General features: G+C 42.2%; 1 protein-coding gene across 1 annotated transcript; it reads left to right on the top strand.

Annotated features, from left to right (window-relative positions):
• Positions 1 to 825: 825 nt before the first annotated feature.
• On the top strand, positions 826 to 96,937 carry KBTBD11 (kelch repeat and BTB domain containing 11). The gene is made up of 2 exons (XM_085610817.1): positions 826 to 962; positions 92,976 to 96,937. Exon 2 carries the CDS (start codon positions 93,796 to 93,798, stop codon positions 95,836 to 95,838), a length of 2,043 nt encoding a protein of 680 aa, XP_085466943.1. The 5' UTR covers positions 826 to 962; positions 92,976 to 93,795; the 3' UTR covers positions 95,839 to 96,937.
• Positions 96,938 to 144,179: the final 47,242 nt, after the last annotated feature.

Consider the following 144,179-nt stretch of genomic DNA (forward strand, 5'->3'; position numbering starts at 1 on the left):
TCAATCCATTAAGTGAGCGAGACCCCTTTGGTCAGTTGTTGTTACTGCACCTGCTGCAGCTGCAACAGGTAATGTTGCAGGAAACGGGAAACTACCAAGGGAAAAGACGTTATGGAAGAGACAACGGGGGCATGCGTTGGCATAACTTGATATATTCTGATCAGACTTAGGGCATATACCGAAATGCAGCAAAGGAGTGCACATTGTTGCTGCGCGTGATGTGAAATGCGAGGCAGCAAAGGATGAAGTGAGATTAAGTGGGGTATGATCAGTACCGTCACAGATTAATTTCCAGCATAAATGTTCCATTACCTTTACCATATACTACAGGCAGGGAAACAGCTCGGTTACGTGCAGAGCGTCCAGCGGTGATCAACGGTGTAGGGGGCTTGGCGATCCATTTTTTGCAATGATGAAAAGGTGCAGCTCTGCAGTCGATCCCAAACAAAAGAACAGGCAGTGATGTAAACAAATGCACACTACGGGGCTTAAACACAAAGCTGGAATGGACTGTACCATGATCAGGTGAAGCAAAAATGCGCCTTTTGTATGCATGAGCGTAATAGTGTGTACATTATGAAAGGGGGGATTTATTTTTCATAAATTAAGCTGTCGTTTAGCGAGGTCGTTGCTGGGGTTGCTACTGTATACAGCTCGCTGTCTTTGACTGTTCAGTCACATACGACAGGGCGGCTGAATCTACTCCGAGTCCGCCGCAGCACATATCAGTATGTGTTGGCTCGGGGCACCCTTCCTTCTCCTGTCTGGGCAGCCCGAGCAGGAGGAGGGGAGGGAGGAGCCCTGCGCTGCCCGCCCCTTCTCACCACAGCTAGTAGGAGCCCGGGAGCCGAGCAGCAGCAGCCCCGGTGGCCTGTCAAGTTCAAGGCGCGCACAGCCAGTGGAATCTCCATCCCCTGGAGGAAACCTGGCCCGGCTGTGGACGTGGAGCTTGGCTACGCAAGGTACTGTACGTGTCCATAGACAAGGCGGCCTGGTACAGGGCAGAAGAGGCCGCCTGGCCACACAGCAGGCTGCCGTATGGGAAGGGTGAGGCGTGCCAGGGGTGGGGACGCGCTGCGCACACACGTGTGCTACTGTAATGAAAGCCTTATTATTTGCCAGACAATGCAACACTGTTGACCACCCTAGCTGGTCAACAGTTTGCGCCTTCTGATTTGAATACCGAGGAGCACGTAGCGGATGGGCAGAGAAACACAATTCTTGAAACCAGATTACGTTTCTCTGCTTGCTTCCAAGAGATGCATCACACGGTGATTCCCGTGGGTTGCGCCGATTGCGCATTCCTGTAATATAACGGAGTGTTCGTTCTGTTCATATGTGTTTGCGTGTATAGGGAGCATACTTGAACTCATTACTTGCATGGAGCGTGTTAAGGGGGGGCTGGCACTGCACCACCTCACCCCTTACATTACTGCTCGTTAGACGATCTGGCCGGCTGCCCTCTACACTATCACTCAAAGTGCGTCTCTGCCATGTTGTGGCTGTCAGCTCACATCCATGGGCAGATCTCCTCCCCTCCCCTCCCCCTACCTCCCTGACAGCTTAAATCCCCAGGCCTGCTGCACGCGCATGTCACATCCTGCTCACCGCATCTCCTTTTATTTTACAGTTTGAGGCACTGCTGGAACGCAAACACGCCCTAGCATTAATTGTAATGTTCTTTAATTGGTAAAGATATTTGAAAAAACCCAGACCAAACGTCTCGCACTCTTCTGCGCGCTTATCCAGCAGCCATGCCTCCGATAAAGCGAGTAACCAAGGAAACAATGGAGCCGCTCACGAGCCCTCATACATTAAGTTACGTAATGTGCTTTACTGTGCGCGGCGCTGGGTTTAACATTAACGTCACAGGAAAAGAACATTATTTCCCACCATTGTTTTAAGAAATAGCTCAAGCAGGAGTTTAGAAAAGGAATATATCACACTTGTGGAAAAAGCTTAAGACAAAGTTTAACGGACCGATAAAACAGTGTTTATTTGCTGGACAGCATTCAATCTCTCGAGCTACCCAGTGACTACTTGACAGGTATGCCTTTTTTCTCCAGTCTTGTTTTCTATTAGGTCAAAAGAGAGTTGCATTCCAATTTATAGCGCTTCGTAGCAGTTGTAACCATACGTTTCAATATATGGTGTAATTCACATTGAAAAGATAATGGCATACCCTTTTTTCCATGTAACGATCCATAAATTAAGCAATGGGGCGATAGACGGCACCATGTGGCAATTCTGCACGAAACATAACACTCATGGAAATGGTAGTGAACCACAACAAAGTGTGTCTATTTTGCTAAGAGGCATGCTTACGGGGAACAACCTTTACAACGCAACTGTTACAACGCACTACACTTACAACGCATTTTTTACAACGCATAATCCATTACAACGCACTACACTTACAACGCATGACACTACAACGCATTTTTAAAAAATACCTTTACAACGCATACCATTACAACGCCTACCATTACAACGCATAATATTACACTACACTATCCAACACTTACCCTACTGTTGCACCCCCTGGAGTTAGAATAGTAATTTTTACCCCTATACTATCCAACACTTACCCTACTGTTGCACCCCCTGGAGTTAGAATAGTAATTTTTACCCCTATACTATCCAACACTTACCCTACTGTTGCACCCCCTGGAGTTAGAATAGAAATTTTTACCCCTATACTATCCAACACTTACCCTACTGTTGCACCCCCTGGAGTTAGAATAGTAATGTTTACCCCTATACTATCTAACACTTACACTACTGTTGCACCCCCTGGAGTTAGAATAGTAATTGTTACCCCTATACTATCCAACACTTACCCTACTGTTGCACCCCCTGGAGTTAGAATAGCTATTTTTACCCCTATACTATCCAACACTTACCCTACTGTTGCACCCCCTGGAGTTAGAATAGCAATTTTTACCCCTATACTATCCAACACTTACCCTACTGTTGCACCCCCTGGAGTTAGAATAGCAATTTTTACCCCTATACTATCCAACACTTACCCTACTGTTGCACCCCCTGGAGTTAGAATAGCAATTTTTAGCCCTATACTATCCAACACTTACCCTACTGTTGCACCCCCTGGAGTTAGAATAGCAATTTTTACCCCTATACTATCCAACACTTACCCTACTGTTGCTCCCCCTGGAGTTAGAATAGCAATATTTACCCCTATACTATCCAACACTTACCCTACTGTTGCACCCCCTGGAGTTAGAATAGCAATTTTTACCCCTATACTATCCAACACTTACCCTACTGTTGCACCCCCTGGAGTTAGAATAGCAATTTTTACCCCTATACTATCCAACACTTACCCTAGTGTTGCACCCCCTGGAGTTAGAATAGTAATTTTTACCCCTATACTATCCAACACTTACCCCCTGGAGTTAGAAAAGTAATTTTTACCCCTATACTATCTAATACTTACCTTAAATGCAATTAAATATTATGCGTTGTAATGGTATGCGTTGTAATGGTAGTTTTTAAAAATGCGTTGTAGTGTCATGCGTTGTAAGTGTAGTGCGTTGTAATGGATTATGCGTTGTAAAAAATGCGTTGTAAGTGCATGCGTTGTAAAAGTGTGCGTTGTAACGTCATACATCCCATGCTTACAAGTCCCGACGGAGCAACCTGCTTCTTATTCCTTTACTTATAAAAGTGCTCAACAATAAATTAAGTTTTCCTCCGCAAGAAATACTGGCGAAAAAGTATTTCATCCAGATTCTCCAGCTAATTTCCCGTTTTACACCGGGTGTAAATTTTCATGATAATAAAACAGAAAGTGAGTTTACGGATTTTACCCATCAAAGGGTGTAAGCCTAATTTTCCTTGCCTGACATTGGCCCCTACTGTGCCGTCTGTAGTATTGGGTTTATAGTGTTTTGTAAAATAGTTACGTGTAAATGCATATACCTTACTATATATTCCCATTTAGAGTGTGACAATATGGTGATTTAAGAGTGCTAACTATCTGTCCTTTGGATGCTCACTTACACTTTTCACTTATGCTTGTGGAATGATCTGCACACGTAAAGCACAATGTTCACAACCAGTTATATACCACACGTTTATGTGGGTTTCATATCCATTTTGTCCATTCCTATGTTATGCAATTCTATTAGAGTCATCAGTTAATTTCCATCTACAGAAAGTTGTGATTCAAAATCCCGGTAGAGTTGCAGCTGCAGTTTAACTAAGCTGTGGTTCTGAGAGAATCTCTCCCCATTGTGGCCTCTGATAGGTATTGCAGTTGTTGTAAGTCATTACTTGTCAGTATTTTACCTCGGGCATCATTACATTGAACATTTTACATCGCATGGGCCTTTATGGTGCAGTAACTATAATTCGTGCCCTAGGGTAATCATAACTTGCATCCCCATCCATGCACAGCATTCCCATTAATAATTTAATTTCAAATGTTGCAGTGATATTATCAATGATGTCATAGACGATGTCAGGAGTGATGCAATATGTGTGGTAATTGGCAGTGCATGACGAGGGTGCAAGGTATAGTTACTTTAGGGCATGAGCAATAGTATTTTGAGATAACTGGGAATTTCAGTGTTTTTTTAGTTTAAAAGATTGCATTGTCACTGAAATGTTCACCTAACTATAATATTATTTGCCCTTTTGTATTTTCAGGGAATTTCTAGTTTACTTTTAAACGTAAATTAATATTTTATTACTGTTGGACTTGGCCCTTCTTGCAGGGTCATCCCTAAACTTTTAGCCTTTCTCCTAGCCTTTTCTCTGCCATGGTGCTGGTGGTTTTAGGCCTCTGGGCACTTTAGCATTGCTGTCCAGTGTAAAGTGCGTGCGTTCTCTGGTACATTTGGTAAGATTGGTCTACCCTGCGTTTTGGCTGGAAGGCGTTGTGTTGGACTTGGCCCTTTTGGCAGGTTCATCCCTAAACTTCTTCCTTCTCCTAGCCTTTTTTGTGACCTGGTGTTGGTGGTTTTAGGCCTCTGGGCACTTTAGCACTGCTGTCCAATGTAAAGTGCGTGCGCTCTCTATGTTATATTTGGTGAGATTGGCCTGCACTCCTATAGGAATGTATTGGGGATTCCCTGATCAGTGTGTCAGTGGTAATTCCTGATATAGGAGGAGCAGCGCGGTCGAGTTTAGTATATTTGGAATGGTAATAAATGCTGCGCAATGGTGTGCGCAGATTTATTATGACTATGTTGCAAGTGTCCTGAGATCTATCCACAACAGACTATTTGGGAAATACTACTTTTAGAAGTTGGCATTTCTGTGTGCTATGTGTCTGCCTGCCTGATGTGAATTGCATATCTGGCTTGTGAGTGACAGGGGCTGGGAGGTGTGTGTGGCTCCAGGAAGGACAGCGTGCGTCAGCACTAGGCTGAATGGGACATCTGCGTTGGGAGTAGTGGGAGGAGTAATCCCCTAACTCTGAATAGGACTGTGCCCAGCCTGTACAATGTTGGCTCCGCCCCCTGTGGTGTGTCTGAGCACCTAGCCCCCACCTGACAAAGGGGAAGAGGAGCTTGGAAAACAAAGTGCTCCAAATCCCCCCTGAACCAGTTGCATCTGGTTCCCCCAAGCCCTGCACTGCAGACAAAGAGATTCTGTGGTATAAATATAGGGGCTGTGACCTCATGAATTGTCTCTGTTCTGTTCTGTGCTTGTTCCTGAACCTGCGGGGGCGTGTTGCTGCTGGGGCCCAGGAGGAACCGCCATGAGGGCTTGCCTCCCTGGGCCCTGCATTGCCTCCTTGATCTCTAGGGAATTGTTGGGACTTCTAGCGCTGTGCTTTATTTTAATTTAGCCCAGCTATGCCCCATGGACTTAAGGGCTCCTAGCGCCTGGGGAGCACTTTCTTTTAAATTCGCCATGAAGAGAACGGCGTGGGTCTCGCAGCTCTGAAGCTGCCCGTGGAGGAGGGAATCCCCGGCATAGGGATTCCCCCGTGATGTCGTACCGAGAGGGAGCTCACCCCGCATTTGGATGTTGGTTGCCTTTATTGTTTTGGAGAGCGGGTGCCCACCCCACTCTCATGTTATTTTTATAGCTGGGGCCAACCCCGCATTATTTGCCTTAGCAGGTGCCCACCCTGCATTGCACCGAGAGGAGGGAACAGGTGCATCCGCCTGACTGTGGGTGGGGCCTGCATACGTCTTGGAGCCTTGAGGGCTCCACTTCTGACCACCGCACCGAGGAGAGAGTTCCCGCCAGTGGGGAGAGGTGCTGCAACTGGTCGGCGCGGCTCCCGTGAGCTGAGGGAAGCCCCGCGCCGCCAGAGGAGGAGAGAGTCCCTGAGGAGTGGGGGCTCCCCTGAGGCATGCCGTCCCGAGTGAGAGAGGAGACCAGGAGAAGTGGTGCCGGTCCCGCAGTGAAGAGAGGAGTCCTGCCCCGAGAGCCGGTGAGGGAAGGCTCTATGTGGTTGGTGCCTTGGCGTGAGCGGTCTCGCCGTTGCGTGCCGCTCCAACGATAGTGGACATGTTTGTTTTTAGAGCCCCAAGAGGGGGTCATAGTGCACAGTGATGCCAGGCCCCTTAAGGGACATTGTCACAGCTGCGCCGCTGTAGCGGGCAGCTGCAACGTGGGCACATTTGTTCTTACGGCCCCAGGAGGGGTCCATAGGGCACAGTGATGCCCGTGCCTGTCCTGCCTATTTCCCAGTTGTACCGCCATAGCGGGCAACTGCAACGTTTGGCAGCATTTCTTTTTGAGGGCCTATTTGCTCCTGCACAGCTGCACCGCGACAGCACAAGCATCTGAAACGTTTTGGGCACAGTTGTTCAGAGGGCACAGTGAGTGCCCAGCCCCACGTTCTGCTTCACAGCTGCACGGCAATTAGCGGCAGCTGCAACGTTTAGGATGACCTTTCTTTGGGGGCATTTTTTGTGAGATAGGAGTGAGGTACACTCCTCTGCCCCAGCGCAATTGCGCTCTTGGGAATTCTGCTGCATTGGCAGCCGCCCTGACATTATGGATATGGGGCATTTGAGCCCTCTGAGAAGGCCAGTTGGCCAGGGGGACTGTTAGATTGATAGGGTACCAGGCCCTAATGTGATTTATGCGGTGCGCAGGCAATGTGATTCATGTACTGTGATTTATGCACCCTGATTTAAGCCTCTAATGTGGTTTATGTATGAGGTTATTTGCATACTGTGGTTTATGCTTGTGAAGTTATCTTCTACTGTGAGTTATACCCCTAATGTGAGTTATGCTTATGAGGTTATGGTCTAATATGTTTAGGCTTATGAGGTTGGTGCATAATGTATTTTACGCTTGATGTGATACTGTGCATAATATGGTTTATGTTGCAGGATGATGCTGAGTACAGTGTTCGCCAGTAATTACTGGTTGTGGTCTACGTTTATTATATGTTCTACATTTACTATGTTCACTTTGTGATGGTTCTGACAGTGGTTCAATTGGCCCTGTCATGTGTATATAATCCCCTTTAAATATTGCCTAGTGCCAGGTGGCACACTGTATATTGTGTGATTACTATTCTAATGTTTTTTATGATAATACAAAGGCTATTTTTGATATAACCTTGGGTGGAGTTCCTTTTGTGGTGTGCCTAGTGTGTTGTTGCTGTGGGTGTGTTGCGCAAACGCTTTATACATTGCCTCCAGGATAAGCCTGACTGCTCGTACCAAGCTACCAAGGGGGTGAGCAAGGGTTATCTTTGGCATGTAACTCCCTTGCCCTGACTAGAGTGGTGGTTTCTGCTTGGCTTAGGCACAAGCCCTAGCCAACCAGAAATCCCATTTCTAACAATTACCATACGTGAAGCCTACCAGGCCCTTGACCCACCCCCACGCCTCACAGGCAGCCAGCCCCATGCTGAAGGAAGTCTTCATGTGTTTTTGTCTGTGTGCGTGTAGGGTTTTGCAAATGTGTCTCTGTGTTTCTAGGAGGCTGTGTTATTATGTATGGGTACTAGTGCTGGGGGCTGTCAGAGTGTGTAATATGCATTTTGGTGTGTGTGTGTGTTGGGTTGTATGTGTGTTAGTGTGTTTGTAGGGGTTCTATGGGTGGGTGGGTGTGAGTTTGATTTTGTTGGATTGTGTGTATGTGTGTGGATGTGTCTGTATGGGGTTATGTGAATATGTATATGTGTGTTTTTTGACTGTGTGTGTATGGGGTAGTGTGAGTGTGTGCATTATTGTGGGGTTGTGTGTGAGTGAGGTGTTTGAGTGTGTGACAGAGTATGCATGTATAAGAATGTGCACGTCTATATGTGTAAAAGTGGTTGGGTTTTGTACATATGTGTGTGTGATGTGTACACGTGTATGGGTGTGTGGGTGAGTATGTAGGGTACGGTACATGTTTCTGGGTTATGTATAGATAGACCTGGATTGATTTTCATATAAATACATATTCAAACATGTTGGATATTATAATCCCATACACATATATTATGACTTTAAATAATTATAAGAATACTTACAGATAAAGTAAAATACGGTATTGTAAAGTATTTAAAAATCTACCTGCGATTTAAGAGCCAGATATACTTATCTGCGATATAAAGTCCCATAAAGTCAAATCTGAAATGTAATGTCAGTTGTATACCTTTGCAGTGGTATTTGAGTGGTCAGATATTTAGGGTCAAAAGTCTGTTGGAATTGTGTTAAAGGGCCTTATAGCAAGATATGTTTACAGTATGCTTTTAGAGGCTTGAAAAAAGTAGCCTTACTAAAAGATTCATACTTGGTACAAAGGAAAGGCTGCATGCCAAAATATTTCACCTTGGGTTCATGAAGTATGCAAGTCATGCTTTGCGGTTAGACTGCCATCTTGAAATGGTTTGCATGTTTAAAGACGGTGCCAAAGATTTTCATGTCTGATTATGTTGAGAATCTAATAAAAACATTGTTCTCCCTCAATTCCGAAGTGGGTATTATGTGTATTATGAGTTCAAGAGGAACAGTGGTGGGACACAGAGCATTGCTGGAGGACCTTTCAGGGTCCACTATGCAAAATTAAAATTGAGGCTCAGTGTTTTTAGGTAATAGGTGATGTAATGTAAAATAGGCTAATTACCCTTCACTCTTTTCCTTCAGCAAGTGGTAGGAGAAGGAGTAAATAGGTGGCCAACAGCTGTTAATCTCCCATCATTACTAGGTACTGTAGAACAAATATTAGGCCTTTTGCTGAACAACAACAGGCATAGTGCCGTTTCTACTGCACCTAATACCACCGTCATCCTTCTCCTACCAATTGCTGCAGGTGGAGGGCCGAGGCACCTAGCAGCTGCCACATATCCTATTAAGTCGAGGCATAGTAGAGAAACTATTACACCTATTGTTGTTTGAAATTTCCTCAATAGTTGCGTCTATTATGAATATCTCTAAGTACAGTCTTTTTCCTTCACTATTAGTAATAATCCTATATCTCATTTTACTGTAGGAGAATGACGATTGGGGGTGCTGATTGCTGTCATGGTGGACTGCTAATACAGGAGCAAAATAAATACAGTGGGGGCTTGCTTTACCTCCAGGACAATGTTTAAACTGCTCAACTAACAAAATAATGGAAAACTAAAATCTTCAGAGCCTTTGTCAGCCGTAGATGAGGAAAATATTTTAAAACGTAAACTCAGTGGTTGACTAGGCCTTCCACCCAGAGCAGTTAAAAACATAACTGCAACACTGAAAAAGCAGAACGCCAAATAGTTTTTATGTTATAAAAACCTTGTCAGCAGTTTGACAATTGTGGCTTCTGAGCAATAAAATGTGACCCTCAAGCTGATAACTTTAGGTGGCTGTGATCGTCTGAAGATGGTGGCAACTCATGAGGCACATCCCATAGCACCTATTCAGAGAGAGAGATAAGACCTGGGCACTGGGCATGGCCGAAGACCGCATCTTAAACCTAGTGCATAATCCACAAGTTAGAAGGCCCTACACAGTGGATTTCGGGGGCCTAAGACTGTCTGTAGAACATCATTGTAGGCCTGTCCCTGTGCCTAATGTCCTCTGTACACATCAGAAGATTATGTGCGGTTTGTTTGTGGGTATAATGGCAGTGACCATGGAATTGCAAAAGGGTATGTTTTGTTTACTGTGTTTAATTCTCATGACCATAGACTGCTCAATGGATTTGGGTCACAAGAACTGACCACAGCATATAGCATAATGAAAGTCCCTACAGCCACACCTACTGTGTATGACAGCAGTCTGTGAGCAGTGTGTTTTGAAACAAACATGGTGACTTGGCTTCAAGACTAGGACACAGAACAGAGCCACCAATCATCTATACATAATGAGCTATGTTTTTGGGCAAGCTGACAGGGTGCACATTCATATCCTGTGTCCAGCCTTTTTAAGATGATGTTATCATTTTAAAATGAGAGTGACACAAAAGAGCCAGAGACTCACTCATGGGACACAGAGGTGCCTTACCCCTACGACGCTACATATCCTCGCTGATATCATTGGTTGTGCCTGTTAATGCCTCCCCCCCCCATAGTTTAGGCCTTTGTTTTGCCCTAGTTTCTGTGCCATATCTGGAACCTGAGACACCGGGGTATACACCTCATATCAAGTTTGCACGTGGGTCATGCTCTTCGATGACGTATCACGGATATATGCAGATGATGTGTACCACTATTGAATGTACAATCTGTTATAACTATCTGAATGATCTATACGATGTACAATGTGTCTAATGTAAAAATGGCAATAAAAAAAAGTTTAAAAAAAAAAAAAAAAAAAAGAGCCAGAGACTCAAGTTTCTGTTGCACAGAATCTGCTACCTTAAACATCATAGACAATGTCCTCTTGACCACAGATGAAGAGTGCCCCTGCCTCTTGACATTGCGGGAACTCTCAGCTGCCTTCAACAGGCAACCATCCCACCTCTGAACACCTCCTGGAGTCTCAAATGGAATTCACTAGTAATGTATTTCACTGCTTCTCCTACTACATTTCTAACTGGCACTAATTTTTTGCCTGTGCACCTCCAGGTCACAAAAGATCCCTGTTAAATGTGGAGTCCCCCAGGATTCCATACTGTCACCTGTAATCTTCAGCCTATATATTGAGTCACTTAGTGCTCTAATCACAGATAACTGATTAAGATTCCCCAATATAGTGATAATACGCAACTCAACGTGTAAGTCTTTGTTGCTGCAGCTATTCAGTGCCTCAAACACTGCTTGCACGTCATCAGTCCCTGGGTGTCCAGTTCCTATCTGCAGTTCAATTCAACCAAGACAGAATTCCAGGAATAATAAGATACAGTAAAAACCTAGTTCACATATATGAACCTTGATGGCTTCGAATCACAACTTTCACCAAATGCCAAATCACTTTTGTTGTACTTGGACATCACCCATACCTTCATGGAACACATTCCCAAAGTAATAAATAAAGCCTGGTACTAGCTCGCTCTTCTAAAGAAAGTCAAACTGTTTAATCCAGAAAGCAACATCAGTACTGTTGTTCAATCCCTTACACTCTTGCATCTGGATGCCACACTAGCATCCCTTAGGGGCATCCTACGTGCTGCAGCACATCTCATCCAGGGACTGAACAAATATGATCACATCACCCCCCATCCTGATGGAACTCAATAGGCTCCCGTTGCCGGCCCACACGATCTTTAAAACTAGCTGCTTTAGTTACAAATCTAGCCCAGCCAGCATTCCTGCTTATCCTGCAGACAAGCTGACCATCTCTGGTGAATCTCAGCACAACCTCTTCTAAAAAGTCACCAAACTGCAGACTGTGAAGTGTAAAAAAGAAGAAAAAAAATTAAGAGAGCAGATCTTTTCTTTCTATGCACACAATAGCTAGAACACAATGAAAGGTAAATTCCTGGGCAATATTTCTATATAATATTTCTTATTCTGTGAGTCTTAAAGAAGAAACTTAGTGTAATGACAAAGTAATACAAAAATATAAACATTTATTTTAGAGGTCAATATTCAATGTCATAGTACAAAAATTAAAAAAATAAAACAATATTGTTTATCAATATACAATTTGTTTCATCATCAGTTATGAATTAAAAAATCTCATTACTATACAGAAGCAATCTAAAAAGGCAATCAGGTGGCAGAACAATAAATCTTCGACGCACATTTCGGTGTTAGGCACGCCCTCGTCAGGAAAAGCCACAAATCTTTATGTATATGATCAAATGGTTACTGTATCACTGGTAGATGTGTTCCTGTAAGTAATATTTTTTGCTTTGAACCTTTTTTTGTTCAAAACTATTCATACAGTGTGCCGTGGTGATCCACACTTATTGAAGTCTGATACCATTTCTTAATGAATATTCTGGACAGCAACCTTTAGCATGATTAAAAATCTGATATTTGGTTCATGAATCTTCAAGTTAAAAACAGAATATGACGATCCGCATTGATGGCGGTTTACTGATAGGCAAATTACTTTCCTTCGCAGTTTTCTCGATAAACTTAAAAACGCTGTACCAACTTCACAGTTAAATGCACAGCAGTGCAGTTGGTAATTCATTTCTGGCGAATAGCGTTGTATAGATTGACCAGGGGGACTTTCATAGCTCAGCCTGATTTGGCATAATTTTACAAACTTATCACTTTCAGCTTTTAAACCTTAAATTCTGACCTTGACTAGTGATTACTTGGAAAACTATGTAAAAGGAGCATATTGTTGAGAGCCTCACTTATATATGATATGTGTATAATTTCTCCTCGGGCACTATTATGCCCCTCACTTACTTGATGATGGCAAAGCAAAAGCCTCATTGGCTACAGGTAGAGAAATGGGCACCGTTAAAATCAGCATGCTCATACACAAAATCTATTGTGGTTCAGAAAACTAATTATTCCAAGAAAGGGTTTCAAACACGTTTTTGGAAAGCCTCAGGAACCCTACACATTGTTATTGCTACTTGAGTTCTTTTATTAGGTTAAGTTGTGGAACAGGATGGATCCCTCACATTTATATATATCAAAACCTTGTTTTCTTCTCGGAAAGCTTTGAAAACCTTTTTGCTTGGCTAATTTTCTGTCTTTTTGCTATCTGCACAGGAGAGGCAGGAGCACTTTTCAGTGCCAAGAAGCTCTTGAGTGCACAATTGCACTTTGAAAATATTAAATAATAATAAAAAAAAACAGAAGGAAATTTTGATTGCTTGTTTCTAATTTTAGAGAGGGAGTTTTAGTATGTGTAGTAGAGAAAATGAATGCACTTGATCCTTGCTATTGTGGAGAGAGAAGGCAAGGTGATTGATGGGTAGAAAAGTGTCTTTGTCACCTAAAACGTAAAGAAAACATTCTAGCATCCATGATGGTGGGGTGCCGGCTATTCATTCTCTCAAGAAATTCATGGTAAATCTTCAAAATGTAAGGTAAATGTAAAAGGGAATTCTCTGGACATTTTAATTTGATGTGTGATCAAGGAATTTCTGTTTCTAGCCCAAGAGATCAAATATTTTAAAGAGGCTCAGAACTGTTGAAACGTTCAAAGAGAGTGCACAGAACTCCATTAATGTAGACGTTTTGTAAGTAGGAAATAGGGCCTGAATATCAGTGTCAGAATTAGCGTCTGACCTACGTATCCTAACCAAATATTGTTTACAAAAATATTACCCCATTGGTGATCCTAAAACAGCATCAACTACCAATGGGATGATATTTTGAATAGTATATTTATGTCATAAAATATTTATATGCAGTATTCAGACATAGAAGTGACAGGAAACAATTAAAGGACTTTTTTAGAGTGTTTTATATTTGCAGTGTTTACAAATACCATCCACAAATAATACCTAGATATCTCATTCGAACCACCCACTTTTCTGAACGTCTCCAGCAATTTCTCATGTGCAGTAAAATGATAGCTTCTCTCCCTAAGACCCAACGTGATATTAGCTACAGTACAACAGATATATGAATACCTACACAAATAATCAAGCATAGAGTGTGCAGGAATGATAAGAGCGGCGGCGGCGGCAATCTTGAGTAGAGTAATATAAACAGTGATTTGCCTAACCACTTGACATTAATGAACATGGAGTATGTACACTACTACTGATAGTGGTGAGAGGATGGGGTATTAGCAAGGAATGTGTTCATCTGCATATGAGAAGAACAAAGTAAGCAAGAAGGGTTTTAGTTTCATCCTGAAAAATTTCAGAACAACGTAGAGTTTGAATATTGAACCCCAAAAATCATTTTACCATTACATTGTGGTCAAAATGTTGTGACTGCAAAACTATTGGGTGACAAAATATTGAGGGAAACAATATCATTTTTTTCAATCACATTGATGTTTAAAATAATGTTTACTAAAATATATCTTTGGTGTGTTTTGCGTATTTTAGTTATAATTCTGTAGCTAAATATATTCTAAATTATTATTTTATAATGTCATTTTTTATGTGTTAAGTTTTACATTTGTGGGGACTGTTGGGTGATTTGGTGGATAGTGTGCTTTTATAAAGGTATGTTAATTAATTTATTATATCTTTAATTTTGATATTCATTATAGCTGTTATTTACTTTTCTATGTTAAATTATCGTTTTATAATGCTACATATCAACATTAATTTTAATTGTATTATTAATTTACGTTGTTCTTATTTCATTTATAATATTCAAGGGTTTCTGCAATTTGAATATATTTTGTTTAAAAAATATATAAATATTTTATTGCAAATACATAAACTTGTAATACAAGTATTTTTTTGTATAAACTAAGCTTATGTTTATATTTCTTTAATGAAGCATTTTCATTTTTACATTTTCTGTAAATTACAAATGTCATTACTTTTTATACTTTTAAACATATCTTTTTTAATATCTATTTTAAAATGTATTACTCCTTTATCATAACTTTCTTTGGTATAGTTAGAAATATTTCTTAATCATTTTGATTATTATTTTAAAGTCTATATTTTGTAAGCCATAGTCTGTTTTTTTATTTTTTAAATACTTTGATTCAATATACAAAGAAAGTCGAAAATTACAGGTCGAGATTCTGCCTGTTCTAATTTTGTGACTTTCTGATTCACAAACATTTCCAAGAGTAAGCGGGGAAAGCTGCACGAAATCCAGGTATCCAGGCTTACTCTTTTGAAGTTCATGTGACTTTCAGAGGAGCATTATATTCTCCCTCTATGGAGGTCTCCTTAATGGAGAACTGCACACAAGGGAATATAATCCATTGTGCAAATGCAAATTTTTTTCATCTGTGGGATAAATAGTTTCTCTGTGTAGAAACCCCTTCCCATATATCCCCAACAGAACCAAAGATGATGCATTTCTCTTCATACTCTGTGAAGAAATTATCCTTGACTGAAGTAAAAATCCCTACATTTACAGATTGGAAACGGGAGTGAGAAGAGTCTGTGAATACTCACAAACATACCTACATTTCTAAGGTTAGTCATGCCTTTGGAAAGTCTATATGCTACCCCATTGTGTGGAATTTATGGGTGCAGAGAAGTGTGCATTTATGGTAGAGATCTCTTCATAGTTAATGGGATTAAGCCACCAGGATTATCTTTGGGAATTCCTAGAAGGTGTAAAATAGGTAAATACAGTCATCAACATACATTTACAACGGAATTTAAATTTGTGAATAGGCCCTTAATTTTCCTAATAGATATTTGGTGGTAGATATTTTTATGCTTGCCATCTATTTGATTCCTGATATTTGTGTAGTAGATATTTGTTCATTTGCATTTTATGTTAAGAAAGCCGATATTTTGGCTAACAATATTTTTACCACAAGAATTCTTGTAGTAGTCAAGGGGCATATCATCAAGGCAGCGCAATGAAATTACCGCCGCTTTTGCAGCCATTTTCAGCCGAAAAGCGGCGATAATTTAATCGCCTTATCAGCAAAGACACGCTATTGCGCGTTTTGCTGATTTAGCCCCCGTTTCCAGCACGCCTAACTTTGCATCGCTAATGAGATGCAAAGTAGGCGTGGCTGTGAAACCAACCAGGGGAAATTTCGCCAAGGCAGCTTCGTGATATTATCAAGGAAGGTAAGCGATTTTGTAAATCGCGTTAAGTATGCCTTAACGCAGGAATTTAACGTCTGTTAAATTCCTTACTAAGGCATACTTAATATGGGGGGTGGATTGTGTGGCTAAGACCACAGGCCCCTATCATCTAGGATATCGCCGTTTTCCATGGTGGAAAACGGCGATATCCCAACTATCTCTGGAATTTTTGTCACCTCGGCAATACGCGTTGTTGATAACGCACTAACCGGGCGATAAATTCCAGAGACAGCCGGCGATAAATATGAAAGCGCTAAGGGCGCTTTCCGATATTTATCGCCGGACCTTGATAATATGCCCCCAAATATTTTTTGATCGCTATTTTGACATACAACTCTTAAAAGTGTAAAGTCTGAGAAGTGGGGTCAAGTGAAGATCTGCTTTCTTTCCAATTCTTTAATAATCTCTTGTCTAACATGGTATGAACTACCATGCCAAGATGTGGATGTTATCTGTCAGGAAATTTGTTTTTGTAGTCTTTTTTTATTTTAATTAGCCTGAACTGGCAAGAAGTGCAAGGGAGTTTTTCTCACAGAGGACGTAATTCAGCCATAAACTAATTAATTAGTTACTTCCTTATCAGGCCAGAAAATGCACGAAGGACAACTTTGAGTTCAGATATTGCTGTATCGGGAACAGTAATGAGCAGCGTTATGCCATTAATATGGAATACAATGACATCCTTGAACAGTGGCGTAAAGGTTGTTCTGTGACAGATTTGGTTTAATCTTTTTGGCAGGGTGCTCATTTGAAATGATGCTGTCTCTATTGTTTTTTTGGGAGCTTTCATGCAGCCCTCTTGATCCACTGGTCTGTTGTGTCATTCACTTTTTCTTCCACCCACTGCAACATAGGGCCATTGGTCAGCCCACGCCACCAATTGAAAAACTGACTGTTAGTATAGGCATTCTCCTCTTTGACGAGGAACACATCCCAGCACAAAGTAGTTCCCTTCAGTGCCTGGGACTACTATAAAAATATTGCGGAGGACCCTATTTCTTCCCACTGCTGCCAGGCCACTCACATCTCATCAGACATGTGCATCGCAGGCAAATGTCAGTACTTTTTAAAATGCAATAATAAAGCGGCCATCCATGCACATGCTTGTTTTGACATGCATCTGCACACATGCCAATCTTATAATCTTTTTAAATATAATAAATACATAATTACTGCCTAAGCGTGCACATGCGGGTGCATGTTTGGGCCACAATCTTTCAATATTATTTTACTTTAATGAAAATCATTCAGAAATAAAATAAAAACCGATGAACTGTCGCTGTGTGAGGTCTTCATAGGTAGATAGGTATTTAAGGAAGATGGTTGAAATATGAATAGAATAAAATTCATGATGGACCTGCAGTTCATGGCTAGTCAGCCTTTTGTTTTAAGGTAGGTTTAGTGTATTAGTATGTTGTCATCTGCAATGAGATCATCAACAATCGGGGATGAAGTTTAGATGAGCCCCTTCTCTGATGTCAATAGAGTTTTTGTTATCATTGTGCACTATGTCTTATTTGATAGCTGCACATCCTTGGGCAAATATGCGTGATGACCATGTAGAGGAAGTGTGGTGAAAACATCCACGTTGTACGTGGTGATGTGGATGAGATTGTTTAGTATAGGTAATTAATTTATGCGGCAGTGTGTGTATGTAATTTGACAAAAGGGTGGGAATGTCAGGACTAATGTGTGCCAGGAGACACATGGAGACATATGTAGGAGAGAGCTTCTGTCCTAAGGCCCTTTCCTGAATCTATGTGGCTATTTGCTGCAATTCCTGGTCTAAATGCCCTCAGGAACTGACCAAGTCTGGCAGTGCTGGAGACACTTGGCTAGCCTTAGGCAATGGCGGCTTGCCTGGTCCTGGACAGTGGCCACTCCAGTTCGGTTGCGACTTGAGTAGGGGGAGTGGTCTTTTCTCTTGCCCTTCCATAGATACGTTTTCTAAATGTAGGCAGATATCAGTGGGGAGCCCGATTTTTAGACTCAAGGCCTTGTACACATCTGAATAAAAAGCATCATTTCGTACTATGTAATAGAACGATATTTACAGAATTGTAGCAGAGAATGACATAGAACACTATGCACATTATTAGCAATAGCATAACGTAGACTAGTGAAGAGTGGCAATATGATGACAGAGCAGTGTAGTACTTAGGATTTTACATCTTGCCAAATGCCTCAGCAAAAGATTGAAAATCTTAGCGAAAGAAGGCAGGGCAGAGGGCGACTGCCAGTAGGTCTGGCGTTGGCTGCCATAATTTTTGCTATGCCAGTGTTAAATTGGTTTTCTATTTTCTTTGCAAACCTTTTATGTTTGAAAAGGCTGCTGGACCCTCGCCAATCTACAAAAAAATTGACTTAAAGCAAGAATATTTTTTGGTCTCAGAAATCACATATTGCCACAGTAGTCCCTGGCACTACTTTGTGCGTGGATTTGCTGCTTGGAAAGGGCTGAATGTCGGATCTGAATATGAAGGTAGCCAAGGGCTGAGCTGATCAGACCCACTGCCCGCTGCTCTATGCTCTAATGAGTGGAAGAAAAATGTGGGTTTAGCCAAGCCTAAAGTATGACAACATCCTACATTTTAACATTCCTGACTTGCCGTTTAATGAATGTAAGTGAATCGCCCATGAGGAAGTAGACATTAACAGAAGGTCCATTTCGCAACACCGGCCAGTTATCACATATAGATCCAATGCCACGCAATACCTGATTATGTTTCCTAAAGTGCATAGTTGTAAAACATATCTAACTGTTCCCTGTCAGCAAATTCAACCTTTGTCAGATTGCTAACAGTCTTTCAGATTTCACCGCAGAGAGTAAATACAATGTTGTATTTCTGATCTGTAAACAGGCGCTTTTCATGTTCACAAACCTGTAATTGTCAAAGCTTAATTCCCGCTGAGTGAGCGTAGGTGCTGTCGGAGTATTCAATTTATATCAAATCTGTGGCGGTTAAATGTGAAGGAAACAGTGTAACAATGGTGTCACAGTGGTGGTGCACACGATTGATAAAAATAAATGCGTTATATGTTACGTACACTTGTCAGGACTCAGATAACCAGTTTGGAAAGGTGAAGATTCCGTGGCTGTATGCATTTGATACGGCGTTGAACCCCATCACTAACAATTTACTCACTCATTTATGCATAATACCCACCCATCACTTACATACACGTGTTAATGAGTAATGCAGTCCAAGTACCCACTGCTTAATTTAAAAAAGTATATAAGTATGAGGGCCCTCGTCAGGAGACCACTGCGGCTTGCATCACCCATTGCCCGTGCCAGCGCTGCCAGTGTCAGTACCAGCACAACGATTAACCATCACATTCCTACAAGTGTGACAATTCAGACTATTCCAGTCCCCCCAAAGCTATGACAATGGGTTATTATGCAGGAGGTAATAATCTTTTTTAATATATATTGAGTTAATAAACAACTGTTGTGCTCATCTCTAAATTAGGAAAACATCGCCACCAACTGGCTAACTGTTATGAGTGGCAGCGTAGATAATTAAGTGCCGGTGGTGAGCACCGAAAACCACCGGCTCAAATTATGTACTTGAGGTACACCCTCTTTATATTCCCTATGGTTGAAAAATACAGTTAAGACACTGATGTAATTGCAAAAACCATCTATCCTGGCTACTTAAAAATTGTGTCTGTGTGTTTTAGCAGAACCATTGTGGGGTCAGGATGTGTGTAGTTATGAGGAGCTATTCATGGTCAGTAATTCTATGGATTACTTTTTATAAAACTTAAGTCCAAAAACATTGACAGCAATGGAAACAAGCATTGGCATAGCCAATAGGTCTCGCCTTTGGGACCTTATAAGTGTTTAGCTATGCAACAGTTGCATACCTAAATAGTTATGAGGTTCCAAAAGCGAGACCTATTGGCTATGCAAAGCGGCCGTGCAGCCGCGAAAGTGAAAGTGATCGCGATCACGATCAAACATCAAGGCGGCCGTGCGGCCGCGAAAGTAAAAGTAATCGAGGTAAAGCGCGGCGCGCGCGCCCGCGCACATGCACTGTAGCTCTAGGCTGGCCTGGTAGCACTTTTTGGAGCCCTCTCAATAAGTCTCCCCAGACCAGCGCATGCGCTGGGTCAGGCGACACCTAAAAGTGGTAGTTCAGCAATAGTGTTTTACTTAATTGGTCATAAATAGACTGTATTTTAAAATAGCTCAGGGGAAATGGACCTGGGCAGCAGAAATCTGAGTTTCAGGGTGTAATACCATTAAAAAAAACTCAGGTGTTTGATACACATGGTGGAGGGATCTGTATGCAATCTCTGGTTATAGACTTAAATCTTTAAATTGCAAATAACGTTTTTGCGTCTGTTGCAATATTTGTAATGTATAGGCAGCTGATTTCTATTTTATGTCAGGTAGCTCCCTAGGTTGATAAGTCGTTAATGTAAATTATTGAGACGCATTCAGAGGTATCTGACATTTCTACAATGCACACATTCTTACCAACGCAGAGAGGTGGAATCTAAATTCACTGTAAGATTTGGAAATCTTAGTCTGTGAAGTGATATTGCTGGGTCTAAAGCCAAGGTTCCAGAAGTACTGCTCCATTTGACCTCCAAATGCTCCCAGCAGGACACACAACTAAGACAAAGGATTTTCTGATGTCATGTGAAGTTTGGCATTTACTGTTGTGCTGGTGGGTGCAGACTACAGCTTTGCAGAGCTAAGTGAGTGACCCTTCTGAATGTGTCCAGTGCCAGCACACAGCAGCAGGACACACTTGGGAGTATGCAGTGGGATTGCCCCAGACCCTGGTCCGGGAATAGCTTTGGAAACCGGAATTCAACTGGGCCCCACTCTGTTTCAGCAATGAGCCAAGCTAGGTATTTACAGTGATAGAATCAGAAAGCACAGTTTACCGGTGAAGGAACTTCTCTACCGCCAGTTAAAACCTATTTTACAATGCCCTCTCCCTACAATAATATTGCTGCTTTGACTTTTCTGTTGCACTGCAGAGTATTTTATGTGATATTTTGTTTCCCACTGTGGAATGGAATGTCACATGAAGAGCAACTTTGTTGTACTGTTTTTGATGATACTGCTTCTGTTGCGTTTGCTCCTGTACTCTGGAGGGGTTCCATGAAATGCTGGTGTCACATGTCCTTTCTGTAGAAATACATTGGTAAAAATTGAAATTTTTAATGGTCACAAACTTAGTGTCCTTGTTTCAGAACACAAAAAGAGGGTGATATGTGAGCATAGCCTCCAAACGAGACTACAGCACTTCCCCTCACTTGCCAGCATTCCCGAGGAGGAACCAGTGGCAGCAAAACCCCTCCCTCTTCTGTCACTTTGCAAGAAGGAGAAGAAATGTTTCCCTTTCCCACCAACCTTCGGCCTCTGGATTTGAAGTGCATGCTCCGTAGTACCCCAGTTCCTCCTCCAGTGTCTTTTTTTACTGATGGGACTCAGGGATTCAAAGGCTTAGGTGCAGGAACCCTTGCACTTTCACCTGGCTGTGATAGTTACTGGGCGCTTTAGCAGCTTCTCTGGACTCCTGCATTAAGTTTTCTGGGGTGCCACAGCGGTATTCGTACAAGCGCCTTGAGACCCTTGCGGGTGAGTAGTGCGCTATACAAGTATCAATTTACATTTACATTTACATTTACACTCAGTATAGTGTAGATCTATTGGTGTGCAGCATTAAAGATGGAATATTAGGACAAGCCATTCAGCCTCATTAACTGTATGAAGATGTGTAGGCTCTTTTTGAATACAACTTTTTTTTGTATCTGTTGCGACATATTGTCTGCCCCAAACAATGCACCATAGGCCTTCATTAAGGAGTTCATAGTAATTTCACTCCACATGGAAATAGTTATTTCTGCTTTCATCGGCATTACAAAAAGGGTATTTAAAGAGCAGTATTATTTCCCCCCCCCATAAACATGTCGGCAGGCGAAACCTGCTAAAATGTGTGTAGTGGGATGAGTTAGGTATTTGGAGTTGAGACATCAGTTCATGCTGTTCTTTCCCATCGGCAGTGTCAAAACTTGTACTCCGTAAGGAATTTTGCCCTGTGGAAATTAAAAAATGTAAATCTCTTTGGAATTGGCACTTCTGCAAACAGAAACAGTTGTGGTTTTCATGGCACACTAACAGTGAGGGCCAATACCAAAGTACACCACTATCGGATGTACAATTGAGCAAAACTACGCAAGAGAAAGTGGACGCCCTGTAGTTGACTGGAAGTAGAAGCCTTGCCCATAACAACCTGGTGGCCCCATATTGTTGTTTAATAATGCTACAGTAAATCTGACCATGGAATGCAGTTGTTTATGCAAGATGTAATAATATGTGGGTTAAGTGAGTGATGTGACCTGTTACAGCTTATGGCTGTGGCTCCTTCGATTTCTACCAGATGCTTTTGGACTGGGCCCTTTCCAGAAGGTCCTTCCTCCTGCTATTATTTACTGAATTAGTTTCTGTTGGCCTTTGGACTCTGTGCACTTTACCACTGCTAACCAGTGCTAAAGGGCATGTGCTCTCTCCTTAAAACACAGAAGAATTGTTTATACCCAATTGGCATGTTTGATTTACTTATAAGTCCCTAGTAAAGTGGTACTACATGCAGCCAGGGCCTTCAAGTATAACTTGAAGTGCTTATGACATCACATATTACATCACTGATTACGTCTGAAATCTATGTCAGAGCAAGTTATACTTATGTCAGTCCATCTTCGCACCCCACCTTCACTGACCCACCTCAGGAATGGACTCAAGACCTTGCTTTTTGACTGCTAACTGCAGCACAGCCCCTGGATACCCTCTAGGGTGATAAGCTGTGCTCTACAAGTACGCCTTGATTGGTTGATCAGTTATATATGACCCTGTGTGGTCCTGCAGGAGTGCTGCACAAAGGGGTAGGGGTATGCGGGGCTTAGTCTCAAGTGAACATGACTAACCTAAGTACAACCTGCACCGCTATGATGCAAGGCTTATGACATCACAAATTACATCTGAAATCTATTGCAGTGCACGCTATTCTTCGGTCAGTTTCATATAACTGGTGCATTTCAGTGTTTTATGTTTTACATAGTTTTGTTTATCATTAGAAAACCTCTGTATATCTCCACTTTAACCTTTGTTCTTTCAGTAAACATATATATATATATAGAAAGATGTATAGATATTGATATACGTTACAACAAACAAATGATGGACGGAATGCTGACAATGCATACATTCTCCCCCAGTCAAGAGATCTGGGTTAAATCCATTGTTCTTTTGCCCACTACACCACCCCAGTTTAGACATAGCCATATGCAAATCAGTCTTGACCCTGTGCCTCATGGGAACAGTCCAGCCCGAACTGACAAGCCATGTCTTCCCTGGACCGGAATCAAGCATCCTAGGACCGGTTTCTGGCTATCAGCCGTCATCAGCCAGGATAGCTTGACTCCAGTGGCGTAGTGAGCACGGGTCCCACGTCTGGGAATACTCATCCCACTTAGGGCAAAAAGCGTTACAACAAACAAATGATGGACGGAATGCTGACAATGCATACATTCTCCCCCAGTCAAGAGATCTGGGTTAAATCCATCATTCTTTTGCCCACTACACCACCCCAGTTTAGACATGGCCATATGCAAATCAGTCTTGACCCTGTGCCTCATGGGAACAGTCCAGCCCGAACTGCCAAGCCATGTCTTCCCTGGACCGGAATCAAGCATCCTAGGACCGGTTTCTGGCTATCAGCCGTCATCAGCCAGGATAGCTTGACTCCAGTGGCGTAGTGAGCACGGGTCCCACGTCTGGGAATACCCATCCCACTTAGGGCGAAAAGCGTTACAACAAACAATTGATGGACGGAATGCTGACAATGCAGACATTCTCCCCCAGTCAAGAGATCTGGGTTAAATCCATCGTTCTTTTGCCCACTACACCACCCCAGTTTAGACATGGCCATATGCAAATCAGTCTTGACCCTGTGCCTCATGGGAACAGTCCAGCCCGAACTGCCAAGCCATGTCTTCCCTGGACCGGAATCAAGCATCCTAGGACCGGTTTCTGGCTATCAGCCGTCATCAGCCAGGATAGCTTGACTCCAGTGGCGTAGTGAGCACGGGTCCCACGTCTGGGAATACCCATCCCACTTAGGGCGAAGAGCGTTACAACAAACAATTGATGGACGGAATGCTGACAATGGACTGTTCCCATGAGGCACAGGGTCAAGACTGATTTGCATATGGCCATGTCTAAACTGGGGTGGTGTAGTGGGCAAAAGAACGATGGATTTAACCCAGATCTCTTGACTGGGGGAGAATGTCTGCATTGTCAGCATTCCGTCCATCATTTGTTTGTTGTAACGCCAGACAAGTTGAGGTCAGGGCAGGAAATTTCAAGTACCTCTGGGGATGGAAACCTCCAGAACCTTCGACTACTTAAAAACTGACACCATGTATAAATATGGGACCCTCAGACCCAAATCGTCAGTACACCTCTGGGCCTGTGGATACTACAGAAGAAGGGCTGCTGCGCTGCTCTTCTTCCAGAAGGACTGCTACCATGCTGCCCTGTTATTCTGCTGCCCTGCTTGCTGAGAAGGAAAACTGGACCAAGGGTCAGCTAACTGATCTCCTGTTCCGAGCTGCAGAGACATAACAAGCCCCATAGGCTTCCCTGCATCTTCCCAGTTGACCTGCTGCCAGAACCTGAAACTGGACCTGCCTGAACCCTGCTGGCCTCTTTTGGATTGAGTTCCTGATCCTCAAGTGGGGCACCTCAGGGCCTAGATGCTTGGTGTGGCATCAGTTCAGATCTCATCCCAAGAAAAGGAGAAATCCAGAAGTTTTGGGATCCTCAAGATCACGAAAGGGCCTGTTCACCCCAAAGCCTTGCTGGCCAATGTGAAGATCCGACGTACCTGACTCTTCATGTCAAAAGGATCGCCAGCGGCACCCAGCAACACAAGATCCACACTTCGCGCTACAGCATCGACAAGTGGGAAGGGGATGCCCAGACGTGGGTCCCGTGCTCTCCATGCCACTGGAATCAAGCTATCCTGGCTGAAGAGGGGTGAAACCCCGAAACCGGTCCTAGGATGCTTGTTTTCAGTCCAGGGAGGACCTAGCTTGGCAGTTCGGGCTGGACTGTTCCCATGAGGCACAGGGTCAAGACTGATTTGCATATGGCTGGGTTCAAACTCGAAAGGCATGGTGAGCAAAAAAACGATGGATTTAGGCCCAGATCTCTGTACTGGGGTGAATGTATGACATTGTTCTGCATTCTGTCCATCAATTGTTGTTTTTGCATTAGATATTGATATAGACATAGACAGGTATATGCAGATATATATTTTTGTCCTAAATATTCGGGTATACAAATTGTGCTGTAATGTGGAAGATACTGCATATGCAGTGCTGTTGAAATATTTTTGACAACACATGTAGCTCTTGTACATAAGTGTAACAGGCGAGACAGAGTAAAACACATATTATTAATTATCATACACATGTACTGGTTAAAACATCTGCTAGACTTTTCTTCATTTTAGACAAGACATTTGAATATTGAAAAGGAAAATAAATGCAGCTTCTGCCTGTTGTCTCACAGTATTACACAAGGTTTCATTTCTATATTTTGGAAGATTTCTTCGTATCAAAAACAATCTCTAGCCGTAAGCCACAACAACATTTAGCTTGTATGTAAATGATAGACAGTAAATTTGATTGTATCCCCCCTTAAATTCCTCTATTCTGTTTTCAAGACCCACTTGCTTCCCTACCATGTCCCTTGTGGTACTTCCTTTCCCACTTTACTACAGATTTCTTTTGCAAACCCTTTACTCCCTTTTCCACTTTACTCCTTTTTAATACACAATCTTTACTCCTGTTCCCGTTTTAGTTCTTTTTTCAAATCCCTTACTCCGCCTCCATCTTTTTTCTCATATTCACAAACTCCTTACTCCCACTTCTTTACAATTTGTTTAAACCCTTTACCCTGCATTACTCCCATTTTTTCCAAACCCATTATTGCCCCTCTGTGTTTACACCCACTTCATTTCCTTTTTCAAATCTCTAACTCCCTCCCCACTTTTGTCAATTTTTTAACAAATCTGCAGCCCCATCTTCATCCTCACCCTAGTGCACACCTCTCCACATCCTCTGCTCCCACCCCATTTCCATTCTTACTTCATTATCATGCTGTCCTTTAAAGTCATAATTTATCTTTTCCGTAGAATACTTTCTTTTGTGGAAAATTGTGATTTAAACTTTTCTTTAAAGTGAAGTTTCATCATCCTGTTTTGGTCAGGCTGACTTTCTCCGGTTTTGAAATTCGTCAACATTATTTATAACCACTGCTAAAAGGCTACATTAAATTGTAAACCCTTCTTGGAGTGCAGTGACTTGAGATATATACATGATGAATTTGGTCTACAATATCTGGAATTTATATAATAGTAATTCTGAGTTGCATTTGATCAGCTGATGAAAACAATTATCTCGACTTGAGCATCTGGGGCAGATGTCAGGGTTTTGGGCTACTCACATCTGGACATTAGGACTTCTGTTTTGGAGTCCTTCTGAAAATCATTTGAAAGCTGTGTGGCAATCCATTGCCTGGCTTTTTAGTTCTGCCACTTCATTGTTAAACTGGTAGGTATAGACTGTAAGGCGATGTATCTAGGCAGACTTGCCTAAGTGTACCAAATATAATTTCTGCAGGACAGCATTCTCGCAGCTAGGATATGCTCAGATTAGACATAGCCATTATTGTAAACAGAGAGCCATTCATTTATTAGAATCTATCTGTATTTATATATGGAACCACTTTGGCTGGAAACAACTGTGTGTCAGAGTACAATAATAAGATATGCATAATTTACAAGAGGCAGATAACATTAATCCTGCACTGTACCGAGGTAGTGCTCCTTGAAGAGATGCATGTTTAGCTCCTTTCTGAATTATAGGACGACCAAAACTGCTCCGATGTCTATGGAAGTGTTGTGATATGTTCTTTATATCCGAGACCTGTATCCAGGGTGAAACTATTTGATTTTAGAGCATTTTTGAGCCAGATGATGAAACTGCCCAAGATCATGTCAGAGTTGTTGGTTGAGAACACTGCGGGGCAGTGTTGAATGTCATCAGATTATTGATTGATCTTGATGTTGGCGTTGAGGAGTTTCATGTTGGTGCTGATGATGACGAGGGAAAGGATGGAACACAGTGTTATTCAAAGAAACAGGGAGTTCCTGCAATCTTGCTTTGCCTATCTCTAAACGTTGGTAGTGGCTGGTGAGGTAGGAGGTAACCATAGGTGTATAGTGACAGAGAAGCTCATGCGTGTTTACAGGGTGAAGAGTGCTTAATATTAAGCTGGATTGAAGGATATCAATAGGACAAGCAGAATGAGGAGGCGGGGTAATTATTTTGGTTGATGAGGACATTATTGAATGCTTAAAAAGTAGCTGTAGTATGGTCTGAACTTGGCTTGATAGACCTTTAGCTGATTGTTCTTGTTGATCGGCTTCTGCAGTCTTTTCTTAACCCGTCGCAGTATAAGTAACCACTTGGTTGGATTATCCTTTGATACATTACTGGTTGCTCCTTAATTAAAATATATTTTCAAAAACATTCATTTTCAGGCACTTACAAGTATAAACATGCTAGCTATTTGAATGAGTTCTGTGATATTTCAGTTTAATTTTCTGTATTTTCAGGGGTTTATATTGGTGCTCTCATTCTGAAACTCTCAGATGCTGAGACTTAGGTTGACAATTTGTAAACCTGCCATTTGCAACAAAATACATTACTCGCTTTGCAGTAATAAACCAGGTAAATGGAGACGATGAGGAGTAATGGAGAATATATTAAATGGACAACGATATATAGGACATATAAAAATGTAAAACAAGGCACCAGCAGACTGTTTATATTTTCAGGTCACACATACAAAATATAAGTGACCTGGAAAACATACAATTGTGATAACTATTTTATATCATTGAGAACAGATAACGATGATAACTGACTGGAGAACTTTAACAAAGTCACTGTAACAAGGCGAAGGTTTGAAATGAATATTCAGCAAATGGACTGCATTTAAGAAGTAAAGTAGAAGTAAGAGTTGATGGGTCAACTACATTCTATACAAATAATATATAATTGAAAGTGTATGCCCTATCAAGTATTGCAGTGACCCTGTACACACTTGTACATTTTGATACCTTAATATCCAGTGACGATAGAAGATGCTAGAATGGATCTGGTTCCAATAAACATATGATGTTGGAATTCCCTTTGGCTGAGCAAGTGTATCACATTGAGGTCTAAACGGAATCATATGATGTGAGGAATTAAACAACTAATTGTGTGCTAGACGGGCACATGCTTATTCAGTATTGGAAGGAACTGTGTTTTTCCGCAGCCCTTATGTTTATGTTGTAATGGTGCCTCCACAATGGCAGTGTTAGTGTGGCTCAAACCTGGCTTTCTGGTCTGCAATTAGGTGCATATTTTCATAAGATCTCCCCTCCACCAACAGTTGCTCATTTACATTTGGACAGATGCATCCGCCATTTCCTGTCCTGTTCCTATTGCGAAACTCAGCACTGTTGTGCAAAAGTTAACAAGCATTTTCAGTGCAATTGGTCTTGCATTTGCGAGCGTTTGAACTATTGGCATTGTAAATGACAATGACATTCATTTTATTGTTTTAAAAGCAACGCTTATATAAAAGCCATTGTTATTTTTAATGCTAATAGCTCAAACTCTTGAAAATGCGAGAGCGCTTTAATGGTGGCCATCCCCTCTTCTGTAGACACTGCTCGCGTATTCAGGTTACAGTGAGCAGCGTCTAAAAAAGGGGTGCGGCCAATATTAAAGTGAAAACACATATGGGGCGCTTTCACCCAAAGTGAAAACAAAATAATTAATTTAGAAAGGTTCTGAAGTGCAGCTGCTAAATGAAAGCAGTCCTCTCTATTAATTAATGAAATAAATAAATAAGTGCGGCCGCTCATGTGAGAGCGGCCCGCGCTGTAAAATAAATAATTAAATAAGTGTGGCCGCTAAAGTGGAACGCGTGGCCATTATAGTTAAAGCGGACCGTGCTGTAATTGAAATAAATACATTAGTAAAAGCGCGCAGCGTGATGCAATATCGTGGGTTGAATAGGGGAAGATCATTAAAGAAAATAGTGCTCACTGACTTATAAAGCAGACAGTGTAACAACACAAGTAAATAGTCCACCCGTTATGGGAGGTTACAAATGCAAACAAGGCATTACCAAGGAGGAACTATTAAGCCTATTAACAAATGAAAAGTAACGATTTTGTAAGGACAGTAACAGGAGCCAATTGAAAAGATGGGCGGACCTTCTATTTTTTTTTTGTGCAGTTTTATGTAGCGCAAACTCGACCCAAAGGTATTGGAGCGCTTTACATGAGCACCTGTTACGTTCCACAAGGACACATTCATTTTTTTTGTAGGCACAGGGAGATTAAGTGAATTGCCCAGAATCACAGGATGTGGGGTCGACCCAGAGGCTCGAAGCTTGGTTTCCCAGCTCCAAAGTCAGCTGTCTAGCCATCAGACCACATCCTCTCCCCATATGCAATACCTCAATGCAGAATGCCTCGCAGAGCAGCGCAAGCGCCTCCCAGGCTCAACCTAAAACTGAACTAAGAGAAAATTGTCTTCGTTATTTGATAACATTTAAAATTTTTACAATTTTTGAATGACAAAATGCACGAAAATCCACTGCTATGTTATATGAGCAAGAGGCCATAACTTTCATATGAAATGTGATTAAGTTCACAAACTGCCTTGTTAGGGCGTTCAAAGAGGTATCGTGGTTTTAATAAGGGAAACGTGGCTCACATTTAGTTGCTTTGCCTGAGGAGTAAGATATTCTGGCCAAATGGTTGCAGTTCAAATTTCAAATTATTTGACATTACATACAATTTACAGATAAGAGTACAGATGCTTCCTAGCATGTGCATGTTCTTAGAATAATTAAAGAAACAATTTAAGTTTTAATGCACATAACAGGCAAATGATTCATGTTTTTGCAAAGAAAATCTAATAGTGGCTCCGAATTACACAAATCCAACGTAAATTTGGACAGCACACGTTCACTGCTTAAGGGAACCTGAGGATAAAACAGACGTTTATGGTTACGCCTCTCACTGGTACTCAATTTATCAACCTTAGAGGGATGAAATGCTGAGTTCACCCACCAAGATTTTACCCTGTGACCATGAGGTGAACCACCGATCCTCGTAGTTGAAGCTTTAGTCCATTGAGCCCACACATCACGAAGACGCACTTTAAACACACTATTTAAAAACATAAAAATTATAAAGAATGCATAGAAAATATTTCTTTTCATTTAGTTATCAAAAGGTTTGGTTACATGAGGCTGGCACAATGCCAGACCTACAAACTAATAGGAAAAATGAAACAAAAATTAAAACAAATCACACCTGGCATTCCAAATGTTTTCAAAGGGAAAATGGCCTTTGAAGTACAGTGGCAAGAGACAGAGTCCCTACACACATTGAAGTGTTCATCTGTGGTCTGTTCCGCATCCACCCACCTCAAGTGACTGATTTAGGAGTGCACTCCCTCAGACTCAAGATGGTGGCTTGACCTTGTCAGATTTGCCTCTTTTTATTTGGCAATATTTTCCTAGCAGGAAAAAGGACTAATCATGTGGCTATTTTATTTTAGGTATAAGAAAAAAACGAAATTAACCCACATATATAAATAAATAGTGTTTGTTTGATATTACATTTAGATGTATGTCATAGTACAGAATAAATACATCTTATTTACATAAAATATATGTGGAGGATTGTTTGTGCATGACTGTCACATGTATGTAAATCTAATTATAGGGAAGGTACCTATATTACAGTATATTCAGATGTAAAAAAATACTACACAAGTTTGTTATTTTTTTTAATTTGAACTAATTATGCATTCTTCACGTGTACAAATAGGTAAAAAAAATGAACAACCATTGTCAAGAGCTTCTTCTAAAAACGATTCTCATTTCCATGAGACTAATCCAGAAATCTTCAATAAATCTTAGTTTCCTTCACCTTTTTCATTCCTACGATCTCGAAATTTTAGGTACTTTTCCACCATGAGATATTCAATAACCTCCATAGAGCAAAGTGGTTTTAAGGGGGGGGGGGGCATTCACAGCAGATCACTGCTTTAGTTTATAGGTCATTGCTAAAAATCACTAGGGCTGCATGGAGGGTTATATTGCTGTTTCGTGGATTTCCACTCGGCATTTAATACTGTTGACCTGGCCCTGTTATGGGAAGTACTTAGGAACTACAATATCCCACATGGTTTACTTTTTACACTGCAGAAATGGCACAGAGACAATTGGGCCCAAGTGGAACTGGATGTTGATGGGTCTCATGGAGAATAGATATTATAAATGGCCTCAGACAAGGCTGCATTTTGGCACTCATGTTCATTTTTTTCTTCAAAGTTTTATATAGCACTAACTTGGCCCAAAGGTATCTGAGTGCTTTACATGAGCACAGATGTCGCGTCGCTTCAAGTCGTCGATGGTATTTTGTCTCTTCGCTCATGAGGTCCAGGAGGGATCGACGATGACCAGCAGCTGGATTCGGAGTGTCCCACGACATCTGCAGCTATAGGAACCTATACCTCAGTGAGGAGTGCTAACACTACCTCACACAGGCTGCAGTAGCAGGCCTGTGGTGTCAGATTGAGAATGCTTCCCAGGGGTGGCATAATACATGCTTCAGCCCCTGGTAGGCCTGTGAAGTACCAATGCCCTAGGTGCCTAAGGTACCATATGCTAGGGGCTCATAAGGTACCACAGTATCCAATCACTAGTGCATCTAATATGCACACCAATCATTTAAGGGAGTAAGGAGATAGGCTGGGGTCCTGGATAGCAGGATCCCAGCCAGACTAGTCAAAAACCATTCAAACACCAGGAAAAAAGTGGGGGCAACCATATAGTCAGATTCCACCTCCCTACACCTGTCACTTTCAGATCCTTTCCTCTGCTGTGACCACTGCCTTGGAATACCCTTCCTAGCCAGATAAGAGCTTTCCACTGTCTCACTAAATTCAGATGGCCACTGAAAGCCCACACCTTGGGTCATGAAAATTGAATCTTTTAACACTCTTGATGACTTTTGATTTTATTTTCCACCTCGCCCTTGGTTGCTGACCTTCAGTTTTGACTATGTACATATGTAATCACATGGTGTGATGATAGTTAAATATCTTTGTAAAATATGATTTCTCTTTCTTTATATTTGTCCCACTTTTCAACCCATTACTTGATTAACCTTCATCAAACATTTTACCTGCTCGAGTGGTACTATTTCACTACATGCAATATATTGCATGACAAAAGTAATGCAGCCATGGCATTTACCTGATTACTACATAGCAAGGTAATTTTAGTGTAAGTGAATTTGGAGTTAAGAATAGTAAAAACATAATTACACTGACCATGTTGAGCTGACAAAGTATCAATAAAATATTTTTGCAAGTCAATATTAAGGACTTTGATATTAGGTTATTGCTACCATGTTCATCACTTTTGTTGGAAGAGCTCCCAAATCCAGATATATAAAAATACAAGTTCAATTCCCACTTAGCTTGCATGGAAGAATTGCATGACATCAATCATGTAATGCATAGAATATTGCTGTGACATTGTTGCCAACCATTTACTTCTTTTGAATGCATGAAGAGGGAAAGATTTAAATAAAATGACTTCTGATTTGCTCACCTCCACGAGCTTTGAGGAAATCAAGCAAGGGTCAATTTAGACTTATTTACCGCACTCAAAACTGATATGCAAAGATGACGAGGCAGGTAGAGAGCTCCCCGAATTCAGTTTAAGAACACTGTGGTACGATTTTGTCTACAATGTAAGACATGAAAACATAACCCATTTTGAACAATGAAATCATTAATACTAGTCATTCTTAATTTGCTCTATGTGGTTACCAGAACATCTCTTGGCCATGGAGAGAATGTTGCTTTATTTGGCTCGGGTGTGTGGAACTCCTTTCCAAAATACTTGAAGATGACTCTGAAACTCATTCCGAAATCAAGAGTATTCAGAATATCTGGCTGCTTTAGCTCTTCAAACAGATTCTACACTATCCCTCCTCCCACTCTACACCCACCAATGGCAGTGTCAACCCCTCTCCTGTGGCGCCTATCAGTATGAATTATCCTTTGTGAAGCATTACATCACTCATATATTATTCATTGCGGGTACTCTCCAATGTTCACTGATGCATTTACATCAACTCTTGTTGCTCTGGGCAAGTCAGTCAATGAGATCAGAACAGGAAATATGTGATTAGATTCTTGTGCACTTGTAAAGCGTCTATCATAGAATGATGTGGATATGAGTTCGACTTTTGCACGTGCCTTAGTGGAGCTTTATACACAACAATCACATTTCTGCATAAGCTAGTTTTCGTGATGAGCAAATTTTCAAGTGCATTGCATCTTAAGATCACAAATGTGTATAGGTTGTATTGAAGAATGTGTAAAATGTATTGGTACTACCACAAATGTTTTAGCCCATGTGCATAACTGATTTGCAAACATCTAAAATGTAGTAGTGCTAGCAATATTCTGGATTTGGGTTAATACCAACATACTTTCATGTTCAATCTCAGTGCATGGTGCGCATGAAAAAAATATAAAGTGGCAAATGTAACTTTCCATGGTACGGAAGGGAGCAAAATGTGCTGCTATGTCCTGGACAACAAGTTATTTGCATTTATGCACCTTAAGTGCATCTCTTAACTATATATTCTAGACACCTTGAGGTGGAGTCATGAATCGTTGGTAAAGCACAGTTTGATTTCTGGCAGTGCCTATGCCAGGGCAGAATAAATCATTTGCGTGAAGTCGAATGGAAAGGCCTAACTCATGATGAGATAAATGAAGAGAGGTACACATTTATAATTCACAGTTCTGTCCAGCGCACATTACATCTACATCATATCAATTTCTGTAGACGTTCTTCAGTTGCCTAAATCATTAATTGAAATGTAAAGTGAGAGGCATTACTATTGCACAATAACTAGGTTATGACCTATCACTGTTTGGCTAAAGTGCAATGAAGGGTGAGAATGCTAGCTTACTCTGGAACTAACTTGAAATACGAGTGATTAAAGGTATGCTGAACACATGCTCAGTATTTCTGCACACTCAACACTTTGACTACTCTGTATTACGTCGATGAATACAGGAGCATTTTGAGAGGGCTCTTAGAAAGCCAACAACAAAATATGCACACTGTATGCTTGCATCTGATGTTGAGGATGGAATGCAGATATTAAGGTGCAGTTGAGTACAGGCTGATATTTGCTGAGGGTATCAGGAATCGGGTTAGGCAACAGGCATGCTCGGGCTGGAAGCGTGGGAGAACAGGCATGTAGAAGCTTACACAGGCGGAATACTAAATCCCTATTTCCTGGGATGCATGCCACTCACTTCCTGGGCTAAGGCCAGACCGAGACCTTAGCCCAGTGCCTGGCAACAAGCTGCATCATATCTAAACCCCGTTACCTTTCTCCTCATGGTTCGTGCAGTCAGCTCTTATGAGGGGGGCGTACACGTTGTTGTGAGGAAGCCGAAGAGTCTCTCCGTTTCCTCCAATGATGTGGATCGCCTACCATTCACAGCTGTTTCCACTCAAATGCATATATTCTTTACCTACACATATGCCTCTACCATACATACCTTTACAACAAAATGTGTTGTAAAAGCATGTGTGGTAAAAGCATATGCATAGTAAAAATTGTGTAGTAAAGTCTACATGTAATGACGCATGTGTTGTAACGCTTACGTTGTAATGGCATGCATGGAAACAGCTGCGTTGTAATAGCTGTTTCCCATTGTGAAGGTAAGAATATAAAAACAAGTATAGGCTTGCTATTCTTATTCATCTTTAAGATAAATATATATATATATTGTTAAGACAAATATGTGGAGTTAGGGATAGTAAAACTAAACTTACCTATATTTACTCATCTTCAGAATATTTTGTTAATCAGTATTCTGATCCTGATATTTTGGTAGCATGCTATTTAAAACTTGGTAGTCACGTAGCATACTGCTCGATTCAACAACCCCCTCAAATTAAATAAAGAGAGAATTGAGTGAGTCATCAACCAGCCCTGATGGCCTGCGTGCCAATGTGAACTGTATATCACTTCATTATTATCTGCAATCTGTCTATAAAGCTCCCTTCCATGAAGACCCACACCATGCCTGAAGGCCCTGTTAAAATGTTGGGGCCTCTATGCTAGGTGAAACCCAGTGAAGGCAGGAAAAAATTGGGGCCAATTAGTGTCTTTTGAGATCAGATGTTTCATCCCCGGGCACTGTAATATAACTTAATGGTTGAGATAGGAAGCTAAAGCGGGATCATGATTATTTTAAAAATTTCTTGGAGGCTATGGTCTTCAAACCCCAAACGTATCAGACAGCTTCCCACGTGGATGCTACAAGATGTGCCGGACATATGCTAGCCTATCACCGAAGCCAGTCCATCAACATGCCCTTGTCCTCAATGTTTTGAAGGAGTAGAGAGGAGCAGATTGCTTAGAGCTGTCACTAAAGGACAGAAGACCAAATGAATGTAAAATGCCAGGTACAGCCAGTGCAAAGTGCTAAACATGACAAGAACATTTCATTTTCAAAACTTTACTGTAAAGAAAAACTTGTGTTCTTGGACAAAAGATTCAGGGCATATGTATGAAGCCCATTTCCCCAAAAGGCCCTCGCAAAATAGGGAATCACAAAATTTGGGCATGTATGGGCATATATGTGCACCACATGTGCACACATGCACATTTCAGGAGTGCAACAGGGTGTCCTTTTGACACCCTGGCACCCTTGAAATTGCATTCTCAATTTGCGATTCTCTAATTGAGAATCGCAAATTGAGAATGTCTTCCCATTCATTCCCATAGGAATGAATGGGGAGGTATTCCTTAATTGTGAATCACAATTTGTGATTCGCAATTAAGGCATATGTAGGATTCGCAAAATTATTTGCAAATCCTACGTACATAGCGTTTTGCGATTCTAAAATAGCGATTCTCTAAAAACCGCTATTTGAGAATCGCAAATGTATCCTTTGATACATATGCCCCTCAGTCTTTCAGTTCACTGGACTCGGATGAAGAGTCAACAAGTTTGAGGATACAAGGTTCCTGACTAGTGCTTTCATGGTGACTGAACGTGATACCTTTTAGCACAAGACAAGGTCAAAGGTGGGGACCAAGCGCTGGTGGTGAACATCCCTCAATTTGCTTGCTGTTTATAGTTATCTTCATTCGCTATTAAAGTCAGTCAAACTGAAGCCATGATGGATTAGTTATTGTCAGTCTCAGCAGGCAAGGAGAAGGTCAGGAATTCATGGAAAGGAATACAACAGCACCAGATAAGGAAAACAATCAACAACATTTTTCTTTAAAATTAGACTATATAGCTGGTAGGTGGGCCTAAGTCATATGTGACACAGCACCTTCAGCCAGTCCTTGGATTTTCAATAATTGCATGTTAGGATTTAAAAACCAGTTCTTATAATGTGAAAATAGTGCAGTGGGCTGTTGGCTAAAAAGCCGCTGCTGGCTGAATTTGTCTTGCATGGCATGAGAGACTTGACAACTGTGCCACTGGTGATTTTCAGACCATTTATATAGCTCTTTTATGTAAATGTACAACTAGTAGTCACTGCTAAATATTGTTTAGTAACATAGTAATCCTTATTCTATGTAGTCAAACTTAACAAGCCCAGTGTCCTGTTTTGTTGTTGCCTCTTCCACTCCCCCTCCCCCCATGAGCACTGTACAAGAGTGTGTGCAAGATGCAATTTGGGGAATTTGATGTACAAGTATCTCAGCCACTGAAGAAATGTTGTGTATTATATGATGTCGTTGGGTGACCTCACCGTTGAATACACTCATGTTAACGACTGGGCCCGGTCAAACTTGTTTGCTCAACCCTTGGTAGCTGTGGCACTGAGCAGTCAGGGTTAAACAAAGAAACAATTGTAAAGCATTTAGAAGGACCAAAACAACAGAATGAGACAGTCACGCAACACAAATGAAATTGAACACCAATTTATAAAAATAGTTTTTATTTTTATGACTTTTTAGATGCCAAAATGAACAAAAGATATAGATTTTTTAGTTGAATTTAAATCTCAGCTTTTCACTGAAAAGTTCGAATGAGCATTGGTAACCGTAAAGTTTGAAACCTTTCGAAAACTTTTAAAGAGTTGGCTTTAGCTACTGGGACCTGATTTGGGTGGCAAAATCTAACAGGGGAAGGCCATGGGGGCCAATAAAGACCAGTAGGACAGTTTCCTTAGCACCAAAGCAGTCTCATGTTCAGTTCCAGGCGCTAGTCCTGAACTGCCATATGCTTCAATGGAGTTGTCCTGATGCAAGCAATACAGGATGCTGAAGATGCTGTAAGACGCTGAGGATGCTGTGCTGCCCACAGGGGTCTTGCTGAGGCTACTCCTTAGGTGGGGTGACTTTGGCCACAGGGATCGATGTCCCTTGAAGTCCTGTTTCGTCCCACCAAAAGTCCAGTGGCCTCTGGACTACTAGCCTCTGGTCACAGGGAATCCAGCAGTTCCATTTGGTGAAGTCCCAATGTCCATCTTGGGTGACCAAACTGCACTCTGATGAGTCTCCCAGGCCCGGCAGACTTGGTGCAACTTTTGAGCATCGTTACTTGGTCATCCGGGGCGGCATGTCGACGTTCAGTGGCTGTCTGGCGATTGTGGCTATTAACTGACCTGAATGGACATCTTCAGCTTTTGTGACCTTGGTGCTGTAACAAGAAGTCAGCCAACTGACTATTGGAGTTCACTTCTTCTGTTAGGGGCTCGGGAGTAACTTTTCCATGAGCAAGGCACCACAGGCACAGTCCTCTCTTTGATAACTCAAGGATCAGCAGTTGCAGTCCAGTCTTTGTTGCAGCATCCCTTTACCTGCTCTGGTGCACAGCCGGGCATCCCTCTTCGGTCCTCTCTCCTCTCCAAATCTGATCTGAGGTCTGGATGCTACTGGTGCCGTATTTATTCCCAGAAAGTGCCCCCAGGGAAGGTAGCGGTTACTTACTATGTGAGCAATTAATTGTGTATTTGGATCCTGTACCTTGCATTGAAGGCCATACCTTTAACTTGAGCAGCCACACTGAGAATGTTAGGGCTATGCCTACTTACTAGTTACTACACTAAACATTTTCTGGTTGTATCAGACATTTCCCTATTATACGTTTGAATGTCTAATGATGCCTGCTCACAGGGAGGTTGGCTGAGCAACTGAACCTAAAACGGAACATCCCGAGACTATGCTGACCAGTAAAACTGCATCTAAGCATACTAAGGGCCTTATGTAGGTAAATTACATTTACCGATTCTTAAATACCGAATTTTACCGATTCGGTATTTATGAATCGGTAAATGTAATGTAGGTAAAAAAATACCGATTCGGTAAGTGTCGGTATTTTAGAATCGGTATTTACCGATTCGGTAATGGTAACCTGTATCTCATTGATTCCTATGGGCCAGGAGGCCCATAGGAATCAATAGGAAGCCAGTTACCATTACCGAATCGGTAAATACCGAATCGGTAATGGGGGGAGCTCAATCAAGGGTGGCAGGGTGTCACATTGACACCCTGTTGCACCCCTGATTCCTGCATGTGTGCACATGTGGCACACATACATGCCCTGAGGGCATGTGTGTCTGCCACATTGCACACATATAAGGGCCCAATAATGCATTAACAGAGACATTCGTCATTTACCACCAACTTTCAGTTGGTGGTAAATAACGAATCCCCACACCCACCACACACTCCCCCTACATCTCATTTCTGTATTCGGTATTTACCGAATCAGTAATATTACCGATTCGGTAATTTTACCGATTCGGTAAATTACCGAATACAGAAATGATCCCCCTACATCTCAAAAGCCTAAATACCGGTCGGTAACGGTATATTTACCGAAAATCGGCCGTTACCGACCAGTATTGGGCTACCTACATATGGCCCTAAGTGTTTATTTCTACATTTCCCTAGGCTGTTAAGATTGATTAATAGCCCTAATCCCATGTGTCTGAACACATGAAAGTTTGACTGGGCACTCATAGCTCAACCTTGTCAGTAGACATTGTAATAAAGCTTACAAGATGAGTGTGCTCCAGAATATAGTACTTTTGCTAGACTTTTGAGGCTGTGCCTCATTATTTGAGGTGGTGGTGAGTGGTCAAAGAAATTTAAAAAAAAACTGCATTGATGAAATGTGCCTGGTGTATTAGGTCTGTGTCTGACTAAGTGGTGACTGCACTACAGACATGTTGTGGTTACACCCCATACATAAAAGGGCATCATCATAATATAAATGAACTCAATAAACACTTAGTTCCTAGAACTCACTGTGGAGATTTCAAACACTATGCGTAAACACTAAAGCTGAACATCTTAAATCATGCAACTGTTTAAATCTCACAACTTTCAGCAAAAAGAGTTCTAGTTATGGTTTCCTCATTTATAGCACTGATCAATTAAACTCTTGTGATAAGATTTTTTCTGGGAGAGTTCAACCTCCACTGGGAAAAAATCAAATGCTCCAACACATCCCTCCATAAATCCTTCCTAATCAACAACTGTGAAAAAGTGGATTATTACTTGGGGTAATTGGTAGTTCCCCACATGTAATGATGGCACTTTTCCTGTTAGGTCCAGTAAAGGTTGCAGTAATCTAAACCAGAGCTCAACCCCTGGTAGTTAAGGCACAGAGCAGATAGGCTTAACTTAAGAAAAAGTGTAAAGAATTTCGAAGTATCAAAACAGTTGCATAGTCAAAAATACAACACAATAAAATCCAACTCCAATTTATAGCAATAGAGCATAATTTAATGAACAAAAATAGTCTTCCGATAAAAATGCTACCTCACTTGTGTGGGTAGGCCTAGTGCCCGTGACAGGAAATGCCCCAAAACGCAACATGGACACATCATATTTTCCCAGTGAAAACCTACCCTTTATTTGCAATGTGCCTAGCTGTGGATTTTGAACTGTAGCTCAGCCGGCACCTAGAGAAACTTAGCAAACCTATGCATTTTTGAAAACTAGACACCTAGGGGAATTGAGGGTGGGGTGACTTGTGTGGCTCTCACTATGTTCTGTTACCCAGAATTCCTTGAGATTTTATAGCTAAACTTGAGGTCAACAGGGGATTTTGGGTAGGAAAACATTGGGGGATCCATGCAAGCCACACATCCCTGGAGTCCCCCGGGAGTCTAGTATGCAGATATGTCTGGGTTTGGTAGGTTTCCCTGGATGGCCGCTGAGCCCAGGACCAAAATCGCATTTGCCCAACTTGCAAATCCAGGTCGTTTTTTGATAGATAATTTTGATGTCTCCACAATACGTTTTATTCCCTTGCCTGTCACAGGTACTTGGCCCACCCACACAAGTGAGGTACCATTTTTATCGGAAGACCTGGGGAAACGTGGGGTGGTAAAAAATTTGTGTCAGCCCAGTGAGCCCACAACTTTCCCACACAGAAATGTGAGATTTTTTATTTTTTTTGTCAGTTAAATTTGAGGTTTGCAGGGGATTCTTGGTAGGAAAACATTGGGGGATCCACTCAAATCACACTTCCCTGGACTCTCCTGGGTGTCTAGTTTTCAGAAATGTTTGGGATTGGTAGGTTTTCCTAGATGGCCGCCGAGCCCGAGCTCAAGAACACAAGTGACACCCTAGCAAAACCAGGTCTTTTTGTAATCAATAATTTTTGAAGTCTCCACAGTACATTTTTGGCCGTTTCCTGTTGCAGACACTAGGCCCACCCACACAAGTGAGGTACCATTTTTATGGGGAGACTTGTTGGAATAATGGGTTGGTGTAAGTTTGATGCTCTCTTTAGATTCCAGAACTTTCCATCACAGAAATGTGAGAAAATTGTTTTTTTTCTCACAAAGTTTATGGTGTGCAAGGGAATCTGGGTAACATAACCTGGTGAGAGCCAAACAAGTCACCCCATCTTTGATTTTCCTGCATGTCTAATTTTCAAAAATGTATAGGTTTGATTGGTTTCCTTAGGTGCTGGTAGAGCTAGGGTCCAAAATCCACAGCTAGGCACATTGCTAAAAAAGGGTCAGTTTTCACTGGAAAAATGTGACGTGTCCATGTTGTGTTTTGGGCATTTCCTGTCACGTGGACTAGGCCTATCCACACAAGTGAGGTGCCATTTTTATTGGGAGACTTTGGGGAAGGCTGGGTGGTTAGAAGTGTGCGGATCCACTCAGATTCCAGAACCTTCCATCACAAAAATGTGAGGAAAATGTGTTTTATTATGCAAAGTTTGAGGTTTGCAAGGGATTCTGGGTAGCAGAACCTGGTGAGAGCAACACAAGCCACCACATCCTGGATTCCCCTGTGTATCTAGTTTCCAAAAATGTATAGGTTTGCTAGGTTTTCTTACGTGCCAGCTGAGGTATGGTCCAAAATCCACAGCTAGGCACATTGCAAAAAAATGGTCTATTTTCATTGGAAAACTGTGATGTGTCCATGTTGTGTTTTTGGCCGTTTCCTTTCGCGGGTACTAGGGATACCCACACAAGTGAGGTACCATTTTTATCGGGAGACTTTGGGGAATGCTGGGTGGGTGGAAGTTTGTGGATCCACGCAGATTCCAAAACTTTCCATCACAGAAATATGAGGAAAATGTGTTTTTTATGACCAAGTTTGAAGTTAACAAGGAATTTGGGGTAACAGAACATGGTGGGAGGCAGACAAGTCACCCCGTCCTGGATTCCCCTGGGTAACTAGTTTTAAAAAATGTATAGGTTTGCTAGGTTTCCTGAGGTGCCGGCTGAGCTAGGGCCCAAAATCCACAGCTAGGCACATTGCAGAAAAAAGGGTACGTTTTTACTAGAAAAATGTGATGTGTCCATGTTGTGTTTTGGGGCATTTCCTGTCACGGGTACTAGGCCTACCCACACAAGTGCCATTTTTATTGGGAGAGTTTGGAGAATGTTGGGTGGTTGGGTCAGTGCCAAGTTGCCTTTCTGCCGCACTGGAGGGGATCAGAGGCTATTGCCCCAATATGCCCCCAAGGGGGGGCAGAAAGACTGTGGCTATTGTTTTTGGGGGGTAGGTGCATTGGTATGTCAATTCTGGGCAGTCCCCACCCCTTTATATAAAAGAAGCTAGCATAATCCCTGGTGCCTAGTAGCTCTCTGCCCTCATGGGGCAGATCAGGGGCTATTGCCACCATCTGTGTCATGGTGGGGACAAAAAATATTGTTGCATTGTTTTGGGGAGGTGGGGGCATTGGCATGCCCATTCTGGGCAGCCCCCACCCGTGAACTATGAAGAAATAGAATCTGTGGTGCCTAGTGGGCTTTTTGCTCCTCCGGGTGGGCTTATAATGGGCTAGTGCCCCCATATGGCTCTCGGGGGGGGGGGGGGGCAGAAAGACTGTGACAATTGTTTTTGGTGTGGGGGCATTGGCATTTTGGGCAGCCCCCACCCCAACCTATACAAAAATGAACCCTAATCCCTGGTGCCTAGTGGACTTTCTGACCTCCCAGGGGGGAGATCAGGGGCTATTGCTCCCATCTGCCTCCTGGTGCTGGGCTGAAAGACTTTGCCATTTTTGGGGGGAGGGTGGGGTCATTGGCAAGCCCATTCTGGGCAGCCCCACCCCTGTTCTAAAAAATATAATCCCTGGTGTCTAGGGTGATTTCTGCCCCAGAGCAGGGTCAAAAAGACTCAGTGTGCCCATTTGGAATGGGGGGAGTAAAGGCCCTTGCCCAAGGGGCTGCTCCTCCCTCCCTGCTGGCTAGTGGGTTGGTCCCTGCTTTGGGATCACCCTCCTGGGGTGATTCCTAAGCAGGGATTCACGTGGGAAGGGAACCATTGGAAAGGGGAGATTTTCCCCTTTCCAATGATACCCCTCACATGTATATCGGTGCTCTGTGGCTGAGATAGTCTCATGAACACCGAAACAGTGAAACTGAAACTAAGTTTCAGTTTCAATTGCAATGTAATGACATCAGCACACCATGCGCGCGATCATCATTAAATTGAAGAAAAGAAAATGCCTCTGGAGGTTGGGGAAGCTTCCCCACCTCCCAAAGGCAAAACAAAAAAAAAGAATTCTGAATTCCCTCTGCTGTTTGCAGCAGAGGGATTCAGTAAATTTGTGCACATGCCAGAATGGTTCCGTCATGAGCTCAGGAGCACTGGTGCTCATGACCAAACCATTCTGTCATGAGCACTGAAAGGGTTAAAAGTACCTTTTGTAAAATAGTTGTCAACAGTCCACCTTTACCTATTAATTGGATTATTAGTAAATAGCTTGAAAGTATAGGAATTTCCTTTTTGTCTAGTTCCTAGCAGAGATAACATTCCTAAAGTTTTATATTAACTTCTAATACTTCCTATGGAACAGCTAACCCTGCTACAATGAAAATATCTTTTGGGGCCTAGTCTTGTTTTACATGTCCTTTTAAATGCTTTGCACCTTGTCTTTTTGGGTATTAAGGCATAATTAGGGCTGGCTTATCAATATTTAAGAGTGGTTAGTTAGGCCTGTCAATATGGGTTCTTTTTACAGGTCAGGATTGCATTCTAAACCTCCACAATCAGGTTGCTGGTGGCAGTCCTGCAGTCGTGTTCTGTATTGTCGTATTGGGGTGGCACAATATGTGCTTCAGTCCACTAGTGCAATTTGACTTACTGGCCCTGGGTATACTTTTCACCATATACAAGGGACTTATAGCGAAGTTAAATATGCCAGTTATGAGTATCGCCAATTTCAACATGTTTTATGAGTCTGCGCATATGCACTAAGTCCAGGTTAGCAGTGACCTTGTGTACAGAGTCAAAATACCAGCAGCATCAGTCTAGAAAAATGGGGGTTATCAACACATTTTCTTACAACATTTTCTTACAACAAACTACTTCAACATTGCATCAACGGTCCCCACCGTAAGGACTTTACCCTGCACCTGAATTGTACAAGAAAATACCACACTCATCTGTACCCCTGTTAGATTGATGAAACCACGTCTTTATTTCTTTCAGAATTCTGACCATAACATATTCTCCACATGCTAAACTGGGACAGAAATTATAAAATTAAGAAGCCTCAAGCACATTGACACCAAATATTGGCAAGGGCAAAAGGTGTGGCTTTAATGTGCCAATACATGCAAACAGACATGCACAAATGGGCATAGATTATTTATGTTTGTCTGTGTGCAGCCTGATCCTTTCTGCGCCTAATAATGTCTGTGCGCTATTTTGTTTTCAACTACCTTGTTATCCTACCTTGTAGCATCACAAGATTAGTGAATAACAAACAAGACAGAAACAAGAAGCACAAAAAGAAGAAAGGTCGATAGGGACGTTTGCTCGTTTCTGAATGTCAGTGTTTGCATGCGCCTTCGCCACTGCGTGCTTATTAGCATTCATATTTCAAAGGGCAGAGACAATTATAGGATTCAAGGTCATCTTAATGAAGTTTTTGGTTTATACAGCCTGGAGAGTGAGGTGTCTTGCCAGCAAGACGTAAAAACATCAAGTGACTAAGGCTGAAATTAAGGCTTCAAAAAAGTGTTAATCACAGGTCTACACCACCTGTATAATAATGAGCGGATGGATACGTTTGCTTAACTGTTCTTTTATTCGGCAGCACGAACTGTGGATTTGGGTCACCAAATGTACTCATAAAATAGTAATTCATTTGCAGAATAGACCTGAGAAATTAGTCACATGCTTTATTTTTTATAGAGTTGTATTTTAGCATTGAACCTGGTTAAGTTTAATAACTATCACCCATACCATTTTAATTGTGATGCTCAAACTATTTCCTAGAATAACATAAATATTAAAAGAAATTATGGCAGAAACATTCCAAAGGCCTATTACCACCACGATTTGCACGCAAAAATACTTCCCCATTAGAAATGAATTATTTAAAAACAATGTGTGTGGAGTTGAGAAACCAAGAAATCATGATGTAACATGGCCTTAGTCCATGCCTTATTTTGCCAATGAGTATTAATAAAGAGATGCTGATGAGATGCTGTTAATTTAATATGGTGCATTTCATAAGTTTTGAAGCCAATCTAATTGACTGTTTTGTCTGTAGCTTTTGTCTCAAAAAAACATTAAATTAATCTGTATTGTTTTCTGTGTTTTTGTTTTTTTATTAATCTCAATATTAAAGCATCATAGTCCAGTTCGGGCCGGACTGTTCCCATGAGGAATAGGTTGAAGACTGATTTGCATATGGCTGGGTCCAAAACTGACATGGCATAGTGAGCAAAGGAACAGTGGGTTGGAGTGCTACCCGAGCTATTGCCTGTGGTTAGCATTGTTGCAAGCAGCATCCCATCACCTTTTGTGTGTGTTTTTTTATGGAGCGGCCGTGAATGAGGAAGGAACAAATGATGTCAGGAAAACCATGTACAGTGGGAAGACTCCTCCATGAGGATGAACACCAGGAGTATGACGAGGGCGAGTGCCCAGAATACGACCCTTGAGATAGAGATGCAGATGTACAAACTGCCCAATTCACACAATCGGGCAGTTTGCAACCAAAAAAGGCCCTTTTCCAATGTACGAAGGCCTGATATGCAAATTGGTAACCTACTACCAAATTGCAAATTCTGTTTGCGATTCGTTAATAAGAAGGGGTGTATTTAGGGCATCCCTTCCTAATACCGAATCACAGTGGTATGTGTGAATGTTTTGTCATCAAAATGCGGTCGCAAAATAATTGCATTTTACCACCTACTTTAAGTAGGTGATAACCCATTCGCAAATGGGAGGAGGTTGCCAAGAGACTCCTTCCCCTTTGTGATTGTTTGTAAAAACATTTTTTAAGAGCAGGCAGTGCCCTTACAGACCAATGCCTACTCTTAAAAAATGTAAAGAAAACGTTTCATTTTTCTTTTTGAAATGCATCACATTTTCCTTTAAAATAAAAATTAGTGGCTGAATTTATATTAAAAACGTGCTTTATTGAAAAGCAGTCACAGACATGGTGGTCTGCTGACCCAAGCAAGTCACCATCCCTGTTATTTTGCGATTCCAAATGGGTCGCAAACCGAGACCTAACTCATTAATATTAATGAGTTAGGTCTATTTGTGACCCACTGTAAATCAAAAAATGTGTTAAGCACACATTGGTTCAATAGTGTTTGTGATTACCAAATAACGAATCGCAAAAATTTGCTATTTGGTTATCGCAATCCATACACTAAGTACATCTGGCTCTCTGTTGTTAACCTCTCATACAGGTCAATTTCTCCAGGTGAAGGTCACTGTTAAACAAGGATTTGGGTTTTGTCCTCACCCCTTCTTTTGATAAATTCAAACTACGACCGGAACTGGCAGAATTCTTCCCAAAAATAAAACTGAAGGCTTTCTTCAAATACAAAGAACTGAGAAATATGGATGACAGCAGACTTAAGGAAACGTCTACCTTCACACCGATCTCTAACATATTACCCAACGAAATAGCAACATTTGATCAAGCTGTGATCAAAGAGGTAGAAAAGTTCAACGTCTCCACGAAATACCAGTTCCAGGACTTGACCAGAGATGAAAAAGCAGCATTGGAGTCCTTAAGTAACGACAACAACACTGTCATAAAACCAACAGACGAGAGGGGAGTGGTGGTGATTCTGAACCTCAATGTTTACAAAACAGACTGCCTACGTCTGCTGGCAGTTAGAAGGAATTACCAGATTTTGGAAGAAGATCCAAACCCGGGTCTCAGGATTGAGATTCGCACACTCGCAGAAGATGAAGAGACACATGGCTGGGTATCAAAAAGAGGCAGAATTTTTGATAGCAGATAATCCTAGAACACCAGCATTTTATATTCTACCTAAAATACATAAAGGGACTGTTCCTGTCCTGGGCTGTCCCATAGTGTCTGGTAATAATTAGGTACTAGAACCACTCTCTAAATTTAGTGACATGGTTCAGAGACCTATCGTAGAAGACTGTTAGAATTGGGGATTTCTAGTTTGCAGAGGTATGCACCTTGTCCAAGTAGGGACCCTTCCTTCCAGTCAGGATAAAGGAGATACACATCTAGATGACCCCTGCTCATCCCCTTGGTAGCTTGGCACGAGCTGACAAGCTTATCTCAGAAGCAATGTATAAAGCATTTATACATACCCACCCAATGAAACAGTGAAAACACTACAAATGGACACCACACCAGTTTAGAAAAATAAAATATCTTTATCTAAACCAAACGATAAAGATCCAACATACATATATCAAGATATCACTTTTAGAATCGTTATTTCAGAAATAGAGCTTTTAGAAACATATAGGTCCAACTGGGGTGATTATGACTTTGTGACAGGCACAAAGGTCAAGTTTGATGCTGACTTTGAGGTACGGGGGCTGTCCACAGTCACAAAGACCCCCAAGTAACAGTACATTGGAAAACTAAGTCAACAGGTGGTGCACAGCATCACGGAGATGAGGCATCGATGGGCCAAGGCGGGGCCGGCTCCATAATGAAACAGGAGAGGGGAGGCGTTGCGTCCGTGATGAGGCGAAGCGTCGAGCCTGACTGTCAGGGGAAGTGAGGTGACAAAGGCAGTGAGGTGTTGGTTACGTATAGCAGTGTGGTGTTGATGAGTTCATAAAGTCACCCACATACATTGTCAGCTCTGTGACAACAAGATGCAGGCGCTGGTGGTGACAGGTGTCGGTGAGAACATGGTGTTGGGGAGGCCGATACCTTATAGGTGTTGGGACGCATTGACGGGTATCGGCGCTGCGGTGCAAGAGGGGTGCACTTACGAATAGTGCCCCCGGCCTCGGTGCAGGTCGCTGAGTCACTGGCAGTGTCGCTGATGCCCTCAGTGTTGCTTTTCTTGGGTTGCAGTACCAACCACATGATTCCGAGGGCCCAGGAACTGGAAGGGGCACCCTTTGGCAAAAAGGAGCCAAGCAGAGGAGTCCAGGTGCTGTTTTGCAAGTTGCAGGTGAAGTCTTTGTGTCCCTGAGACTTCATAACAGGAGGCAAACTCAACTTCAAGCCCTTGGAGAATCTTATTAAGCAGGATACCACAGCAAGGCAAAAGTCCAGTCCTTGCACTGCCCACAGACAGAAGCAGCAACTGTGGGCCAACCCAGTAAAGCAACACACAGCAAAGGGGAGGTACTCCTCCCAACAGCTCTTCAGTTCTTCTTCTTGGCCGGGTACTCTTAGTCAATATGTAATCTAAGGTTCTGGGGTTTAAGGTCTACTACCTATACTCCATTTTCTCTGTGTAGTCTTTATTTCAAGAGTCTCTGAGTTCATTAAGAATTAGTTCTGTCCTCCCTGGCCAAGCTTCACTACTGGAGGGGCAGAGACAGCATTGTGAAGAGCAGACGCAGACTATTCAGGCGTTTGTAAAAACTCCTCCCACCACTCTAAATTCAGAAAGGTCTATCCAGCCTGGCTATGAGTCATCCAGGAAAGGCAGGACACACCTCACCCCCCTTGTGACTGTCTAGATTGAATGCACATCCCGAGCTCCTGTCACTCCAAAGCCAGATGGTGAATACATAAACAGGCAGAGGCCCACTGGATGGTTAAAGAAGAAAATAGCCACTTTCTAAAAGTGGCATTTTCAAACACACTATTTAAACCATTCGCAATTGAAAGTTACACTTGTAAAATGAAACAAGGCAGCTCTAAAGATAGCCTATGGGAGAGCTAGTCCTTGCAATAGTGAACAAGCATTTGCAATGCAATCAGTCTTCCCTTTGGGACCTTATATGTATTTAGCTATGCTGCACATTAGCCTGGGTGCTGGTCTTTAACATGGAGGGAAAGTAAGCACCAAACTGTGAGTCGGCGATGCTGCGAGCGCAAAGTAAGTGCATTTATTTACTTATTTCCTCACTCTCGACTTTCCCATCGTATGTCACACTCCAATACCCCCCCACCCAGCACTGCCCCTGCTCCGCCTCACCGCCCTCAGCGTTACCTGTGTGAGCCGCCACTGAGTGCCAGGGCCCTCGTCAGGAGTCCACTGCCGCTTGCATCACACATTGCTCCTGCCAGTGTTGCCAATGACAGTACGAACACTACTACTAAACCTCACATTCCTACAGGTGTTACAATTTACACTATTTCAGTTTCAAAAGCTATAAGAATGGCTTGAGTGGTAGGTGTTAGTCATTTTTAATGTATATTGAATTAATAAACAACAGTTGTTGTGCTTATCTTTAAATATGACAAACAGTGCTGCCATGAAAAACTCTTTGAAGCATCTTCCCCTACATATGATTTCCACACAAGGCTCAAGCTACTTTCTCTCTTGTACCTTCTAAACTTGATTACATCAATGGCCTTTACCATGAATCACCTCTATCAACTATGAAAAGACTACCACAAATTCAAAACTCTGCTGCCAGGGTACTCCTACTTATAAAGCCACAAGCCCACATCTCCCCTGCCTTAAGGGGCCTACATTGGAACCAGTTGTCAGAAGACAGAAGATTCTTTGCATCACCTATGAAGCAATATATGGAACAGACCCATTTTTCCTCAGAAATAAAATTACAAATTACATACAAAATAGAAACCTTTGCTCCAGATTGGCGCCCCTCCACAAAATCCTAGCATTCAAACAAAAAAACATGGGTGGAACATCTTTCTCTGTTCAAGCAGCCAAATTATGGAATCCATTGCCCCTAAACATAAGACACAGAGATAACCATCTTATCTTCAGAAGATTAGACAAGAGCAAGCTCTTCCCTACTTGACCACCATATTCAACATACAAATGTACAGCACTAGTATACACAAGACACCAATGTTGCATATATGTATGTTTGTAAACATGTACACTAGGATTATATGTGTATATTCAGATATGCACATCTCTTTGTACATTCACATAGATTATTCATTAATAGAAATATATATAGGGGCAGATTTACAAGAAAGTGATGCATCTGTAGAGATGCGTTACTTTCCCTGTGCCACCATGCAAAACCCTTGCGTCACCATGGATGCGCCGTATTTACAATACGGCCCCCATGGCGCAAGGATTGACAGATGCGTCAGAAATTCTGACCAATCTGTTGACAGAAAAGTCACGCATTGCTGGAGTTGTGTCACAAGCATGACGCAACTTCAGCAATGCGTGTTGCGGCCTATTCCTAATGCACTGAGTCACTCCTTATGTCTGCTTCAAGCATGCGTAAGGTCTTGAAGCAGTGGCGTCCTAAAAGTCACCCAGTTATATCTTGTAGATTTCACTGCGTCACTTTAACAAGGCTTTCCTGCGTGGGAACACCTACCCTGAATACATTTTACCTGACGCAGGTACAAAGTCACGCAGGGCTTTACAACATGACGCTTCACCCTAGATGCGTCACGTTTTCCTTCTCCCTCCCCATCTCCGGTCTTTCCGCCTTCTCGTCTTTGATTTTGTGTTTTGTTTGTTTGTTCGTAGCGAGGTGGGCGGGGTCTCAGATACATGGAACGTTCTATCCGTAAAAAATCCAGTTCTTGAATTACGGATGGCGCAATACCAGAGGCGGTGTCTTCTATATCGGATTCCACCTCCGAGCTGAGTTCTGAACCACTTGGCTCTGTTGTTTTTGTTTGAGAGATGTTGGCTGAGGATAATTGTTGTCGTCGAATGTTGTCGAATTTCTTTGAGAATGTATATATCCTGCCATTAAGATAATCTCGTTTATCTCTCTGAAATTTTGTTGCTTTACGTTCCTTAATTGATTGCTCATGTTTTGTCAGTCTTTTTTGCATTTCAATTTGTGCTTTACTGAGTTCGTCTTTATCGGGGAATTTGTCTAATTCTTTCTGTAACTCATCTATTCTTGTCAGAATTTTTACACGATCACTGATTGCATACTTTATTAGGATCTCTAACATACGCCGTGATGAAATGGCGCTGTTCTCTGCCCACTCCTTTAGCATATTCGGGTCCGGATTCTCATAAGTTGGTGCAACGAGAACTCGTAGTCCTCTCGGTATGCGACCCACATCCAAGTACCTTTGTAATGATTTGCACTCCCACCATTTGGATATCTCCAACTTGCGTAGCTTCTCCAAATCGTACATAATCTGTTTTAGATCTTTGTTTTTGTTCGTAGCCTCAATGCTGTTAGTTGGCTGTAAATCCGTTATTTCATCATTGAATATGTCCAATGCTGCCTCTTCTCTTTCTCGTACCCACTCCTCGGCCATGTTACGAATTGAAAATCTCCCTTCTTGCTTCTCACTGCCCGAATGGTTATCTCGGGACTACCTCTCCCATCAGCCACTATAATACCACTTTTAAGACCAAGCATGCGAAGAGATTCTTACCCGACAAACAGACCGCCCTCCGGCTATCCTGTGTGTCCGCAAGGAAAGTCAACGCGATACAACGGCCGAAGTGGATTAATTCTCTGCTGCGGGGGGCGCCGCGTTTTCAACGCTGAAGTAACCACAAAGTCCCGGTTACGCGGTGCTCCTAATCGAGGAGGGTCTACCAGAAGACTCCGGAACGTCTTAAACGTCTTATATATATATATATATATATATATATATATATATATACTCAAAACTTTACTGAGTGCCCCCGGGGTCCACGCCAGATCCACACCACGAGCCCGCAATGTAGATCGTCGGGAAACGCTGTAGGACAAATAGACTGCCACTGGTAAAAGCCTTCTTACTTCGGGGGGGGGTCTGCAAACCGGCGGCAATCCAAGCCGGTAACACTTCACAGCAACTCGCAATACACTCCCGCTTGTGCGCGTAAATCACCAGTGCAGACCAACTTGTGCAGCATTATTTTTTTATTTCTCAATCTCCTCTTGTGTCAGGACGCGTTTCGGCCGTCCAAGCGGCCTTGATCACCTGATCCATCAGGTGATCAAGGCCGCTTGGACGGCCTCAACGCGTCCTGACACAAGAGGAGATTGAGAAATAAAAAAATAATGCTGCACAAGTTGGTCTGCACTGGTGATTTCCGCGCACAAGCGGGAGTGTATTGCGAGTTGCTGTGATATATATATATATATATATATATATATATATATATATATATATATATATATATATATATATATATATATATCTCAATGCACATGGGGAGTCCAACAATTGAGCCACACTCGGGTTACAGGTCCGCTTGTCCCCAAAGCCTTTATTGGTATAGACAGCTCAGCTTGCCGTTACATCAAAGCATGTGACTGTAGCCCGACGCGTTTTGAGGACTTCTCTTCTTCAAGGGCAACCAACAGTCAGGGAAGGCATACCGGACTCCACCTCCCTATTACCAACAATCTTGCTTCGTGATTCGGCGGCTCTGTATGAGTCAGCACGTCAGGATTATGGGATTCCTAGTCCGTTATAAAATCCTGGATGGATGCTTTCACAAATTCCATGCTGCTAGGGGGTCAGGGTGTTTCTACCCTGCCCCCTTTTTGCATTCTGCGCGTTTTTTTCTTAGGTTTCTTGTGCGTCGGTTCTATTGAGGCACAAGATGGCTGCCAACGCTTTCTGGTTTGGAGTGTTGACAGCCAATTAGCATACAGCTCGTGCTCGGCAGGGTGCCCGGATCCTCCAAGGCCATAGATATATCTATGATTTTACTTTTGATTTTCTCAGCAACTACTGAACGGATTTACACCATTTAAGCAAAAGGCATGAGTGTGAACCAAGGTCTACCTTTCTGCCAAATTTGGTGTAATTCCGTTCAGTAGTTCGGGCTGCAGCTGCGACTAACGGTCCCTATGGAAAATTGCATGGGAAAAACATGTTTTGGAACCCCCCTTTTTTCTCAGCCCCCGCTTGACGAATGACCACGAGACTTTCAGGATAGGAGCGGACCGAAGCGGGCCACGAATTTTGAAACTTTCGCGAAGATTCGTCAACCGGCACCAAAGTTGTTCCAAATAGAATGTTGCGGATTTTCAATGGATAATAGGTCCTCACTGTAACTACCTACTGGCGACTGCCAGTAGGTAATATATATATATATATATATATATACACACACACACGCTCACACACACACACACACACACACACAAACATATATATCTTCTCCCTCCCACTGCAGAGAAGAAAAATATAACGAAAATACCTCAAAACCTCATCAAGTTGCCTCTATCTGACCCCTCCTATTCCTCTTTCATAATATCCCCTACCTACACTCTCTTACTCATGCCATACCTTTTTTACTTCTATGAATTCCCAAACAACTCTTTCCAAACTCTTCCCTCCTCTCTCAATTCTTTATGCTATTTATCCAACTAACAGGCTCTCTGATTCACCCTAAACCTCTTTTACTACTAAGAACTCCCAAGTAGACTTTTCTGAATTCTTCCCTCTTCTATCCTATTCATCTGACTAACAGACTCACATGTCTACAACTCCCAATACCAATTTATATTTCCCCCTTCTAATCCAGAACTAATTCACCTTTGGGTTCCGGACTAGCATGCTACTCGCCAGAAAGTGCTTCAATGCTTCGTCAGTCGTAGTAAGCGCTATATAAATACAATTATAATTACAATGTGGTAGGCCATCATAAGTGCCGGTGTTGACAAGTAAGCACCGGTGCCGAGCACCGGAAACCACTGGCTCAAATTAAGCACTGTTAGCAGTGCTAGATGATATTTAAAATTAGCTACTCAGGATAGAGAATAAGGAGGGTTACACTGAGCAATTGTGTACGAGGAGTGTATAGCAGAGTGTTAAGGATAGCTTTGAACAATCTCTCCTAGTTTATACAGATAGAGAGCTGGCTGTGCATTTGGTGTCATACCACCTGTAGTATTGCACCATAGTATTTTCCCATTTACAAAATCAAAGTGAAAAAATAAAGAAAGAAGAGTTGGCTACTGCAGCTTGAAAAATATGTATAGCATTTGGCATCATGAGATTGACTCACACCTGACCTTTGACAGTGCCCCTTAACTTACTCCTTCAAGAAGGATTTTATAGCCTTATTATTCCACCACTGCCTCTTGCGAACTCTACACCCATTTATAAGAACTAACTATACTCACCATATACAGTCCTGATCTGATGGTTTTACACAAATATATTTGAGGTTCAGACAATTTAGCAAAATGCTGTTACTTATGTTGAACTTATTAGGGAGGAATACAACTGTCATACCAGCAGAGAGAGAGATAAACGAAAAGAACATTTGATGATGGTATGTGGAGACTTTAATATGCAACCATCAGACATTATTGTTAACAAAGAGGTACTGGTGGAGGACTTGGTTTGGCATTCCTAAATCACTTATGAACTTGTCTAAAATGTCCAAAAAAGATGAGAGAATTTTTTAAAACTCTTAATAACTCAGCGGTAACAGTTTAATAACGGTTGTACTCCTTCTGATGTCCTGCAAGCACGACTTATGATAACGGCAGAATGGCATTATTAACATACTACATTATACTTAGAATGTTGGTTAACTTTCTTGACATGTTGGTTGTTAAGAGAGTTGAAAGAGACCATGGCCTTATTATAATAAGGATTAGATTGGGTAACAGGTGGCAGCCTAATGTAAGTATGGATAGAGGGATGGACTACGGGCCTGAGACTTTTCCAGTCAATAACAGGAGAAGCCTTCGATACAGGTGCGGCTCGTGCAGTTAAGAGCGTTGGGGCGACGACAAGGTAAATTTAAATTAAAGAAAACAAACCACTTACCTTGCCCTCGCCGCATCACCGGGTAAGGTTAATGAGAAACCCAAAGGCAACAATCTACTTAAAATTCAGGGAAGATTTTAAGAATTCCGGTAGCTAGAGTCATGGGAGGAACTGGTGGGCCCATGTGAAAAGTACATTATAAGGGATACAATTGTCGTACCTATGGGCTGACCCAAGTGCGGTAGGATGGGATATGGTAGAGCTTGTAAAGGAGAGCTAGTATGCACCAAGGTGGGAGACAAAGCTCGCCCTAATAAAATCAGGCAGCTTACTGGGAGATTGCTTCAAAGGGAGACTGTGGTCTGGTAGTAAGTCGTACTTAGATTTGCTTCAACCTGAACAGAAAAATATGTTATTCATCAAGCTCAGACTTGGAAGTCTGCCCACTAGAGAATACCTTGTCAAGTGTGCTAGCCTTGACAAAGTAAGTGAAGTTTACGACTGTCTGTCTGTGGGGACGGATGATATATTGCACGTATTGCTTTTTTGCATAAGATATGTACATGCATGTAAAAGATTGCTTCGGCCTTTGTTACGATTGTATGCTATTAGTTCAACTAGGTCTATACTACTGTTTTCTTTTAGGACAGATGATTAACTCATTTTTAATTCCATAGCTCCATTTTTATTGTCAATTTGGCCTTTCATGAAAAATCAGTTAGCCATCACTAATAAGTGACCCTGAGGATGATGGTTGGATCAAGTTGTACAGAAGATACCATATCAGCACCTATAGTACCCCTTTAGCAGCATGAGAGCAATCCGTACAAACTGTCTGGCACCTCATTGTTAGCTATTCGTCCAATAGGCCAGTTCAGATGTACTTCCAATCTTGTTAATTTCCATATCAAGCCATTCAGCAGTAATTGTTGCACCAAGGTTATAACATTGACTTTATTGTATTTGAGGCAATATATTGTAATAAAATCTTAGGGGAAATATGTTTTATAATCTTACAAGATGTATTTACTAGAACCACACTTTTTTGTGGTTAACTTATGTTGTCTCATCAACACTATTCAAAGCACTTGCACTTTGATAGGCTTGGGGAGTCAGTTGTTGTTGGTTAGATTTTTTTTAGATCCCTCTAGGTAAATGATTTTGGGAGTGGGATCGCTGGTTTACGCGTTCTTAACAGTGTCTATAATATGTGTATTTTTATGTACCAATATGTGATATGTGAATGTTTTGTTTCAATTGTACGGCTAAACACCTGAAACACTACCGATTTTTAAAAAAATATAACATTTAGAACACATTTCAAAGGAGGGAAACAGAATGCCAAAACAATTTTTGTGTATCCACTTCTGACTGCAGAACTTTGTCTCTTAGTTATTTGGAGGTACAGGGACTGCCTAAAACTGTATTTTAGTGTTCTAGAGTTTTAGTGTTTTAGTATACTTCCCACACACACCCTCGTCCCTCAGAGTCCACATTTAGAGTGGCCGAAGGCTTTAGCCATCTTGAAAATGCCCAACGTGGGTAGGGTTAGCGCTGGGAACCTTTACCCCATTAGTTAGGGCAATTCCCAGGGGTAATTTGACAAAAAACCCAGCACCTCCTGGCACACACTGCAGAACACTCCTGTACCTGTGGGAGATCCGAAGAGGACTGAACCTGCTATCTGAGGCCTGAGAAGAGCCCTAAAGGACTGGACCTGAGCTCTCTCTCTCTTTATCCAGAACAAAGTATTGGACTCTAAGAGTCATAAGGCTGACCTCCTGTCAAAGCTACAGAGATGCACCAAGCTACAAGAGGCTTTTTCCTTCAACTGCCCAGCTGACCAATGGCAACTGGGCATGGACTGGACACTCCTGCTGGCCCTTTGCCCTGACACCCTGTGAGTCTCTAAGTGCCTTCCCTGAGGTTTCGGGGGGGGGGGCGGTCTTTAGAAATGTAGTCCTGTGTTATATTGGGACATAGAGGCAGGTTTCCTTGAATTCACGGAACACAGTACAGCAATGCAAGTTACTGCGCTGCATTCCATGAATGGGAGAGTGTTGAAAAAGATGAAAAAGACTACATCTATTAAGATATGGGGCTCTTCAGCTTCTTCTCCGTCCATTGGATCACTTTAGGCTGCCTAGCACCAATGCAGGCGCCCCTATACCATGGTGCAAGTGTGCATGCTTTACAGGAAGTGTTGATTTTGTGCAGGAAGAGATACCTTCCTGCACAAAAACAGGCTTTAGAGGCACATGTGAAAAGATGAAATAACGTGGGTCAATGAAGATATTTCTTCTTGTTATTCCTCACTTGGGAAGCCGTAGCAGTATGACACCTTCCAGTATTTACTGGCTTTAGTAAATCTGGGAATTTGTCAAAATCCATGGGTGGATGCATGAGAACGCCAATTCTCCACCTATAGAACGCCTATGGAATGCTTTCACAATGCAAGGTAATGCAAGGGCAGAGCTAAGTGTATTGCATTCCTTTGTATTTACTAAACTACGCAAGGTCACTCAAAGTGGCTTTTCATGGCTTAGTAAATACCAAAACGTATTTTGCGTCAGGGCTGCACCTCAAAAGTCCAAACATTTTCCACATCCTAACTTTTCAGGGTTTCTGAAGCAGCTCCTCTGGGTTACTTGTTAAGCTCCTACGACCTCAAGGACAGGGGCCAAGGCTCACTCCAACAGAGGCCTCCAGCAGGGTCCAATTCAGGTCCAGTTGTTACTTGTCAGCTGTTCACTTGAGGAATAGGGCCTCTTGCAGCTTGCTATGTCACTGCAGCTACAGAGGCCATCAGCAAACTGAACCTTGGAATCCACTTCTCAAGTGGGAGCAGGTCCAGCCCTTCAGGTCTCCACACACATCACAGACAACAGGTCCTGGCCTCTTCCGCTCCAGCATGTCCAGAAATTGTTCTGAGGATCTCAGGATGAGGTGCCAGCTTTGAGGTTTCACTAGCCTGCGGGTGGTGTGACTCCTGAACACTTCCTAACCAATGAAGAAAAGGTTCTGAGGGCAGAAAAAGTTCCGGGGGCCACCCTACCAAATTTTCAGCACATCATGATTGCTTTTCTACAAACTATCCAACATTGCACCATTCTAAGGGAAATCTAAAATGGCACAGACCTTTTACCCTTGAAGGAAGCTTGTGTATCAGTTAGGGATGTGTTTATGAAAATGAGCAGTCCCCTGCTTCTAAGCTGTACCAAACTGATTCTGGGGCCAGCTCCCCCTTCCACTGGGACAGGCACAGGCTGACTAACTTGTTTGGGATCAAGGAGATGCCATTCCCAGTTCTCTTCTTGCACTAGACTGTGAATGGGTAGACCTCACCTCTGCCCCCTTCATGTTAATGAAGTTCCAGAAACCTCTCCAGATGCCCTTCCTGAGCTTCTAGGGGTCACCTGCCCCACACCCAAACCATCCTGTCACCAGATTTAAGCCACTGTTGTGCTCTGGAACCAGTGCTCACTCCTTATTAAGCTCAAGCATCTGCTGGGCTGCTACTGACTGTCACGATGCTCAAGTTTCCGCAGGAACGTCAGGCAAGGATGATAGGTCCAAACCTCCCCAGTCCACTGGATTGCCCAACAAAGCCAAAGCAAAACAGTGAAATGTGGGGAAGAAGGGAAATAGCGAAGAGACACAAATAAACGTCCCTCGTCGTAACCTCTTCAAAGACAGGACCACACAATCCGGAAAGCCCTAAATAAAATAAGAAAAATCAGCGTAAATAGTATAATTATACAAAAGCTATGTGTTGTTACTATTTCATGTTATAAATGAATTGTAAGTACCTATGTATTCCCTTCTTCCGCTAAATGAAAATAACTTGTGTAAATGAAGCACCATCATAAATCTGAAATAACAACAGGAAACTAGGTAAGAGCGTAACCCTCTCTATACGACCTAGTATAAGCCTAGACAGGACTCCTATACCCACCTAAGAGTAATAGTCTGTAGTGTTTTAAATAACAAATGAAGATAATGCCCCCAATCACAGAAGTAACTATCGGAACAAAATCTTTATGGCAAGGTGGTGTTTCTTGGAACACCATGGTGCAATCATGAAACGTCAAAAAAGAAGGACGAATCTCCATGGACATATCGTCACACCAAATGACCAACTGAAAAGGAGGGGTAATGGCACCAAGGGAATATGCCTAAAAGAACTGTCTCCCTGTAAATAAAAGAAGCGGAGACGTAATATATCTGAGGAAAAAAGGAATGCACCTACAGAGGATTCACTTAACCCCAGGACTGCGGGGAACCGACGCAATGCCAATCTGAACCTCGGTGAATGCGGTAAGGAAATGAGGACGCCAACAATCAGCGCGGCCTCAAACAGGAACAATCCAAGGGGGGGAGGGGACGAGGACGTCTTGAGAAGCAACCTCGATCCGTAACTGGAGCAGGGAGACAAGGACACCAGGAGCAATATGAGCCGAAGCGATTCAGGAACAGGAAGCCCGACGGTGAACTGGACATTCTACGAGGGATCCGGAAGTGAGGTAAGACCTACACGCTAGAATGCGAAGCGGTCTAGTGCGGAGTCTGAGGGATTTTATAGTCCTTTGTTTCTGTTTGCGCCCACAAACACCAACAGACCTCATACTGACAGCCTAATGCAAATAATCCTCCATGAGCTTCGGGCAAGGAAAAGATTACGTTCTAAAATATACTTTCCCTAATCTTTGTTTAAAAATCTAACTTCACCAATGAGGGAAAGACATTAGAGGAACATACTCCACTTTTAAATATCAGGCACACTACCATGTGGACAACGAGGCCTACTTAACTTACTTATTAATATTTAATAGCAGGGTTTTCCCATCTGTCAAAAATCTTATTTTGATAGATTTGACAGTACGATTTTAGACTGTTGCAATCAGGCTACACATGGTAGGTCTTAAGCCATGTTTTACAGGAAACTCTGTGAATGGCACAATAGGTGCTGCTGAATACAATGGATGTTTAACTTCCAGGCCCTGGGTGCATTTTCTACACCATACACCGGAGACTTATAGGCAAGTTATTTATGTAAATCAGTAGTAAGCCAATGTAACCATGTTTAAAGGGGGAACACCGCACCAGTACACTTGTTTAGTAGGTTAGAGTTCTAAGTCCAGCAAAAATAGGACCCAGAAAATGGAGAAAAATCTAGTGTGACCATGCAGAAAAGAAGGATCTGCTACAATCACTAGTCACACAAATAATGTTTAGGAGGGTACTTAGCCTTGCGATACACCAACTGCTGTGATGGAGTCCTTCACTTTATCCTCAAGATGGTGTACTACAATTGGAAAGCTTTAAAAAAAAAAACAGTAAAGCTGTTAGGGATATTATGTCCTGCAATTGGAATATTTTGTTTCATGAAAACAACCCCCTTAAAATGAGAGTTTATGTTTGCAAACCAAAATATAAATTGCTATGAAGTAAAGGTACTTTTCTTCCAGCATCTGGAAGCCATTATATTTTTTCCCGCTTGCGTCTGCCATGCATTTCCTGGGTGTCTGGAGAAGGACAACTATGCACTGGAGATCCAGTATGCCACGCCTCCTGACACTTTGATCTCGCAGCACTGTTTGGATAGGCTGGCTGGAGGGTGACACATTTCAGACATTGGGACTTGCTTAGACTCTGTCACCAGAAACCTAGTGATTTCTCTACCACTAAATGTGGTGGGAGGATTCTGGATTGGTGGAACTCCCACTCTGCTAAAACTTAAACAACTCCATTAGTTATAAACATTTCTGACTGCTACCTGAATTACAGTGAACAGGTTTGTAACGCAAAATGTATGCATTTCTATATCCTGCCTTCCTTAGAGCACATAAGGTATATGTGTTTATTGCGCTAAACAATAGCACCTTATGCTTCCTCACCTTATATTTGTTAGCTTCCTGACAAAGAAATTGCATGAAGGAAGGACGAGTAAGTGTGGCAGGAAGAGGGAAACTAGTGTTTCAAGGAGGTTGTTCCCATTGAAGATGAGGGTATGTATGTATGTGGGTTTTTTACAGCACATACCCTAGCCAAAAGACAGCAGAGTGCTGTACAAGGTCAAAGGCAAGAATAAAGTCAACTGATAGTTGGGCTGTAGCCCTTTATTGCACTGTGTTGAACTGTTTTTTAAGGAAGGAGAGTTGTCAACTCTTTCCTAAATTCGAGCACCATAGGGTTGTCCTAATGGATTAGGGGATGTTGTTCCAGCTCCTGAGTGCACGGATGGAAAAAACCTGCTGCCTTGCTTTTTTTTTTTTACACTTCTTTGTCTGCAGTCTAACGGTGTCCTGGTTGCGGGTGTCCTGAAATTTACCAGAGATGGTGAAAAAACATGAGGAGCTTGGGGCACAGAAAAACTTAGGGACTGAGGAACGCAGATCCAGTAAAAATGGTAAACAAACTACATGGAACAGACAACCACAGAATTCCCTCCGAGGTTAAAAAAAGGACAAACTAGCTGCACTGCTTACTTAAAAAGAAATAAATGCAAATGTAAAGATAATAAAGATTCAAAAAACCCTGGCATTGACAGAATAAAAAAATAATGAATCAGATGTTTATGTTCCAGATTGTTGAAAATGTAAAAATAAGAAATGTTATAAAATACATGGAGCCTTTCATCTAGGTGTGCTATGTACAAATGTCAAGATGGATCCCTATTGCAATCAGTTTCATTTTCCAACATGAAGGCCACGATTTATTAAGGCTTAGCTCCATTCCAATTTGATGCACAGTGATGCAAAGCCTTTGTATTTAGTTTTCAGCAGCAAATGTTTTTTATGCTAGGAATGTGCCCCTTTCTGAACACAAAAGCACTTTGTGCTACTTTGCGTTCTGTAAAGGGGGATTACCAGGGCAGTATTTGGACTAATGGAAGCAAACACCTAAAGGATTTGACACAGCTCCTTATCTACTAAGATAGCTAGACTGGGCTTTGCATCAAGAAATAACACCTTAAAGAGGTTTTACCAAGGAGAAAAACCTTAAAAAGCATTAAATATGAGCTGAAGTGCCTTGGCAAACAAATTTCTACTGGAAGGGTACTAGTACAACATCTATGGTTGACCATGCCTTCTTACCTCTGCACCATGGCGCTAATCTGTGCATCACACATGGCAGCCTTACTAGAGCTCCAGCACAGTGGATGCCAACAGCAGCAGCAAGAAAATCTTAGTAGATATAAGATTGTGCTGTTTTCCCTCTAGTGCAGGGCAGCGAGCAATGGTCGGTGCACTGCGTTGCATGAACAATTAGAAAACGTGCCCCTTAGTGTTCATTCTCTAGTTCAAGGAGGACTGCAAAGTACCACAAATGGTTTGCCACCAATCTTTCTTTCACCTAGTTTTATAAAAAAAAATAGCATACCATTTTGAAGGAAAAAAACCACAGCATTCCAATAATGTCAGATTGTTATTCCAGAACTTTGCTTTAATGTAGCATGATTATTCTTAACCAGGTTCACCACATAATTATGATTGTATGGCGAGAATACCGAGAACAGGCACCACCTTTTACATTCCAGGCTAACTTTTTCAAGCCTGTAAGATGTAAAATGTGTTGCTGGTACATTATTAATTCCATAAATATTTAGGTAATATTTTTGTAATTACATTTTACACCAAACCAAAAGCTGCGTTTTACTCAGTTAGTGGAAAATTGGGTAGTATCTATTGTGATTATGCATGAATGTGTATTTCACAGTTGTTTTATTATATTCATGTAATAATTAGAACTGCAATAAGGTGTCTAAGAGTCACTAGTGTGGACTTTGGGCATCAGTCAGCACATTTGATGTTTACTCCTTGTGTATCTCTGCCTCTGTGAATAGGTCCCTAATGTGCTAATTAAGCTTTTGTTAATTGTATATATTAACATCCCTATGTATTGGATGTTATCACATTACATCATAGTTTGCACTTTTTTCTTGTGGAGTTTGTGGAATTTAAAAGTGTTTTTCTACATAATGAATGAATATAACTGGTTCTGACAGTATTTTATATTTAGATATGATCTACTCTGAACAAAAATGTGCGATGTATATTAAGTTTAGATTAAGTATCATAACATGACATGTGCATTTGTAATGCACACGTTCACCCAGAAGGGTATCTTGGCACTGAACAACAGATGTTTATTGTTACCCAATGCAATAATACTCATTTTAATAGCCAGACAAATGTATATTTAATTAAATAGCCCCGTGTATATTGGCAGTTGGGCCACAATTGAACCAACTGCCAGCTGCTTTAGGAATCTGATTAGGTCTTAGCAGAAATGTACAGATTTGGGAAAAACATGGTGCTTTTAGTTCCTACTATTTTTATGCATTTGCACTTTGTTAGAATATTACTGGTAGCTGCTGATTAAATAGGTGCTACTATTTGCACTTCTTGGGCCTACATGACTGATATGACATTTCTGTTGTATGTGATTTTATATATTTATTATCGTTTTTATTCATTATCGTAATGCTAAAAGCTGAAACAATAAATTAATGATTGGATGATTGGTGACATATATTGATTGGGGCCTATTCACAGACTACATTTTGTAGTACATTTAGCAATAGTAAGATAGTGGGAAGAACACTGAGCAGTGCCAACATCACCACCATCATCAATTCCTCAATCCTTAGCGGAACCTTCCCGGATAGCTGGAAACATACAGAAGTCACAACTCTCCTAAAGAAACCCTCGGTAAACCAAAAAGAACTCAATAACTACAGAGTCATCTTGCTCCTGCCTTCAACGTACAAAGTCCTGGAGAAAGAGATCAACAGACAGCTCTCCACCCATCTAGAACAGCACCACCTCCTAGACTCCACCCAGTTAGGGTTCTGCAGCAACCACAGTGCCCTGCTGTCAGCAAATGAGAACCTCCAGTCCATCATGGATAGAGGTGAAACCGTTACTTTAATCTTGCTAGACCTCTCAGCAGCCTTCAAAACTGTCAGCCATGACACCCTTATCGCCAAACTCTGGGACTCACAAATTCAAGGGTCCACTCTGAGGTGGGTTGCCTCCTTCCGCTGCGACAGAACTTAATGAGTCATGCTCCCCCCATACACCTCCGAACCCAAGAAGCTTGTCTGTGGAGTCCCCAGGATTCCTCCCTCAGCCCAACTCTGTTCAATGTGAACATGGTACCCCTCAAAATATAAAAACTCATGTTATCAACATTGTCTCCTACTACAACAACATACGGCTCAACCTCTCCCTCACCGACACGAACAACACCACCAGCACTAACTTCACCTCAGTCCCCTTAAGTGCTCTCATCACTTTCTGCCTCACTGAATTACAATGACTACCCATCCAGAAATGTTGCCAATTCAAACTGCTCAACTGCTCATCCATTTCTACAAAGTCCTCCTCAAAACCAGACCAGCATACCTCAATGATGAAATACAACTCTACCAACCACCCAGACAGCTACACTCTACCTCTCTTTACTTCACAGAGGTTCCCCGCTTTCTCAGAAATCAGCAGGGTGCCTTCTCCTTCACCAATTCCATGTACTGGAAAGAACTTCCTCAACACATCAGAACAGCTCCTTCACTTCTCAACTTCCGCAATAAACCGAAGACTTGGCTGTTTAACTGGGAGCTCCACCCTGCCTACTTTCCTTCTCCAGCACCTGGATACCCTCACGGGTGATACATACCATAACATAGCATGCTAATCACAGACCTATATGCAGAAGTCAACAGTTCTTCTATCTTTTATGTGCAGGGATCTCCACACACATAGTTATACGTTTTAGTGAGTCGCAAATTATTTGCGACCCACAAAATTGTGTTAATACATGGCCCAGAGGAAAATTGTGTTTTGAGACTCACTATTAGGAAAGGGCGTTCCCTTCCTAATAGCGCTTCACAATCCATGTACGAATGTTTTGCAACCGAAATCATGGTCGCAAAACACTCGCAATTTACCGCCCTCTTCAAGAGGGTGGTAATGCAGTCGCAAATGGGAGGAGGTCCCCAGGGGACCCCTTTCCCTTTGCAAAGGCAGGGCAAAATATTTTTTAGGTGCAGGCAGTGGTCCCCGGGACCAATACTAGCCCTTAAAAATTAAACGAAAACATTTCTTTTCTTTTTTTAAATGTATCCCTTTTTTCCTTTAAGAAAAACAGGCCTCATTTAAAAAAAAAAAACCTGCTTTATTGAAAAGCAGTCCCAGACATGGAGGTCTGCTGAGCCCAGCAGGCCACCATTCCGGGGAGGGGCTGCCATTCCAAATGGGGTTACAAATTGCAAGTGCCTCATTAATAGTTATGAGCCTCGCATTTTGTGACCCCATTGGGAATCGCAATCAATGTCTCTGACACTGTTGTACATTGTAAATTGCGACTCACAATTTGTGACTTGTAATCGAGCGCAAATTGCGCATTGCAATTTACACTGGTCATACATCTGGCCCATAGTCTAGACTGATGCCTTGTGTTGCTATTTTTACTGAATTTGTTGTCATAGTGAAATCCAGATCTACATGGAAGAACCATGATAGATGGTTGTTGGTGTAGAGTGAGAGGGTTTGGGCATGTCTCCTTTGGCTTTAAAAACATTTTTGCTCAATGCATTTGAATGTGAATTTTGACATTGCCCCTCTTTTTGACATAACATGTTCCTCTTCAAAATTTTGTAACATTGGGGGTATGCAGAAGATGGGGAGCTTATGGGAGTAGTTAATTTGAGTCTAGTACCATAGGAACACGGGAATTGAAAGAAAACAGGTATATGGGGTTTGAAGGGACTGGTGATAGGTAAAATTAGGGCAAACGTTGGATGTTAGCCTGAATCTGGCACTTGGGAATTTATGGATGCATGAATCGTTCTTTTATTTTTTATTGTTAATTAACACTTGTATATCATACATGTACTATCAACTGGTACTGGGGGGTTCTGATGCTTGGAGGATGGTAATGGGTGAAGAGGTGAATCATTAAGGCTACTCATAGGCTGCTACTTGGAAGAGGTAGCGAAGCATGGACATTGGTAATGAAAGTGGTTACACATTCTAATTCTGGAAATTGGACTATGGATAAGAGAGGTGGGTATGCATGAAGGTTGACGTAGAAAAATTGTATTGTAGATATGACAACCATAGAGGTTGGTGTGGGTGGGTATGCAGTGTGGATTGTAATGTGGAACTGATACAGGAGGAATGCACCGATTTTGATAACCAAATCGGTATTCGCCCTTATTGAAGTACGGAATCCAGTAAAGGAGGACTGATAAAGAGGTAATGTATACATTGTGGCTGGCTGTGGGGCAGTAGCGATGTGGGTGTAGAATATTGGTGGATGATGATAATGGGACCTGTACTAGGGATATGTTGTCAGTCAGTGTTGGAAAACGAGGCAGCGTCTGTGAGGCCTGCACAAATAACATGACTACATTTGTCCTTCACTGGGAACCAAACACCCAATTGTAGCGCCTGACTTTCACAGGGTAGCGTTGCAGATCAGTCTGAGGCTTACTCAAAGGAGGTGGTGTGGGCTAGTAATCGCCATTTGCAGGTGCACAAAAATAGCACTCAATAATTGATTGTCCAGTCTGTACTTTGCTTTATAAAAGTAAGCGTACATTTATTAAACACACACACTACTCAATACTATGCATCAATTTACAAATATACATAAGCTGTTGGAATTACTTTGTGACATTGCATAACATCTCCACCCCTCCCGCAGTGGCGGTGGGGTCTAGTACCACCACTCCCATGTATGCAACATCAACTTGCCCCCCATGCAGTTAGTTGAACATAACCTGGAGTGAGAGCCCTGCGCACTGGCGCCATCCCAGTGGCGACCCACCCCATTACCTCAACAAGCATTAAAAAGGGGTAAACCTATACATAATAGGGATCTCGTCTGGTTACCTCTTACCTCGTACTTAGACCGCATGGTTAGGTACAATGTGTCACGTATCACTTCGGAAAATTTTGAACCACCTTGAGGAGATTGCACCTTCTTCTTATATATTAAGGTATAGAATTTAGTTATTGTTATTATCATTCTTCTAAGTTGCATTCTGATTATTGTTTTGCCTGCATTGCATTCTCTTCAAAGCATCAGTTTTATATCGTCACATTATAATATCACTATTTCTCCCTTCTTTTTTCCATTTTTATTTTTACTGCTTTTCTTTCTTTCTTTTCTTTATTGTCTCCATTCCCCCCTTCCCTTCTCTTCCCCCTTTCCTCATCTCCCTTACAAAATGTATAAAATGCTTTTGCTCATTTCTATATGGTATTAGCTGGTTTAACGTTATTTACATCTATTTGCTTATTTCTTATGCCTCTGCTGATATCCCTTGTATTGATATATTCTTGAATAAAGCTTTTCAAACACACAAAAAAAAAGGGGTAAACCTGCCTTGGTGACACATGACCCTGACTGAGCATCTCCTACTGACCATAAAGTATGCACCTCTATATCTTAAGGGCTAGCAGTCTGGGGTCTTCCCCTAAGCGCAGCAGCAAGAATCCATGTTTACGCACACTTTAGAATGACAGTACTCATCACCTTGGTTGATCATTTGATGCATTGCAATTACAGCCCCTAAAGGCATCACAGATGAAATCACAGGATTGCGCATATACAGCCAGACACCCTAGCAGGACTGTCTGGCAACATAACCCGACGTGGCTTATGCCATCTCCTTACACATGTGACTTACAGTCCCTTCAAAAGAAGTACTCCTGGCAACTACACTTCTCCTGCAGTGCGTCTCTTCACTTTAAAAGGAATCACAGGTAAAAGCATGGGATTACGTAAATACATCCAGACCCCCTAGCAGGAAGGTCCAGCAACATAACTCCATTTAGCTTAAAGTCACCTTACACAGGTACTTCAATTTACACATGTGACTTTCAGTCCACCTAAAAAGAAATAACCACTAGTAAATGCATTTCAGTGCAATTATACCACTTCACCTCCAGGGGATGCACTTCTCCACACATCCCCAACTCAGCCCTTCACTTCATGATGCACTTCTACACACACCCTCAGCTGTAGAACAAAAGTTCCAGCCTAGAAGGTGTTTAAATGCTAGCTGAGCCCTTGAGGGGTAGTTTCCTTTAGGTCCCCATGACACTGAGGGTGGGACTTTTCTTTGTGCAGTGGGGGCAAGACTGCGCTTCTCCAGCAGCTCCCCCAGCACCTTTTCACAAGTGAGGGTGACCCCCCTCCTCTGGGGGCCACAAAGCACCAAAATGGCAGATTTCCAAATGCCTGGCGAGGCATTATGGGGCGCTTCATGCTCCTTTTTACCAGCCCCAGCCACTGGGAACACTCTCCTCTGCCCTCGGAGTCTCTGAGAGGGTGAATTCAGCAGGGAGCTGTTTTCACTGGCTCCCTGCGCCAGCCTTTCACCTGGCTCTCCTCCTTGGCCTCTTTTCTCCCGTTATAGTTACTGCAGGCAACTATAACTCACGCGACCGCAATCCTCTGCTGATGACGTCAGATATTACATCACTGATGACATATGTGTCTTTCTGAAAAATAAATATTTGTAATATATGTATAGCTAAAGATTAATGTAAAAAGACATGAGTAAATAAGTGTCTAAATACAGTGATGTAATATCTAACGTCATCAGCAGAGGGTTGCGGTCGCGTGAGTTATAGTTGCCTGCAGTAACTATAACGGGGGAATTTCATTGGTTTTTTACGAGTGAAATGTCCAGCTAACTATAACATGTGTGAAACCTATGGTTTTTTAAGTGAATATATATATATATATATATATATATATATATCTCAATACACATGGGGAGTCCAACAATTGAGCCACACTCGGGTTACAGGTCCGCTTGTCCCCAAAGCCTTTATTGGTATAGACAGCTCAGCTTGCCGTTACATCAAAGCATGTGACTGTAGCCCGACGCGTTTTGAGGACTTCTCTTCTTCAAGGGCAACCAACAGTCAGGGAAGGCATACCGGACTCTACCTCCCTATTACCAATAATCGTGCTTCGTGATTCGGCGTCTCTGTATGAGTCAGCACGTCAGGATTATGGGATTCCTAGTCCGTTATAAAATCCTAGATGGATGCTTTCACAAATTCCATGCTGCTAGGGGGTCAGGGTGTTTCTACCCTGCCCCCTTTTTGCGTTCTGCACGTTTTTTTGTTAGGTTTCTTGTGCCTCAGTTCTATTGAGGCACAAGATGGCTGCCAACGCTTTCTGGTTTGTAATGTTGACAGCCAATTAGCATACAGCTCGTGCTCGGCAGGGTGCGCGGATCCTCCAAGGCCATAGATATATCTATGATTTTACTTTTGATTTTCTCAGCAACTACTGAACGGATTTACACCATTTAAGCAAAAGGAATGAGTGTGAACCAAGGTCTACCTTTCTGCCAAATTTGGTGTAATTCCGTTCAGTAGTTCGGGCTGTAGCTGCGACTAACGGTCCCTATGGAAAATTGCATGGGAAAAACATGTTTTGGGACCCCTCTTTTTTCTCGGCCCCCGCCTGACGAATCACCACGAGACTTTCAGGATAGGAGCGGACCGAAGCGGGCCACGAATTTTGAAACTTTCGCGAAGATTCGTCAACCGGCGCCAAAGTTATTTCAAATAGAATGTTGCGGATTTCCAATTGATAATAGGTCCTCACTGTAACTACCTACTGGCGATTGCCAATAGGTAATATATATATATATATATATATATATATATACACACGCTCACACACACACACACACACACACACAAACATATATATATTATCTTCTCCCTCCCACTGCAGAGAAGAAAAATATAACGAAAATACCTCAAAACCTCATCAAGTTGCCTCTATATGACCCCTCCTATTCCTCTTTCATAATATCCCCTACCTACACTCTCTTACTCATGCCATACCTTTTTTACTTCTATGAATTCCCAAACAACTCTTTCCAAACTCTTCCCTCCTCCCTCAATTCTTTATGCTATTTATCCAACTAACAGGCTCTCTGATTCACCCTAAACCTCATTTACTACTAAGAACTCCCAAGTAGACTTTTCTGAATTCTTCCCTCTTCTATCCTATTCATCTGACTAACAGACTCACATGTCTACAACTCCCAATACCAATTTATATTTCCCCCTTCTAATCCAGAACTAATTCACCTTTGGGTTCCGGACTAGCATGCTACTCGCCAGAAAGCGCTTCAATGCTTCGTCAGTCGTAGTAAGCGCTATATAAATACAATTATAATTACAATGTGGTAGGCCATCATAAGTGCCGGTGTTGACAAGTAAGCACCGGTGCCGAGCACCGGAAACCTCTGGCTCAAATTAAGCACTGTTAGCAGTGCTAGATGATATTTAAAATTAGCCACTCAGGATAGAGAATAAGGAGGGTTGCACTGAGCAATTGTGTACGAGGAGTGTATAGCAGAGTGTTAAGGATAGCTTTGAACAATCTCTCCTAGTTTGAACAGATAGAGAGCTGGCTGTGCATTTGGTGTCATACCACCTGTAGTATTGCACCATAGTATTTTCCCATTTACAAAATCAAAGTGAAAAAATAAAGAAAGAAGAGTTGGCTGCTGCAGCTTGAAAAATATGTATAGCATTTGGCATCATGAGATTGACTCACGCCTGACCTTTGACAGTGCCCCTTAATTTACTCCTTCAAGAAGGATTTTATAGCCTTATTATTCCACCAGTGCCTCTTGCGAACTCTACACCCATTTATAAGAACTAACTATACTCACCTTATATAGTCCTGATCTGATGGTTTTACACAAATATATTTGAGGTTCAGACAATTTAGCAAAATGCTGTTACTTATGTTGAACTTATTAGAGAGGAATACAACTGTCATACCAGCAGAGAGAGAGATAAACGAAAAGAACATTTGATGATGGTATGTGGAGACTTTAATATGCAACCTTCAGACATTATTGTTAACAAAGAGGTACTGGTGGAGGACTTGGTTTGGCATTCCTAAATCACTTATGAACTTGTCTAAAATGTCCAAAAAAGATGAGAATTTTTTTAAACTCTTAATAACTCAGCGGTAACAGTTTAATAACGGTTGTACTCCTTCTGATGTCCTGCAAGCACGACTTATGATAACGGCAGAATGGCATTATTAACATACTACATTATACTTAGAATGTTGGTTAACTTTCTTGACATGTTGGTTGTTAAGAGAGTTGAAAGAGACCATGGCCTTATTATAATAAGGATTAGATTGGGTAACAGGTGGCAGCCTAATGTAAGTATGGATAGAGGGATGGACTACGGGCCTGAGACTTTCCCAGTCAATAACAGGAGAAGCCTTCGATACAGGTGCGGCTCGTGCAGTTAAGAGCGTTGGGGCGACAAACAAGGTAAATTTAAATTAAAGAAAACAAACCACTTACCTTGCCCTCGCCGCATCACCGGGTAAGGTTAATGAGAAACCCAAAGGCAACAATCTACTTAAAATTCAGGGAAGATTTTAAGAATTCCGGTAGCTAGAGTCATGGGAGGAACTGGTGGGCCCATGTGAAAAGTACATTATAAGGGATACAATTGTCGTACCTATGGGCTGACCCAAGTGCGGTAGGATGGGATATGGTAGAGCTTGTAAAGGAGAGCTGTTATGCACCAAGGTGGGAGACAAAGCTCTCCCTAATAAAATCAGGCAGCTTACTGGGAGATTGCTTCAAAGGGAGACTGTGGTCTGGTAGTAAGTCGTGTTTAGATTTGCTTCAACCTGAATAGAAAAATATGTTATTCATCAAGCTCAGACTTGGAAGTCTGCCCACTAGAGAATACCTTGTCAAGTGTGCTAGCCTTGACAAAGTAAGTGAAGTTTGCGACTGTCTGTCTGGGGGGACGGATGATATATTGCACGTATTGCTTTTTTGCATAAGATATGTACATGCATGTAAAAGATTGCTTCGGCCTTTGTTCCGATTGTGTGCTATTAGTTCAACTAGGTCTATACTACCGTTTTCTTTTAGGACAGATGATTAACTCATTTTTAATTCCATAGCTCCATTTTTATTGTCAATTTGGCCTTTCATGAAAAAGCAGTTAGCCATCACTAATAAGTGACCCTGAGGATGATGGTTGGATCAAGTTGTACAGAAGATACCATATCAGCACCTATAGTACCCCTTTAGCAGCATGAGAGCAATCCGTACAAACTGTCTGGCACCTCATTGTTAGCTATTCGTCCAATAGGCCAGTTCAGATGTACTTCCAAACTTGTTAATTTCCATATCAAGCCATTCAGCAGTAATTGTTGCACCAAGGTTATAACATTGACTTTATTGTATTTGAGGCAATATATTGTAATAAAATCTTAGGGGAAATATGTTTTATAATCTTACATGATGATTTTACTAGAACCACACTTTTATGTGGTTAACTTATGTTGTCTCATCAACACTATTCAAAGCACTTGCACTTTGATAGGGTTGGGGAGTCAGTTGTTGTTGGTTAGATGTTTTTTAGATCCCTCTAGGTAAAAGATTTTGGGAGTGGGATCGCTGGTTTACGCATTCTTAACAGTGTCTATAATATGTGTATTTTTATGTACCAATATGTGATATGTGAATGTTTTGTTTCAACTGTACGGCTAAACACCTGAAACACTACCGATTTACAAAAAAATATAACATTTAGAAACGTTTCAAAGGAGGGAAACAGAATGCCAAAACAATTTTTGTGTAGCCACTTCTGACTGCAGAACTTTGTTTCTTAGTTATTTGGAGGTACAGGGACTGCCTAAAACTGTATTTTAGTGTTCTAGAGTTTTAGGGGCATATGCATCAACATTAGCATTTGCGATTCCTTATTAGCGAAAAATAAGGAATCGCTAATAAGGAATAGCAAAAGGCTATGCATGTAGGAATCGCTATTCAAATAGCGATTCCTTGATATTCCTTATTACCGAATCGGTAATACCGAATCGGTAATAAGGAATACCTACCCATTCATTCCTATGGGCTTGGAGGCCCATAGGAATGAATGTAAAGCCATTCTGTATTAGCGATTCGGTATTACCGAATCGCTAATAGCGGGAGCACTTTCAAGGGTGCCAGGGTGTCAAAAGGACACCCTGTTGCACCCCTGAAAATGATATGTGCACATATGTTGCACACACACATGCTCTAAGGGCATGTGTGTGCGCAACATGAAACTTTGAAAAATGCACAAAAGTGCATTTTTCAAAGTTTTTGCAAATTACCATGCAGTTCATCTTCATGGTAATTTGCTCCCCTTATTAGCGAAATCGCTAATTTTTTAACTTTGATGCATTGCATTTAAGGAATCTCACTTTGGGATTCCTTAAATGCAATCGCTATTTAAGGAATCGGTATTTAAGGAATCCCTATTTAAAGAATCGCTATTTAAGGATTCCTTAAATACCGATTTCTGCTTTTGGGTTGATGCATTGGGATTGGGTATTTTTAACTTAATACCGGGAGCTAATAAGGAATCGGTATTTTACCGACTGGATTTTGGCTTGATGCATAAGGGTGATAGTGTTTTAGTATACTTCCCACACACACCCTCGTCCCTCAGAGTCCACATTTAGAGTGACCGAAGGCTTTAGCCATCTTGAAAATGCCCAACGTGGGTAGGGTTAGCGCTGGGAACCTTTACCCCATTAGTTAGGGCAATTCCCTGGGGTAATTTGACAAAAAACCTAGCACCTCCTGGCACACACTGCAGAACACTCCTGTACCTGTGGGAGATCCGAAGAGGACTGAACCTGCTGTCTGAGGCCTGAGAAGAGCCCTAAAGGACTGGACCTGAGCTCTCTCTCTCTTTATCCAGAACAAATAATTGGACTCTAAGAGTCATAAGGCTGACCTCCTGTCAAAGCTACAGAGATGCACCAAGCTACAAGAGGCCTTTTCCTTCAACTGCCCAGCTGACCAATGGCAACTGGGCATGGACTGGACACTCCTGCTGGCCTTTTGCCCTGACACCCTGTGAGTCTCTAAGTGCCTTCCCTGAGGTTTGGGGGGGGGGGGGGGGGGGCGGTCTTTAGAAATGTAGTCCTGTGTTATATTGGGACATAGAGGCAGATTTCCTTGAATTCACGGAACACAGTACAGCAATGCAAGTTACTGCGCTGCATTCCATGAATGAGAGAGTGTTGAAAAAGACTACATCTATTAAGATATGAGGCTCTTCAGCTTCTTCTCCGTCCATTGGATCACTTTAGGCTGCCTAGCACCAATGCAGGCGCCCTTATACCATGGTGCAAGGGTGCATGCTTTACAGGAAGTGTTGATTTTGTGCAGAAAGAGATACCTTCCTGCACAAAAACAGTCTTTAGAGGCACATGTGAAAAGATTAAATAACGTGGGTCAATGAAGATATTTCTTCTTGTTATTCCTCACTTGGGAAGCCGTAGCAGTATGACACCTTCCAGTATTTACTGGCTTTAGTAAATCTGGGAATTTGTCAAAATCCATGGGTGGATGCATGAAAACGCCAATTCTCCACCTATAGAACGCCTATGGAATGCTTACACAATGCAAGGTAATGCAAGGGCAGAGCTAAGTGTATTGCATTCCTTTGTATTTACTAAACTACGCAAGGTCACTCAAAGTGGCTTTTTATGGCTTAGTAAATACCAAAACGTATTTTGCGTCAGGGCTGCACCTCAAAAGTCCAAACATTTTCCACATCCTAACTTTTCAGGGTTTCTGAAGCAGCTCCTCTGGGTTACTTGTTAAGCTCCTACGACCTCAAGGACAGGGGCCAAGGCTCACTCCAACAGAGGCCTCCAGCAGGGTCCAATTCAGATCCAGTTGTTACTTGTCAGCTGTTCACTTGAGGAATAGGGCCTCTTGCAGCTTGCTATGTCACTGCAGCCACAGAGGCCATCAGCAAACTGAACCTTGGAATCCACTTCTCAAGTGGGAGCAGGTCCAGCCCTTCAGGTCTCCACACACATCAGAGACAACAGGTCCTGGCCTCTTCCGCTCCAGCATGTCCAGAAATTATTCTGAGGATCTCAGGATGAGGTGCCAGCTTTGAGGTTTCACTAGCCTGCGGGTGGTGTGACTCCTGAACACTTCCTAACCAATGAGGAAAAGGTTCTGAGGGCAGAAAAAGTTCTGGGGGCAACCCTACCAAATTTTCAGCACATCATGTTTGCTTTTCTACAAACTATCCAACATTGCACCATTCTAAGGGAAATCTAAAATGTCACAGACCTTTTACCCTTGAAGGAAGCTTGTGTATCTGTTAGGGATGTGTTTATGAAAATGAGCAGTCCCCTGCTCCTAAGCTGTACCAAACTGATTCTGGGGCCAGCTCCCCCTTCCACTGGGACAGGCACAGGCTGACTAACTTGTTTGGGATCAAGGAGATGCCATTCCCAGTTCTCTTCTCGCACTAGACTGTGAATGGGTAGACCTCACCTCTGAACCCTTCATGTTAATGAAGTTCCAGAAACCTCTCCAGATGCCCTTCCTGAGCTTCTAGGGGTCACCTGCCCCACACCCAAACCATCCTGTCACCAGATTTAAGCCACTGTTGTGCTCTGGAACCAGTGCTCACTCCTTATTAAGCTCAAGCATCTGCTGGGCAGCTACTGACTGTCACGATGCTCAAGTTTCCGCAGGAACGTCAGGCAAGGATGATAGGTCCAAACTTCCCCAGTCCACTGGATTGCCCAACAAAGCCAAAGCAAAACAGTGAATTGTGGGGAAGAAGGGAAATAGCGAAGAGACACAAATAAACGTCCCTCGTCGTAACCTCTTCAAAGACAGGACCACACAATCAGGAAAGCCCTAAATAAAATAAGAAAAATCAGCGTAAATAGTATAATTACACAAAAGCTATGTGTACGTATGTATTCCCTTCTTCCGCTAAATGAAAATAACTTGTGTAAATGAAGCACCAGCATAAATCTGAAATAACAACAGGAAACTATACGACCTAGTATAAGCCTAGACAGGACTCCTATACCCACCTAAGACTAATAGTCTGTAGTGTTTTAAATAACAAATGAAGGTAATGCCCCCAATCACCTAAGTAACTATCGGAACAAAATCTTTATGGCAAGGTGGTGTTTCTTGGAACACCATGGTGCAATCATGAAACGTCAAACAAGAAGGACGAATCTCCATGGACATATCGTCACACCAAATGACCAACTGAAAAGGAGGGGTAATGGCACCAAGGGAATATGCCTAAAAGAACTGTCTCCCTGTAAATAAAAGAAGCGGAGACGTAATATATCTGAGGAAAAAAGGGATGCACCTACAGAGGATTCACTTAACCCCAGGACTGCGGGGAACCGACACAATGCCAATCTGAACCTCGGTGAATGCGGTAAGGAAATGAGGACGCCAACAATCAGCGCGGCCTCGAACAGGAACAATCCAAGGGGGGGAGGGGACGAGGACGTCTTGAGAAGCAACCTCGAGCCGTAACTGGAGCAGGGAGACAAGGACACCAGGAGCAATACGGGCCGAAGCGATTCAGGAACAGAAAGCCCGATGGTGAACTGGACGTTCTACGAGGGATCCGGAAGTGAGGTAAGACCTACACGCAAGAATGCGAAGCGGTCTAGTGCGAGGTCTGAGGGATTTTATAGTCCGGAGACTTTTAGGCAAGTTATTTATGTAAATCAGTAGTAAGCCAATGTAACCATGTTTAAAGGGGGAACACCGCACCAGTACACTTGTTTAGTAGGTTAGAGTTCTAAGTCCAGCAAAAATAGGACCCAGAAAATGGAGAAAAATCTAGTGTGACCATGCAGAAAAGAAGGATCTGCTACAATCACTAGTCACACAGATAATGTTTAGGAGGGTACTTAGCCTTGCGATACACCAACTGCTGTGATGGAGTCCTTCACTTTATCCTCATGATGGTGTACTACAATTGGAAAGCTTTAAAAAAAAAAAACAGTAAAGCTGTTAGGGATATTATGTCCTGCAATTGGAATATTTTGTTTCATGAAAACAACCCCCTTAAAATGAGAGTTTATGTTTGCAAACCAAAATATAAATTACTATGAAGTAAAGGTACTTTTCTTCCAGCATTTGGAAGCCATTATATTTTTTCCTGCTTGCGTCTGCCATGTATTTCCTGGGTGTCTGGAGAAGGACAACTATGCACTGGAGATCCAGTATGCCACGCCTCCTGACACTTTGATCTCGCAGCACTGTTTGGATAGGCTGGCTGGAGGGTGACACATTTCAGACATTGGGACATGCTTAGACTCTGTCACCAGAACCCTAGTGATTTCTCTACCACTAAATGTGGTGGGAGGATTTCTGGATTGGTGGAACTCCCACTCTGCTAAAACTTAAACAACTCCATTAGTTATAAACATTTCTGACTGCTACCTGAATTACAGTGAACAGGTTTGTAACGCAAAATGTATGCATTTCTATATCCTGCCTTCCTTAGAGCACATAAGGTATATGTGTTTATTGCGCTAAACAATAGCACCTTATGCTTCCTCACCTTATATTTGTTAGCTTCCTGACAAAGAAATTGCATGAAGGAAGGACGAGTAAGTGTGGCAGGAAGAGGGAAACTAGTGTTTCAAGGAGGTTGTTCCCATTGAAGATGAGGGTATGTATGTATGTGGGTTTTTTACAGCACATACCCTAGCCAAAAGACAGCAGAGTGCTGTACAAGGTCAAAGGCAAGAATAAAGTCAACTGATAGTTGGGCTGTAGCCCTTTATTGCACTGTGTTGAACTGTTTTTTAAGGAAGGAGAGTTGTCAACTCTTTCCTAAATTCGAGCACCATAGGGTTGTCCTAATGGATTAGGGGATGTTGTTCCAGCTCCTGAGTGCACGGATGGAAAAAAGCCTTGCTTTTTTTTTTTTTTACACTTCTTTGTCTGCAGTCTAACGGTGTCCTGGTTGCGGGTGTCCTGAAATTTACCAGAGATGGTGAAAAAACATGAGGAGCTTGGGGCTCAGAAAAACTTAGGGACTGAGGAACGCAGATCCAGTAAAAATGGTAAACAAACTACATGGAACAGACAACCACAGAATTCCCTCCGAGGTTAAAAAAAGGACGAACTAGCTGCACTGCTTACTTAAAAAGAAATAAATGCAAATGTAAAGATAATAAAGATTCAAAAAACCCTGGCATTGACAGAATAAAAAAATAATGAATCAGATGTTTATGTTCCAGATTGTTGAAAATGTAAAAATAAGAAATGTTATAAAATACATGGAGCCTTTCATCTAGGTGTGCTATGTACAAATGTCAAGATGGATCCCTATTGCAATCAGTTTCATTTTCCAACATGAAGGCCACGATTTATTAAGGCTTAGCTCCATTCCAATTTGATGCACAGTGATGCAAAGCCTTTGTATTTAGTTTTCAGCAGCAAATGTTTTTTATGCTAGGAATGTGCCCCTTTCTGAACACAAAAGCACTTTGTGCTACTTTGCGTTCTGTAAAGGGGGATTACCAGGGCAGTATTTGGACTAATGGAAGCAAACACCTAAAGGATTTGACACAGCTCCTTATCTACTAAGATAGCTAGACTGGGCTTTGCATCAAGAAATAACACCTTAAAGAGGTTTTACCAAGGAGAAAAACCTTAAAAAGCATTAAATATGAGCTGAAGTGCCTTGGCAAACAAATTTCTACTGGAAGGGTACTAGTACAACATCTATGGTTGACCATGCCTTCTTACCTCTGCACCATGGCGCTAATCTGTGCATCACACATGGCAGCCTTACTAGAGCTCCAGCACAGTGGATGCCAACAGCAGCAGCAAGAAAATCTTAGTAGATATAAGATTGTGCTGTTTTCCCTCTAGTGCAGGGCAGCGAGCAATGGTCGGTGCACTGCGTTGCATGAACAATTAGAAAACGTGCCCCTTAGTGTTCATTCTCTAGTTCAAGGAGGACTGCAAAGTACCACAAATGGTTTGCCACCAATCTTTCTTTCACCTAGTTTTATAAAAAAAAATAGCATACCATTTTGAAGGAAAAAAACCACAGCATTCCAATAATGTCAGATTGTTATTCCAGAACTTTGCTTTAATGTAGCATGATTATTCTTAACCAGGTTCACCACATAATTATGATTGTATGGCGAGAATACCGAGAACAGGCACCACCTTTTACATTCCAGGCTAACTTTTTCAAGCCTGTAAGATGTAAAATGTGTTGCTGGTACATTATTAATTCCATAAATATTTAGGTAATATTTTTGTAATTACATTTTACACCAAACCAAAAGCTGCGTTTTACTCAGTTAGTGGAAAATTGGGTAGTATCTATTGTGATTATGCATGAATGTGTATTTCACAGTTGTTTTATTATATTCATGTAATAATTAGAACTGCAATAAGGTGTCTAAGAGTCACTAGTGTGGACTTTGGGCATCAGTCAGCACATTTGATGTTTACTCCTTGTGTATCTCTGCCTCTGTGAATAGGTCCCTAATGTGCTAATTAAGCTTTTGTTAATTGTATATATTAACATCCCTATGTATTGGATGTTATCACATTACATCATAGTTTGCACTTTTTTCTTGTGGAGTTTGTGGAATTTAAAAGTGTTTTTCTACATAATGAATGAATATAACTGGTTCTGCCAGTATTTTATATTTAGATATGATCTACTCTGAACAAAAATGTGCGATGTATATTAAGTTTAGATTAAGTATCATAACATGACATGTGCATTTGTAATGCACACGTTCACCCAGAAGGGTATCTTGGCACTGAACAACAGATGTTTATTGTTACCCAATGCAATAATACTCATTTTAATAGCCAGACAAATGTATATTTAATTAAATAGCCCCGTGTATATTGGCAGTTGGGCCACAATTGAACCAACTGCCAGCTGCTTTAGGAATCTGATTAGGTCTTAGCAGAAATGTACAGATTTGGGAAAAACATGGTGCTTTGAGTTCCTACTATTTTTATGCATTTGCACTTTGTTAGAATATTACTGGTAGCTGCTGATTAAATAGGTGCTACTATTTGCACTTCTTGGGCCTACATGACTGATATGACATTTCTGTTGTATGTGATTTTATATATTTATTATCGTTTTTATTCATTATCGTAATGCTAAAAGCTGAAACAATAAATTAATGATTGGATGATTGGTGACATATATTGATTGGGGCCTATTCACAGACTACATTTTGTAGTACATTTAGCAATAGTAAGATAGTGGGAAGAACACTGAGCAGTGCCAACATCACCACCATCATCAATTCCTCAATCCTTAGCGGAACCTTCCCGGATAGCTGGAAACATACAGAAGTCACAACTCTCCTAAAGAAACCCTCGGTAAACTAAAAAGAACTCAATAACTACAGAGTCATCTTGCTCCTGCCTTCAACGTACAAAGTCCTGGAGAAAGAGATCAACAGACAGCTCTCCACCCATCTAGAACAGCACCACCTCCTAGACTCCACCCAGTTAGGGTTCTGCAGCAACCACAGTGCCCTGCTGTCAGCAAATGAGAACCTCCAGTCCATCATGGATAGAGGTGAAACCGTTACTTTAATCTTGCTAGACCTCTCAGCAGCCTTCAAAACTGTCAGCCATGACACCCTTATCGCCAAACTCTGGGACTCACAAATTCAAGGGTCCACTCTGAGGTGGGTTGCCTCCTTCCGCTGCGACAGAACTTAATGAGTCATGCTCCCCCCATACACCTCCGAACCCAAGAAGCTTGTCTGTGGAGTCCCCAGGATTCCTCCCTCAGCCCAACTCTGTTCAATGTGAACATGGTACCCCTCAAAATATAAAAACTCATGTTATCAACATTGTCTCCTACTACAACAACATACGGCTCAACCTCTCCCTCACCGACACGAACAACACCACCAGCACTAACTTCACCTCAGTCCCCTTAAGTGCTCTCATCACTTTCTGCCTCACTGAATTACAATGACTACCCATCCAGAAATGTTGCCAATTCAAACTGCTCAACTGCTCATCCATTTCTACAAAGTCCTCCTCAAAACCAGACCAGCATACCTCAATGATGAAATACAACTCTACCAACCACCCAGACAGCTACACTCTACCTCTCTTTACTTCACAGAGGTTCCCCGCTTTCTCAGAAATCAGCAGGGTGCCTTCTCCTTCACCAATTCCATGTACTGGAAAGAACTTCCTCAACACATCAGAACAGCTCCTTCACTTCTCAACTTCCGCAATAAACCGAAGACTTGGCTGTTTAACTGGGAGCTCCACCCTGCCTACTTTCCTTCTCCAGCACCTGGATACCCTCACGGGTGATACATACCATAACATAGCATGCTAATCACAGACCTATATGCAGAAGTCAACAGTTCTTCTATCTTTTATGTGCAGTGATCTCCACACACATAGTTATACGTTTTAGTAATCAATGTGGACGGGACAGGGAGGAGTGGCTTAAAAATGGGGACTAATTATAAATAAAAGGGAGGGCTTAAGGGAGAAGTGAGAAGTGTTTAGGGAAGAATTAGCAAGAAATGTAGGGTGGGCCAGGCACCCACCCACAAAAGGGTACGCTCATTGCTATCCACAACTGCACTTCTATAGTTATTAAAGACAGAAGGATACAAAACAGATGTAAAAGTACTCCAGCTGGTTGGTGGCATAAGTCCTGCACCACACATGGCCAACCACGATTACAGTAACACCCTCCCATAGAAAATAATTGTGGTAGAGACTTAAAATACGAGCAATGACTTTAACAAAACGAGTACTCAAATTTGTTGAAAGTCAGTAAACTCCAATGCTAGATTTATGGAATTGAGTCAGAGGTGATCATAAATAAACTGATCTCAAGTCGAAACGTAATTGTGTGTGACAAACTACCTGTATCAATGCCGGATAGAAGCTTAGACCTGTTTTGCATTGTTATTGTTAGGCCTGCCATCTTTGGCGTGGTTTTTCCATAACTTTTTTCCTTCAGATCTCCTGTTTTTGCTGACATCGTTTTTGTTGGTCTTAGGATTCTGCGCACTTTACCGCTGCTAACCAATGCTAAAGTGCTTCTGCTCTCTCCCTTAAACCTGATAACAGTGGCATATCCACAACTGGCATATTTAATTTACTTATAAGTTGCCAGTAAAGTGCACTACATGTGCCCAGGGCCTGTAAATTAAATGTTACTAGTGGGCCTGCAGCACTGATTGTGCCACCCACTTAATTAGCCCTTTAAACATGTCTCAGGCCAGCCATCAAAATGGTTTGTGGAAAAATCAGGCTTAGAGATTTAGGGCCAGATGTACGACGAAAAATTGCATGCGCAAACGGGTCTTTAACCCGTTTGTGCATGCAATTTTCCTCTGGGCCATGTATTAACACAATTTTGTGGGTCGCAAATAATTTGCGACTCACAAAATTGTGTTTTGAGACTCACTATTAGGAAAGGGCGTTCCCTTCCTAATAGCGCTTCACAATCCATGTACGAATGTTTTGCAACCGCAATCATGGTCGCAAAACACTCGCAATTTACCACCCTCTTCAAGAGGGTGGTAATGCAGTCGCAAATGGTAGGAGGTCCCCAGGGGACCCCTTTCCCTTTGCAAAGGCAGGGCAAAATATTTTTTAGGTGCAGGCAGTGGTCCCCGGGACCAATACTAGCCCTTAAAAATTAAACAAAAACATTTCTTTTCTTTTTTTAAATGTATCCCTTTTTTCCTTTAAGAAAAACAGGCCTCATTTAAAAAAAAAAAAACCTGCTTTATTGAAAAGCAGTCCCAGACATGGAGGTCTGCTGAGCCCAGCAGGCCACCATTCCGGGGAGGGGCTGCCATTCCAAATGGGGTTACAAATTGCAAGTGCCTCATTAATAGTTATGAGCCTCGCATTTTGTGACCCCATTGGGAATCGCAATCAATGTCTCTGACACTGTTGTACATTGTAAATTGCGACTCACAATTTGTGACTTGTAATCGAGCGCAAATTGCGCATTGCAATTTACACTGGTCATACATCTGGCCCATAGTCTAGACTGATGCCTTGTGTTGCTATTTTTACTGAATTTATTGTCATAGTGAAATCCAGATCTACATGGAAGAACCATGATAGATGGTTGTTGGTGTAGAGTGAGAGGGTTTGGGCATGTCTCCTTTGGCTTTAAAAACATTTTTGCTCAATGCATTTGAATGTGAATTTTGACATTGCCCCTCTTTTTGACATAACATGTTCCTCTTCAAAATTTTGTAACATTGGGGGTATGCAGAAGATGGGGAGCTTATGGGAGTAGTTAATTTGAGTCTAGTACCATAGGAACACGGGAATTGAAAGAAAACAGGTATATGGGGTTTGAAGGGACTGGTGATAGGTAAAATTAGGGCAAACGTTGGATGTTAGCCTGAATCTGGCACTTGGGAATTTATGGATGCATGAATCGTTCTTTTATTTTTTATTGTTAATTAACACTTGTATATCATACATGTACTATCAACTGGTACTGGGGGGTTCTGATGCGTGGAGGATGGTAATGGGTGAAGAGGTGAATCATTAAGGCTACTCATAGGCTGCTACTTGGAAGAGGTAGCGAAGCATGGACATTGGTAATGAAAGTGGTTACACATTCTAATTCTGGAAATTGGACTATGGATAAGAGAGGTGGGTATGCATGAAGGTTGACGTAGAAAAATTGTATTGTAGATATGACAACCATAGAGGTTGGTGTGGGTGGGTATGCAGTGTGGATTGTAATGTGGAACTGATACAGGAGGAATGCACCGATTTTGATAACCAAATCGGTATTAGCCCTTATTGAAGTACGGAATCCAGTAAAGGAGGACTGATAAAGAGGTAATGTATACATTGTGGCTGGCTGTGGGGCAGTAGCGATGTGGGTGTAGAATATTGGTGGATGATGATAATGGGACCTGGTACTAGGGATATGTTGTCAGTCAGTGTTGGAAAACGAGGCAGCGTCTGTGAGGCCTGCACAAATAACATGACTACATTTGTCCTTCACTGGGAACCAAACACCCAATTGTAGCGCCTGACTTTCAGAGGGTAGCGTTGCAGATCAGTCTGAGGCTTACTCAAAGGAGGTGGTGTGGGCTAGTAATCGCCATTTGCAGGTGCACAAAAATAGCACTCAATAATTGATTGTCCAGTCTGTACTTTGCTTTATAAAAGTAAGAGTACATTTATTAAACAAACACACTACTCAATACTATGCACCAATTTACAAATATACATAAGCTGTTGGAATTACTTTGTGACATTGCATAACATCTCCACCCCTCCCGCAGTGGCGGTGGGGTCTAGTACCACCACTCCCATGTATGCAACATCAACTTGCCCCCATGCAGTTAGTTGAACATAACCTGGAGTGAGAGCCCTGCGCACTGGCGCCATCCCAGTGGCGACCCACCCCATTACCTCAACAAGCATTAAAAAGGGGTAAACCTATACATAATAGGGATCTCTTCTGGTTACCTCTTACCTCGTACTTAGATCGCATGGTTAGGTACAATGTGTCACGTATCACTTCGGAAAATTTTGAACCACCTTGAGGAGATTGCACCTTCTTCTTATATATTAAGGTATAGAATTTAGTTATTGTTATTATCATTCTTCTAAGTTGCATTCTGATTATTGTTTTGCCTGCATTGCATTCTCTTCAAAGCATCAGTTTTATATCGTCACATTATAATATCACTATTTCTCCCTTCTTTTTTCCATTTTTATTTTTACTGCTTTTCTTTCTTTCTTTTCTTTATTGTCTCCATTCCCCCCTTCCCTTCTCTTCCCCCTTTCCTCATCTCCCTTACAAAATGTATTTAATGCTTTTGCTCATTTCTATATGGTATTAGCTGGTTTAACGTTATTTACATCTATTTGCTTATTTCTTATGCCTCTGCTGATATCCCTTGTATTGATATATTCTTGAATAAAGCTTTTCAAACACACAAAAAAAAGGGGTAAACCTGCCTTGGTGACACATGACCCTGACTGAGCATCTCCTACTGACCATAAAGTATGCACCTCTATATCTTAAGGGCTAGCAGTCTGGGGTATTCCCCTAAGCGCAGCAGCAAGAATCCATGTTTACGCACACTTTAGAATGACAGTACTCATCACCTTGGTTGATCATTTGATGCATTGCAATTACAGCCCCTAAAGGCATCACAGATGAAATCACAGGATTGCGCATATACAGCCAGACACCCTAGCAGGACTGTCTGGCAACATAACCCGACGTGGCTTATGCCATCTCCTTACACATGTGACTTACAGTCCCTTCAAAAGAAGTACTCCTGGCAACTACACTTCTCCTGCAGTGCGTCTCTTCACTTTAAAAGGAATCACAGGTAAAAGCATGGGATTACGTAAATACATCCAGACCCCCTAGCAGGAAGGTCCAGCAACATAACTCCATTTAGCTTAAAGTCACCTTACACAGGTACTTCAATTTACACATGTGACTTTCAGTCCACCTAAAAAGAAATAACCACTAGTAAATGCATTTCAGTGCAATTATACCACTTCACCTCCAGGGGATGCACTTCTCCACACATCCCCAACTCAGCCCTTCACTTCATGATGCACTTCTACACACACCCTCAGCTGTAGAACAAAAGTTCCAGCCTAGAAGGTGTTTAAATGCTAGCTGAGCCCTTGAGGGGTAGTTTCCTTTAGGTCCCCATGACACTGAGGGTGGGACTTTTCTTTGTGCAGTGGGGGCAAGACTGCGCTTCTCCAGCAGCTCCCCCAGCACCTTTTCACAAGTGAGGGTGACCCCCCTCCTCTGGGGGCCACAAAGCACCAAAATGGCAGATTTCCAAATGCCTGGCGAGGCATTATGGGGCACTTCATGCTCCTTTTTACCAGCCCCAGCCACTGGGAACACTCTCCTCTGCCCTCGGAGTCTCTGAGAGGGTGAATTCAGCAGGGAGCTGTTTTCACTGGCTCCCTGCGCCAGCCTTTCACCTGGCTCTCCTCCTTGGCCTCTTTTCTCCCTGCGCAGAGGCCACTGCTCCTGCGCACCGGTCCTGGGCTCTTCTTCTGGTGCTGTTAGGGTCCTGGGGGCAGTCAGGGGGTCTTTCCTTCCAACTGCCCATTGCGCCAGGCTCCAGCACCTTCAGCCTCAGCAGACCACACCCAAGAGAGAGCTTCTCTTCCTGTGCAAGCACTTTTTAAAAGTTGAGTAGGGGGCTGGCAGGAAGTCCCTGTTGGTCCTATCAAACAGCGACACATCACTTTCCTGCCCCTGCTCCCTCCTTCTTGTCCAGCCTCTGGGTTTGTTCAAAATGGCGTTGTCCAGTGTCTCTGGCCACATGGCCTCTGAAACCCAACTCCTTCCCTCCTTAGTACAGCCTGGTGCCTGGCACCTAGTGATGGATGAGCCTGTAGCCCCACCCATCATCTCTTCATGGAGAGGAGGCCCTCGCTTGTGGAAGAAAGGTTATCAATCCATCCAGCTGAGGTCAGCCCTCAGCCTGGGTCTGGTCATGGCTGGCTCAGAGAAATATGACAGTTCTGGATGACCCAAAAGCAGTAAAAATATGACTTTGGACTCTGCAGAATACTTATTTTCACATTCGCTACATTGGACTTAAGTGCGTGTCTGGAATCTGTAGGCCTAATGGAAGTTAATCTAGCCATGGGCCCCACATCCCCATAGGGGAATAATGAAGTGAAAACACAGTAAAACACACTGACTTTCCCTGGCATGTTTCTTTCCAGTGTATAAAGCCTGTTCCATGTCACCACCCAATACTGCATAAGTCCTGCCACACCATTCACTTTGTAGCTGCTCCTGGACTGCGCACGCTGGGAATCTCCCTTGTGCAGCCCGTACACGTGTGCACACGCATGTACACATGTGTCTGCATGTAACCAGCCCGGTGACTCTTACTCCAGCTGCTGCGCAGTGGCCTGGTCAAGCTAGGGGAACACCAATAAAATCCCCATGCAGTCTCTTACATCCTGAGTTCACTGTGGGTGAGTCCCAGCTTATGAGGCTCCCCTACAGTAACAGCTCAACAATTAGGTGCTTAAAAAGCGAAAAATCCGGGCGGCCCATAGTGTCAGAATCACCTCTAACAGTCAGTTAGACACACAAAAGTATTGAGGGGTAAGAGAAAGTTGGTCCCACTTTGACCTCCTACACACATTTCTCAAACACAAACGGGAAGAGGGACTCTATATCTGGATAGCTGTGAACAGATGTGGGGGAAACACACAGGAGTTTTAAAACTGCCCTCACACACAGCAAGCTGTGTCATGCTTCATCATAGGGCTGCTAACACACCTCCGCGCAGACCAACGCAGGAGGTGGAGCAATAGGGAGTGGGGAGACAATACAACACAAAAGTCACATTGATATGGGATCACAGGTGAACATATTTGCAGATACAGTGATTAAAACTGGTATCAGGGAATCCCTATTACAATTGTAATATTGTGTACCCTGTCCAGATTAAAAAGGTCACACCAGTGGATGGTGGTATGGGGAACTTATGATGAGACACCAACCCCTCCACTCTGCAAAACCGTCGACATGTTTCAGCTGGCAAAATGTAATACCCAGGCTTTCATCAGGACTCACAACAATATGATCCCATGGGTACTAACCCTACCTCCTTACGATCCAGGGGTGAAGGAAAACTACCCCTCTAAGTAACTGCTAGTTAAATGTGGTATAGGCCCTTGCTCTCCATGAGGAACCGAGTTCATTCCACATCTAGACTTGAACTGGCGGGGGAGCGAGGACAGCTCCCTATAGTCACACTTTCCTCAAGGTGAGCTGTGGCCACAAAATATGTGTCTCCCGGCGCCTCATAGAAGTCAAGTTGGCAGTCAACTGAGGCATGAAATTGGGGCCTGGCATACGTGAAAGCTTGGTCTAAAAGGAGACAAACCATAATAGATGGCTGTTGGTGTAGAGTGACAGGGTTAGGGCATGTCTCCTTTATTTTCCTATCGTTCTTACACTGTTTCGCCTTCTCTTTAAGTTACTCACACTCCCTCCCATTCCATCTCCTCTCCGAGTCCGTCACTTCCACGTCCTTTACCTTCACTCTATTCTCTGACCCTAGCTAGCTTACTCTCATTTCCATTCCTTCCATTTTTATTTCCAATTACCTTCTGCTCCCTGTTTGTCTCACCTCTGTTCCCTCTTAGTACCCCTCACTTTTTTGATATCCACATACTCTTTCCCTCACGTTAACTATTATTTACCGCTTATATTTCCCTCTGAGATTTTAGTTCCCTTATGTCAAATGCCTGTAATTAATTCATTGTTGTTTTCAATTGCTTTCTTGTGTGGTATTTGTAAAAGAAAAATAGGCCTGGATATCCTACATACATCTGCTTTGGGACAACATCAGGTCTTTGCTTACTCCCCCTCCTCTTTTCTTACCAGTAATCTTCATCGTTATACCAGCTCAGCTCCCCTCTTTCTTTCTGATCTTAACCTTTCCTCACTCTTCACCCCCCCTCTTTTACCTCTTCCACTGATCTCCTCACTGCTGTCTCTCTGTATTCCCTTTCTTCATTTCTACTTATGCCTACTGCTTGAATTTCCTCAATTTCTTTGTCCACTCCCTCTTACATTGCCTTCAAATAACTGGTTCCCTTCTTTCCTCACATCTTCCATCGGCCCTCAAAGATTTCTAGATAGACCACGATGCTGGTTATTTCTTCAGCCATTTGTATTTTTTCAATTAGCTTTGGTACCTGTAGGTGTGTTTTTATAACTGAAAATGAAAACCTAAAAGTACCAGAATATGAAGAGCACAAAAATGTCGGCAATATACATTCTACTGATTTGGTTAGAGTAGAGCTGTGATGGGGTGGGAAAAGGTTCTGAAAATGTGTTAGATTTGTTGACTGATCCTGATGATGGCTCAGAGATAGGATTAGGGTATTAAGCAGTGAAATATTGTGCTTCTTTAGGGACTGGCTATGGAGTTGAATGTATTGTGTCGTGTTGATAGTCTGTTGAAGGTAGGTTTGATGTTTTCATGTTATTTTCTTAATTGGGTTTATTCCACATTGTGTGAGTGTTAAGCCTGGGCGAAGCACTACGCTACGCTCGCGTAGTTTGCGAAGTTCGCGCTACTTCGCACTACGTGAACTGCATGTAGCACAGTGCGAACACGCGTAGCGTAGTGTTGCGTAGTGCTGCGGTCATTTTTTGCTTGCTCGCGGTCCTCAACGTCAAGTTGGCGACCGCAAGCAAGCAAAATGACATCCCGGCGAGACTTTTTCCTTGTTCACGATCAGCAACATCAAGTTGGCGATCGCGAGCATGGAAAATAAACCTCCCGGCGAGATTCCCAACGCAAGGAGGTCAGGTTTCTCATTGCGAGGGGTCGCGTTTGCTCGCGACTGTTTGCGATGAGAAACTACCAGTTCGCGTTGAGAAAGCTGCCGCTCGAGTAAAAATCTACTCGAGCAGCAGAAAACTACAGCTCGCACTGTGCAAGATGCCATTTTCAAAGATTGCACAGTGCCGGTTGCTTGTCCGCACTGTGCAATCATTGAAAACAACATCTTGCACAGTGCGAACATGTTACTACGCAGTTTGCGAGGTGCTACGCGTCGCTCTCGTAGTCCGAACTTCACTTTGCGTAGCTTCGCGAAGTGCTACTTCGCGAACTACGCCCACCCTTAGTGAGTGTGTGGTTGTCAGAGTGGCATGGGAGTGACCCTTATGTTTAACCTGTGTAAATGCTCAGTCCTAATGCTTACAGATGTTGATAGTGGGGACACTGGTAATTATTTTTGATGTGATATTTTTTTGTTGTGCTAGTGATTCAATAGATCATGGGTACTCACAAACTTTCTCTCAGGGGCCAAATTTACAGTGTGGTTTGTTGCCGAGGGCCGCACCGGTGGGGGCGGGGTCAGTGGGGGAGGGGCTAGAGCAAAAAAAAAACTGTCCATGAGGTTGGACACAGGCCCCTGCAGTGGACGCCTTCGTCCACTGAGCCACCAAACCCGGCATACACACATCTCTCTCTCTCTCTGTCTGTCTGTCTCTCCCTCTCCCTGCCTGTCTTCCTCTCTCCCTCCCTCTCCATTCCTCTCCATTCCTCTTCCTCCCTCTCCCTCCGTCTCCCTCCGTTTCCCTCTCTCCCTCCGTCTCCCTTTCTCCCTCCATCTCCCTCCCTACCTCCGTCTCCCTCTCCCTCCCTCCCTCTCCCTCTGTCTCCCCCCTCTCCCTCTGTCTCCCTGTCCCTCCCTCCATCTCCCTCCCTCTGTCCCCCTCCCTCCTTCCCTCTCCCTCCCTTAGTCTCCCTCCCTCTCCCTCTGTCTATTTCCTCCCTCCGTCTCCCTCTCCCACCGTCTCCCTCACCCTCCCACCCCCTCTCTCCTTCCCTCCATCTCCCTCCTTCCGTCTGCCCGTCTCCCTCCCTCTCTCTCCCTCCCTCCATCTCCCTCTCCCTCCGTCTCCCCATCTCCCCATCTCCCTCACTCTCCCTCCGTCTCCCCATCTCGCTCCCTCTCCCTCCGTCTCCCTCCGTCTCCCTCCCTCTCCCTCCCCCACTCCCTCTGTCTCCCTGTCCCTCCCTCCATCTCCCTCCCTCTGTCCCTCTCCCTCCCTTTGTCTCCCTCCCACCCTCTCCCTCTGTATCTTTTCCTCCCACCGTCTCCCTCTCCCTCCGTCTCCCTCTCCCTCCGTCTCCCTCTCCCTCCCTCTCCCTCCGTCTCCCTCTCCCTCCCGCTTCGTCTCCCTCCCTCCATCTCCCTCTCTCTCCCTCCGTCTCCCTCTCCCTCCCTCCGTCTCCCTCCCCTCACTCCTCCATCTCCCTGTCTCCCTCTCTCTCCCCCTCCGTCTCCCTGTCTCCCTCTCTCTCCCTCCATCTCCCTCCCTGCCCCCTCTCCCTCCCCGTCTCCCTCCCTCTCCATATCTCTCTTCCTCCGTCTACCTCCCTCTGTCTCCCTCCCTCCCTCTCCCTCCCTCCCACATCCTCCCTCCCACTCCATCCCTCTCCCTTCCTACCCTCCCTCCCGACGTCACCCTCCACGTCTCCCTCCCTCTCCGTCTCTCTCCTTCCCTCTCTCCCTCTCCGTCTCTCTCCTTCCCTCTCTCCCTCTCGGTCCCTCTCTCCTTCTCCGTCTCTCTCCCTCCCTCTCCGTCTCTCTCCCTCCCTCTCCGTCTTTCTCCCTCCCTCTCCCTCTCTTTTCCTGTCCCTCTCTCTGTCTGTCTCCCTCTCTCCATCTGCCTTTCTCCGTGCCTGACTCTGCCTCTACCTGCCTCTGCCTCTGCCTGCCTCCTTCCTCTATCTGTCAGTCTGTGCCTGTCTATCTCTGTCTGTCTATCTCTCTCTGTCTCTGTGCCTCGGGCAGTGCACACTACTGTGTCTACACGTCCCGGACACCAGCCCATAAACAGCCCCCCCCCTCTCCCTGTGTAATGTAAAAGCCAGCTCTCAGTCCCTGCTGTCCTCTGTCACCTCACCCTGCTCTCGGTCCCTGCTGCCCTCCGTCAGCACACCTGGCTCTCACTCCCTGCTGCCCCCTGTCACCCTCTGCTATTTCACCTGGCTCTCACTCCCTGCTGGCTCTCACTCTCTGCTGCCCCCCCCCCACCTCACCGGGCACTCACACCCTGCTGTCCTCTGTCACCTCGCCCCGCATGTGTGGCAGCCCGGGCTGAGACAGCTTCCCGGGCTGACACACAGCCTCACCGGAGTACGTCACAGGTCTTTAAAAGACCATTTACTTGCTAATGAGGCTTTGTTGTATTTCACCTTTTCTTAGCGCCCCTGCATCTCCACTCTATCCTGGAATCTCCTGGCCCCCATAGAGCACTCTCTCTCGGACTCCGGCGGTGTTTGCTGACACACTTTTAAAGAAACAAAAAAAAAACAAGGTACGATGTCTGCATGGTCCGCGGGCCGCCAAGGAAGGTTTGCCGGGCCGCTGGCAGCCCGTACTATGAGTACCCGTGCAATAGATATTAGCCTTTTGAGTTGTTTAGGCCTTTCTTAGGTGCTTTAAAATCCATTCAAATACCAAGAAGTTTACGTCATTGGCCTTCTTCATAATGAGTCACCTGCTGTAAACTTTATAGTGAGGTTTCTAAGGACAATGGAGAACGTGGTGACATTAATTTAGTGGTCACCTTGGATTACTAAGAACCTTGCTTCTGGCTATTTTGGTTAATTTCGTCTTTGCGCTAGTGTAGACATCATCTCACAGGGTCTGTAATCAGATTCCATGATTCTGTTTTTTCAACTTTTTGTGCTTTTTGATATTATAGTTTTGGGGTAAAAAGTTGGGAAACTCTCTAGAGTTGAATCAAGACCCTGAGGTCTTGGGTCTGTTTCTGCTCAAGAGTTATGGCTGGTGTTGGTGCACGACATCCCAGCTCGTAGAACGAGTGGACGGCTTGAAAATGTCAGTCTCAAAGTGGCATATGGTGATCTGATAGTTGTACAATATAGGGCTATATAGTTCATGGTTCTAACACATTATTACTGGCTCACTTTCTACTATTGTTGGCACGACTGGCACAGCTTTGCATGCGCTACATGACTGCCCAACAGGCCATCCGAGATTGGGTTATATTAACTTCTGTATGCCTCCCAAGTGGTATGGAAAACAGTATAAAAATACAAATTGAACTGTATTTGTCTTCATTGGTGGAATGATGGAGGGTCTGGTGCAAACCGGTCTGCTAGAAATATGAACATGCCGAAGAACAAAAGTAGCATTGGGCCATAAACTGTTTCAGTATCAATTCTAATTTGTAGGTCAAAAGCGCAGTCTGTGTAGAATGGCTGCTGCTTTAAATGGGCACACATTTGACACTATCTGGCATAGTTTACCTCTAGGATTATAATCCCTAAATTGATTTGTGAAAATGAAAGAGAATGAGTCTATGGATTTCGGTAGATCAAACAGAAAATCGAAGTTAAATATATGTGATCTTATAAAATTATTGATGACAATGCTATAATTAAGTTGTTTATGAATTCTAATGATTTCATAGTTATCAAAGCTGTTTGTCCATTTATTATTATTTTATCAATAGGTTACTGTATTGAGGTGAACATGTAATTATATGGAATATCTTTAACTTAAACGAAGTGTATATTAACACTCCCGTCTGTGTATGTTTGTGCAGTATTAATGCTAAATACAAATATTTATATGGTATATCCGTTTATAAAATAAAATAACAAAACATATAATTTGGTCTTTTGGTGAGTGAAACAATAGTCAACCAACCTTGAGTTTAGGCAGTTGCATTATGCAGACTGGCTAAGGTATTACGTCTTTAAATCTATGAATGTGTGCTATTCGAATATGAGACCGCTCATACGTTTTATATTTTATTTTTCAGGAGGAATTTGGGGCACGTCATAATCCCCTCACGGCAATAATCGGAATGACAACTTCTGAAGAGAAAAGAGTGGTGTCGTTTTCCCTGTGAAGAAGAAACTGTCGACCCGCACGACGAGTCATTTATTTAAACTCGAAGTCTTAGATTTTACTGAGGCTTGCATGCTGCTTTGTAAACTGCCTCAAGTCAGAGATTGCGAAACTGGCCCCTCCCACCTCTGCACGGCGGATGAAAGGGAAATTACACCATGACTTCTGCGCCCTGTGCAGCAATGGAAAATTAACAGTCAAACCCACCAACCCGAGCAGCTGATGCCCAAATGCTAAAGTAGAGACACCGCTGCGAGGAGATTTTGTATTACCTAACAGGAGTTCAGTTTTCGTATTTTCTGCAGAGAGAACTTTCTTGTTTTATTGCCGCAGGGGAGGTTTCATATGAGTCACGTTCAGGTTTTACGGAATCGTTACTAAAAATTCTTCACTTCGCTGCTACTTGTAAAATGATCCATTATTAATGGTGGAACTTTGACGGCTATGTGCGATCACTGGGACACGTGTGACTAATAAAACAATCAGCATTCTGTACAGAGAGCTGCGCCTGCAGATATGGACCATGTTGACATAAAGTAGTTCAAAAGTTCAATGTTTAGAGCTGTTCTCTCTGCCACACCCTTCTTTCAGAGGAGAGGATCAGTGACATGTCAGAAAATTACAGTGTGAAAAAAGTGACAGAAGCAGAGAGCAAAGCTGGGAAAGCTCGGTCAGAGGGTAGTTTTGTTGCCAGAGCTATGTGCTGAGCCGACGGCAGCAGCGCGGAAGCCATGGAGAACTCGATGAATTTAGCTAACTATGAAGGTGTTGCTCACAGCAACGAGGGACCTTCGGCGTCTCTCGCAGTGGCCACATGTGACCTCGACTTTGTGCAGCCAGCGCTAGCTAGAGATGCTGGGAGCAGCAACAGCAGTTCCACCACCCTGCACTCCAGCTGCATGGACAGTCCCGAATTCGAGGGGAACTTAGACTTTAGCAGCAATGGGGAACTGGGAGAGGAAGGAGAATTTCAGGTCCAGTCCCCCTGCAGCTTGGGCTCCTCTCTCTGCTTCTCCACGGAGCCTCGGGAGGACAGTGCTGGAACGGGAAGGTATGGTGGCCGAGTTGTTGAAAACCAGTGGGAGATCAATAATACCAGCACCAGCTCTGAACTGGGGAATGGCAGCTCCCCTCCTCTTGTTGCTAATTGTGCTCAGTCTGGAGCAGGGAAAAAGAGCGACAAACTTGCTCATCTGATGAGGGAAGATGCTAAGGGAGGAACGGAAGACACAAAGTCAGCAGACCACCTGGGCAATGGAAAAGTGTCAGCATCGGACTACTCCTCTGAAGGTACTCCGGATCTGGTGATTGAGGTGGCCGGGAAGAGAATCCAGGCTCATAAGCCTGTACTGGCTGAGAAGAGTGACTACTTTAGGGCACGCTCCTCCCGGGACATTCTCCGTATCAAGGGTCTGAGCTACGCCACTCTGAAGCTGCTGATAGACTACATCTACACTTCACACCTAGAAGTGACTCTGGAGACAGTAGTAGAGGTGATAGCAGGTGCACAGTTTCTTCAGATGCCTTGTGCTGTGCAATGTGCTACTGACAGCATGCGGGCACAGATCACTGTTGCCAACTGCTACCAAATACTAAACATAGCCAAGCGTCAGAGGCTGAGTGAGCTCCGTGAAGCCACTTACCGCTTTATGAGTGACAACTTCCTGCAGGTGCTGCGTGATCCAGCAGTGTATGGACGACTGAGTGGGGCAGAGAGAGACCTTATCCTGCGGCGCAGGACAGAAGGACGAGAGCAGCGACTTTTGGTGGCAGAGATGAGTGATGCCTTTGAAAGGATGAACAGCTTTGGCAGTAGTAGACCCCAGAGCCGGGAAAGCAGCCGTCCGCAGAGCCCCGCCAGCACTGTCAGCACTTCCTCTACTGATGAGGAGAGTCGTTTTATCTATGTCTATAATGAGAAAACCAAGTCTTGGAGACCCCTCACCCAGATACCTGATGAAGCCAATGCCAAGGGTTGTAGTGCCTGTGTCCTCTATAACTACTTCTTCATTGCAGGTGGCATTCATGGCCAAGGGGAGCGGGCAAAACAGTCAGACAAGGTATTCTGCTATAACCCAGCCACGGGTGAATGGAGTCAGGTGCGCTCCCTTAGCCAGCCCCGCGCACAGCTCAAGCTTTTGGCCCTGGATGGATATCTTTATGCAGTGGGAGGTGAGTGCTTATTCACAGTGGAGCGATATGACCCACGCACTGACCGATGGACGTCAGTGGCCCCACTGCCTAAGGGAGCCTTTGCTGTGGCACATGAGGCTGTGACCTGTGCTGGAGAGATTTATGTCTCTGGGGGAACTCTCTTCTATCGGCTGCTGAGGTATGACCCACGTCGCAATGCCTGGGAGGAGTGTCCCTACAACAGCAGTCGACGGCGCTCTGCAGACATGGTGGCAGTTAAGGGCTTCATATACCGTTTTGACCTTGGACGAAATGAGGGGGTCAATGTTTTCAAATATAATGCAGTGGCCAGAAGGTGGAGTGACTGCGCCTCACTGCGGCAAAGTGGGAAAGATAACCCAGAATGCAGTGGGATCTCCTTACTGCCTTTCCGCTGCACAGCATTGGGAAATGTCATCTACTGTGTGAACCGTTCTAGTGCAATGCGATTCTGCTTAGGTCCAGAATCCAGGGATGGGGGCTACACAGGCTCATTTGACTCAGAGTTAATCAAGCCACCCCCGGATGCAAAGGGGGTACTATTTCCATTTGCTCTCAGTTTGCCAGAGAAGATGGACAACAGGAGAGAGGACCACTCTTGAATTCCTTGCCCATTGGTCTTACCAAATTAAACATATTTATCTTGGTACATGACATAATCATGTGCGGAGCATAAGGGATGCATTTTCAGTTGTACACCTGTACCACAATTACCCTGCCGGCTTCCATAAGCACTGGCAGTGTTTGACATTACAGGTTAGATCAAGTTGTATAACTCAGTTAAAAGGTGTCGTACATGCTCCCATCCTTTGTTTTGTATATTAATAGATTCATTCAAACTCTGCATTTCTACACTGCCAGCAATTATGTGCAAACCTGAGCCCTGGAACAGCTGGAACATCTGCAGTTGCCACATCGCCCCTAATTGCATCTTCGTCCCTGTCATATGACTGTAGGGGCACCTTATTTGAATATGTGCTCCCCTGTGACGTTTAGTAACCCTTCCAGTACACTTGATTGTGAGGGTGATGGTGAACTTTGTCATTTTCTGTTGAACATTAGATGGATTCAAAAATGTATTTCGGCTTTTTTTCTTGTCCACTGTTTTTACCCAAACAGTATGCTAACCTTCTCATACTACCCGTCCAAAAATCCTATCACACGTGAGCTTAGTCACCTTTCCTGCCTTCTTGAACCTGGGGACAAGGCAGGGGCGGAACGCTCATGTCTGGATACTGCATCATCGTGGGTGCCACATTTTGGTCTAACAATGTCTTATACTGAAGTATTATTGTGGGCAATATGACGTGCCTTTGTTTACATTTATTAATGACGTAGAGGACTACGGGTTCTCTCTGCATTATCTGCATCCTTTTACCAGCCTATTGCATCTCCAGGCATAAGTCTTGCTGGTACTGAAGTTGTAGTTACAGGCAGCACAAACGTTTAGTTCCTGTTAAAAGGTGTAAAATATCCTTGTAACAATTCAAAAACGTGATATAGCTGCAAATCCTTTGCAAGAGAGCGTGTTTGCTTTGGTGGTATCTCTAATGCTAATCTGTGTCGTAACTACAGCACATAAAGCTCCTACAAGCCATCTTGATGCAAATTTATCGGGCACGTTGATGTCTAACATCATGTTTAAGTGCTAGTGCACTGATAAATTATTGAATGCATGTTGAAATTGTTGATATGAAAAAATGTGAATTATTTCGCCTTTGCTGCAATGAGGATGGCTGACTGGTTCGGGACCAAGGGATGTGTAAAGAGCATGTACATTCCCCTGAGAAATGCTTGATAGCTTGCAGCAGAACATTATTTACGCATATAGTTGACTCTTTATGCTAGCACAATTAGGCTTTTCAGTGTTGAATACAGGGTTTCACTTTTTAGGCAATGTTCAATCGATTTCACAATTTCATAGCTAACTCGCAGCTATTTTCAATGCAATATGGGGTGAGTTTTGAATGTGTGTAGCAGAATTTTAATACAAATGGAAGGAAAACTGTGATACACAGATATCTTTCCACACGTTTTGTTATGCCTAGTTGTATGAGTGTAAAACTTAGCAAACCCATAACAAGATATGCGCAATTGGATAGTGAAAAATATGTCATTTGTATTTATTTAATACTTATATTCTTATAACCAGCTTTCCTAGGGAACCTCCAATTTCTTTTTCTTTTTACATAGTACATGATACTTTTAAGGGCTGATGGCATTCGCTAAACACAAATCTCCATCTGTGCGGCTTTGCAGTTTAATATTTCCCAGAAATGAAACACAATTTGGAAATTTTCTTTCAGAATAATGCTGCAAGTAACATTTTCTTGCATTCACCAACCTATAAAAAACATGAGTGCACGAGAATTAAGGGTGCCAAAGACCCCGACGACACCATTTTTATAATTATCCTTTATAGCTAAAGATTGACATATTTTGATAACGCTTTCCAGTTTTCATTTAGTATTGACAACGCCAGTAGGACTGGCACCAGTGTCCACGAATTTTCCTTATGACTATTTAAAGACGCTCTGAACTCACTAGCAATGACCAGGGTACTAGTTCCAGGAGAATACAATGAATATATGTGCTGTGGCACCACAATTTCATCAGTAATACAGTTACTGATGATACACGAGTTAACAAGTTAATGTACCACTGTACACCATTTTTTATTACTGATCTGGCTTGAAATATTCAGAAGTTAAATACTGATTTTCAACACAGTGTCCACCGCAGACCTCTGTGTTTCCTGTAAATGATGTGATTTTTGTGAAAAATAATGCAGATATGAAGATTAACGGTGTTAGGACTTCAATTAAAGGGACGTTCATGCAACTTTTTTTATATCATAGACTTTTCTCCCAGTCTCGAATTCTCTGTGCTCCCCAGTTAGCAAACCATGATCACTGGGGCTGTACATCTGCTTCAAGTTCATTCGAATGACTCAAATTTACTTCACATAACTAAGTTTTCCGGACCACCCTGAGCCTTGGTACCTGACAGAGCATAGAGTAACAAAGTGATGGAAGAGGTGCACGAGCTACTGACTGGCAATTGCTCAGAGCTGTATTCCAGACTATTGCTTTTCACCCACTGTGTCTCTCTAGACATAGATCACCCATAGGCAAACCAGTCTTGGTCCTGCTCCTATAAGAGCAGTCCAAACCAAACTGCCATGCCAGGATCCCCCCAGACAGAAACGCAAGCAATCACGCACCAGCTTATTGGGCCTCATCAGTGATTTAGGGTGTTTGCAACAAAATAAAGTATTGGAACTTTTTCCACTCTATTTTTTGACTATTGGAAGTGTATATCATTGGGAAAGGTACAACATTACACCTTAGAGTTGGAGAATTGGTATTTTTAATTTTAATCGTGACAACACAAATACAGCAGAAGTTTAAGAGAACGAGAATTGTAGGTTTGGTCAAGTATGCTGCAAATTTACATTCCTTTTTTAAGGTAGGCTTAATGTGTTTATTGGATTAATTCTTAATTCAATCATAGGCACTATGATTTATGCTAGAGAGATATATGTACTCTAATGGTCAGTTGCAGTGCCCCAAGCCAACATCAAAACAGTAATGTTACATTGGAGTGTACTTCTCTGAATGTGCAGAATTGTCATTTGTTGCTGTGGTAGTTGAGCTACAGATAGCATGGTTAGAAATGCCAGATTATACTTTTATGGCTATTTTGTCAGCCCTTCAACTATATTGATTAAGTTCTCTATTTCATATATAAATTACTGTGAGAAACTAAAATTCAGCGTCTTTAGTACACCTTAATGCTTGCTCACAGAGACGTGTCGCAGAATAAAATATATTTAGTGTTGGTTATTGGTACTAAGACAGGGTTTTAATTAACTTCAGTTACTCTAGCTGCCCCAATGAAACTGACCATGAAGTAGGATAATAAAATGAATCGGTTGCCATCTAATTATTACCATTTTGCCCAGCTGGTCTGTGTCCAGTCCTTCCAAGAAATTCGATTTATTTCTGAAAAATACTGACTTGAAATTTACTTTTAAGTTCACTAAATATCAATCGAACAATTTTAGAGCTGTGTGCTATGTTTTTAGCAGAGCCTAGTCTAAATTAAAAATCTAGGTCCCTATTCCGAAACGTTTTCGGGTTCATAGGATGAATTTCTGTCCTTTATCAAATTATTTGCTGGCACATGTTTTGACACCATTAATTATAAATCTTACACCTTGGTATTAGAGCTCAGTGACATATGACCATCTATTTGCACTTAACTCATCTGCAGTTTCCGGAGGAGTCAAAAACCACAAGCAATTGAACTTGACCCCACAGATGACGGAAGTTCTTCTAATCCTTTTGGTATTTAAAGTGCTTGCCCTGTTCATAGGCATATTTTTGTACTGTGTAACAGTGAACTTTGTCTTCAAATGTTCCCCTTCCTCTGAAATATTGTCTATGTTAGTTTAAATTATCCAGAGCATACCTTTGAAGTTATGAAACTTCTGATGCTCACATTTACCACTTATATGTAGATGTAAATATATACCTTTCTGTAAACATTGGCAATCTGGCCCATTCTTCTACTGTAGCATGCTAATTATGCCTTGAAACGATTGACTCACAGTTGTTTTCTAACTTCCTGAAACTGCAATATAGATGGTGTTAGTGCCACTCCTATTCAAGATATAGTTATCACTTAGCCAGGAGGGTAAGAAGTAAGTAGTTTATTTTTTGTTCAAGAATTTACAGGACAAAATATTGGTCAATACTGTTTGAATAAGTCATTAGCTAATTCTTAACTTCACATTTTCAGTGCCCATTACAATCAGTCATTTGTAATACATTTGTCAGATAAAAGTTAGTTTAGGGCGGCCCACTATGTATGTGCTTCATACAACTGAAAGCTGCCAAACAAATCTCTTTTTATCCAAGCAAAACATTTGGTGGTGTGGAAATTGATATTGATAATATCTTTCTTCTTTTGTCCATCTTTGTTAGCTAGTATATGTATGCACATTGTATTGATTAAAATCATCTAAATCAGGCGATATCTCAAGCACAGTTAAACACAGGTGCCAATATGAGTGAACCGTCCCGTCTGGTTTACAAAATTAATTAAATCACCAGGTAAATTCAGATGGACTAGCCCTGATTTTAAACACAATAAAAATATGAGATCATGATTAGTCTGAAAAAATACTTTGCTCATAGAGAGGTAATTGTCTATGTTCCTCGTTAAAGGTCAGACTTTCTTACAACATTAGAATTCGAGTTTGCTTTAAAACCAGAACTTGCTGGCCACAATACTCTGGGAAAGTTTATATGTTTTATTATTTTCTTAATATTCTATTTTGGTCTTACAGGCTAGATCAGGGGTCTCTAACCTTTTCTATGATGACATCTCCTTCTGATAGATAAAAATTGTTTTGTGCCACTAACGACTTGGTCAATTGTTGCAGAAGTGTTCACATCAGAGATAATCACAATGGTGACCATACCTTACAGAATTACTAGGGGTGACCACCCAGATGTATGTCACAATACTGAGTGATGCCAAAATACCATATCCAGAATATTGACTAATACAATATCATAAAGATACATATATCTTGGTAAGTATCGATTATATATATATATTTTAATTACCTGACCTGCTGTGCTGTGGAATCCCTCTGTGCTGTGGATACTCTGGTGGGGGACACTTTGTTTTTGAAGAGATATATATATACATATATATATATATATATACATATATATATATATATATATATATATATATATATATATATATATATATATATATATATATATATATATATATATATATATATATATATATATATATATATATATATATAGATATATATTACCTACTGGCGGTCGCCAGTAGGTAGTTATAGTTAGGACCCTGTTTCCATAGGAAATCCGCAACATTCTATTTTGAATAACTTTGGCGCCGGTCGACGAATCCTCGCGAATTTCTCAAAAGAGGTGGGGCGCTACGCTCCGCTCCTACCCTGAAAGTCTCGGGGGGATTCGTCAAGCGGGGGCTGAGATAAAAGGGGGGTCCCAAAACGCGTTTTTCCCATGCATTTTTCCATAGGACCTTTAGACAGGGCTACAGCCCGAACGGCTGAACAGAATTACTAGAAATTTGGCAGAGAGGTAGTCCTCAGGTCAAGGAAGTGCCTTTTGTGGGTTTGGTGTAAATCTGTTCAGTAGATTCTGAGAAAATAGCTTTTAAATCAATATATATATCTGAGCCAGCTTACGGTACGCTTACCGTACGCTTACCGTACGCGTACGGTGGCGTGCGCGAGCGCGATTCTGATTGGCTCTTAGATCTTAGTAAACATTCGAATCGGCCGAAACCAGGAAGCGGCGGCCGCCATTTTCTCTCTCGCACTCTGAGGGGGGGGCTGTAAACAAAGGCAAAAAACATATAAAGGGGCTGTTTAGACAGCGCCCATGCACATAGCCATGTTAGTTGAGTCCTCAAAGATCCCCCAAGGCCAAAAACGGTAAATTTTTATTTTTTGAAAATTTCGCCGATTACGCTTACCGTACGCGTACGGTGCGCTTACGCTAAAAATTTTAATAAAAAAAAAAAAAAAAACACTCTCTGTGCATGGCATATTATTGTCATCACTTACAAATTAAATTTAACAGATTACCTATCGCAAGGAAGCGCATAATATGTCCACCAAGGCCGCTTGGACGGCCGAAATGTTTCCTGACATATGAGGAGTAAAAAATAAAAAAATAATGCTGCACAAGCTGGTCTGTACTCGTGATTTCCGTACGAAAACGGGAGTGTATCACAAGCTGCTGTAATATGTCCTCCATGTGCGCACGGTGCGTAACGTGGGCACGCGGTGCGCGTAGCGCACTGCGTGCCCACCTTGCGTGTACGGCACTAACTGTGTAAAGTGGGTGCGCGGTGCGCGAAGCGCACCGCGTGCTCACTGTGCGCGCACGGTGCGCAAAGCGCACCGTGCGCGCACGGAACGAACTGCGTTAAGTGGGCGTGCACGCCACGAATGGCGTAAAGTAACTTAGCATTTAAAAAACCGTACAAATTCACTGAAAAAACCATACGTTATAGTTAGGAATTAGCATTTAAAAAACCTTGCTAATTCAATGAAAAAACCATAGGTTTCACACATGTTATAGTTAGCTGGAAATTTTACTGATAAAAAACCAATGAAATTCCCCCGTTATAGTTACTGTAGGCAACTATAACTCACGCGACCGTAATCCTCTGGTGATGACATATGTGTCTTTATGAAAAAAAAAAAATTTGTAAAATATGTATAGCTAAAATTTAATGGAAGAAGACATGGGCAAATAAGTGTCTAAATACAGTATTAGCATCAGCAGAGGATTACGGTCGCGTGAGTTATAGTTGCCTACAGTAACTATAACGGGGGAATTTCATTGGTTTTTTATCAGTAAAATTTCCAGCTAACTATAACTATAACGTGCGCGAGCGCGATTCTGATTGGCTCTTAGATCTTAGTAAACATTCGAATCGGTCGAAACCAGGAAGTGTCGGCCGCCATTTCGTCTCTCGCAGTCCGAGGGGGTGAAAAACAAAGGTGGAGAACGTGAAAAGGGGGCAGGGTGGACAGTTCCTGACCCCCTAGCCTTTGTCATGGGGTCCCAGAAGGACCCCCAAGGGCCAAAATTTCCTTTAATTTTTTTCTGAAAAATCGCGGAGTACGCGTAGCGTGCGCGTACGGTAGAAACGGAAAAATTCCGCGAACTGCGTAACGTGGGCGCGCGGTGCAAACAGTGAGTCACTCATTCATGCACCTATGCACTACGTAATACCCCCCACCGAACCATGCAGACACTCAGACTGATACTCAAAAAAACAACTAATAACCCATATAGACACCCATGTAGCTACTCACCAACCCATGCAGCCACTTATACACAAAGTGAGAGACTGATACAGATATTTACATATTTAAACATTACTCACTAAGCCATGTATTCACTATGATACACTTAACCAGTCAGTTACACAATCAATTTTTCAAAAACAAATCATGCATTTAGACACTTATATACCCATTTATTCTTCCATCGACCTTGAGATATACATATATAAAACATATTTAATTTTCAGAAAAACACACATTCACTGGATGATGTCATCAGTGATGTCATCAGTGATGTCATTTGAGATGTCATGAGTGATGTCATGAGTGATGTCACTGACCATGTCATGAGTGATGTAATATGTGACGTCATCAGCAGTGCATTGCGGGCGCGCGAGTTATAGTTAGCTGAACTAACTATAACGGGGGAATTTCAATGGTTTTGTACAAGTGAAAAGTCCAGCTAACTATAACACCCCTGAAACCTATGTTTTTTTCAGTGAATATATATATATATATATATATATATATATATATATATATATATATATATATATATATATATATATATATATATACTATATATATCTTCAAGATAAATATAAGTGAAGTTGAGAATGTAACTAAACTATAGATACCTATATTTAGTTACTTGTATGATATTGTGGTTGTCTATATTCAGGATACATTAATTTGGCTGGATGACATTTAAATTGCGATATTGAATTTGAACACCAACAACTCCAATGCAAAATACAAGGTCAAACAGCAATGCTAAGAAAATCTTTATCAAAATTAAAATACCTCTAAATGATTCATGAAATAATAGCCACAGCAGCATGTATTCACTGGCACAAAAGCAATACTGACAGCTATAAATCTCCTATTCTCTGTATGAACTAGCACTCAAAGAGCAACTTAAAGATGTTTTGGGTTTTAAGTCATTTTATTTTCATCAGCATATCAATTTATCAAAGTACCTGGAGTTCTATCAAAAATGCACTTTCCATTTTGGGTGAACACACTCAAAGAAAATCTCCTTTTCTTGAAAGGTCAACTTTGTATCAAAAATCATATTTCATGCATGATTTCTAAATGTCACCTTTATTTTACTGTGGTACAAATGCATGAGAGGGACAGATTCTGCCTCACCAGCCCAGGTTTCACCATCACATGCCAGGGTTTCCCAGCATAATGTCAAAGATGCTTACATGATGCCAAGTATGCCCGTCACTATGTCAGGGCCTCACATGTGCCATTGCTGGGCATCATAATTGGAAGAGCACCTACATAATGTGAGCCATGGACATTATTAATCCAAGGATGGTCATGACTATGTGATAAATGACCACAATTAAGCCAACCATACCGTATGGCAAGGGTAGTGGCCATTATGTCATGATTAGTCAAATAATCCACATGTAGGTCATTATTTACTATTATTATGTTAGTGCCAATGTTATATCAGAAATAGATGTAATTGGGCCAGAATAAGCCATGTATGTTAGGGGTATCCAATACATCTGGTGCCTTGATATAAATAATGGCATAGAGGAAGAGATGATGACTTTCAAGAAGGGACACAATGCCATGCAAAACACTAACATTAATTAACACATATGCAAACACATGCACTCTCAAAAATATAAGCAAATACACATACACACATGCACACACCACTCCCACTGTCTGACTCAAACAAGCAATTACCTGCCTTCAGTCTCAGCCTTTGCTCTCTTTGGCTGCAGAGTTGATAACGTAAGAGTCTCACTTCCACTCTGTCTCTGACAGTCCTACACTTGACCGAATCCACTCTGGCTATTACTGGCACGTCTTTTCTGGCCCAGTTTTCACTGCAACTATATATCTGCTAGAGTGGGGCTTGCAAAGTGACCATTATCCATGTCACTTTACTGAATTGTGAGTGGAGGCAGGTGTTCATGTTTCAGCTACTGAAGACTGTCCCAGTGTGTGTATGTTTGTAAGTCTGTTGCCCTGCCATTGGTTTAGCTGAAGGTCACTTCAAGGAAACAAAGATGCATAGCACTGCCATCTTCAATATTGCTAGAGACTTTGAATTATGAACTGTGTTGGACAGCGCTTCAGGGAGCTACTTCAAAGATACTGGTGAGCTGCCAGTAGCACCCGAGCTACCCATTGGAGACCCCTGAAATATTATTTAGGCTGCGAAAATGTAATTTTTTATAAACTCACTGGAATAAAACCTCTAATTTAAGCAGGTATATGGACCACTTGGGATCTGGCTCGTTTAACTGAAACACATATTAACTGTAAATTATTGCTTTAAAGAAAAATGCTAAATATGCCTTTGACCAGAAGACGAGAGAGCGCGTGTGTGTGTGTGTGTGTGTGTGTACACATATAATAATCTTTATGATTTCCAAACTTAGGAATATATAAATAAAAACAATATATGATAGTGAGGATTGCACCCCATTCATTTAATTCCTGTAGGAGCAGATCCTACCCTGGTGTCTATCGTGCTCTCGCCACTGGGAAACAATCACAAAATACCTAAATTGAGATGTTAAATATGTGTTACGTACAGTATCATAGACTTGTGTTCAAAATTGCATTGAAAAGTGTCTTGGGAACTTTAAATTGTAAAGTTTTTTACTGTTTGTTTAAAGTCCTTTTTGAACAACCATTGTGAATATAGTGTATTACCTATTGACAGTGATGACCAATGAGCAAATCATTTTTCACCACTTAGACAAGAAGTTCATTTATTAAGTAAGGGAAGAACCTTCAGTGCTTTTAATGGTGATTTTTGATGAATAGTTTTTCAATGATTATGTTCCATTACTACAACTCAAATATACTTTTTAGGCAGTTTCCCAATCACAAATATTTGTTTTGTGATAGTTAATATTCAAACCATTTTGTTCAGATCACATGACCATGGTGGTGTTTTAAACTTATCTCTGCTTTTTCAAATTTAGTTGCTCAATACACCATATTTGCTCTGGTTTTGGGATATAAATGCAAGCATTGATTTTACACTTAAGTTGGTGTTTTGAGAAAGAATATAGAAGAATGTGATGTAATTTCTCAAATGAATATCTGAACCTTTCCAGTGTCTAATATTGTTCCTTCGATTATAAATGTTCTTCACGCTGTGTCAAGAATTTCTATGTTTCTTCCTAATGTGGTGTTTTTTGTGACTGTTGTCTTCTTGCTTGAATTTCAAGGCTCCAGAGAGCATTTTATCCCAAAGGGAAGGTGGGATGTCATGTTTCATTTAACTTGTTGGAATGAAAATCGAACATTTCATCCAAGATATGTGCATTTTTAGATACATACGTGAGTAAATAAAAAAAATGTTTAAAAACAGCATTCCTATTGCGATAAGAATCTAATTCTCAGCACATTAGTAAACCCATTAATGGCTATTGGAAGTGTTATTGGATTAGTATTATAGAACCATGGTCCAGGAAGATGCCATTTGTGATATGTCAGTAAATTCACCTGCAACATTCTGTAACAACCAGTAATCAGAAGCTCATCTAGATAACGGCATATACTTTGCCATTTGTACACCCTTTATTGTTATAATCCTTGGATAACCAACTCAGTCTTTTAGTCTTTCGACATGTATTAATCCAAGCACCAAATCAGTCTTTCATTCCATATTGATAGATACAATCGGAAACTTCTCCGTTGGCTAAAGACACTGTTCTGTGATAAAATGTGCAAATGTGGATCAAGAGGCTATGGGCCTGATTTACAGTTTGGTGGATGGACATTCATTCAAAAACAAGATGGATATCCTGTGCACCTTACTGTAGGTATGTTAGGATACAATGCACTTGTAATAAGGTGGATGGGATATCCAACACATAGTGATGTAGTAGTCCCTGCCAAACTGTAACTTAGGATGTGATTATGATCTTGGCGGACAGGTTACTCTGTCACAAACATGACGGATATCTCATCTGCCAAATTACAATTCCATTATATCCTATGAAACTTGTAATACGGCGGATGTGATATTAGTCACATTTTTGACAGAGTATCCGATGCGCCAAGATCTTAATCAGGCCCTTAGACTCTATATTTTGGAAAAAAAAACATTTAAATCCACACATTCACATTAATTGCATAAACTGGTTGTTGAATTACCACTTTATCATCCGAATATTGTATTAGCTTTCATAGCAAGTTTTTATTTTTGCACAACACAATGGTACTCTATTTTAGAACCTGCAAATAGGAGAGAGAATGACCAGAATACCCCCCTTCAAAAAGTTAATCATTTACCACATGTATCTGTTGTGGGTGCATTATTAATTGAGCTGTCTTACTATCCTCAATTCATTTTTTAAAACACACATCTCGTACCCCTTTAATGACATGTATAATATCCCTGTGCAAGAGAGACAGCTGCTGGTGAGTTGTATTTGAATGAACAATTGGAACTTTCAGAAAATGACTGGAATTGGCCAGATCATTGGGTTTCGATTAATTGGTTAGTTAATTTTGAAACAAAATATACTAAAAACATCCACATAAACAGTATTCTAGTTACTGATGTAAATGTTGAACATTTGTGAGTCACCACACGTACAAAATACAGCTCATAAAATTTAATTTGTACTATTTTTTTTAAAGGTCGACAGAGTTTTCAAAGGTAATTGCACTATTATTAATGAGGTAATGGAACAAAACCAAAAACTGTTATTGTACTACTGTTATGGTTATGTCAAATTCTCCTTCAGAAAAACGGACAATTCACTTTGAATGGAAAGTATTACACAATTACAACATTTTGTTGAAATAGTCAATACTATAAAGTGACGCATTATATTAGCATTGAAAAAGATATGCCATGTATACAATTATTTATTCTGAAGAGTTTGCAAATTAGATAAAAATGAAAGTCCAGAAAATCATCTAACATAGTAGAGCTGCAGATACGTTCACATTCCACAGTGGTCATCCTGTGGTCACAGTCATAATGTTGACGGATGTATATTGAATGAAAACAGTGATTAGTCAGTGATTGAATGATAGAATGAAAGCTTGTGTGTAAAATATTGCATTTGCCAGTGAAACACCCACGTCACAATCCTGTGCCTGCAATCACTCCGCTGGTGCCAGACCTTGCTTGTGTACTGTTGCTATCTTTGTAGACAGCAAGCATAATTGAAATGGACTAAAAGCATAGTAGTATTTATTAACAGAAAACACTGCAAAGCTTCTGTTTTTGTATTCCAGCTTCTTTTGTCACGTAATAAAAATACATTTGAAAGGAAAACAGGCAGCTGAAGGTTGTTGTGATTTATTACATTGAATAATATTAACACTGTTGTAATGTTGTTTTAATTATTACATTATTTTGTGATCATGTAAATGCTAAATTAATTTATTTTTGTCATTTAAATGTAATTACATGATTTAATATGTAGTCATATCATAGAATTGACTAAGTTAATTGCAGAACTTCATTTCATACAACAGAATACATAGGTAAGTAATTGCTGCACAAAAGAGAATCAATCAATGAAAAAAAGTGTTACTCGACCGTCAGAACTTTTTTTAACAATTCTTGGTTTGTAACTTTGCAATTCCTATTTATGTCTATTTGGTATATATCTTCAGTGCTGTTTACCTTTTTTTCATTAGCTTATAATGATGCTTCCCTAAATACCCAGTCCTCATGCTTTTGGCACATACTTCCCTGTACAGCATGCAATGGATCTTGTTGATGTAAAAGGGAAATAACAAAGCTGGTAAAGTCTACTGGTGAAAGGGCCTTCGTTTATTTCTTCTCTCTCCTGATGATGAGCCTCAAAGCTGAAATAGCCAGGCCCGTGGGTAGCCTCATTGACAGATACATGTACAATTATCCATCTCACACCCGAAGCCTTTAGAGGTGTTACATTTCATTAAGCCATCCAAGGGGTTTACATCTCAAGACTTGGCCAACATATTAACCATTAGACAGCAGCCACTAGATCACCAGGGATAATTAACGAACAAAATGGAGAGGGGTTAGGGGGAGTGGCTTGGAACATCACAAAGAATCAGAGGGTGGCACAGTAGGCCTCAAGACAATGCTGTAAATAATAGTAGTCATCCAAAGAATACCTCAAGAATAGAAGGTTGCTGACACTATTGGATTATGTCTGAAGTTTCACTATCAAGGTGTAATAAAAAATAAAAAAACGTTGGATTTTTTTGTTTAACCTCAAGAAAAATAATTTTAATGTAATTTAATATATTTTAAATAATGCAGTTTTTCAGTCAAAATATAGTTAATAGTGCTATAGCAGTTTTCTTAAGCTCTACATTTAAAATAAATATATAAAATAATTTACATTACTAATTAACATAAAATATTTTTTCAAACATTTTCCAAGTTGAATCAACTTTTTTACTGTTTCCTTTACTTCACCATGCGGAAATCTCTGCCATCGGGGTGGAAATCTACTTATGTTAATGTATAGGGTACTTTTCTCTATACTTCCAATGCAGAGATCTCTGCCTTGACTGTGGAGATCTCCCTATGATAAATAATTGGAACTAAAAAGTAAAAACATACACAATCTTGATTGTCTGTGAAGGCTGCCTGTATGGAGCTTCTGTCATCTGAGTTGATATATCCCGGCTCTGCTATAACTCTTTCATATTGATTTCTGATTGGTACTTTGCCTGTCTCAAAGATTATGTCATAAAACTTGCTTCGGCATAGGAAAAATGTAATCTGATCCACAACTCTATCATCTTGATCAGAGCAGTGAAAGATTCTTCCCTAACTGACAATATTCAACCATTCCAAACTGGTTTGCTATCCTGATAAGTGGAAATAGTTTGCAGTTCATCGTGCTTTGCAATGGTTTCAGTCCCAGGTCTGTTCAATACATACGCTTTTTCATTTCTTGTTATAGGATGAAAAGGTTAAATTAACAAAAAACAACATATGATGTGTTGATTCACGAATTGATAGATATCAGATACTAAATAGTTAGGTAATTTCAAATATTTCCTCCACATTATCTAAGAATTGTCTCCACTGGTTTCAGACATCTTTAATTGTTAACAGCTTTAATCATCTTTAAAAATATGTTACTAGTTGCAAGTTTCCATTTTTAAAAGACTCCTCGTCAGCAATGTTTGAATTCTAAACACCTACATATTTCTGTCATCTGAAATAAGTACTTCACATTTTCACTCCAAACAGAAGGTGTATATTTCTTTGTAAAAGAATTACCTATTTGAAAAAAATATCTGTGACCCTCTTTCAGAGTTTTAGGTGGTTACCAACCCAGCAGTGCTTGGACCTTCTATTTTAATAATGACGAGAACAATGACAGCGCACGCTAATTAAAACCACTCCTTAACTAGGTTTTCTATATTTTTTTTGTTGTTGTTGCATATTTTATATAGCGCGAACTCGACCCGAAGGTATTGGAGCGCTTTACATAACACCGTATTTACATTACACATTCAGGCACGGGGAGATTAAGTGATTTGCCCAGAATCACAGGATGTGGACGCGACCTCGAGGCTTGAACCCTGGTTTCCTGCACCAGAGGCGGCAGCGCAGCCGACGGACCACATCCTCTCTGCTGGTACAGATCAAAAAGCAACTCTAAAATTCAGTCTTCCAAAGGGCACCATTGGTGGCTGGTTATAGCTTCGTATTGGGCAAGATTGTGGACCATAACATATGGAATGCGTTTAAACGTTCTTGTTGTAACTATGGGCCCAATTCACAGAACTAACTTAAGACAAAATTCTAAACTTACAACCATTTTGGTATTCACAGAAGACACTTACTAATTTTGGTATTCACAGAAGACACTTACTCATTGATGAGTGAGTGCCTTCTGTGAATACCAAAATTAGTAAATTCACTTACTCATTTTGGTATTCACAGAAGGCATTTACTCATGAGTAAGTGCCTTCTGTGAATGACAAAATGAGTAAATGGTAGTAAGTTTAGGATTTTGTCTTAAGTTAGTTCTGTGAATCGGTCCTTATGACACCGTTCTAAACTTCGCTGAAATATACATTCATTTCAATAACCAATTTCACAGCATGGCCTGCTGTGTTTCTGAATTAAATGCTTTTATGTGCTTTGTGGGTTCATTTTTCTTGCTTGAGTCAGAAACCAATTTGTGCTTAACCAGTGATGTAAATCTGCTCTCATCAACAATCTTCTAGAGAAATGTGTACTCTTTTGTTACATGCGTGTCCTGGAAGTTTCCATAGGAACAACGGACAGACATATGTACAGAATTAAATTTGCAAACTTAAAAAACAAAATAATATGCTTTGAGGCCAGTGAATTAGATGTTTATATGTACCCTTTCACTATAACCATAGTATGTATTTTTGATTGAGCATAAATCAATACTTAACATAAAAATTCAACATAACAAAAATAAAGAAACTGCTAAATTTGTGTATTATTCACACAAGGACAGCTTGTGATTTACTTCACATTCTACACGATTGTTAGCTGACTGGCCTTCCGTTCAATATTATAATGTGCATCATATTATAGCTCTGCATGTCACAATTTCATTGTTGGAGCCATCAACCTTGTTAGAACTTTAATATATTCTTTATTGCTTTAAGTAACTAAGGCTTATTAAGATATTTTTCCATTTAGTCATCATACTATGCCTTCTTTTCATCCCTCTTTCAAGGATGTTATTGCATCAGCAGCGGTTTTGAAAACTGGTGCCAATAGGACTTCATGGCTGGTTTAGCAAAATATTTTACGGATGTGCTATTCATGTCAGACGATAGCTGTGTATGTTATATTCTGACATACTACCCACTAAGATACTTTTTAATCTGGCTCTTAGTTACTGCAATGCTATTTATTTACCATAAATGATGTTATGGGGTATCTCACAGTTTTAACATGAAACATAAAAAAGTAAATTAATAAAATTCTTTCTCTGAGAGTCTTTCCATCTTTAAATAGATTACTAAATATAGAACAACTAAGTCTAAAAGAGTCCAAAATCTTGATCCTTTTCCCATGGTTTGATCATCAATCCTGTATTAAACAAAATCATAATTAAACAATGGGGTTATGGACTTTGCAGATTTTCATGGATTCAATGAACAAAAAGATATAGAAGATAGATGAAAAATGTGTGGCTATTGAAAAGTGAGTTGTGGATGTTCAGCAAACAAATAATCATGTACCATTTCTGTTAGATCCTTAAGTAGAAAATGGGACATGTGGTGCTACAAAAATTAAGCAGAAGAGATGGTATGTTAAGTAGACAAAATGGAGGCTGTACAGCCTTCCAGAGTATACTAAAGGAGGTAAAACCTTACCTTCCCAAAGTATTTTATTCCATCTTTAGTTGATCTTTCAAGATATTTTTCTGTTAGTTTGCTCATTGCCTTGAAAACGTGAACTTCAAGCCACAAGCATGGTAAACCTAGAGGCATTAGCATGTTGAGTATTCTGAATTTTAGCAAGTTATTCTGAATGCAAAAATGAAGAAATAACGACATTGATGAGTAAAGTAAATTTGCCTAAGACTACTGATGATGTTAAAAATGTTTTTATGGAAATGAACATTTGTTGGAGCTCATGGGCCTAAACTATAGCATTTTACATCCTTACAGCTTTGGAATCACTCACAATGGAATGAATATCTCTTTTGTGATACCTGCAAGGGTCAAAAATCACATCAGTAAACATACAGTTGATGGACTGACTATTTCTGAAACTAACACTAGTTATTTTTAGTTATTTGTTATTGAGCAGTTTATTATAGTCATTAATGTTATTGTTGTGAATTGATTTCATTCATATTGTCAATATGTTCACGTATTTGTGTTTTGCATGTTTATTCAATTTGTGATTCTTTCTCTTGATTTGCATTTTTTAAAATGTATTTTCATTCTACTTATGCTTTCTTTTCTCCTTTGTCATTTTTGTCTGTTTCCTAAAAGACATTTACTGGGTCTTTCATTATATTAAATTATACTAAAGCTTATTGACTACTCTTCTTATATTTACTAAGTATCTTGTTATTTTTACACTGCCTTTTTTGTTGTTAATATATTCTCCACCCTCCATTTGCTCAGTTTTGCTATTTGTTAGTGTTTTCGTATTTATAAATATTTTCATTATGTTTAAAAAAGTATCTTGGAACATAAGCGTTTGGGAAATACCTTTTTAAGAGCAGATGGTCCATTTATAGAAACTTAATACTTCTATTAACCTTCAACAACAATCTCATTTTAATTGGAGGGATTCTCCGAAATTAAAAACAACAATGATTAGGTGATGATGTTGTCTCTCCTGTTAGTTTGTGATGCAAGACCTTATTACGAGTATGGCAGGCCTTGGACTGCCGTACTCATGGTGGGCGTCCAACCACCACCACCCCGGTGGTTCGGCCGCTGTATTATAATAGTGGCGGTAGAACTACCAGAAGACATCCGCCTCTGCCAAGATCAAGGATCCCACAGTGGTGGCATTGTGGAAAACAGGCAGACATTGTGGCTGTGACGATGCTGGCACAGCCAAGCAGATTCCGACCTGCCTTTCCACCAAGTATTTCATGGCAGGGACATTGTGAAAACAAGATAGGGAGTTACCCTAGATTAGGATAGGGAGAGGGTAGCAAAATTAGGAAACACAAAACGTCCCTTTTCAAGACAAATGTTATTTAGAGCAAAATAGTCTCTACATAGGAGAATAACTTAATATGGATCATGTGCTATGTACACTCCCAAACCTACATCAAAGTAATATGTTAAGATGACTAAACAGAGCAATCAAAACATTATTTTAGTATTGAGGTATGCAAAGACAAGAATATTTACAATGTAAAGAAGAGGATTTTTAGTCAATAAAAATTACAAATTTAAAATATACACAAAGTTAAAAACATTTTTCTTCTCATGGAGAAATATACAGTTCATTGTATGTAAAATTCACAGTGCAATTGGTTTCTTCTACACAAATGATTTGAAGACACTCAAATAAAACGTTGACACAGCGTTACGGTGACAACTGATATCTTCACCTTCTTCAGGACATGTTTTTCAACAATCTAAATGACAGAAGACGTTTATTAAAAAAAACCTCTATAGCATACCTCTACACAGACTTCAAATAAAAATACTGAAAAGTTATGGTTATTTTTACATTTGATACTTTGATTGCAAGGTCATATTATTATTAAGACATTCAATGTTACTTCAGTCTTAACAACTAAAGATAATTATACCAGGTAATCATAACGCATGATCCATAAACAAAACCAAATGGTGGGACCCACCTATTGTACTTCAGATAGACTGTTAGTGTTTGATCTTCTTTGCAAATGTTAAAACAAAAATTCTTAAAGCTTAGGAAGAAACACTCATCCAAGCTGAATCAGGACCTACAATGTAAGGATACCAATGTTACTTAAATTGACTATGTGGCCACATTGGTTGGATCATTTGATCTGGGCTCTCACATACCTTAATATGAGTACCATAACTTTGCTGTTCTAGTCGGCTGGAGCCACCATCTATTTTAAGGGCAGGGCTATTTCTTTGGAATAAAAGCCACTGGACTATGAAAGAATTTTTTTTCAATCAAAACCATGCATTTGGTTAATTGTTTAAATATTAGGTTGTTACTATGCGGTTAGTTACCAAATTAAAAACAGGACTGCCTTCAATTCCTCACTGAATAATTCGAGATATTATCGACGTTTTTCAAAATTGGCGATATTGGCAGTTTCAACTCTATAATAGTAAGCGAATTGCCAATTATTTTAATGTACCTTCATTTTTCTTCTATGGGGCCGATTCCGATCTGGGTCGGAAAGCTCTCCGACCGAGCCGGATCCGGAGTGTTTTCTGACCGAGCCGGAGTCCTGCAGTCCGACCGAGCGAGTACGATGCGGCTGTATGGTGCCGGACTCGGTTCGGTCGGACTCCCATAGAAGTCAATGTGAGCCGGTCGTACGACGCGTACATGGGCTCCCATTGACTGAATGGGTACATCTCGCACAAGGGCGCCCTCTGCTGTGGGTACGCGACCATGCCATCCGCACCGTACATGCCTGTGTTGGGGGGACCCTTGGGTCTCCCCCTGTGTCCGAGTTGTAGGGCTGCGGCTCACTCGTACAGCTGTATGAGTCGGGCAGAAAACGCACGTACGGCTCGTCGTTTTTCCGGCCGGATCGCGTTCGGTGTACTTTCGACCTGGATCAGAATCGGCCCCTATGTGTGTTATTTAACATAGACTATCTATAATTTACCTTAAATGATACATCAGTTAATTCATCGTGACCTGACAGCACTATGTGTTAATTGTGCCAGTGGTCACAGAACGATTTGGACATTAGTTTTTATAGAGTTTTGTTATTCTAATACTCAGACCAGTATATTTTCTGTCCTCTATTTACACAGCAGTCATACTGCAAGATTGTCTTATGAGTAGGAATACAGAGAGGTAATCCGTGCTTTTGATTAGCATTACGTTTGCAGTGTGGCGAACGTCTTCTCATTAAGTTCAGCAATCCTGCATGCTAGTAAAAGTTTAAAAAATCATTACGATAGCAATATGGAGGCTACTGAGTATTTTTAAGAAACCAGTTAAAGTTTCATTAGCTCAAGCAGAGTTAGTGTTTATTCATGCTCGTACGCTTATCTTTCCGATTACAGAGTCAAAGGACTTCCGTATTCCTACATGCAATATGGAGGATTGTTAAGAAACTCATTGCGGTTCCATTAGCTTAAGCGGAGTTAGTATTTGTACATGTTGGTGCGCTTATCGTTTCGTAATGCAGAGTTAAAGAATTTCCACATTCTTACATGCTAGTGAAGATAAAAATCATTACACTAGCTGTCTAAAAGTTATAGATCTTTGTTGAAAAGCTAATTTAAGAGTTACGAGAGCTCAAGCAAGGGTAAAGGTTTGCATTGTACATACCATCAAATTAACAAGCGGCCTTCCTGCTCCAGCTCAAACGGCTTCCGGGTAACGTTTTACGGATCCTGTTGTGTACTCAGCTAGAAAGCAAATCCTTTTTATATGTTTCTTCTACTCTCGTAATTGATGGGCGGAGTCTCATCTTCGGTGAATTATTAAAACATCAAAGCACCATTATGTGCATGGGCGGGCTTAATGCCGACAAGTTGTATAATTCGATGATCTAAAAATAGTCCCTTCTCCACATATAAAAATTAAGAATTAATCTGTTTATCAACTTTCGTGAAACTCAATGTGTCTAATTCAATCCGTATTTAGATGGCGGGCATCTTAGAGTGGGTGAAGGATTTGTGATATATAACTGCTCAATTTGTGTGTGTACTAGATGTACAATAGAGGCCCATTCTATGTATACTACTGACCTGAAATTAACGTTATCTTTTGACGAATATATATGTCCACAAAACTTGTACATATACATAGTCTTATATAAAATATTTTTTTGCATAAGTTTAATGCTAAATAAAGATTGTGTTATATCCACAAGTTGAAATAGGTTCCCCTATATGGCCAACGAGTTTAGAGAGCTAATTTTCTCCGGTTATGTACGGCTGCCATTTTGCAATGAGTTCATGATCAGTCAAGATTCAGTGTGTGTGTTTCGTGATGTAAGGAAAAACTTATACTGTACTAATATACAATCAATACTATTATGTGGTTTTTCGGGAACACTGTCAGAGGTAAAAATTGACACGGAATAAGTATTTCTTTTAAACTCAAAATTTAAATGAGTTTCTCCCAATCCTCTTTACTATTGAGGCCATTTCTGTATCACCATGAAATGCTTGGTGGAAAGGGATGGCACCCAACAAGGCCCCCAGGCAAATCTGCCCATGGGTGCACTTTTGGGGGGGGGTGGAAACATGATTTGCCGCTCCCCCAAAAGTGCAAGGTCGTGCTTGTACTGTGTGGCATGCATAGCACCGTGCACAAACGTTCTGTGGAAGCTGTCATGGTGGCAGTAGGCTGTTTAGGCTTTCCTATGGCCGTGACACCCCCACCGCAATGCCCACCCACCCTGGATTCAACTCGGAATCTGGTGGGCAGGTTCACCACGGGCTTGGCAGTCTTCCTGGGACTGCAGTGGTGGCAGTCTTACAGGAAGACTGCACAAATCGTAATTGGGCCCTTAGTGTATTAATCAAGAAATGTTAGCTTTATTTCTCAGGAGCATGATAATGAGGGCATATGGATTTTATTAGAATGTCTTATGTCCTAAATGCAGTTAATTATTCTAAATATCTATGGACTAGGAGAGAATAATCCAAGATTTTGGAATAATGTTAAATTTAGGGGTGGACGGGACTCTGCAGAATTCCGCGGAGTTATTTAAAATCTCTGTGAGATTCCGTGGAGATCTGTGAGAGGGTTGAATTTGGCACATCTCACTGCATGCACTGACCTTTAGCAATGGGAGCTTATTCCACAGTAGAAGATCAGCATGAATGGTGCCATGCAGCGTGGCAGAAGGTGTTACTTCTTTGCGCCGATCAAGTAGATTTTCTATGTGAGTGGAAGCATTCTCAACGTGAATGGTCGTGACCAGCTGCGACTGCCAACGTTGAGAAATCTCACCACAAGGCATTCTAGTGCCTGAAAATCATGATAAGGGGTAACAAATTCTCACTCACACTTGCCAACCTAATGTTGGCAAGCTAAGAGCAAGAAAAACTCTGCCGTGCGGCGGTTGGTGGAGTTTTGAAGGAACTCTGCCTTTCAAGCGGAATGCGGAGTTGGCAAAACACGTGCGAACTCAGCTGGTGGAACGGAAATATTTGCCCACCCCTCCATAGTGAAATTGAAAATAACCCTTTGTAATAATGCTATCTTAATTGGCAGTAAAATTCTAGAAACACATTTGTGAAGCATACTTGACATAAAGTCTAAATATAAATGTTCTCCTGGCAAAACACATGCAGGTGCTGATTTTGTTCAAAGAGAAGTGCAATTAATTATCTCCATTTCTCTTTCGATAGCAACCATTAGAAATAGTCGGATATGTGTTGGAGTCGGATTTGTGGAGTTAAAAGCAAAGCGTGTCACACATTTGTGTATGCTGACAGATAATCTGGCCTGTGAACTTTGCTGCCAATAAATCATTTTTAATTCAGGTGATGCTGGAAAGGCCATGTTCAGGAACATAACAAAAACATTTTTCTGTTCAGAGGATTGTTTGGCAAATCAGTTATCAGAATACAGGCTACTCGGCTAAAGGTAATCTATTTGCAAACATGGCCAATGCAAATCTATATAGAAACAGGAAGGCTACATTTTCCGAACAATCTGTCCTGGAAACTAAGATGTTTTATTTGGTGCACAGTCCCATCGGACATTTCTGCACATTAAAAGTGGTATCTGGGACAGGATCCTGCAAAAAATAAATGCCATCTCCACTACCAAACGCCTTGTAATTGATATTAAAAAGAGGTGTTATGACCTGCGCCAGAAAGTGCGTGAAGATTATAGCAAGGCAAAGCAGCACGCTAAAGGGACAGGTGACGGGTGTCCCTTAGAGCTTAACCTTAGTAACGTTGAATTGAAAGTGTTGGAGATTATGGATCGTGCTAGTTTGGAAGGACTAGATGGAATTGATACCACTCTGGACTGTACAGAAACTGAACAGCCAGGTAAGCTTTTTCCCTTCTCCTTTTGTCAAAATACCTTCAGGCCTTAATGAAATGACCATTACGTGAGCGTAATCCGCATCATTTCGGTAACTTTTACATTACTCTTGCAACAGTTCAAAAACAAATGTATTATCTTGTGTCGCATAATGAAGCATCATACACAGCAAATATGTAGCAGAGAACATTGTAAATGACCAGAACTCTACTGACTGCTGTTTGCTGTCCTTCTGTTTTATGCACCATTTATTTAGCTACCAATGCGTCCACTTAGCAAAAATGGATGCATGCAAGCAATTTGTGCTGTAATCAAGGCCAATGAATGTATGCGAGTGTGCAGCAGCAAAGATTGTTGAATAATTGTAGATTTGCCGCATTTGCCACATAATTAACCATCTGCCAAATAATCTGCAGACTTTGAACAAAAAAATGTGTTTCTACCTCAAACGGTTCAAAAGTTACTAAAAATGCGACAACATGTGTTACTGCATAATGGAAGCCCCTTTGCAAAGCGGGACCGGTCACCTTTCTGTTGCCCAAGGCTATATTTGGGTGTCAAACATGTATCAAAGAGGTGCAACCAATGCACAGAGAGTGTTACCAAGTTTAACAATGACCAAATAATGATGCAATATTATTACAAAATGTGCCCCATTATGCACACATAATTGGCCTATTCTGGCCGCATAATTTACTTAACCCTGCCGCATATTTTGGACATCTCCTGCCGCATAGTTCTAGTTAATCTGGCTATAATAATGTGCCAAATGTAGGTCTTGCATTTCATGTAACTATGCATCATTTTATATATTTTTCAGACATTTCTCATAATTATGCAAAAACATATTACACACATTTCACACATACCTACACACCTACATACATTTAAACACTCTTCAAAAGCTTTCACTTTATGAACTTTCTTGTTAACTGACTACATATTTTTTGCAGCCTGTGCACCATCCCAGAGACCAGATAGGCATCGGGCAGGAAGTCAGGCATGCACAAGCATTAATGGAAGCTGGTCCTCAACAGAGCAGTGAATCTGAAATGTTGTTACATGAAAATGAAGTTATGATGTTGGAAGTCAGAAACAGAGAGGGAAATCTTTTGTCAAGTACAACATGTCTGGGGAATGTACAGGATGGTGTAGACTTTGAGAATTGAATAATCCTACCAGAGAGTGGTGATAATGGTGAACTGGAGATCGTGCAAGAAACTAAAGACATTGTTCAAACTGCACACAATTTACAAGGTGTAGAGGGTGAAATTAGTGATAAAAAGGATGTAAGGTGACTTAGGGATCTAAGTAGTGCAAAGGGTAGAGAGGGTCAGGGAAATCTGATGGGGGTAATGGGTTACACTGACAAAATGGGCAGAACAGGTAGGAAGAATCAACTGTTTGGAATGAATAAGAGGATTAAAGAGAGTATGGAGGGTCAAATGGACAATGAAATTAATGGGGTCAATATTTTAGAGAGTCAAGACAAATTAGTGCAAAATACTGACATGCAGTGTCTATTGATGGAGTCAATGAATATTTTAATACATAGACATAGAGCTGCAATGAAAAAAGACCTTGTGACCTCTCAGCTTGTCCACATTGCACAAGTTGATGCAAATTGGTACAAGTATTGATAATTTAACAAATTCAGTGACAAAATATGTAGACAGTAACTTACACATCCAGAAACAGTTAGGTACAATACAGGCCAATATGAAAGACTGCATTGACAGTAACACCAAATGTATGGAAGCAATAAAAGACATACTTGCACAACAGTGAAAGTGTCTGAAGAAGAACAGACCTTAGTAGTCCACAAAAGTTAGTAATTTTGTCGACTACAAAGGTCTGTTCTTCTAAATTTGCTGAAAGATGCCCTTCTGTGCAATATGAGAATAACACTGCTTCAATCTTTAATGTGCTCCTTCCAATTTCACATGTGCGACATAATCAGTGTGGATATGTTACACCTGCTCCAAGGAAATCAAAGTTTTAAAAGTAACATGATGATTTTTTTGTCTTATTGCCATGCATGCCTCCTGCTAAATGTTACTGAGGCCACTTAAAGGTAGCATGAATGTTGCAGAGGTTAAGTTGTCTCTCATGTGCAATTCAATGTATGTGCTTATAGTTTTTTACTTTGCAAGTTGCAGGTTTGTTGCTGTTTACAATAGTTCCAGGTTTCGAATGCTACGTTGTTAAGGCACAGTGCAGCTGCCTATTAATTGCACATTGTGTAACAGGCCACTTGCCCCTGACTTAGGTTTGATTGAATATGTTGGATTATCACTTTTGATAAATAATAAAAGAGATACCTGATAACTTCTTATAAGTCTTTATTTTGCTCTTATTTGCATTTACTGATTAAAAAATATAAAATGACCACCTTCCATTGACCAACACAGGAATGGAATTAGTTATTGTGCCAATACCAAAAATGCAAGTAGATAAACAACCGGTTTGTGTTCATACCAGTAAAGGTTTGGTGATGGCAAAGATATAGAACATTACCTGCTGGCCAAGCAACACTTTGATCCATGTGATATTTGAACCACTTATGTTAAAAAATTCTGAACTATTTCTCGACTGATTTGTGCAGCTGCACTTCCTTCATCAACCATACTGTGAATATGCACACCTATATCTTCCATATTTATGTCACAGTCTTCGGAGGGGAGGAATCTTATGCCTGTTGCTATTTTATGCAACATGCAGTATAGCACAATGATGCAGCACACTTTCTCTGATGAATAGAGAAGATCACCTCCTGATCCATGAAGACAGCAATATCTACTCTTTAATAGGCCAAATGCTCTCTCTCTTGTGTTCCTGGTTTGTACGTGGGAGGCATTGTACCTGGATTCTGCTGCATTGCGTGCATATAAAATTGGGGTCATCAACCACGCCTTCAATGGATATACACTGTCACCTGTAGATAACAAAACATATCGAAGGATGTGTTATAAAAAAGGTAATCATTGATCTAATCATATAAACACAGTTTATACCTGGCAAGTTGTCTGAAGACGTATTTTGTGATCACTCTCTGACTTGGTTTGATTGAATATGTTGGATTATCACTTTTGATAAATAATAAAAGAGATACCTGATAACTTCTTATAAGTCTTTATTTTGCTCTTATTTGCATTTACTGATTAAAAAATATAAAATGACCACCTTCCATTGACCAACACAGGAATGGAATTAGTTATTGTGCCAATACCAAAAATGCAAGTAGATAAACAACCGGTTTGTGTTCATACCAGTAAAGGATTGGTGAAGGCAAAGATATAGAACATTACCTGCTGGCCAAGCAACACTTTGATCCATGTGATATTTGAACCACTTATGTTAAAAAATTCTGAACTATTTCTCGACTGATTTGTGCAGCTGCACTTCCTTCATCGACCATATTGTGATTATGCACACCTATATCTTCCATATTTATGTCACAGTCTTCGGAGGGGAGGAATCTTATGCCTGTTGCTATTTTATGCAACATGCAGTATAGCACAATGATGCAGCACACTTTCTCTGATGAATAGAGAAGATCACCTCCTGATCCATGAAGACAGCAACATCTACTCTTTAATAGGCCAAATGCTCTCTCTCTTGTGTTCCTGGTTTGAACGTGGGAGGCATTGTACCTGGATTCTGCTGCATTGCGTGCATATAAAATTGGGGTCATCAACCACGCCTTCAATGGATATACACTGTCACCCGTAGATAACAAAACATATCGAAGGATGTGTTATAAAAAAGGTAATCATTGATCTAATCATATAAACACAGTTTATACCTGGCAAGTTGGCTGAAGACGTATTTTGTGATCACTCTCTGACTTAGAAAATGGAATTGCCTAGCCTTGATCTAATGCCATAACTGTGGCTGAATCCATAAAACTGGCAATAGCTATTAACAACTGGTCCAAGAAATAATTAAATCCATAGTTAAAGGAAGTGAATACAAAGGCAAATCTGCTTTTTGGGTGGGTTCTTCTACCACCTAGCATGGGCTGGAAATGTCGCCTGCAAACAGCCGATATTATCCCTCAGCAGTTCGTAGACAACTGTGAAACTACCAGCCCACACCAGAATCCCAGACTTTATGGTAAAACTGAGCTCCTCATTTACTATATTTGTGTCAAAATAAAAGAGCAGGAATGTGCCATATCTACAAGATAGGGCACATTCCTGTCCTTCTCCCCAGCGCCAGTGCACAAACAGCAACCCTGCGCCAGCGCAGACGCCCTTGTGTCATTTTGCACGGATGCTTGCGCTGTGGGGAGTACTGTTTTTATGCAGGAAGGGTACACCTTCTTGCACAACAACAATAATGAATTGTATTTTCCTCTTTCTATGTGTGCATTCTGCCACACGCATAGAAAGAGGAAACAATTAGGAGAAATAGGAGTATGTCTCCTCATTGCGTCACTCCTATGCCCCTCCCCTTGGGATGCATAGGATTCTGACGCATTCTCAGGTTTAGAAAATGTTGTAAATCTGGGACCTCATCAAGTTTCACAGCAACACCCATGGAAGGCCCCTTTTATGCAGAATAATGCGTGAAAGGGGCCCTCATTTACAAGGCCATGAAAAGTCACAAAGGGTGACTTTTCATTGTCGTGTAAATATGGGCAAGCTCATTGCAACATCGATGCATCGTAAAAAGAAACACACCAGCAGCACAATGGGCTTGTAAAGAAGCCCCTGATTGTCAGTCAACAGCCATTCAGAAACAGCCTGACAGAGGATCCTATTCTCACTGTTCAATAAGGAAGCCAATCAGTTTGTTAATACAGCAATCTCTTTGGTACTCTATCAGACAAACACTATGGTCTCTCTGTTATGACCATCTTATATGGTTTTTCAAATAGAAATTCTATTTACCATTAGACTGAAGAAAATGGCAGCTTTTAATGAACTATTTCACCACCGTAATAAACAAGTGATTTTTGCCTTACTTCTCATTCCTTTGACTGTATGTTAATGATAAACTAATGGCAATAACAAAATGTGATTGACAAAAAGAAATATACATAAACTAAAATCCCTCACCAAGTAACAGTTCCTTTCATGTTGTAGAGAAGTCATAACCTCAGGAATACAGCTACTGCATAGGATAAAGTATTCATGTGCAGATCCTGGGAACTTTACATTGCAGTGTGTGATGATGAGGTCAGCAGTGCAAGTCATCTGAACATTGATGGAGCAGTTCAGCTTTCAAATCCTGAACATCTGTTCTCAAGCATAGGATAGAACAATGCAAATATGTGTACAATCAGTGGCTTCAACAACGTTTGGGAACCCAGCAATACCATAGAATGCTCTCTTCACTTTGGTTAGCGCACATGCTGTTTTAGGTAATCTGACAAAACACTGCATACATTTCAATAGAGCACTGAGTACTTGCTGTAATATTTTACTGAAGGTAGACTGAGAGAGTCCAGGAGGCATGGAAGCAATTCCTCGAAAAGAACCAGTTGCACAGAAGTGCAACACTGACAGCAATTTAACCAGTTGTGGGACAGCTGTTCTAATATTACTATTGGGCTCTAAATCACACTTTATAAAATCAAGTATGAAGATTAAAGTGTGCAAATCAAGGGTGTAATTCTTTAAAATGTATTCATCTGACATTGCAAAAAGATCAGCTCTACATCTGTAGATGCGCTGCTTGTACCGTCTTCTGGTTTGTAGTACATCATGGTATGCCACATCCTGCCGAGGACTAACAGCAGACTGAACAGGCACTTGTCTCTGAACAAGATGTGAAACGTTGTTCCACAAAGCTGCTCCTATTGCTGCCATGTTGATATGTATTCTATAGTAAAATACACAAATGACAAAGATATAACCAGTTTCCCGAGATGAAATGACCACAATCTATGTCAGTGAAGTAAAATGAAGTTGCTAACTCCAGCTTCTCCTTGGAGGAAAATACCTCCAAAAACAGCACTAGAAAACTGGAGGTAAGTGGGATCAAAATGCATAACAACTCATTTGGGATCAAAATCAACAGCATTGGTAACCGCATCAATTCTGAAGGAAATACTTCAGCCTCCTAAAATGGATTTTCCTCCACATTAACCCACTCCTCAAAATCAGCACCACAGTGTTTAAAAAGGGTTATTAATTCAGAGCCTCTTTTTTATTCTTCATGAATTTGCAATCCAAATTCAAAATTATGTACATTCTACTTTTCCCCCTGTCCAATATGTACAATACTGCTAATCTGATAAACTTAGATATTTGGTCTTTTATCATGTCTGATCATGCTCATGTGATAATCACTGCAGATCATAATTGTACTGGGAAACCTGCTGGTAGGTAGCGGTTTAATTATTACTTATTGTGTGATGCTAATTTTACAATCAAATTGATTGACTTTTGAAAGGAGATTTTCTCCTAAATAATCCTGAAGATACTTCCATATCAAACACTCGGGATACATTTAAGGCTATAAAACTGCTTTAAAGTTTTTGCTATTTGGTATTTCACTAAGGGAAAGACTTGAAAGCAAATTAACACTTTAGTGTATCTGATTTGATCAATGAAAAAATGAATTAAGAAGCTTGGTGCATTGGATGCCAGTAAGATTTTCCTCAAAGTAAAGACCAAATATTACAGTAGTCAAAATAAAGAAGGAAAAAATGGTCAAACTATTTGAAAGTTAATAATGAATGTACAGAGATTGTCATTAACAACATAGAATAATCATATCTTAGTTTCAGGCAAAGAAATTTATAAAACGTGTAAACAATGTTAATATTCCTTGAATGTCAAATATGATGCCAGTTCACAACAAGAGCTTGATAATTATTGTAAACATATTTGATCTATGTGAAATTGGAAATCATTATAATCTTGTAAGAGTATAAATATGCCATCATTTTTTCTTTACAAACACAAACATTCTTGTCCTGCTAAATGTTTCCATTACTCCTATTTTTCAGATGAGTTATTCCTAAAACTATTAGTAATTTTTAATTCATATTATCACAAGTGTAGGAAATTACCATCTTTTGTGTGTCGTCCCTCCAATGTTTTGTTCTAGCTGCTTTGCTGGCTTCATAACTCCATGCACTTCACACCCGCTAACTAGGAGTAATGTGGCTCTGCTCCCCTTTAAACATGGTTTAATTGCCTTATCCAGGATTAACACATTTATCCTGCCTCTAGCTTCCTAGTATATGGTAAAGAAAATGCACCCAGGCCTTAGAAATTTAATGTCACCTGTAGACTGTAACAACTATTGTGCCCTCTACCAAGTGGCATTCAAAACATGGCTTCAGGTCTACCATTGGAACCTGACTTTTGCAGTGTAAAACCTGCAGTGTGACCTGCTAAAACAACCCTTTTTGACAAGGAAAGATTCACTTTTTAAATATTAAGTCACCCCATGTAGACTTTGTAACCCACAAAGTAGAGCGCATGATATTTAAAAGGGGGACATGAAGTAAACCTTTTTAAAGTTACATTTTCTGTGCCTGCAGCTTCTGGAGGCTAATTTACATTAGCTCTCCAGCAGCTGCCAATCTTGACATCATTGAGGTGTTAAAACTGCTCGGACATTGCACGGACAATGGCCGTGGGGAATGGGGAGGTCTTTTTTTTGTGTGGCAGGAAGACAATTTGGTTCGGCATGAAAAACGTAATAAACTTCAACGAGGCCTGCCATTAAAGTTAATGTGAGGTGACACCTGGAAAGGCCCATCCTCTGTCCTCATAGTCAAGATAGCACCAAACCCAGTGGAAGGAAAGCTAACCCTGGACTGTTTTGAGTGACCACTGCTCCTTACCCTGACCACATCTCTGGGTGGTAACAATGGCTTGCACAAGGGGAGAAGAGTTTCCGTATCTTTGAGTTTGGGAGAAGGTGCACTGTGGGTTTGTTTGCAGGAGGGCAAACAGGAACTGATGCAAAAATGGTGGGCAATGTTGCCCCAGTGAACATTTACCCCATTGGTCAGGGAGGAATGTATGACGTTACAATGCAAACTATTACAATGCATACTTTTACAATGCCATTTTTACAACGCAACTTCCATTACAATGCAAGCCATTACAACGCATGCACCTTTGCAATGTAATTTACTATTCTAACACCGCTGGGTGCTTACCTTAGGGAAGGTGCTGGTCAGCGTTGTAAGGGCATGCGTTGTAATAGCATGCGTTGTAATGAAACTTGTGTTGTATTGGCTGCATTGTAAAGGTGTTGCGTTGTAATGCCTATGATGTAATAGATGTTTCCCATCACGGAGGAGCCAGGAGGCACCACAAACCTCTAGCTGGTGCCAGGCATAATTATGGCATCCTAGACCAACCTCCTTAGAACACTGAATGGATGTGTGGAAGATCAGATGTGGACTGGACCTCCTGTCTGTGAGTTGAGAGGAGCCCTGGAGGATTGGACCTGCTCCCTCTTGTACCCAGGACAAAGAAGTGGACTCCAAGAATCTGCTGGCTTCCATCCTGTGCAGCTACAGGGACCCAACAATCCTCACCCTGCTGAATATATCCTTGACCCAAGGGATTGTGCCGTCAGCCTGCGATTATTCTGCTTAAAAAAAACAAGGTGTTGACCCTCAGAAGCTAGACAACAATAGGCCTATATGCCTTATTCCCTTCCCGGCTAAACTACTAGAGACACATGTAGTCAAATTGTTTAGCACCTTCATGGAGGAAACTAATTTCTTAGATTCCCAACAGGCTGGTTTTCGACCTTCTCACTCCACCAAATCTATCATACTATCCATTATGGACGACCTAAAAGGAAAGGTCGATGAGGACTGCACTCAGGCCTTGATTTTCTTGGACATGTCTGCAGCCTTCAATACCATCAACCATGACATTCTCGTGGAACGTATTGCTGCTGCAGGTCTCAAAGCTGATCTTTTCCATCGATGACTCAACAAACTCCAAGGAGTTTCTTAGGAACATCATGCTGTTCATCAGGAATAGGATGAAAAATAATCAATAAAAACTAAACTCCCAAAAAACTGAAATCAACAGCCCCAACAACAAACTACTGCACTGGACTCCTGCACACTGGCCCTCTGTACTAAGCCTTGCACCTAATCCAAAAAACACGATCAAGAGCCTAGGCATACAGATCGATTTGGATCTTTCCATGAGCTCGCTGATCGGCTCGGTCACCTCTGCCTGTTCTTTCCAACTCCGGAAATTGCGAAAAATCTGAAGGTTTTTCAGCAGAACGGCCATCATCCATATCATTATTGCCTTGATTTTATCAAAAATTGATTATGCAAACGAGATTTATTTAGGCCTCCAGTGTAACCAGAAATATTGTCTGCAGCTGATTCAAAATCAAGCTGCCAGAATCATCTATCAAAAAGGCAGACGGTGTCACATTAGATCACTGCTGAAGGAGCTCCACTGGTTCACAGTGGAGCAGTGCTCCATGTTCAAAACAGGATGTATCCTGTTTAAAACCATATATGGCACAGGTCCCAAGTATATATCCTATAGTGTTCACAGATACTTCCCACAGCGCACCCTATGATCTATGCATATGAACCTATTGGTGGTCCATAGATTCAGACACAAACGGACAGGAGGGTCGCTTTTCTCAATACAGGGACCCCAATTCTGGAACTCTCTGCCCATATCCTTGAGACTAGAAACAGACCTTTACGAATTAGGAAAAAGCTGAAGACCTGGCTTTTTACCCAAGCTTACAGTTAAACATGGACTTTCTAATCCAATGACTGCAGAAAATATAACTCAGCGTTTAGAGACCTGTTGGTGAATGTGCGCTTTAGAAATCTCCAATAACATAACTTAACAACACAAGGCCTTTTTCCTCAAATGTCCAACTGATCAGCAGCAATTGGACCTCGACTGGACTTTGCTGCGAGCCTCTGCCTGGTACCCTGAGAATTTCTAGATTCCTTTCCTTGAGGTTCTGGTGGCCTTAGAAGTGTACTCCTGTAGTTGTTTGGGCAACAGATGAAAGTTTCTAAACTGTTGATCTTCCAGAGCTACAGCAGGATCCTGTGGAAAAAGTGGCAGTTACACAGCATCAGATTGATTTCAGCTTCGTCCAACTCAAAGGTTCTTGCGCAAATGAACAAGTGACAAAGTTTCATTTTGGGTCAGAATTGAAAAGAAATGTAAACACTTTTGATTAAAAAAGCTACAAAGTCAGTTTCTAAAGTGAGATTTAGAAACATTGTTCAACTTTTTGACATTCAGACTTCCCCTGTGACCAATACACTTGGTGTAAAGTGCTTTTTGACACTACCTTTACTCGAACTTCAAACATTCTTTTTTTGTGGGGCCCCATATTGGAATTGTGACATTTTGTTGTCATTTTGTTTAGCTATTACTCTATTTTCCTAAGTCAGTTTGGAATGATTGATGGTGTTCTGACTTTATTACTGTTTGGTACTACAATTCTTTAAACATTGCCCTATGTTAACACTTCTGCTCTATGCCGTAGCTAAGAGGGGGTTGAGCTAAGGCTAGTTCAATGACCTCGAGGGTTCACCCCTGACAAGCAGCATTATTATTCCTTGAGGTGGGCAGCCAACCCCAAATAATAATCCAGTTTCTTACACAAAGGTAATTACTCTTACTACTACACGAGGAAGGATGATTGTTTGTATAGCAACGTTTTGGCCAATATCTTTAATACATATTGCTATATTTTGCTAAAAAGTTAGCCACCCGATTGGAGTCATTTATCCCTTCAATTGTTTAGTGAGACCAATAAAGCAATTTTAAAGAATGATTATCCTTGGCTAATGCAGTTTCTTTCTAATGGTATTTTGAAATTGTCTTCAGTTAATCAACCCCTAACTGCTTTTTCCCTTGATGCTGAGGAGGTATTTGACAGGACTAAGTCAACTTTTTATATTTCAAACTTGATCCTGTTTTGGCTTTTGACCCATTTTTGTTAAGATAATAAATATTCTGTACACCAACTATAAAGCCTGTATTTTTACTAATGGAATTGATTTGTCTTATTTTAATTTACAATGTTAAATCAGGTAAGGATGTCCCATTTCCCCTTTGTTATTTATCTATTTACATATTCATGTATTTACTAATACGTTGCACACCACAAAGTAAATTTACTCTACTCATTTAGCTGCACAAACTATCTACAAATTATGGCATCATAGACTGCATGACCACTGAACACCTACATGGAAAAAACATATTTCAGTACCCCCTGAATTTCATAATAATGTCTTTCTTTTTGATTTCTGAAAGCAAAGCATCCGACTGTTTCAAACCCGAAATTGAGACCCGCCTGTTCCATTGGATAGATGATTAGCACTCAGAAATCCTCTGATCCCAAGGTTCTGCTGGTTCAGTATTTGCTGATTATTTTCAATAGATTTATAGGAGCTTGTTTTTATGTATATATATTTAGATATCGAGTAGAGGATTTGTAGAAAAGTGGTATCTAAACTTGTAGCCAGGGCAGGCATTTGATGCTTCCATTGATATCATACGTCTTCTTGCATTTCAGGATCAGGCAAGCAGCTGCATTCTCTAGATCATGCAGGCACACATTTTGGGAGAGGGAAGGCCTCCTAGCAATTAATTACCATACTCAAGTTTGGGATTTTTTCGTTTCTCTACTGCAGAGGAAGGTGGATGTAACAGCCAAGTACATTTGTATAATCAGTTCTGAAATAATTCCCAATTTAATGTCTATGAAAAAATAATGCAGGAAGACTAAAAAGGTTAAGGGATTATGGGAGAATTGCTAGATACATTGTAGTGATGTACTCTCTTTGAGTAGCACTTCCTTATTAGCTCTGTTGACCTTCTTTTTGATAAACTCATGGCGCTACTTTAACTAGGCAAACACAAGGAGATGATGGACGGAGCGCTGAAACTTTTCAGACACTAACCCTTAGTCACAGATCTTGGTTGAATCCATCATCATTCTTTAGCTCAATTCGCCACTAGTACAGCTTTGAGTGTCCTGAAGTCATCATTTTGTCCTTTGACCTGCAAATATATCTGCATGTCAACAGCATAAGCATATTATAAATTTTCATTGTTGAAGATTCTAAGGAGTGGTTTCATAAGAATATTTCTGTACATATAGAGAAAAGAAGTCTGCCCAAATAACACCATAGATCCTGTATCAATAAGGATTAACAAGTAAACATGACAAATAAAGGGTTAGATCAAAACCTTTGGTATTCATTAACAATGAAATTATTATTTATCATAGTGCATGTGAACCCATTATGTTTGCCACCTGGTTTACATTAGTTTTACTGCCCACCCTAAAGAAGGTACAAACTACATTTGCTTGGTAAACATATTTGACTTTCACGTATACAATCAAATGTATATAAACTACACATAGAAAAATTATATCGATGATTTATTATTTCATATATTCTGTGCGTGCTCCCTCCATGCATTTTATAAATGGTACAGGTGTTTGTTAATTTATTTAGTTCATAATCCAGCATAGCAAAAAATGGAATGAAAATGATCTCTCCATTCAATTAGTTTCTCTTTGCTTTGAAGAATTAATCAATCCATAATCAGTATTCACCACATAGGCTCCCCTGAATTAAATGGGTGAACACATTTCTGACATAATTATATTAGGCCTCCTCAGGACTAATGAAAGACAAAGTCACATTTTCCTATAGAACACATGTATTTCACCTTTTATATTAGTGCGTCACATTTGCACTTCAAATACAAATACAAATTTCTAAAATCATATAAAACATTTACACGTCTGTATATCTTGTGTCACAAAACACCCAGAAGACACAGTAGTTAAAATCAAAGCTTCTCAGATATATTAGAAGTTATATAAAATGGAGCATTGCATGTTCCCCACACTGTGAACCTGCTAAAAAAGAATACACCACCATAGGTCTCATGCAACATGACTTATACATGCCTTTTATGTGATTGTTACATGTGTAAATGCACATATCATTCCCAATGTTGTGTATTCTCTGGCTCACATTACACAGCAAGTAGTGTACACCCTGAGGGGAGGAGCCTAGCGCGCAACCAAGATGGCCGCGTAGGTGCGAGGCTCCCGAGGACCTCCGCAACCTCCTACGTTTATCCTGTCTTCATCCTGCATCGGTTGAGGGGACTGTGTCGGTGAGCCTGAGCCGAGGTGGTACCCGTTTCCCGTTTTCGAATCGGACCTCGGGTGCCGGAGTGAGCACCGACTGAAGTTTGCGGCCTACTTCTCTCCTGACCCCGGATTCGCGTTTGGGGGCGACCCAGTGGCAAAGTGAACAACAACGGCGGGCTGGGCCTGGCGAGTCGCGTACCCCACACTTTCACTTTCACTTTTGAGTCCCCTTGCCGTTATCGCAAGTGGGATCACGGCGCTCTTTGTGTTGGGGTGGCCTCGCTGGGAGACCCTGCCTGCCTGCCTGCTGTGGCCTGCTCTGCCGTCCTGGGGCGGCCCCCGGGGCTCGCGGCCTTGATTGCTTGGTCTCCACTGCATGGCTGGTGCGGGTGCGAGACACGCGACGATGGCCACGAAGCAGGATGGGGATTGGTTGAAGGCCAAGTCGACCCGGCGTGGCACCGCACATCAGGCCAACATCATGGACCGCTACACCCTCCCGAAGGGGTCTCCCGGCGGATCGCACAAGTCCTCTGAGTGCCCCCCGGATGCCCCGGATTTGCCTACGGATCTGTCTCTGCACGACGTCATGGGCGCCATTGCTGAGATGAAGGCCTCAGTGGGCCAGCAGTTTGACACTCTAGCACACAAAATCGACGTGGTCCTCATTGATGTCAACCTTGTGAGAGCTGATCTCTCTAAGACTAACGACCGGGTCGACTCTTTGGCCCACACCGCGTCGGGCCTCACGACTGAGGTGGCGGACCTTCAAACGGAGGTGCACCGGCTCCGTCAGGCAAGTGCGCTCATGGATCGGCACCTGGAGGACTCCGAGAGTCGGGCCCGGAGGAATAATATCCGTATCATCGGAGTACCCGAGGGACGGGAGGAGTCGGCGGCGGATCTCTTTGTGGAGGACCTGATCACTATCCATCTCCAGCCTCGAGGACTGAGTAAATTCTTTGCTGTGGAGAGGGCCCATAGAGTTCCCGGGGGCAGACCGAAGGTCAGAGCCCCTCCGCGGCCTCTTATTGCCCGTATTTTTAACTTTCGGGACAGGGATGCGATCTTGCAAGCTTCCAGACTGCAAGGGCCGATTAAGCTGGAGAACATGGAGGTGAACTTTTATCCCGACTTCACCCAAGCGGTCCAGAAGCAGAGACTGAGTTTCCTGGGCGTCAAGCGGCGGCTTCGAGGCATGAACTTAAAATACGCCATGCTCTTCCCGGCCTGGCTGCGGGTGGAGGTGGATGGTCGCACTCACTTTTTTGACCGTCCTGAAACGGCCGGGGACTGGCTGGACACTTTGTCTGGGGGTCATGATCGGGATGGCGGGGGGGGCGGCGGTAGGAGAGTGCCCACCGGACCGGGTCTGAGGTACTGATGCGGGGGCTCACTCCGGATGCTGCCACTTTCGGCCAAGCTTAGGGTCTATTGTCTGTCGTGTCTTGTCTCCCCTCCATTGGAGGTGGTGCGGGGTCTCGAGGGGGCGCTCTTTCCTCCTCTAGGGGGTCTTAGTAGTTTAAATTACACAGGGGCGACAGGCACACTGCAAGTTGGGGGGGCTGTTTGGGCTCATGCAGGGGTGCAGGGAGGGGGGAGTTTTTTTTGGGGCGGTTGGGTTGGGGTGGGGTATTGTTCATTTGTACCACAAGGCAAACATATTGTTGTGCTATTCTTAAAGTGCTCTCTGGGGGGCGATTGATCGCTTTCGGCTATGATGGGGGGTAGGGGACTGAGTCTCTTGTCCTGGAATGTTAATGGACTGGGGGACAGGATAAAACGGGGGGTGGTCCTGCAGTTCCTGAAACGAATTTCACCTGATATAGTCTTTCTGCAGGAAACGCACCTCATTGGAAACTCCTTTCGTGCTATGAATAGACGGGGCTACCGCCTTATGGCCCACTCGGGCTTCACGTCTGGTTCAAGGGGTGTGGGCATTATGGCTAAGACCTCGCTCCCGTTGGAAGTTGATGAGGTGCTCCATGATGACAGGGGACGGTACACGGTTCTGGTGGGTAGATTGGAGGGCAGAGTGATTGTTTTCGTTTCTGTTTATGTCCCGCCGGGGTTGCAAACGACTACTTTTGCGGATCTGGGGCGCCTCCTCCTTGGCCTTCCGGAGGGGATTCTAGTGGTTGGGGGGGATTTTAACGCTGTGGTTTCCGGGACTGAGGATCGTCACCCCCCTAGGGATCTCCCCTGTGCCCAAGCGTGGTTGTCCGGCCTCTTGGATACCTTGGGGCTGGTGGATTGCTGGCGTTTGAAACACCCTACGCAGATACAGTACACCTTTCATTCCGGGGCCCATGGCAGTCTTTCGAGGCTAGATTATGTCCTAATGCCAGCGGCGCATGCGGGGAGTGTCGGGGTGGTGCGCCATTTGGCGCGGGGTATTTCAGACCACTCCCCGCTCCTGTTGCACTTCGACATTGTCCCGAAGGGGGAGGGGAGGATGGTCCCGATTAATCCCTGGTACCTGCGTGACCCCACCATTCGCACAGAGTTGGTTAAATCCCTTAAGCGATATTTTGAAGATAATGTGGGGTCTGTGTCCTCGGCGGTCTCTCTGTGGGAGGCGTTCAAGACGGTACTCCGGGGGGAGGCCCTGTCCCTTATTTCCCATTCCCGGAGGCGCGAGCGGGAGGAGGTGACCCGTATTGAAACTGAGATAACTGAGTTGGAGGGTGATTTGGAGTGTGGGGTGACGGAGGACAAATTGCATGCTCTCCGACTCAAGCAGGCGGACTACAAGGCCCTCGTCACGGAGGCAGCCAGGGGCCTCAGTAGGTAGCAACAGGGGAGACTGTATGATGTGGGTGATAAGGCTGGTAAACTGATTGCGTGGCTGGATAAAAAGGAGAGAGCGAGTCGAGTTGTTCCGTCGATTGAGCAATTGGATGGTGTGTGTGTCACTGACCCAGGAGAAATTGTCGATTGCTTTGCAGAATATTTCCGTGGGGTGTACTCCCCGGTATCTTCCCGCTCGGAAGAGGACTCCCATGCCTTACTTAAAGATATTGCGTTGCCTTCCCTTTCGGAGGAGGATAAAGCGTTGTTGGACGCGACCCCAACGTCTGAGGAGATTGCCCTCGCCATACGCTCGGTCGCCTCCGGCAAGGCCATGGGTCCTAATGGCCTTCCCATCGAACTGTATAAACTCCGACCAGATACGCTGGCGCCACATCTCCGTGCTATGTTCCTCGCGGCCCGCTCGGCGGGTTCCCTCCCGCTGGACCAGCGGTTATTCATAAGGAGGGGAGGCCGCGGGATCGGGTCACGTCCTACAAGCCCATTTCGCTGCTGAATGCGGAACCCAAAATTCTCGACAAGGTGTTGGCTAATCGGCTGGTTGGCGTGGTGTGCGATCTGATTCACCAGGATCAGTCCGGCTTTATCCCTCATCGCAACACTGCGCTCAACCTGCGGCGTTTGCATGGGGTGCTCGCGCGGGTCCCGTTCATACGAGAGCCGGCCATTTTGGCGTCCCTGGACGCCACTATGGCGTTCGACACGCTTGAGTGGCCATATATTTGGGCGACACTGGCGAAGTTTGGTTTTGGCCCGGGATTCATCGGTTGGGTGAAATTGTTGTATTCCGGACCGCTGGCGCAGGTGGCGGTGAACGGTAGAGTGTCGGCTCCGTTTGAGCTGGGTAGGGGCACGCGGCAGGGCTGCCCGTTATCACCGCTCCTCTTCGCGCTTGCCTTGGAGCCCCTGGCGGAGTGGCTGCGGTGGCATCCTTCTATCCGTGGTCTCCGATGGACCCCCGAGTATGAGGATCGCGTATCCCTTTACGCGGATGATATTCTCTTATACCTTGCCTCCCCGCGTAAATCACTGATTGTACTAGTTGATGTTTTGCACTCATTTGGCCGCAACTCCGGCTTAGTCATCAATTGGGCTAAATCTTGTGTGTATGTCCTTTCCGGGGAGGCTCCTATCCTTCCGCGGGGTTGTCCGATCCAGATCGCTCCGCAGGGATTTAAGTACCTGGGTATCTTCATTACCCTGGACGCGGAGGCCCGATATAAACAGAACTTGCTCCCCCCCCTCCAGCGCCGGAAGGATGACGTGGCGCGTTGGAGGCGCTTGCCGCTCTCACCGCTCGGCCGTGCGGCTTTGTTTAAGATGATGTCGCTGCCACGTTTCCTGTACGCTTTACAGAATACGATGGACGTTGTCCCGGCACGCTACTTTCGCGAGGTGGAGAGTCTGCAGCGACGCCTGTTCTGGGAGGGTAGGCCGCGTATCGCCCTTGCGAAGCTGACGCTCCCGTGGTACGACGGGGGGGTCGCCCTCCCAGACATCAAACGGTATTACTGGGCCTCCCAGCTGGCTGCGATAAACCACGGCCTTTATGGGCCCGCGCTTAACCCGGCCTTTGAAATGGATAAACTATTACTGCCGGGTGGCGACTATAATCGGGCGCTGTATTCTAGATCGCTTGACGCGCGTCTGACGGGCCCTGCGCGGGTCGCGGTACGGGTGTGGCACGCGGCTAACTTGGCGATGGGGTGGAAGGACCGGTTGACCCGGGCGACGCCACTGTATGCATCGGAGCGGCTGGGCTCCCTGTGGACCTCGAAGGGCTTTGAGAAGTGGGACATGATAGGCATCAGCAAGGTGGGCGATCTCTGGACGAAGGGGGGATTTAAGATGTTCGAGGTGCTGCAGACGGAATTCCAGTTGCAGGACAGGGAGTACTTTCGATATATGCAGGTTCGTCACGCGCTGTGCTCCGTATTCCCGGATGTTGCCTCCATCCCGGAGTACTCCCCTCTGGAAGATAGAGTGCTAGATGGGCATGTACCGGACGGCACGATTTCATTAATTTACAAAAAGCTCATCAATGATCGCTCGGGAGTGCTGACTGGCCTTCGTGAGGCGTGGGGGGCTGATGGACTGGAGCTGGATGACGAGGACTGGGTGTCTGCGGTGGCCTCCCCGAAAGAGGTGGCCATACCGGCTCACCTTCGCTTCGTCCAGCTCAAGATACTCCATAGGGTCTATGTTACGGGGCCGGGTCTGATGCGTATGGGCTATGCCGTGGACGGGTTGTGTAAGCGTGGGTGTGGTGCTTTGGGGACCTTTCTCCATATTTTGTGGGAATGCCCGGAGGTGGCGCGATTCTGGCGTGGTGTGCATGCGGTCTTGCAGGCAGTCACTCATGTGAAACTGCTGCCCGAGGCGAGGAGATGTCTCCTAAATGTGTGGGAGCCAACCGACTACTCAGTGCCACAGACGTGGTGGGTGACTCTGGGATATATGGTGGCCAAGCGTGATATGGCGCAATTGTGGGGTTCCCAGAGGTTGCCAACTGTCTCGGCGTGGAAGGACAACATGGATTGGTGTATGTTTCGGGAAAAGGTAGTGTATGTTGCAAGAGGTAAGCCTGGGAAATGGGTGAAAGTGTGGGGCCCCTGGAACACCTACCGTGGGGGAATCTGTACCCCGCCGCTGACGCCTGATCTGTCACCGGCCCCGTCTCCTTAGCCTGCTTGTCTCCCTGGTTCTGGGCATTGAGTTCACTTTGTCTCCGTCCCGACCTATCCCCCCCTTGCTATTCCTGTGGATCGGTAGGGTCCCCCCCAGGGGAGCTCATGCTGCTACTTCGACTGTTGGTTGCCTTGTGGATTTGTTTTTTCGTTTCTTATATAAAAATGAAACCGTTGTGTGGGGTCTGGATGGTGTGGCTGCCGACGCTTCTTTCAACTCCTGTGACCTCTCTTCTGCCGCAGCGTGTGTTTTACTGCTTGTATTATATGCTCTTCCTGTTTGCTAGCGGCCGGCCTGAAGGTTGTAGGCCCATCTTTGTACATTTTCTGGATTCTGTAATAAACGGTTTCAAAAAAAAAAAAAAAAAGTAGTGTACACCTCATTCTTCAGTGTCTGGCTGCAGGTGCAAATGGGCCTTGAAAACTATACACCGCATTTGAAACACAGACGGACACACTTGGTGCAAAAAAAAGAAACCTGGTGACTGACTGCATAATCATGTTACCTATGCTATTTTCAAAATGCCCTTTAGGGAGGGTCTGAAAGAACAATGGTGAGCTTGAGAAAGCTGTCCTCCTCTATTTATGCACAGAGAGATATGTAAACAAGCATTAAAAATGCATTAGGTCTCGCCTTTCATTAAGTTAAAGTCATTTGCTTTGCTATACAATACCATTAGCAAAGCAAATGGTTTTAACTTAACCAAAAGCGAGACCTATTGCATATTCAAAGCTTGTTTTTTCATATTAGTGGTTTTAGACTGACCAGGGATTGCCTGCTGGTGTTCGATATGGAGATCTTCCCTGCTGGGTAGGCTGCTTATATTGACATAGCACAGATCTTTAACCCCTTCCCCGCTCATGAGAGAACCACTCCGTCATGAGCCACTGTTGCGCTGTGCTCATGACGGAGTGGTTCCGTCATGCCACGGCCGTTGGCGGCCGCTCCGCCCACGCAGCGCTAATTCCCCGCCTGTGCGGGCGATTAGCGCAGTGGGCGGAGACGTGACGGAACCACTCCGTCATGAGCACAGCTCAACCATGGCTCGTGACGGAGTGGTTCCGTCACGAGCACAGCGCCACCGCGCTGCCCCCACACCCCCCCCAGCGCCGCGGCGGAATTCCTGCCGGGGCGAAGGGGTTAATTAGTGGAATAGTGCTACTGACGATCATGCATTTGTTTAATCAACACGCAAGGAGCAGTGCTCAAGGTTCCTGGAGACAAGTGTGATAGACAGTTTGCTATGGAGCTAAAACACCAAAGGACTAGTGCTGTTGACTATTGTGGAATGGTGCACCTGTCAATCAAATAATGGTGAGATCAACTCACAGGGAATAGTGCTATTCACATTTTTTTTTGGGGGGGGGCAGTTTTATATAGCACAAACTCGACCCAAAGACATTGGAGCACTACATGAGCATCAGTTACGTTACACAAGAACACCTTCATTTATGGTAAGCACAGGGAGATTACGTGATTTACCCAGAATCACAGGATGTTCCCCAGCTCCAATGTAAGCAGCTCTCGCCATTAGGCCACATCCTATCAATAGCATGATCCTATTGGTCCTCGTGAGTGATAGCGCTTGCTCTGGTTCGGTGCTGTAGTTCACACTCTAACAATGGTACTCTCAGCAACCAAGTTATGGTGCTCTCAACTCCCTTGGGATGGTGCCATCTAGGCTTTTGCAGTAGCTCAGTAAACATTAAAATACTGGTTCTATTGGCACCTGTGCAATAGCCTTATGGACACTCATAGAAGGCTGCAATTGACATTCTTGGAATGGTTGTGAGACACTTGTGAATAGATGCTATAGACTCTTGTGTAAGAATGGGATACGCACTTGTGTAATCGCAGAGTAGGTCACCTGATACTCATGGAATAATGCTACAGACAGTAGTGGAATGGGGTCTTTGTCAGTGTAGACTGGTGCGATCGACCTTTACCAACTACAGAGCCTTAATGAAGCGTCCTATTGCCAGTCATGCAATAGTGCTAGCAAGCTCCCTCGAATTATGGCATCCTCATTCAGATGTGCGTTCTATCCGGTAGCATAGCAGCCCTGAAGACAATCTACTCTGCATAACTATTTGCATCTTTTTTTTGGTCATTTCTAGACGTCACATCGCTCGGGGGATTCACAAGTATAAAACACCAGAAATCACTATCGGCCAGCCCTCCGAACTCCCACAGACTGGAAATGCAGAGGGAACCTTGTTTTGGAAAGGCACAGAGGTAGACATTAAAGGTGGACAGCAGGCGATATGTGAGCATGACTCCTCTGACACATGAACCAGACTCACTGACTGTCACTGAGTCCTGGGGGCTCGGGTAGTCTCCAAAGAGGCAGCAATTGTCCTCAACTCTTGCACCCACAAGTACTGACAATTCTAGCCAAATTACTATCCGAAAACGGCTACCCCTGGAAAACTTTGTGTAAACCAAATGTGTTACTGAAAAAGTGAATGCGACCTTGTGTAATGCAACTAATGCTCATGTAAAGGGCACCAATACTTTCAGGGCGAGTTAGAGCTATATAAAACTGCACGCAAAAAATCTGTCAGGGAAAATAGAGATCTGACAGGGGCAGGAGCATTTTTCAGCATGGTGTACACGAAAAAGAGAGACATCAAAGACCTTCGGACAGGGAGCCGCTTCTTAGACATTAGAGGTCTCCTTCAATAGGAAACGGACTGCAGAAAAACAGCGTCCCCGCAGACAGGGAGCGATACAGGTGCATACAGACAACACTTATGCTGCCCTCAGCCATGGGGGTACCCGAGATAAACAGCAACTCATTGGAGGAGGACCACACTGACATGAATTGACTCACTAGGAAGCACCTGGGAATGAACCTTCAGGTCGAAAGCAGAGCCACGGAGGGACAGGAGTGCCCCAGCAGACAAGGAGCACCCATGGATTCACAGCAGCCCCTCTAAGAGGGGACGGGGGGGCAAAACCCGCGAGCTCCCCGTGACGTCAGGAGTCTGACGGAAGCCTAGTTCTCACATTTTCCATAATTTTCTCATCAGAATGCAATATCTCTGCCAGTGCCTCAAAAACGCAGTTACCAGTTGCGTGTGTAGGTTTGAAGGAGAAAATAAGCAAACAAACAAGCCAACCCCTCTGAGGGAGGAGAGAGAGACACACATGGGCTCCTCTACTCTGCACAAAAGGGCACCAGAGACAGAAGTCTACACTGCACACATCAGCATCACACAGACTTTCTCTAGCATGTCACTCAGCGACGACAGAGACATACTCCAGCAAAGCACTACGAACCACAAAAACCGTCTCAAAGGCTGCACATACATGACGATGCCAGCGACAGGCTTCAACCCACCACACACAGACACCGGTAGACTCCAGCACGTTATGACGACAAGCCTGCATTCAACATCAGAGACCGACCTGCCCTGCACGCAACATACAGATGCAGTGAGACTGCAACTCACCACATATAAACGTAGCCCGACAGACACAACCGCCAGATCCCTGTACATAACAACAAAAAAGAACAAATGCACTTGTACACTGCAATTCATAGGCAAACAACAGCGCTCTAACAGGTTCTATCCCTGCACAGAAAAACATATTGTCAAACACTTGCAGACTTCAGTCATATACACACATACACCCGAGACTAACAGTTCTGCTTACTACGGCACAGAAGACAGACTGCACAGTGCCCACATGCGCATTTGCATGCGCTTGTTGACAGCCCGACGGCGTTAGCAGCTCTCGCCATGCGAGGGCTTTTTACATGTGCACGCATACGGAGGGACAAAGATGGCGTTGGGTTGTCCACATGCGCGTGCTGCAGATCGGCGCATATAAATTCTCCTTACTTCCACGGACAGAGTAAACCCACAGTCACACGCACATACACTCATCATACGCTAGGGCCCATCACACTAAAATTCACACTATTACTCTATCCACACTGTATATAGGAGAGAAACCTAAACCAATCTGCATCTAGAACGGGGTCAATGCGACCATAAACAAATTGTCCTGAGTCATGATTTTTAAACATAGGAAATACATTTGAAACTCAATAAATGACAAAGAAATAACCACCCGACACTGGAATTCAAACAAATGCTTGTTTATCTAAATTAGTTCAAATGAAAGTCAAACAATAGCAAAATCATTATTCTCATAGTTACCTATTCTAGCTAAATGGGTCAGGACAGGTCTCTCAGTAAAGTCTCTCGAGCTGCCGTCCTCAGCATAGGTTCAAGAAGAAGTGGCCTCAAAAATCCAAAATGCAATGACCATAATGAACACGGACCCTCTCTAGTCTAGTATATTTATAACAAAAATAACGAAATAAAAGTTACAAACAAATTCTGAATATCCGTTGAGCCGCTGAGCAGAGCGAGCAGGAAAGGATGTCACTTGGTAACATTTAGAAAAACCTCCGTTCAGGAAAAATCACAAAAATAAAAACACGGAAGAAGGAAACTCGAGTTTGCAAGCGATACATTTATGAATGCTCTTCCTTGGTACCATAGTGAAGCCATCGCAGATTTATCATTGTTCATTGTGGCTTTATTCTTCTCCAAGGACAATTGGAAACATGCCCGGAGCTGCTGTCCTCACGGAAACTTTTAAATCAGACAGAGGCTGTGGTCAGGTGACTTTCAACCATGTTCAGCAAGGCCTCTCGTCACATCTCAATCACTCGAGTGCAGGCTGTAGATAGCAGCCATCTTTGTTTAGGCCCAAACGGACCATCTTAATTAAAAGAAACACAAACAACGTTACCACATCATAATGATTATACAGTGTTAATCCCCACTAATACCCTTATGTGTATGTAATTACCTAGCCGTCTGCAACATAAAGAAGCATTAGTACACGTTATTTTAAAAGCGCTTGCGCTTTAAACAAATAACAAAATAGCACATTAATCAATTAATTCGCCCACCAATTTAGTTCACGTATTAATAAAGCAACATAAATGCATTCCCACGTGTAATTTTATCTCATTAGTAATGTTGGTTAATTTAGATACCAACAAAGTTAGTTTTTTTATAATTATAAATCAGTAATTTTAATCACGACATATAACGCAAACTGGAGTTTAAAACTCGATAAATTTTCAACAGAAAACTCTGCTCCAGCAATCCCCCCTTTGGTGATATATTATCACCACAAAAACCAACCCAAAAAAAAAATGTAGTCCCAATTTTTAGGAGAAATTGAAAATGTCTTTTATGACACAACATTAAACACCAGACTCTCTCACATCATCCCTCTTTGACTCCAAGTACACACTCTCCCTCAATTCTTCTAATTCTATTTCTTGTGGGTCTCTCCTTGACCTCTTTTGTTTCTTTTCAGCATTTCCTCTAATTATTCTCTTTTTCCCTCCCCTGTTTTTACAACACAAACACCCCAATTTTAGTATCAATAAAGCAACAATTACACATGTCAATGGAAATAATATTTTACCAATAATGGTACTACCTATCTTAGCAATAAAACTCTTAACAGCAATTATCTTATTAGCTATTTTAGTCCAGATACTTTCAGCTTCCAGTGGTACTAATTCTTCATGCAAATCAGTAATATTTTTGATATAGACCTTCAGATCTTTGCTTTCGTCAGGAATGTAAGTGCAACAATGTTGAACTTTCAGCATTCCACAAACTCCACCCTCCTTGGCTAATAGAATATCAAGGGCAAGTCGATTTTGCATAGACATGGCACGTACGGCAATCATCTCCGTATTTACCAAAAGAAACCCTCCAGCGGTACTTGTCGATAAGCGATCCACCACTGTTGACAGTTTCCGAATCCCATATGCATTTAAAGAAATTCCCACTGCTGGAATTAAAGCACCGAAAATATCACCTACGATTTCTGACCAAGTTTCTCTCTTAAAACGTGTTAGTAAATTAATGTGTTCTACATCCTCTATTCTATCAATATGAAAAATCTTTGGAAAGACCAGGCCAACATAACACGCGCCATACCAATGGTCAGGCAACTTGTAATAAGCCTTGTTCCCACAAACATAATACACTCCTGGGAAAACTGGATCTTCTCCACCTTTAAAACCCCATCCTGTTGCAATGAAGTATGTATCATGACACTCACTAGTCCCAACAAAATACCTATCATATTGGGATTTCTTTCTGGTAATGCATAGTTTACCCTTCTGTGGTGCATCTAAAGCCAAAGTTGGACTGGCCCCATTCCTCAATTCCTTTCCCATCTCAATATCCCAAATTGTCTCACTCATTTTATATTTCCCTGCCTTTTCATGCATGCTCACTCTCCTTTCCTCTACCATGTTTAGGAAAGCCTTCTCTTCTTCTTTCAAACTACAAGTTAAATTGTTTCTAAAAATGTAATCTAATGTTAATTCTTCTTTCTCAATAAAAATCTCACCAAAAATGTTAGCTTCTTTAGCTGGATTCAGCTTTTTATTCATAGGCAATTGCCCAAAAATGTTATCTGTGTTAGACATCTCATAATCTATCTTCCCTAACAAATAAAAAACACTACTTAGCACACTACATGAAATTCCATACGTAGCTGGTAAATGGTGATAAGTAACACCCTCTGAAACGGATGCAGGTAATTGCATACAGACGTAGCAATCCCTAACTTCCATTGTCTTTACGTATTCGTACAACAACTTTGAAAAAACATTGGTAGAAAAATCATTAATTGACCTATCTTTATGTATGTAAATGTTACTAATTCTAGTTGGAACTACTTTCTGTGAACTCTTCTCTACATTGGTCACATTCTCAGTATGTATCTCAAAAGTGTCTATTGTAACTCTAAAAGTAACTAATAAAGCTAGTACACCCCATAATAGCATT

Source organism: Triturus cristatus, chromosome 6 (genome assembly GCF_964204655.1).
Source record: "Triturus cristatus chromosome 6, aTriCri1.1, whole genome shotgun sequence".
In the NCBI taxonomy this organism is placed as follows: domain Eukaryota; kingdom Metazoa; phylum Chordata; class Amphibia; order Caudata; family Salamandridae; genus Triturus; species Triturus cristatus.

Bases quoted from the DNA above. Each gene is read 5' to 3' on its own strand.
- KBTBD11 (XM_085610817.1), top strand. From the start codon at position 93,796: ATGGAGAACTCGATGAATTTAGCTAACTATGAAGGTGTTGCTCACAGC.